Source organism: Hemiscyllium ocellatum, chromosome 10 (genome assembly GCF_020745735.1).
Source record: "Hemiscyllium ocellatum isolate sHemOce1 chromosome 10, sHemOce1.pat.X.cur, whole genome shotgun sequence".
Lineage (NCBI taxonomy): Eukaryota > Metazoa > Chordata > Chondrichthyes > Orectolobiformes > Hemiscylliidae > Hemiscyllium > Hemiscyllium ocellatum.
Genome location: NC_083410.1, coordinates 19,189,981 through 19,334,159, shown reverse-complemented (window position 1 = coordinate 19,334,159; position 144,179 = coordinate 19,189,981). Strand labels below are relative to the sequence as shown.

Here is a 144,179-nt window from a genome sequence, read left to right as displayed (position 1 = left end):
AGATTTACTGGCATCCCCGAGTTTTGACTTAGTCAGACCTGGATTTGTACTGGAGAGGATCACAATGCCAATCATTCTGTCACTCTGAAATCTAGCACCTGTAGTATTCATGGTATTTTGGCACAGACTCAGATTACTTCACATTTAAACCCTATTCTGTCTCTCTGCATCATTCATTTGAGCGTTATATCCATCATCCCATTTTTAGACAGCTCATGTTTTTTTTAGATTAGATTACTTACAGTGTGGAAACAGGCCCTTCAGCCCAACAAGTCCACACCGACCCGCCGAAGTGCACCCACCCAGACCCATTCCCCTACATTTACCCTGCACCTAACACTAAGGGCAATTTAGCATGGCCAATTCACCTAACCTGCACATTTTTGGATTGTGGGAGGAAACCGGAGCACTCGGAGGAAACCCACACAGACATGGGGAGAATGTGCAAACATGTTCCACATCAACCTCTATACTTTTTCTCTTTAAGATTGTAGTGACAAACACAAAATTAAAACACATTAGAACCATAGGTTTATTTGTGTTCTTTCATGTTATTACAGGATGAATTGTTGAGGAATCACACATAAGTGACAACTCATGTTTCCATGCATGGAAGGGGAAGGTGTCAAAAGCTATATTTCTTATCTGCAGTGAGAGCTGTCCTTTTGGTGTCTCAGGTAAGAAAACAAACCATCTTTGTAGAAGTCTTTGTTGTGCCTTGGTGGACTGGTATAAATAGATGAAAGTGGCGATTGTAGATGCTGGAGATTAACGTCGAGAGTGTAATGCAGGAAAAGTACAGCAGGTCAGGAAGCATCAAAAGAGCAGGAGAATTGACATTTTGAGTAAAAGTCGTTCATCAGGAATTCCTGGTGCAAATAGAATCATACAGCATGGAAACAGAGCCTTCGATCCAACACGTCCACACTGACCAGATATCCCAATCTGACTTAATCCCATTTGCCAGCAATTAGCCCATGTCCCTCTAAACCTTTCCTATTCATATTCCCATCCAGATAGCCTTTCAAATGTTGTAACTTTACCTGCCTCCACCACTTCCTCTGGCAGCTCATTCCATAGATGCACCACCCTCTACTTGAAAAAGTTACCCCTCATGTCCTTTTTAAATCTTTCCCCTCTCACCATAAACCTATGCCCTCTAGTTTTGGACTCCCCCACCCGAGAATATTTCCTCTCTTTCACTATCATTATTGTTCCTGCGAATGCCTCTGGTTTCTGGAGTGCACTTCATACTGGCCAGAACATGGCTAAATGATAGAATAAGCCAGGGATCATAACAGAGTCCTATCTACTCTGTATGCCAGCTACTGGAATTCATCACATGAATTCTCCTCCTTACAGTCGATAGTCTGGATAATCAGGTTTCAAACTAATAAACGGTTTCATGCATGGTAAATGGATGAATTAACGATATCTAGCTTGGCACAAGGACAATACATTTTCCCCTGCACTGCTTGCTTGGTCTTTGAAAAGAAATAAAAACACAGCTAGCTTTGTGGCTCAACAGGGATCTCAAAATTCACAAAATAGCTTGTCAGATGGATTCTTGTTGGAATTAGTCAGTTTTTTATTTAACTACAACCCACCTTGTGACTCAAAGCTGCAAATTCCATTCGCCTTAGGTGCCTATTCCTTAAACTTGAGAATTTGTACTGGCACAGGATGTTAACCCTTTACATACTGACTCCGGCAGTGTGCAGAATACAATGTTCAAAATAAAAATTCATCCTGGGCAAAGATCCATTTTAGCCTGAGGCATGTAAACACAGGTTAGTTTTAAATTAACTTAGTTTACCAATCTATAAAGAACATGATTGTTGTTCTCTCAAACCTTCTATTGCAGCTACGTGTTTCATGGTCAGTGTACATCTAACAGTTACTTGGGCAGCACAATATCACCATATTATCCACGGCAACAGCAATTGGTCTCACATTCCCAAAGCTCACTCTCATTGAAAAAGTGACACAAATCAAAATGCAGGAAGATAAACTAATTAGCCATATAGGTTTTATTGATTGACTTCTCTTTCCCTACTGAGGATTTTTTGAATCCTTTAGCCTTGACAATTACAAATTACCTTTGGTACGTTGTTTTAAAGATTCATTGGCAATGGATTGGACGGTGCTTCAGTATGGACAAGCTGCAGGGACCGACAGAGATGGAAAGGCATAAGACTGTAGTGCAATGCAGAAGCATGAACTATGTCTGCAGTCATGAGAGAAAAGCAGTTCATTAACATCCACCTTCTACATAATTTTGCACTCAGGACCATTATGCTATTACACATCTGTTCCTTCAGTGTTGCTGGCATGCACCTACATCAAAAATACTCAATATTGCACTCTTGAGCTTCCTAAACAAATTATATTGGTTACCTGATGATTAGTAAGGAAAAAACAATGACTGCAGATGCTGGAAAACAGATTCTGGATTAGAGTGGTGTTGGAAAAGCACAGCAGTTCAGGCAGCATCCGAGGAGCAGGAAAATCAATGTTTCAGGCAAAAGCCCTTTATCAGGAATCCAGGCAGAGTGCCTGAAGGGTGGAGAGATAAATGAGAGGAGGGTGGGGTGGGGAGAAAGTGGCATAGAGTACAATTGGTGAGTGGGGGTGGGGATGAAAGTGATAGGTCAGGGAGGAGGGTGGGGGAAGATAGCAAAGAGTACAATGGGTGGATGGGGGTGGGATGAAGGTGATAGGTCAGAGAGAAGGGTGGAGTGGATAGGTGGGAAGGAAGATAGGCAGGTAGGACAAGTCAGGGGACAGTGCTGAGCTGGAAGTTTGGAACTAGGGTGAGGTGGGCGAAAGGGAAATGAGGAAACTGTTGAAGTCCACATTGATGACCTGGGGTTGAAGTGTTCTGAGGCGGAAGATAAGGCGTTCTTCCTCCAGGCGTCGGGTGGTGAGGGAGCGGCAATGAAGGAGGCCCAGGACCTTCATGCCCTCGGCTGAGTGGGAGGGGAAGTTGAAATGTTGGGCCACAGGGCGGTGTGGTTGATTGGTGCGGGTGTCCCAGAGATGTTCCCTAAAGCGCTCTGCTAGGAGGCGTCCAGTCTCCCCAATGTAGAGGAGACCACATCGGGAGCAACGGATACAATAAATGATATGGTGGATGTGCAGGTAAATCTTTGATGGATGTGGAAGGCTCCTTTGGGGCCTTAGATGGAGGTGAGGGAGGAGGTGTGGGCGCAGGTTTTGCAATTCCTGCGGTGGCAGGGGAAGGTGCCAGGACGGGAGGGTGGGTTGTTGGGGGACGTGGACCTGACCAGGTAGCAGAGCGCTTTAGGGAACATCTCTGGGACACCCGCACCAATCAACCACACCGTCCTGTGGCCCAACATTTCAACTCCCCCTCCCACTCAGCCGAGAACATGCAGGTCCTGGGCCTCCTTCACCGCCGCTCCCTCACCACCCGATGCCTGGAGGAAGAATGCCTCATCTTCCGCCTTGGAACACTTCAACCCCAGGGCATCAGTGTGGACTTCAACAGTTTCCTCATTTCCCCTTCCCCCACTTCACCCCAGTTCCAAACTTCCAGCTCAGCACTATCCCCATGACTTGTCCTACCTGCCTCTCTTCTTTTCCACCTATCCACTCCACCCTCCCGCTGACCTATCACTTTCATCCCACCCCCATCCACCCATTGTACTCTTTGCTACCTTCCCCCACTCTCCTCCCTGACCTATCACCTCCATCCCCACTTCCATTCACCTATTGTACTGAATGCTACTTTCTCCCCACCCCCACCCTCCTCTCATTTATCTCTCCACCCTGCAGGCACTCTGCCTCTATTCCTGGTGAAGGGCTTTTCCCCGAAACGTCAATTTTCCTGCTCCTCGGACGCTGCCTGAACTGCTGTACTTTTCCGGCACCTCTCTAATCCAGTACCTGATGATTAGGACAAGGGATTTGGTGTGGCACAATGTTAATAACACAGATCCACTTTATTACTATGTGTGCGACATCCTTATAAATCACGTTGCTAAGAAATACTATTCCGTTCATAGATGGTGTTACTTGCCCTGAGGTTGGAACAGCAGTTTGCACGTATTTGCACTGTTTTACGGCCAAGAACAGGTCACTCAGCCCAACGAGTCTGACCAGATGCTTATCGTCCACATGAACTTTGTCCCACATTCCTTCAGCTATCTCTAGCTGAATCAACTTCTATTCATTTCACTCATCTGCTTAACCTCCTTTCCCTTAAATGTCCCTCTGCTCTGGAATGCATATTTGCAAATGTTGATGTATGTTTTCACTTTGGCAACATGTGCATAAAACTACGGAGATGTAAACATCTTCTGGCCAAGGATTCCAAGTTGGCAAACTATGCAGTTCTAATGTGTTTGAGCTATTGTGCATTTATCTCAAGCCATGAAGTGGTAGGTTCAAGTCCTACCTACCCTGGACTTGTGTTATGATCTGCTTACATTGATTTTAGTGAAAAAAAATTTCTGGCCTCTTCAATAAAATAATATGGTGGCTCAGTTGTGGCTGGCACAGTGGCAAAGTTGTTAGTACTGCTGCCTCTCAGTACATTTATATAAATGGTTTGGATGTGAGCATAAGAGGTATAGTGAGTAGGTTTGCAGATAACACTAGAATTGGAGGTGTAGTGGACAGCAAAGAAGGTTATTTCAGATTACATCGGGATCTTGACCAGATGGGCCAATGGGCTGAGAAGTAGCAGATGGAGTTTAATTCAGATAAATGTGAGGTGCTGCATTTTGGGAAAGCAAATCTTAGCAGGACTTATACACTTAATGGTAAGGTCCTAGAGAGTGTTGCTGAACAAAGAGACCTTGGAGTGCAGGTTCATAGCTCCTTGAAAGTGGAGTCGCAGGTAGATAGGATAGTGAAGAAGGTGTTTGGTATGCTTTCCTTTATTGGTCAGAGTATTGAGTACAGGAGTTGGGAGGTCATGTTGTGGCTGTACAGGACATTGGTTAAGCCACTGTTGGAATATTGCGTGCAAGTCTGGTCTCCTTCCTATCGGAAAGATGTTGTGAAACTTGAAACGGTTCAGAAAAGATTTACAAGGATGTTGCCAGGGTTGGAGGATTTGAGCTGTAGGGAGAGGCAGAAGAGGCTGGGGCTGATTTCCCTGGAGTGTCGGGGGCTGAGGGGTGACCTTACAGGGGTTTACAAAATCTTGAGGGGCATGGATAGGATAAATAGACAAAGTCTTTTCCCTAGGTTGGGGGAGTCCAGAATGAGAGGGCATAGGTTTCAGGTGAGAGGAGAAAGATATAAAAGAGACCCAAGGGACAACTTTTGTATGCGGAGGGTGGTATGTGTATGGAATGAGCTGCCAGAGGAAGTGGTGGAGGCTGGTACAATTGCAACATTTAAAAGGCATTTGGATGGGTATATGAATAGGAAGGGTTTGAAGAGATATGGGCCGGGTACTGGCAGGTGGGACTGGATTGGGTTGGGATATCTAGTCGGCATGGACAGGTTGGACCGAAGGGTCCGTTTCCGTGCTGTACATCTCTATGACTCTGTGACTCTATGAACAGGGACCTGTGTTTGATTCCAGCCTTGGGTGACTATTTGTGCAGAGTTTGCACATTCTCCCCACATCTGTATGGGCTTCCTTCGGGTGCTCCGGTTTCCTCCCACGATTCACAGATGTGCAGATTCGGTGGATTGGCCATGCTAAATTACCCATAGTGTTTAAGGATGTGGAGATTGGATGGAATAAGCAACAGAAATGCAGGGTTATAGAAATAGCATAGAAAGTGGGTCTTGAAGGGGAGCCATTGTGGTCTGAATATCCTATTTCCATTCAGGGAGATTTTACAAGCTGCACTGAGGTAAGTGTCCAGGTCATCGGATCTTAGATGGAAGGTTAGACAGACCATAGTCACCCTGCTCATGTTCATATTGAGAAGATTTTAAGTTGACCTGAGAGCACTGAGGGGTCCTCATCCGAAGATCTCATCAGAACACACCACCCCTAACAGTGTAGCACTCACCCAATGCTACGCTGAAAGATTGTTAATCTGTGATAGGACTCAAATTCTGCAGTGCCATAGTGAACACCTTCACTCTCACCATCCCAATAACATTCCCTACCGAACAATCTGAGCTCTCCATATGCCATATCAGGTTTACCCACTCCCTCAGAATGAGACTGCCAATCCACAATTAAACGATGGGCTCTCCTTAGGTCCTCGGGCCACTGCAAGTGATTGAGTTTGTTCACATTTATTTCTAAATTGTAAATAAGGCCAGTAAAACCCATTGCATTCTCCACCCGCCTCCCCGAACTGACTGATTTCAGGCTGCCGCTTTCTCCTTACAGAGAAAAGACAAGTTAGCCGAGTTCTGCGTCTCAAAACGTTCACGTGTCTTTCTTTCCTTCTGTTGTACATTTCTAGCAGCTTCTGCTTTCAGTTCAGATTGTCTTCAGAAGTTAGCTGTGTTTCAATTTGTTAAACCAGCGATGCATATTTTCAAAATCAGCAAACAATGAAGTTATGGCTTTTTCAAAACAAAGAAACTCTTGGATCGTCATCCTTTTGTTATTGCTGCAGCTACAGATTTAATATTTAATAAACGTTTTATATCTCTCCATGCAGGCTACTCGAATTTCAGTTGAAGGCTTACAGCAGCCAGGTTAAGGTAAACAGCCATTAAAATGATTAATGCCCACTTTCTCAGAGAGAGAGAGACATTAGAAAGGATACTTTGCCAAAAGAAGAAAGAAAAATTAAAGGAGAGTTCACATTCAATACGAAGAAAGAGGATGAAATAAAAGGCAAAAAGAGCTAATGTTCTTGAATGTGGCATTAAACAAAGAGCTAAACGAGGAGCTCTTGTGTACATCAAAGATCCCATGGGACTCTATTGAAGAACAAGGGAATACTCCCTGATGGCCTGGTCAATATTTATTCCTCAAATAACTTCACGAAAGAGTCATTATCTGGTCATTCATTTCGGTGCTGTCTGTAGAAACTTGTTGTAAAGAAAGGGGAAAAAAAGACCTGCATCTTTGAATTTAAATGAACCCAGCCCATTGGTGACTCAAAATGCCTCACAACCAATGGAGTGTGTTTTAGTTGTAGTCACTGTTGCAATGTAGAAAGCACTAAAGTTAATTTGCATTAACTCAAAACCAGGCAGTGAACAGAACAGCTGATTTTTGTGATGTTAACTGCTCAATAAATATTGTCAGGACACTGGGAATATCTCCACTGCTTTTCTTTGGAATGTTGCCACGGGATCTTCTACCATTCACCAGCTCAATGGGGCCTCAGTTAAACATCTTAGGCAAAAGACAACACTCCCAGCATTCCCTCAACACTGCACTGGAGTGCAAGCCTAGAGTGTTTACTACAGCCCTCAAGTGGGACTTGAATCCAGAATCCCTTCAGTGAGGAAGCAGACCATCCAGCCCATTGAATCAACACAGATCCTCCAAGGAACATCCCACCCAGACTCATACCCCTAGCCTATCCCTGTAACTCAGCATTTCCCATGGCAAATCTACCTAACCTGCGCATCCCTGGACACTATGGGCAATGTAGAATGGCCAATCCACCTAACCTGCACATCTTTGGACTGTGGGAGGAAACCAGAGCACCTGGAGGAAACCGATGTAGACACATGGAGAACATACAAACTTCATACAGACAGTCGCCCAAGGCTGGAATCAAACCCTGGTGCTGTGAGGCAACAACACTAACCACTGAGCCACCATGCTGCCATCTTGTGAATCAAGAGTGGTGAGCTACCAACCAGAACCCGTTGATACACAGTGCATATTAATACCTATTTTTCTTATATGATGCCAAGAAGTGCCCAATAATTGCCAAACCAGAAGCCTGGGTTGATTGATGTACGCAGCTTGCCAATCTTATACAGATAACACCTGAGGCCCAATTCCTGCAGTCCCCATGGTGCCGTCCTGATGAGAAGGCTATTTTCCTGTACGTCCCATTCTCCACCATCCACCCACCCAAAAATCTGGTGAACTCCAAAGGCATCAGCAATTCTGTACCTAATACCTATTGATACTTCCACAAGTCAAGTCTCTGAAATGTAATTCTGATTTATTCCCAAAATTGTGGCCGCCCCTCAGGGCAGCAACATACTGCAGCATCATGTAAAGAAGCAACTCAGTGCAAACAGAGTGAGATGGTGAGATCCAGTTAGATGCCCCATGTGTTTTCCAGAACTTTTCATAAATATTAAAGGAATCAAGATGTCATAAACAACACTGAAGGTGTGCTAAACTGAACCGCATTCAATGCTTGGCAGTGATTAGCTGGTAATAATTATGAATCAGTACAAATTACTCCATGAGCTGAAAATGTGTTGCTGGAAAAGCGCAGCAGGTCAGGCAGCAGCCAAGGAGCAGGAGAAGCGATGTTTCAGGCATAAGCCCTTCTTCAGGAATGAGGAAAGTGTGTCCAGTAGGCAAAGATAAAAGGTAGGGAGGAGAGACTTGGGGGAGGGACGTTGGAAATGCGATAGGTGGAAGGAAGTCAAGGTGAGGGTGATAGGCCGGAGTGGGGGTGGGGGCGGAGAGGTCAGGAAGAGGATTGCAGGTTAGGAGGGCGGTGCTGAGTTCGAGGGATTAGACTGAGACAAGGTGGGGGGAGGGGAAATGAGGAAACTGGAGAAATCTGAGTTCATCCCTTGTGGTTGGAGGGTTCATAGGTGGAAGATGAGGCGCTCTTCTTCCAGCCGTCGTGTTGCTATGGTCTGGCGATGGAGGAATCCAAGGACCTGCATGTCCTTGGCGGAGTGGGAGGGGGAGTTAAAGTGTTGAGCCACGGGGTGGTTGGGTTGGTTGGTCCAGGTGTCCCAGAGGTGTTCTCTGAAACGTTCCGCATAGCCGGCTTGTCTCCCCAATATAGAGGAGGCCACATCGGGTGCAGCGGATGCAGTAAATGATGTGTGTGGAGGTGCAGGTGAATTTGTGACGGATATGGAAGGATCCCTTGGGGCCTTGGAGGGAAGTAAGGAGGGAGATGTGGGCGCAAGTTTTGCATTTCTTGCTGTTGCAGGGGAAGGTGCCGGGAGTGGAGGTGGGGTTGGTGGGGGGTGTGGACCTGACGAGGGAGTGACGGAGGGAGTGGTCTTTTCGGAACGCTGATAGGGGAGGGGAGGGAAATATATTTCTGGTGGTGAGGTCCGTTTGGAGGTGGCGGAAATGACGACGGATGATACAATGTATATGGAGGTTGGTGGGGTGGTAGGTGAGGACCAGTGGGGTTCTGCCTGGTGGCGGTTGGAGGGGCGGGGCTCAAGGGCGGAGGAGCGGGAAGTGGAGGAGACGCAGTGGAGAGCATCGTCGATCACGTCGGAGGGGGAATTGCAGTCTTTGAAGAAGGAGGCCATCTGGGTTGTTCGGTATTGGAATTGGTCCTCCTGGGAGCAGATACAGCGGAGACGAAGGAATTGGGAATATGGGATGGCATTTTTACAGGGGGCAGAGTGGGAGGAGGTGTAGTCCAGGTAGCTGTGGGAGTCGGTCGGTTTATAGTAAATGTCCGTGTTGATTCGGTCGCCCGAGATAGAAATGGAAAGGTCTAGGAAGGGGAAGGAGGAGTCTGAGACGGTCCAGGTGAATTTGAGGTCGGGGTAGAAGGTGTTAGTAAAGTGGATGAACTGTTCAACCTCCTTGTGGGAGCATGAGGCAGCGCCGATACAGTCATCGATGTAGCGGAGGAAAAGGTGGGGGGTGGTGCCAGTGTAGCTGTGGAAGACGGACTGTTCCACATATCCTACAAAGAGGCTGGCATTACTCCATGAATCCAGGTTATGAGAACTGAACAATTTATAAAGGAGATTTGAGGCCAGGGCTTCATTGGTATTTGAGACCATCACAGGGTTTGTTTTTACCTGATTACAACTGCACGGCATGTTTTAATAGCTTGGTTTTATTCAAATTCACATTAGTTAATTTTGGGCTGCAGTTATTTGTCAGTCTTGAAATGACTGTTAGCCTGTTGAAGTTGTTGATGGTCACACTGAATATGTTACTAATCAGCATAACAATTCTGCAAGGTTGATAAGGTTACATCATGACTGTTGACAAGTCGAGAGAAGAATTACCTGCAGCTCCTGCAATGCACAAACAGGATGAAGTTAACAGAATCTTAACTGTGTGACAACAGTCTGACATCTTGCTTGTATTATCAATGCAAAAATGCAAAGCTAACCCTTGTTTCAGCATACATAAGCAGGAAAGCTAAAGAAATAGGTGCTGCTTCATTTTCTTGGGTTTTTTTTTGAAAAACAGAAATTATACAACATAAGCACAATCACACAAGTCCCAATTGCACAAGACGATCATTAGCACACCCTGACTTAGCATAAATTGTTCATTTACAGCAGAGTTCTGTTGCATGACAAAAAAATGCAAACACATCTTTCTTTTATTAATGTGCTATTTTTAGGAGACAACTTCAAATAAAGTTAATGGGTTGGAAATTGAACTCATCAGTGTTAGTGTTTTGGGCGTTATTAGTGCCCTGTCATGAGTGCAACTCCAAAATAGAATCTGCAGCCTCACACAACACACCTCTGGAGTGAATAGTGCTGGATGCTAGTTTGGTAAAGGGTTAGCATGGGAGCAGTGAATGGACACTGGAAGGATGCAGAAGCAGGTGGGCCAGTCTGCTGGAAACTCAGTGCTTCAGCTGTTGCCCTGACTTAGCCTCATCCAGCTGACAATATGCTCCGCATTAAGAAGGACCCACATCCATCACTGCTATTTAAAGGGATAATGAACTATTTACAGGATTAATGCTGTTTGATTTCCTGGGGCTGTTGCTCTCAGTCTACAAATGTGGAGTGCTTCCTGCCATTGTTTAAAATGGTCTCACATCCCCAAACCACACCCATCAGTTACTTCTTTCCTTACCATCACCTGAAAACATTCTCTCTGGGAACAGAAGGAAGCCACTGAGCCCATCAGTCTGTCCTGCCATTCAATTAGATCATGATTGATCTTCTAACTAAATGGTCACTTTCTTGCACAATCTCTATATCCCCTCGATGTCATTAGCTTCCAGAAGTGTATAGATTTCTGAACTCAACCCTCTCAATGATTGCACTTCTACATCTCTCTCAGTTGGAGCATTCCCAAACCTCACTGTCCTCTGAGTGAACAAGTTATACACCAGCACAATCTTAAGTGGTTTGTCACTTGTCCTGAGATTATGTCCCTGGTTCAAGAGTCACCGGTCAGTGAAAATATTTTATCTCCATTGACCCTGTAAGAATTGGATAAGTTTTAATGAGATCACTCCTCATTCTTTGAAACTCTAGGAAATACAGACAGTCATAGAATCCCTACAGTGTGGAAAGAGGCCATTCAGCCCTTGGAGTCTGCACCCAACCCTCTGAAGAACATCCCAGAGACCCAGCCCCATACTCTATCCCCATAACCCTGCATAGCTAATCTACCTAGCCTGCATATCCTCACACACTACAGGGCAATTTAGTATGGCTGATCCACCTAACCTGCACATCTTTGGACATAGTCTTCTCAATTCCTCCTCATAGACAATCTTGTCATCCCTCAAGGATTAATCTGGTGAACCTCCATTGCACACCCTCCAGGACAAGTATATGCCTCTCTTGAAATGGAGACTAAAACTGTACACAATACTCCAGGTGGAACCAAAAGAGAAAATGCTGGAAAATCTCAGCAGGTCTGGCAGCATCTGTAAGGAGAGAAAAGAGCTGGCATTTCGAGTCTAACTAACCCTTTGTCCCAGGTGAAATTGGATCCAGGTACTATACAAATGCAGCATGACATCATTACTCTTGACTTGAAATCCCCTTGAACCGAAGATCACTACTGTCTTTGCGGGGGGGCGGGGTGATAGGAAGGAAAAACAGAGGTAGGGCAGCTGAGTTAATAAAACTTGATATCAATGCAGTAGTGAGAAATGATTTGAACCAAAGGATGAAAATGTTTTTCAGAATATCATTTTTAAAAATTCTTTCCTGACCTTCCAAACTATCAAATACCTTTAAACATTCAGGTCCCAGCTGTAATCACATTAACCCTGTCTCTCTCTAATGGCTATATTTCTTTATTTCTATAGTGTTATTAATTCATCCAGCCATTTACAAATATTTGTCATGCTCAGACAAAGACTCTTAATTCTATATATTTTAACCACACCCCGACCAGTGCCTCCTCTGATCTTTGTTGTTGCTCTTTCCTACTTGTACTCTCTGTCCCTTCCTGCCACTCTCCAGTTCCCTTTATCTTTATCGCTACACCACAGTATTGCGTTATCTTTTCACTTTAACTTTCCAAACCTCCTCTGACATGAACTCTCCCCCTCACTACAGTATTTAATTTAAAAGATTCTCTACAGTCTTAGTTGTACAATTCACCAGGACACTGAGCCCAGGGTAGTTCAGGTAAAGGTCATCTCAATGATGGAGTTCCCACTTTCCCCAGAATTGATGCCAGCTCCCCATGAATTGAAACCCACTTTTCCTGCACTAATCTCTAATGCCTACATTCAACTCCATAATCTGATGTACCCTATGGTATTGCCTTGTGGCTCAGGTAATAATCCAAAGATTGCTCCCTTTGTGTTGCTACTTTTTAACTTATTCCCAAGATGCACGTAGTCTCTCAGGAGAAACTCTTTCTAACTCCTAACTGTAACATTAGTATCCACACCAACTACAACAATTGGATAATCCCCTTCCTACTCCAGGTTCCTCTGCAGCCTGAAGGTGATGTCTTTAACCTGACATTGTCAGGCAATTGACCAGAGAACATGAGTTCAAAATGAGGAGTTTGGAGAAGATCTGAGAAAGAAATTGTTTTCACCCAGAGGGTGATAGAGAAATGAAAAGTGCCACCGAAGAGGGTAATGGAGGAAGATAGTCCCACATTATTTAAGAAGCATCTGGATGAACACTTCAAATGCCAGGGTATGGCAGGCTATGCAGGGAAATAGGATCAGTGCAGTTGAGTGTTTGTTGGTCAGCATAGACACGATGGGTTGAAAGGCATGTTTCTATGCTGTATGACTCTATGATTTCTATAATTCAGCTTTGCAGACTCTTGGCTGCTAGAGAACATTGTCAGGATTAGAGTGGTGCTGGAAAAGCACAGCAGGTCAGGATGAAGGACTTTTACCCGATGGTGGTGATTTTCCTGCTCCTGGGATGCTGCCTGACCTGCTGTACTTTTCCAGCACCACTCTAATTCTACTTCTGATCTCCAACATCTGCAGTCTTCACTTTTGCCCTGCTAGAGAACAATATCTAACGCACACACTGTACAGACCCATGGTGCCATGGCTTTCTGGCACAACATGCAAACCCTGCCCGACTTCAGAGCAGAAATTACACTCCCTTAGCTTGCTGCTGGTGTGACCATAGATAGTGAGTGCTGGAGATCAGATCTGTTTGTGTCCCTGCAGTACTCGCTGAGCAGGTGTGAAGATTTGTGATGACCTGCTCCATGTTAGACAGCCTCACTCCATGACGTCACAACCCTGGCCACCAGCTACCTGGTGAGTAGCATGAAGAGCAGACACGGAGGTGGGAGGGGGAAGATTTAGAAGAAGATGAGAGGAGACAACGTACACATTCAGTCAAGCTTCCCAATATTTCATGTAGTGTATCATGCACACTCATCAGCATGAAGATAAAGACAGGGGTTTGCGATCTGTGGGTCACAAACTCAGAGGCAGCAAATGGCAGGAAGACTAACAGATATGGTTTGTACTTCCCAAGAGATTCATCAATGGGACATTGCTTCATTGCCTTGATCGATCAATCTTACAACTCCCTGCTTCAGACTGAGTTTCGTGCTCTGACTGGCTAATCCGAGACTGCCGAGGGTGTATACAAGATGGAGGAGGTACTTTGAGTTCATGCAGTCCCAGCATGCAAGCAAGCATAGCCCCAGGATCAGTGTGGAGGGTTGCTGCATGTGAGCTCATGATTCTTAGCTCTGAGCTCCCAACAGAATCTTCAAAACTGTTGTAAATGGAACCATTTACCGTCCCCCTGGCTCCCTCCTTCAACCCCCACACTCTCACGCTGGGAAATCTCCAAGCATTCAAACATCGGTAAACAAGGGTGGAAAGCATTTAGTGTTGAGATAAAACAGCCACTTCATCCACCACCATCCATCGTTTTAAACCTTTAGTAGATTTAGACACCACTGATTGGTTGTGCCAATATCAGTGCTCAGGATTGGAATGATTGAAATGAGCAGGGAGCACCAAGTTGGCAGGAAATGCTGGATTATCTCATATCGTCTTCATGACCTGTCAAACTCAGCCGCCCAATATCTCAACAGGAGGATTAAGCAGCTCAAACCAAATTCTAAGCCTTTAACGAAAAGTGGTGGACCTTGCTGATGGATGGGCTGCTTCAAGTCTCAATTTGCAGAAGGAACGGAACTTGAAAAAAGGCTTTGAAGAGCTAATCTGCTCATGTGACCTTTATGAATAGAAGTCTCCAGGCCTGTTTGATTATTTCATTACCTATGTGGGTTGTCCATAATATAAGTCATTTTTGCCAGCTTTATTGTTGTGATTTATCACAGTGGACCATATCAGTGCTGAGGAATCAATGTTTTCTCAGATTAAGCTTTGCTTTCAAAGTCAGGTCACCAGCCCAACTTCCAAGACAGAGTCCTCCAATATCTGCTTTTTGAACTTTTCTTTTCATTTCCTGGTCCTTTTCATCCTTTCCTCTGAATGTGAGTGATATTTGCTGCTGCACTCCAGGCAATTTGTGTCAGGCAACCTGTACTCTGTGGGGACTGGAATGTTACCTGCTTAAGCTCACTTCAAACTGCCCTGTTCTGGAAAAAAAGCTATTCTGCCCATCAGTTTGAGAGCCGGATTCAAACTGAGATCCTCCAGATGACTGGGCAGTGTGTTGACCCACTCCCATACCCATTCTTCTGAGACATTGTGTCTCTCATACATGACACAGAAGACTTCACCTACCAGTAAGGCCACATTAAGCCACTATTTATGGGAGAGGTGTGTGGTGTAGCCAGAGGCCAGCCAATAAGAAGGAGGGAAAGACCAGGTGACCAGGAGGCAAGCACCAAGAAAAGGCTCTCATAGTGTAGCAGCTCGAAGTTTGTGGAATTGGAATGGGCAATTGGAGATTGTGCTGTAAGGTAGGTGGCTTGTCTATTAGTGAGGCGGACCCAGGGTGATTGAGGGACAGAATTGCCTCATGGACCCTGAAGCAGAACGTTCACTCTGCCTGGCCTTTCTTGACTTCCAACAGCCCAGACAACACTTACAATGCCGTTCTGATCCCCTAAGAATCACACAATGCCGAGGTGCATTTGTTAATCCAGCTCATCCATCAGCAGGATCAACTGTGTTAATGAGGAGAATCAGTGGGAAGTGGAGACTCTATATTGACTGCTCTATCACTCCTTCTTGTTGATAGGGGAGATCGAAAATTCCTTTACTACCATCAATTTGAAAACTTAATGAAGTAAAATACAACATATATTCATAAAATATGTAAATATTCCAGTTGTAAAGGAGAAAATTGATTTTGTTGACCTGTCTCACTATCACTGTGAATGGGAAACATAAGTGGGTTGTAACTGTGCATTATCGGCCATTACCAGTCTAGTCTCACTTCATTAATGATGTGTAGTTTAGTAACTGAGGGGAAAGTGAAGCGATAAGTGATTTCTTGCCACCCATGTGGATGTGAAGTCCTTGAGTGACATTGGCTTCTACAAGTTTAAAAGAAACAGAGCAAAAAAATGTCATGACTGATTTGAGGTTAGCATGTACTGTCTTATGTGTGTGGATTCCCACAGAAAAACATCACAAATTTAAGAAACTGTCCCTTTTTTTTTTGATTTGATTTATTATTGTCTCACGTACAGCGATACAGTGAAAGGTATTGTTTTGTGTGCTAACCAGACAAATCATACCATACATAAGTACATCAGGGTCATAGGACAGAATCCAGAATATAGTGTTATAGCTACAGAGAAAGTGCAGAGGAAGATTCACTTGAATATATGAGAGTTCCCTTCATGAGTCTGATAACATCAGAGAAGAAACTGTACTTGAATCTGTTGGTACGTGTTTTCAAACTTTTCTATCTTCTGCATGACAGAAGAGGGTGGAAGAGGGTATCATTGGGCTGGGAGGGGTCTTCAATTATGTTTGGTTTAGCTCTAGGCTAATCTGGACCAGAAGACTCCGTGGTTCACCAGCTAAGGTGATCAAATTAAAACATTCTCCGGGCTGGTTCAGAACTCCTGGGTTTGGCAAGCGGGAGAATCACCCAGAGTTTCTGCTACAGATCATCAATGACTTCTGCTGTAAACAAATCCCATTTTGTTTTTTTATTCTTTCATGAGATCAGGGCATCAGTGGTATGGTCAACGTATATAGCTCATCAACAATTGCCTTTGAGTTGACTAACATTTTAAGGTTCAGAGAATAGTTAAAACTGAACCATGTTGCTATGGGTCAGGAGTTACGTGTAAGCCAGACTGGGTAAGCACCTAGGAGGGTATTAGTGAATCAGATGGGATTTTACCACAATCAGTGATAGTTGTCATGGTCAGTCACCAGGACTGAGATAGGGTTTCTAATTTCAGATGTAGTCATTGAATTTAAATTCCACGAGCTGCCCCTGGTGGGATTTGAACTCATCTCCCTGGCATATTAGCCAGGTTTCTGAATTAAGAAGGCAAAGTTTCTAATTACAGAGAGATGAATGGTGGTGGTTTAACCTGAGAGTCACCACGCCTCAGGCAGGGGGAAAGGTTGGGAAGTAGACTCCTTCATGGTAACCTCAGCCAGTGGGGGATTTGAGCACATGCTGTTGCTGTCTCTAGTTTTGAGGTCGAGATGGTGCTGCCTTTGTGATTGCTGCTGTTTGGTTTTCGCTTAGTTGTTTGTAAACTGACTGGCTTCTCCCTGGTTTTTGGGATAATAGAATTAATAATATTAATTATCCATGGTCACATTCAGTTGCATGACCCCCCCTGATCAGTTCCTCACCTTAAATGAAGTTTGAGGTCACGCAATGGGGAATGGATGGTAGCCATTCACACCTTATGTACGATCTACCTGGTTTCTCTTTATCAACTTTGAAGCTCAGAGACTCTATAAATCTTAAACTCCATGGAGTTTGAGGGTTGGGTAAGTCCACAATTGAAAGGAGATAAGAATTCCACATAAGGTTTTGCCTTGGCGTGTCCATTCAATGGAGACACTCCTCCTATGGGCCTACAGTCACAAACTTTACAGAAATTTGAGGCAAATCTGAGTCAATTGGAAAGGTCATCTGACTATCAGCAGCCATCTTAGTTGCCTTTTAATGCCCATTCTTAAAAGTAAGGGCCGTTCTGAAAGATTCTATACTGAATACAGTCCATATTGAAAGATATAAATGCGATATGCCTTTACTGAATATAACTCTGGTCTTTTAACAATGGTGGTTGGCAAAGTGCAGGGAGGGTGCAAGATATCCCCAAATCTCTCATTCAATGTAAATGGGAGTTGGAAAACTTGTCTAACCACACGTGCGTTAGTAAGTGGTTTGTTTTGGCAGAATTGAGGAGATCGAGAATGGCATACAAATGGAGTGGAACAGTCACCTGCAAACTCTAGACCATTTATATCCACGGTGGTCCATTTAGTTTTGACACAGAGGCAACTCAGCTGTTAAAGACATTTCCAACTTGAAGGTATTTAACACTGACACCAGGGGATAGTTGACCTGTAGTGGACTGTCAGGTAGATTGCAATTAGGTGGCAGTGAATGGGCAAGATACTTGCAAGGAGTCAATGTTCATGATCCACAGCCTCTGTTCACATTCTGTACTTTGCTACTGAATTTTAAATAAGCTGTTTTCATTGTTTAGGGTGGGGTACATTTTTAATCTGTATTTATGGAAGTGGATGTTTTAGAGAACTCTTCAGTTAATATTGAGCAGAAATCTTAACAGATGACAAGGGAGATGGCAGAGTCAATAGCACTCAATAAGAACAGAGGAACCTAGATTCAGTGGCTACAGAATTGTCCAAGAGCAGATCAAACTGCAAAAGAAATAAAATGTCTTAGGCCTAATAGTCTATGGACAAAGCTACTATCACAGACAGGAAGGCAAAATGTTAGTTTGCACAACTTCACCCACTTACAATACCTCTGTCTGGGAGGAAAGCATTTTACTGTTTTAAAACATGGAAATCCAATTTATCCTCACCTTACCACACCACATCTAAGAAAGAATGATTGTCTATTTCCAATTATACAGTCTTTTTAAAACTCGCATTAGTGACTCTATTCTTTCCATTAAAATGGAAAGAAGCCAGTAATAAAACCTCCAAAAAAAATCTCCACGACCTCAAAGTCTTTGGTCCGACATTTCTGGCATTTATTAATGTCAAGGAAAACTCTCCCAAAATAATTTTCCATCCATCAATGCAGAGAGAAGAATAGAATTCTCCGCATCCATTACCATTTCTTGGCAAGAACTTCAGGCTGCCTTTGTGAAAAATTGCATTCTATTCATCTATTAAATTCAATTCGATTAGAACCACCCAGCCACTGCTGTGAAGGTGCACAGTTGGAACAAGGCTAGATTTTTTTTTGTTGGACAGGTTCCTTGAGATAGATTGGCTTGTAAGTCCCATTGCTGTGAATCTGAGGTAAATACAAATCAGCGTACAAGGAGTCTGGGTCCACAAATACTCTATAGCTCTGGAAGCAGAGTTATAGAGTCACAGATAAAGGCCGTTCAGCCCATCAAGTCTGACCCACTCAAAATTAATCATCTAACTGTTCTACTCCCATTTTTCAGCATTTGATCCATAACCTTGTATGCCTTGACACCCTTGAATATTCTTAAGGTAAATGTAGATAGATTCTTGATAAACAAGGGGTAGAAAGATTCTTCTAGGGTAAGTAGCATTCAACACTCCCTCGAATTTGTTTCTCGGTGCACCGACCTCCAAGGTCCATCCCTGGCATTGACTTCCAAAACCAGAGATGAATTAATCGTCAGGCTAATTGGCATGCTCTGAACCTCAGAGTGACTGAGCAGGTCCATAGCTTAGAGGAAATGTTGTTGTGACTGGGGAGTGATCAAATGAGCCATGATCTTATTGAATGACAGAGCAGGTTCAAGGAGATGTGTGGCCTAGTCCCAACATCTAATCCATGTTATCATTTGCACACTTTTAGCCCTTTTATTAGGCCATTGAATTGTAGAGGAATTTCTTCATCCAGAGAGTGGTGAGTTTGTGGAATTTACTACAGAAAGTGATCGAAACCAAAACCTGGCATGGTTTCAAGAAAGAGTTGGATATAGTCACTTGGGGCTAAAGAGCCAAAGGTTATGGGGGGAAGCAAGAATAAGTTATTGAGTTGGATGATCAACCATGATCATAATGAACGGTGCAGCAGACTCAAATGTCCGAATGGACGATTCCTGCTCCTAACTTCTATATTTCTATTCCTTCCTCTATCCAATTCACCTCCTTGCATTTTCTTCTTTAACATCTGAATTGCCATGATCTCACCCACTGGAATATCAACAGGCAGAGATGTATCACTCCATTGCGGGTCCAACACATGGATTGAAATAGTATTGGGTGGAGATAGCTCAGTATCACCTCAGTAACATCGTACTGTTCACAAGTTCTGACTTGAGATTTGATGGGCAAGATTTTTCAGCCAGTGGAGATTCTTGCATCGCAACCTGAAGAGTGGGCAGGGTTCCCATCCTTGCCGATACAGGTTGTCCCACAGTCATTTAATGGTCAGTGAGGTATTAATTGGTAAAGGCTGAGATTCACAGGCCAAGCCAGAGACCAAATTCCCCTAATCTGATTGGCAGACAGCTGTGCAGTCCCAGCAGCGCCAGGTGCGAATAGTGGCCGCTGTTGGAACTACAGCCATCCCCAACGCGGAGGAGGAGATGGTAGCCGGAATTGAGATAATTGCAGGATATTGGCTGACAGACCGCATTGATGAATTGTGGAATGCTGCGATTGAGAGGCGAGTGACAGTGAGTTAAAGATGATAGTGGGTGATGCCTCCAAATAGGCACAAGAGTCCTTCAGAGGAGATTTCCCACCTACCACCCACACACTAGTGCACAATGTTACAGCTATTGGCCTATTTGATGGGGCCTCCCCTGTTTGCAGGTAAGTTAGTGATGGAGTGGGATAAGACACTTAAGAAGCCACATAGAGGTCTCAGTAGGATCAAGGACAGATGTACCTGATGCCTCTATCTATCCCCATAAAGGAGGTTGTATAGCTCATAAGAATTCAGAAGTAGGAGTAGGCCACTCAGCCCCTCAAGCCTGCTGTTCACTCAATATGGCCATGGCTGAGCTCATCTCAGCATCAACTCCACTTTCCTGCCAGCTCTCCAGAAGCCTTCAACCCGTTACTGATTATAAGTCTTGACTACCTCATCCTTAAATTTATTCAATGACTTGGTGTCCACCATACTCCAGGGTAGTGAATCCCACAGATTCCTGATCCTTTCTGAGAAGTAATTTCTCCTCATTTCTGTTTTAAATCTGCCACCCTGATCCCAAATCTATCACCTCTAATTCTAGATCAGCCCACCCTGCTCTACATCTACTCAGTCAATCTCCTTTAGAACCTCAATTAGACCTCCTTGTATCCTTCTAAACTCAAGTGAGTCTAGGCCTAAATTGTTCAATTTTTCCTCATAAGACAAGACTGTCTCTTCTGGTATCAATCCGATAAAACTTCTGCTTCCAATGCAATTACATCCTTCCTCAAATAAGGGGACCAATGCCCTTATTAAGCAGTACCCCAGATATGATCTCACTGAAGCCTTGTTTGATTGCAACAACACTTCACTCCTTTAAAATTCCATTCCTTTAGCAATTGATGCCAAAATTTCATTTGCATCCAGCTCATTTGACTGGACAGCCGGCTTGTGCTGCAGACTGACAACAATATCATGGATTCAATTCCCACATGAGCTAAGGTCTCCCACCTTCCCAACTTTGCCCCTAACCTGAGGTTTGGTGACCCTCAGGTCATGTCCACATGCTGTTATCTCTGTAATGAGAGAGCAGTCTATGGAACTAAGGTGACTTTCAGTTCACCCAGTATGGTCGAACATGCCATTTGTTCGCCTAACTCACGACCTTCAAACTCCCTGGCAACACTGTTCTGCCCAAAGCAATGAAATCTCGGAAATGTGATGAGCTTTTTTATTAGACAAAGTCCATGAATAGCACTGAAAAAAAAAATCTGCTTGTTGAGGTCCAATAATGGATCAAAGTATGAGCAGAATTCATCTGTTTGTCTTCAAAATATACTGATGGGGTATTTTATGTTCACTTGAGAGGGAAGACAAGTCCTCAATTTAACATCGCAGGCAAAACACTGAGAGTGTGGCACTCCCTCCATACCACACTGGCCGACACTGGTATTTTTACAATTATGTCTGCAGACCTGATGCACAAACCCATTAATTTCTGACTCAAAGGCAAAGGCACTGAGCCAAAGCTGCCATTCAAATCTTTTCCAAACGAAAACTTGTAAATAGAGACAGAAGTATGTAACTGAGTAGTTGACTCAGAGGTTTATTTATGCAAATTATATTTCCATTTATACAATTTGTCACTCAGCCAACTTTTTAAAGAATCATGTTCCATTTAAAATGTCATTAGCCGAACACATTTTATTAAGGAATTTTTTTTTCCCCTTAATTTATTAAGGAATTGCCATGGGGAACACATTACAGAGCTCAGTCCATCAGTTCATTTAACACACATTAAGATGAAACAGCACTCAATAAATCTACCAATAAAATGTTGCAATGAACAAAAATGAGCAGTTTCAGGCAGATATGGTTGTCTAGGAAAACAAAAATCGGTAACCTTGCACTTGAAGTACTTTTTAATAATGAATTGCTATTGAACAATCACACATGGCAAGTTATGTCCCTCATAGGCTTTCTCACTTCGTCAATGGAATCAATTTTCCAGTAAAGAATGTCATTTAGTTCTCAGCTGGTGTTACTTACACTGGAGAAGAAACAGCAGCTGATGTAGAATTAGTCTTTTGCAGTGCATGATCAAACTGCTCAACTCACCTGAGTTATACCCTCAGGACCTTTCTCTTCTTATTTGCTGTCAGCCTCTTAATAAATCCTTCTTTACTTTAATTGCCCCTTGCGCCATCACTCAGCTTGCTGTTAAATGCTGATCACCTCAAGTGGTGTCTATGGGTCTCTGTCCTCTCCAGGAACCTGTGTGTGAGAGGAATTTTGTGGATGAAATTTGTCCAGTGGTTTCCATTCCTCACCTCCTCCTCTACTACGTGTAACTCTGTGGCTAGAGTCTAACCCAGGCCACATCGAGCAGTTCCATTGGTTGGAGAGCACTCTTCGAGGGAAGGTCCATCCTATTAAGAGCCCTGGGGGTGGAAATCCTGCCCCACCATGATCTGTCATCCTCTGATAGCTGGTGTCGCACTGATTGTAATGAGGTCAGCCAGATGGCTCTCATAGAATATAGAACATAGAACATAGAAGGATACAGCGCAGTACAGGCCCTTCGGCCCTCGATGTTGCGCCGACCGAGTCCTACCTAACCTATACTAGCCCAATAACTTCCAAATGCCTATCCAATGCCCGCTTAAATGAACATAAAGAAGGAGAGTTCACCACTGATACGGGCAGGGCATTCCATGAACTCACAACCCGCTGTGTGAAGAATCTACCCCTAACATCTGTCCTATACCTACCACCCCTTAATTTAAAGCTATGTCCCCTAGTAACACCTGACTCCATTAGCGGTAAAAGGTTCTTAGTGTCTACCCTATCTAAACCCCTAATCATCTTATACACTTCTATCAGATCTCCCCTAAACCTTCTCTTCTCCAATGAGAACAGCCCCAAGTGCCTCAGCCTTTCCTCATAAGATTTTCCTACCATTCCAGGCAACATCCTGGTAAACCTCCTCTGCACTCGTTCTAAAGCTTCCACATCCTTCCTATAGTATGGCGACCAAAACTGCACACAATACTCCAGATGAGGCCTCACCAGAGTCTTATACAACTGCAACATGACCTCAGGACTCCGGAACTCAATTCCTCTGCCAATAAAGCCCAGTACACCATATGCCTTCCTCACAGCACTATTTACCTGGGTGGCAACTTTCAGAGATCTGTGTACATGGACACCAAGATCCCTCTGCTCATCCACACTACCAAGTAGCCTACCATTAGCCCAGTAATCCATCATCTTGTTATTCCTACCAAAGTGAACGACTTCGCACTTAGCTACATTGAATTCCATTTGCCACATTTCCGCCCAGCTCTGCAACTTATCTATATCCAGCGGGTTATATATAGATATATCATATATATCTATATGAGTTTCCTGACTGGGACTGTTAACCTAATCCAATCAGGGAGCCCTGACTGGCCGATAGAAACAGGAGTGTCAGAGATTCTGTTCACTCTGGAAGTGTCCAGGACTCTCCATGCATAAATAAAGGTTGACTTGGTGACAGGATGCCGCCCTCTGTGGTGTTATCTCAGGTGATACCAGCTAAGTACCCACGACAGGCTCATAGCGTGAGATTCCAGTCACACATTAGTGGGGACAGGGTGGAGGTCATGGCGAAGGGGAAGGTTGCTGGCTACAGGGGAGACTTGGTGGGTGACCAGGGATAGGTGGTTTGATGGTCGGGAGCATCCCCTTCCTGATGCCAGGTGCCCTGATCCGGCAATAAATGTCCAACAACGGGCATCACCACAGCCCCGTCACCAGCCTCACCCCACTCCCACCAGCTCCCTGTGAGTCCCAAGCAAGCACAACAGTGTCTTCCTCTTGAACACAGCCTCCACATGCCTCTGGTTGGTGACGCCCCTTTGTGGACAATAATTGCACATCTAAGGCTCACTTGGCAATAGAAGAAAGCATACACAGAGATGGCATGGTGGCTCAGTGGTAGGCACTGCTAACCCATGGCACCAGGGACCTGGGTTCGATTCTAGCCTTGGGTGCCTGACTGTGTGGAGTTTGCGTGGGTTTCCTCCAGGTGCTTTGGTTTCCTCCCACAGCCCAAAACTGTGCAGGTGAAGGTGGATTGGCCATGTGAAATTGCTGTGTAGTATCCAGGGATATGCAGGCCAGGAGGATTGGTGTGGAATTGATTGCACTGTAGAGATTTTGCATGTAAGTTTGCTCACTGAGCTGGAATCTTCTCAAAACTCACTGTAGCGATTCTTAAGCCAAAAGTGGCAAGATCATGGCATCCCATTCCTATGGCATCCCATTCCTATGCCCCCCAGCCTCCAAGCTTACTTCATGGAAGGGCATTAAAGTCTCCAGAGTTTGACCCACAGCATGGAACTTGAAAGTATCAACAGGCTCAAAAGCAGAAATTCCTGGAAAACATTTAAAGTCTGATGACCTTTCCTCAGAACATTAACTCTGATGTCTCCACACAGGTGGTGCCAGACCTGCTGAGCTTTTCTAGTAGCTTCTGTTTTTGTTTCTGATTTACAGCATCTGCAGCTCTTTGGATAAGAAATTATCGGCACAAATCATCGTGAATGAATATGATTTAGTAGTCATTACGGAGACATGGTGACAGGGTGGTCACGACTGCGAATGAAAAGTCCAATGCTATCAGACTATTCAGAAGGACAGACAGGAAGTTAAGGGAGGTGGTGTAGCTCTGATATTCAAGGGTGATATCAGGGTGCTGCTGAGAGATGATATAGGTTCGATGGAGAATAAAGTCGAATCCGTTTGGATGGAAATTAGAAATTCTAAGAAGAAAAAGTCACTGATACTCAAAGTCTATAGGCCACCAAATAATAACATCACATTGGAGCAGGTAATAAACAAGGAAATAACTAATGCCTGCAAAATGGTACAGCTATTACCATGGGGGATTTTAATCTACATGTAGATTGGTCGAACCAACTCGGTCAGGGTGACCTTGAGGAGGAGTTCGTTGAGTGTATCAGTGATAGTTTTCTTGAACAGTATGTCATGGAACCGACAAGGAAGCAAACTATCCTAGACCTGGTCCTGTGTAATGAGACAGGAATAATTAATGACCTCATAGTTCGGGATCTTCTTGAAAGGGCGATCACAGTATGGTTGAATTTAGAATACAGGTGGACAGTGTGAAGATCAAATCCCATAGCAGGGTCCTGTGCTTGAACAAGGGGGAAACAATGATAGAATGAGGGAGGACCTGGCTGAAGTAGACTGGAAACAAAGATTTTATGCTGGGACAGTTGACGAGCAGTGGAGGACTTTCAAAGCAATTTTTCTAAGTGCTCAGCCAAAGTATATTCCAGTGAAACGGAAGGACTGTAAGAAAAGGGGTAATCTGCCATGGGGGTCAAAAGAAGTAGGGGAGGCTATCAAATTGAACGAGAAGGCATACAAAGTGGCCCAAAACATCATGAGACCAGAAGAAAACTTTAAAGGTCAACAGAAAGCCACAAAAAAGAGCTACAAAGAAAAGTAACATGGAATATGAGAAAAACTAGCTCCGAATATAAAAACAGATAGCTAAAGTTTCTATAAATATATAAAATGAAAAAGAGTGGCTAAGGTAAACATTGGTCCTTTAGAGGATGAGAAGGGACATTTAGTTCTGGGATGTGATGAAGTGGCTGAGGCATTGAGCAGATATTTGGTTTCGGTGTTCACAATGGAGGACATTAATAACATGGCAGTAATTGACAAAGAGACAAAAGTAGATGAGGACCTGGAAACCATCATTATTATGGCAGAGGTAGTGTTGGGCAAGCTAATGTACTAGGGCTAGACAAGTCTCCTGGCCCTGATGGAATGCATCCCAGGGTACTAAGAGAGGTGGCGGGAGAAATAGCAAGTGCACTGGTGGTAATTTTCCAAAATTTGCTGAATTCTGGGGCAGTCCCCACAAATTGGGGAATTATAGACAAAAGTTGGGGAATTATAGACTCGTTAACTTTACCTCTGCAGTGGGAAGGATGCTTGAGTCTATTATCAAGAACGAAATAGCAAGGCATCTTGATAAAACTTGTCCCATTGGGCAGATGCAGCATGAGTTCATGAAGGACAGGTCATGCTTAACAAATCTTTTAAATTCTATGAAGACATTATGAGCGAGGTGGACAATGGGGACCCAGTAGATGTGGTATACCTAGATTTCCAAAAGGCCTTTGACAAGATGCCGCTCAAGAGGTTGCTGCATAAGACAAGGATGCATGGCATTATGGATAAAGTATTAACATGGATAGAGGGTTGGTTGACTAACAGGAAGCAAAGAGTAGGGATAAATGAGTGCTATTCTGGCTGGCAATCAGTGACTAGTGGTGTGTCTCAGGGATCGGTGTTGGGACCACAATTATTTACAATTTATGCAGATGATTTGGAGTTGGAGACCACGTATAGTATGTCAATGTTTGCAGATGACACTAAGATGAGTGGCAGAGCAAAGTGTGCAGAAGGTTGTGAAACTTTGCCGAGGAACATAGATACTTTGAGTGAGTGGGCAAAGGTCAGGTAGATGGAATACAATGTTAATAAATGTGAAGTCATCTATTTCAATAGGAGTAACAGTAATAAGAGCTATTACTTGAATGGTAAAACGTTGCAGCATGCTGCTGTGCAGAGGCCCTGGGTGTCTTTGTGCATGAATCACAGAGGGTTGGTCTGCAGGTATAACAGGTAATTAGGAAGGCAAATGGAATGTTGTCCTTCATTGCTAAAGGGGTTGAGTTTAAAAGCAGGGAGATTGTGTTGTAGCTGTACAGGGTGGTGGTGAGGCCACACCTGGGAGTATTGTGTGCAGATTTGAGAAAGGATGTACTGGCACGGGAGGGGATGCAGAGGAACTTCACTGGGTTGATTCTGGAGTTGAGGAGGTTGGCTTTTGAGGAGAGACTGTGTAGACTGTCATTACATTCAATGGAGATTGGAAGAATGAGGAGGGATCCCATAGAAATTTGTAAAATTATGAAGGCAATAGATAGGATCGATGTAGAGAGGATGTTTCTACTGGCGGGTGGAACTAGGACAAGTGGGCGTAGCCTCAAGTTTAAGGGCAGCAGATTTAGGACTGAATTGAGAAGGAACCTCATCACCCAGAGGGTTGTGAATCTCTGGAATTCCCTACCTAGTGAAGTAGTTGACGTTACTTCAGTAAATGGTTTTAAAGCTAAGATAGATTTTTTTTTGAACAGTAAAGGAATTAAGGGATATGATGAGAGTGAGGGTAAGTGGATCTGAGTCCACGAAAAGATTAGGCATGACCTTACTGACTGGTGGAACAGGATCAGGAGCAGATGGCCTACTCCTACTACTAGTTCGGTTTTTATTAAGTTTCAGCAAACTGTCCAGTTGGGGCAGCATTTTTGGAGTTTACTGGGGATTTCATTGAAACAGACAAGATAGTGAAGTGCATTGGCAGGACAAACAGTGGGAGGCTGGGAAATCTAAAACGCACAGATACAGTCAGTCAGTGAGATGAGGAGAACTTCCTACATTTAAGGGATTTGCAAATCCTGGGAATCATCTGCCCTAGAGGGATGCAGATGCTCCATCACTGAACATATTTGGTAACTTGGGGATGAAAGGGTGAACTTGGAACAGTTATGCTGGCAGCTTTCCCCCTTCTCATATCCATGACACCTTTGCTCTGCTGTCTGTCATTGTAATGTGAAATCTAGGCTGACACTTCAGTGGGGTCTTCTTGGCCCTTTAGTTCAGAAAGTGCAGTTCCTGTTCTTGTCAGTTCATTTTCTGCTATGTAATTTATCTGGGAACCATAAACTAAACAGATTGAGGGAGAGCTGTTGGTGGGAGAGATGTGTCGGTGAGAGTGATGTGTCGGTGGGAGTGATGTGTCGGTGGGAGTGATGTGTCGGTGGGAGTGATGTGTCGGTGGGAGAGATGTGTCTGTGAGAGTGATGTGTCAGTGGGAGTGATGTGTTGGTGAGAGTGATGTGTCGGTGGGAGTGATGTGTCAGTCGGCGTGATGTGTCAGTGGGAGTGATGTGTCGATGAGAGTGATGTGTCAGTGGGAGTGATGTGTCAGTGGGAGTGATGTGTCGGTGGGAGTGATGTGTTGGTGAGAGTGATGTGTCGGTGAGAGTGGTGTGTCGGTGGGACTGATGTGTCGGTGGGACTGATGTGTCGATGGGAGTGATGTGTCGGCGAGAGTGATGTGTCGGTGAGAGTGATGTGTCGGCGAGAGAGATGTGTCAGCAAGAGAGATGTGTCGGTGGGACTAATGTGTCAGTGGGAGTGATGTGTCGGTGGGAGTGATGTGTCGGTGAGAGTGATGTGTCGGTGAGAGTGGTGTGTCGGTGGGACTGATGTGTCGGTGGGAGTGATGTGTCGGCGAGAGTGATGTGTCGGTGAGAGTGATGTGTCGGTGAGAGTGATGTGTCGGCGAGAGAGATGTGTCAGCAAGAGAGATGTGTCAGTGGGAGTGATGTGTCGGTGGGAGTGATGTGTCGGTGAGAGAGATGTGTCGGTGGGACTGATGTGTCGGTGGGACTGATGTGTCGGTGGGACTGATGTGTCGGTGGGAGTGATGTGTCGGTGGGAGTGATGTGTCGGTGAGAGTGATGTGTCGGTGAGAGTGGTGTGTCGGTGGGACTGATGTGTCGGTGGGAGTGATGTGTCGGCGAGAGTGATGTGTCGGTGAGAGTGATGTGTCGGTGAGAGTGATGTGTCGGCGAGAGATGTGTCAGCAAGAGAGATGTGTCAGCGGGAGTGATGTGTCGGTGGGAGTGATGTGTCGGTGAGAGAGATGTGTCGGTGAGAGTAATGTGTCGGTGGGACTGATGTGTCGGTGGGAGTGATGTGTCGGTGAGAGTGATGTGTCGGTGAGAGTGGTGTGTCGGTGGGACTGATGTGTCGGTGGGAGTGATGTGTCGGTGGGAGTGATGTGTCGGTGGGAGTGATGTGTCGGCGAGAGTGATGTGTCGGTGAGAGTGATGTGTCGGTGAGAGTGATGTGTCGGCGAGAGAGATGTGTCAGCAAGAGAGATGTGTCAGTGGGAGTGATGTGTCGGTGGGAGTGATGTGTCGGTGAGAGAGATGTGTCGGTGAGAGTAATGTGTCGGTGGGACTGATGTGTCGGTGGGAGTGATGTGTCAGTGGGAGTGATGTGTCAGTGGGAGTGATGTATCAGTGGGAGTGATGTGTCGGTGGGACTGATGTGTCGGTGAGAGTGAGGTGTCGGTGGGAGGGACGTACTGATGAGAGTGATGTGTTGGTCGGTAAGATGTGTCGGTGAGAGTGAGGTGTCGGTGGGAGGGACGTGTTGATGAGAGTTATGTGTTGATTGGTGAGATGTGTTTGTGGGAGTGATGACTATTGGACTAGAAGTTAAAGCAATTGTTTCCCTACATTTGTGTATAAAAGATCGCATGGTGCTATTCGAAGGACAGAGTGAAGATCTTCCCCGGTCACTGGCCTACAATTGCCCTCAATCAATATCTAAAGCAGATGATCTGACCAATTGCAGCGGTGAATGAAGAATGTATTTAACGTCCCATCCCCTTACCCCAAGAGGAAGGCGGGCAGGAGGACAGCCCATTCTCTGCAAGCTTGTTCTTTAACAGCATCAACATGCTGCTGGTCGGCGAGGGGGCTACATTTGATTGAAGGTGGGACTGCCATCGCTCTCGGGGGCTGATGTACAATCGAGGTGCCTAACTGCTCCATTGTTCCTAGCAGCACCAGAGCTCAGTACAAGGCACTGCCAAGACAACAGGAAGAAGTTCAAAGAGAAGAATGACTGCCCTGGAAAGAATTTGAGGATGGTAAGGGATACTGGTGTGATGATACAATGGCTTTAAGATGTATTTTTTGCTCCTTTTTTAATGGAGAAATATTGAGTCAGAGGTGACGAGCAGTCTTCTCCAAAACTGATATTGTAAACAGCTTGTGAGGCCATCGGGCTTTTTTTTAAATGTTGGAACAATAGAAGCAGCCTGAATGGGTGGGATCAAACACCCATAGAACCAGGGTTTTCTTTTTAGTTTAAGCTTCTGTAGCAGTTGCTGGGGTCTTGAAGTTGTATGGGGAAGCTATTATTCCCCTTTCTGTTACAGCTAAAAGCTGGGATTCTCTTCCTGCTGTCTGAATTGCATGTAAGACAATGTATTTTACTGAATTTGCCTTTGCCAAGGGTTGGTTTATAGCATGTTACTATATCTATATGTTACTTATTGGTGATTCATATACATATGTTACTTTGTTAAGCATTTTGATAGAGTTACAGTCCAGCCAATTCTTTTACTTTCATTTTCTCTGTATTTTAATTATAGTGCATGAATGAAGTATGTTTTGTATCAAATCTGGTAGGTTGACCAATCAAATTGCATCTGCAGTGCAACGCCATATCCTTACCTTTAAAATAAGGAAATGTTAGGGTCTAGGCTATACTCTTAATATATTTTGAGGGGGTCTGGTCTGGTCCATAACACTGGAGCCTACGGAGGAGTGAGTGGGAAGGGGGTGGTTGGGGTTCTCTTTGAGACAGGTGGTGCAAAAGGACGGGAGGGTAATCGATTGTGGGACAGGGGTCACCCCCCAAAACGCTGTGCCCTTTCCCACCCCCATGTTCTTCCAGCCTTCTCTCAGAGAGGCAGTTATCAACAGCCTGCCCAGTTCTCCCCACTAGTCTACAGCAACCAAATCCTGGCACTGTTAGCACAGTCTTCAGGTTAACAGGAATGCCTGCACGCCTAAATGACTCTTAGTTAGTTATTTAAACATGACGGGCTGTTCATTTTGTGTGTTTTACGAGGGTTAGCCTTGGGGCTAGCCGATGAAATAACCTCAGTCTCTGTGCTGAACTTTTGAATTGATCCCGTCTCAATCTGCTTTTGCAGGAAGAGAGCCCCTGATTTCATTCTCGGGTCCAACCCACAAATGGCACAGTCGAGGGCTCCTGTCGATTTTCTTGCTCCTCGGATGCTGCCTGACCTGCTGTGCATTTCCAGCACCACTCTAGTCTTGACTCTAATCTCCAGCATCTGCAGTACCCACTTTCGCACGGTCCTTTCTTTGACTGGAAGAGCCGGCTATTTATTTTAATTATTTTGTGAATTTGGGAAATTCGCACTGACTGCTGTTCCAACAACAAAATGGACAGGTCAGGGGGAATGGGTCTGTGTGGGTTACTCTGCGGAGGGTCGGTGTGCACTTGTTGGGCCGAAGGGCCAGTTTGCACACACCGTAGGGATTCTATGATTCTATGAACGTGGATCTCTGCTTACATCAGCATCCGTTATGCAAGCAAGTAGCATGAGCCAAAGAACACTGCTTTACTGCATCCATCAGAAACACTCTATAACATATAATTATTTAGATAGAGAATTGCCTATTATCATTGAATCAAACAATTTAACAGTATCGGAGACCATTCGGTCTAATGCGCTTGTCACAGCTTCTCTGAAAGAGTAATTCATTTAATTGAATTTGCATTTCTACTTCACCTTTTTATGTTTTATTGTTTGAATATTTATCCTTTTTGTTAAAAATGGGTTATGGATTTAGTGTCCATTAATGCTTTTAGCAAAGTACTCCTTGCCCCCTCTTAGTGTAAAGAAAAACTCATAATTTCTCCTTTCACGATTGTAACACTGTTTTTAAGGTTATGCCTCCAGCTGCATGTTTTTAATCAGTATTGTGTTAAAGAGTGCTCTGCTTCATTGCATCTCTCACAGTGATACCTTAAAGTGCTACATATAAGATGAATTACTTTGAGGTGGAAATGATTGTTCGCTTACACAAAACAAAAGCAGCAGCCAATTTTACATACCTTGCAATACCACAGAAAACAATTGGAGGGATAACAAATTAATCACTTTCTCGTAAGGTTAATTGAGAGAGGAATATCTGCCAGAAAACGGGGAGAACAATCTGTCCCTCTTTAACATCCATCGGACCTGACAGAACTGGTAAGAACTTCAGCTCTAAGCAACCCGAACATCTTACACTGGGAAATTGGTCTAGGTTATCAATATTAATTTCAGAAGCAGAATTTGAATTGAGAACTTTTGTTTCCAAGCAGGAGTATGAGAAACTGAGCTCAACTGGCATTCATTATATCAGCGTGTAAATACTGAGCATTCATGTCACTTCCAGACCTGCCAACAGGAAATATTGTCCATGAGATGTTTTACATTGCATTCAGGCCCAAGAATGCTGAATGCCACTGTTTTGAGAAGTGAAAGTTTTGTCATTTATGTAAATGATTTGAATGTGAATAAAGGAGGTAGGGTGAGTAAGTTTGTCGATGACATCAAAATTGGTTGCGTTGTGGATAGTGAAGAAGGTTACCTCGGAGTGGAACAGGGCCTTGATCAGATGGGCCAATGGGCTGAGGAGTGGCAGATGGAAGTTAATTTAGATAAACGTGAGGTGTTGCATATTGGTACAACAAACCAGGGTAGGACGCATTCATGTAATGGTAGGATCCTGGGGAGTGTTGCTGAACAAAGAGATCTTGGAGTGCAGGTTCATAGTTCCTTGACAGCGGAGTCATACATAGACAGGATAATGAAGAAGGTGCTTGGCATGCTTGCCTTTATTGGTCAGTGCATTGAGTACAGGAGTTGGGAGGTCATGTTGCAGGTGTACTGGATATTGGTTAGGCCATTTTTGGAAGACTGCATTCAGTTCTGGTCTCCATGCTACAGGAAAGATGCCATTAAACTTGAAAGCATTCAGAAAAGATTTACAAGAATGTTGCAAGGTTGGAAATTTTGAGCTATAGGGAGAGGCTGAACAGGCTGCAGCTAATTTCCGAGGAGCGTTGGAGGCTAAGGGGTGACGTTATAGAGATTTATAAGATCATAAGAAGTATGGCTGGAGTGAATAGCCAAGGTCCTTTTCCCAGGGTAGGGCGGTCCAAAACTCAAGGACATAGGTTTAACTTGGCAGGGGAAAAATTTAAAAGGGACCTAAGGAGCAACGTTTTCACACAGACGCGGTACGTGTATGGAATGAGCTACCAGAGGAAGTGGTGGAGGCTGGTCCAATTACACTGTTTAAAAGGCATCTGGATGGGTATATGACTAGAGTCATAGAGTCATAGAGATGTACAGCGTGGAAACAGACCCTTCGGCCCAACCCATCCATGCCGACCAGATATCCCAACCCAATCTAGTCCCACCTGCCAACACCTGGCCCATATCCCTCCAAACCCTTCCTATTCATATACCCATCCAAATGCCTCTTAAATGTTGCAGTTGTGCCAGTCTCCACCACTTCTTCTGGCAGCTCATTCCATACACTTACCACCCTCTGTGTGAAAACATTGCCTCGGAGGTCCCTTTTATATCTTTCCCCTCTCACCCTAAACCTATGCCCTCTAGTTCTGGACTCCCCAATCCCAAGGAAAATACTTTGTCTATTTACCTTATCCATGCCTCTCATAATTTTGTAAACCTCTATAAAGGTCACCCCTTAGCCTCCAACGCTCCAGGGAAAACAGCCCCAGCTTTTTCAGCCTCTCCCTATAGCTCAAATCCTCCAACCCTGGCAACATTCTTGTAAATCTTTTCTGTACCCTGTCAAGTTTCCCAACATCTTTCCGATAGGAAGGAGACCAGAACTGCATCAATATTCCAACAGTGGCCTAACCAATGTCCTGTACAGCCACAACATGACCTCCCAACTCCTGTACTCAATACTCTGACCAATAAAGGAAAGCATACCAAACGCCTTCTTCACTATCCTATCTACCTGCGACTCTACTTTCAAGGAGCTATAAACCTGCACTCCAAGGTCTCTTTGTTCAGCAACACTTCCTAGGACCTTACCATTAAGTGTATAAATCCTGCTAAGATTGGCTTTTTTCAAAATGCAACACATCGCATTCTTCTGAATTAAACTCCATCTGCCACTTCTCAGCCTATTGGCCCATTTGGTCAAGATCCTGTTGTAATCTGAGATAACCCTCTTCACTGTCCACTACACCTCCAATTTTGGTATCATCTGCAAACTTACTAACTGTACCTCTTATGCTCGCATCCAAATCATTTATGTAAATGACAAAAAGTACAGGACCCAGCACTGATCCTTGTGGCACTCCACTGGTCACAGGCCTTCAAGTCTAAAAAACTGCCCTCCACCACCACCCTCTGTCTTCTACCTTTGTGTCAGTTCTGTGTCGAAACGTCTAGTTCTCCCTGTATTCCGTGAGATCTAACCTTGCTAATCAGTGTCCCATGGGGAATCTTGTTGAACATCTCACTGAAGTCCATATAGATCACATCTGCACTCATCAATCTTCTTTGTTACTTCTTCAAAAAACTCAATCCAGTTTGTGAGACATGATTTCCCACGCACAAAGCCATGTTGACTATCCCTAATCGGTCCTTGCCTTTCCAAATACATGTACAGCCTGTCCCTCAGGATTCCCTCCAACAACTTGCCCACCACCAACGTCAGACTCATTGGTCTATAATTCCCTGGCTTGTCCTTACCACCCTTCCTAAACAGTGGCACCACATTAACCAACCTCCAGTCTTCCGGCACCTCACCTGTGACTATCGATGATACAAATATCTCTGCAAGAGGCCCAGCGATCACTTCTCTAGCTTCCCACGGAGTTGTAGGTACACCTGATCAGGTCCTGGGATTTATCCACTTTTATGCGTTTCAAGACATCCAGCACTTCCTCCTCTGTAATATGGACATTTTGCAAGATGTCACCATCTATTTCCCTACAGTCTATATCTTCCATATCCTTTTCCACAGTAAATACTGATGCAAAATATTCATTTAGTATCTTCCTCATTTTCTGCAGCTCCACACAAAGGCTGCCTTGCTGATCTTTGAGGGGTCCTATTCTCTCCCTGATTACCCTTTTGTCCTTAATATGTTTGTAAAAATATATTTTTAGAGGGATATGGGCCAAATGCTGGCAAATGGAATTAGTTTAATTTAGGATATCTGGTTAGCACGGATAGATTAGACCAGAGAGTCTGTTTCCATGCTGGACAACTGTATGATTCTGAAACTATTTGCTATTATTTTTCCCACACATCAGTATAGTATTTATTGAACAATGTTTGGTGGAAGGAAATTGTTTCTTTTCCAATAAAACCCTGGATTAATATACTAAGGTTGCAATACTTTACAGGTTTGGAAAGGACAACTCCGCCTTAATTATTAGTTCCTGACAGTCAGCTTTTTGCAGTAATGGAAACCATCTGGCTTGAAATGTAAAACTAATGTATACTTTTATATCCACAGGACTTTCTTATTGGTTACACACAATCAATTTTGTAACATGCACAAGTTGATGCTAGATCCCTGCATATATTTCCAACTTTTGCAGCACCCCAGAAAAAACGCATTTGTGTATTTCATTTGTTACCATATTCAAATCATTGCATGAATTTTTAAGTTATCTTCAGTATTCTACATGTCGTTCTGCTGTAACGCAACAGTTGTGTTGTTCTGTAACCTCGCACTATGGAAAATCACGCTATGGAAAACTGCTATAGGAAAGTGCGCTGTATAGAAAGATCGCTAGGAGCAAATCACTGTACCCGTTCAATAGAAAGTTTATGTTACCCAAACAAGGTCTACAATTCGTCAATCGCGTATTGGCTAATTTGCAATGATAAAACACATATTCGAGCAGAATGACCTAGACAGAAAACTGCAGCATTCACATTGTTATTGGTTTACTAGTGTTTTCAAAAACATTATCATTTTCATTTATTCATATGTTCAATCTTCCTTTTTCTAGATGTAAGATACAATAGTCAGTGAAGTTTTACAAAAAAAATCTTTGGTTCCGTTCCAGACCAGTGCAGAGATAATCTAATACTGTTGGGGTTTACCTGGGAAAAAAGTCCAAAGTGGGACACAATATCTCTTCCTTTTTGTCTTATTCATGCACGTATGTCTCACATGATCTATGACCAGCATAGCATGCTTTGGGGACATGGGGGAACTTGGATGTCCAAAACTTTCCCTGGAGGGATTTTTATTCCTAACATCATGTTGCAAACTCACTGTTAGTGACTGAGTATTGTGAGTGGCTTTGCTAAAGTACTGAAAGATATCTGAGGTAGACCTGTCTTTATGTTCCTTTTGTGTTTCTAACAATTACAAAGTAGAAAGTAGAAACAGTTTTTCCATTTACAGAACCCTTTACTTAGAAACGCTATGGGTAGTTTTATTGTATATAAATCTGTTTCGGAATTTTAATATAAGTGAATTATGTTTCCTCATGCTCCAAGTGAAGCCAAGTTTCAACTGTAGAGATCAAAAGCCATTAAGTACTCTTGTATGTGTATTTTTATGTGTCTGAATAAGCAAAGCTGCTGATAATGAAATTTGCTGAAGCCCTGTGCAGTGAAATTCGATTCTAAGCAGCCCAGCATGAACACTGCTGTTTTTCGGCTAAGGTGACATCCGCTGCACTTCTGCTGTGACCTGCACCAGCCAGTATTTTGGTGAAGCTGTTAGCATGTGTGAGGGAGCACCAGGCTGATTGGGTAGACCATATACCCATCAGGGCAAAAGTGAGGACTGCAGATGCTGAAAACCAGAGACTAGATCAAAATGGTGCTGGAAAAAGCACAGCAGGTCAGGCAGCATCCGAGGAGCAGGAAAATCAACGTTTCCAGCAAAAGCCCTTCATCAGGAATAGAGGCAGGGAGCCTCCAGGGTGGAAAGATAAATGGGGGGGGGGGGGAGAGGGGGTGGTGCTGGGGAGAAGGTAGCAAAGAGTACAATAGGTGAATGGGGGTGGATATGGGGGTGATAGGTCAGAGAGGAGGGTGGGGGAAGATAGAAAAGAGTACAATAGGTGAATGGAAGTGCGTGTCCACATTGATGCCCTGGGGTTGAAGTAAACCCATCAGCATATATCACCAATTTTACATGAACAGTGCCACTTTTCTCAGACTTTAAGCTTCCTGCAACACCCTCTTCTACATTTATTAAGCAGTACAAAAACTCCATCCACTGCAACACCAGTATTAGTTAAAGAGATCATCATCTCTTTTCAAGTAAGTCATTGATTCCCACCAGATCCCACAGTGTTTTTAGGGATATTTTGTGTTTTCCAGATTTCTTTTAAAGTTGTGAAATCTTCGGGGAGGTTGGTGTAGAAAAAGCCAAAGGGCTTTGTCCTGGGCTTCAAAGGCTGTGCACAAAGTGACTAACTCTTCATAGAGATGGTGCAGCATGATGCAAAAAGGCAGAATAAGGATAGGTGACACAGAGCAGAGCAAGTTGCTGGGAGGAAGAGGAGAAAGTGGTAGATCCAGTTAAGAAGTACTCTCAGTAGGAGGCCGTTCAAGGTGTTTGAAGGGGCTGCCTTGACCTTCACACAGCATATCAAATATCTCCTTTTCAGGAAAGATATTCTGCCTGAAATCTGCCCCTTGCTGGTGAGGATGACAGAGCATGAATCTGGGAGGGTTTTGCTGTCCCAAGTTGGAGCAGGCAATATTTGCCATAGCAGTAAATTTGTTATCCAATGGTGTCGAAGGTAAGGGTATGAAGCTTTGTATTCCCAAAGAATGGAATATATTTAATTTTCTGTTGTTTTGTCTGAGTGAACATCTAATTCAGCACTGCGCCTGTACATGTCAACCAGACTGCCCCTGCGTGACCAGCCACTACACCTGTACTCGTCAACAAGACTGCCCCTGCATGACCAGCCACTGCGCCTGTACTCGTCAACAAGACTGCCCCTGCGTGACCAGCCACTGCGCCTGTACACGTAAACCACACTGTCCCTGCGTGACCAGCCATTGCGCCTGTACATGTCAACCAGACTGCCCCGTGTGACCAGGCACTGCACCTGTACACGTCAACCAGACTGTCCCTGCGTGACCAGCCACTTCACCTGTACTCGTCAACCAGACTGCCCCTGCGTGACCAAACACTGCGCCTGTACTCGTCAACAAGACTGCCCCGCGTGACCAGCCATTGCGCCTGTACACGTAAACCAGACTGTCCCTGTGTGACCAGCCACTGCGCTATACTTCTCAACCAGACTGCTCCTGCGTGACCAAACACTGCGCCTGTATTCGTCAACCAGACTGTCCCTGTGTGACCAGCCACTGCGCTATACTTCTCAACCAGACTGTCCCTGCGTGACCAGACACTGCGCTATATTTCTCAACAAGACTGCCCCTGCGTGACCAGCCACTGCACCTGTACACATCAATCCAGACTGCCCCCGCGTGACCAGCCACTGCACCTGTACTCGTCAACAAGACTGCCCCTACATGACCAGCCACTGCGCCTGTACACATCAATCCAGACTGTCCCTGAATGACCAAGCAGTGCGCCTGTACACGTCAACCACACTGTCCCTGCTTTAAAAGCAAGTGTGCCTGTACACATTAACCACACTGTCCATTAGTGGAGGATGCCGTTGCCTGCATGCAAATCAGTTTGAGGTATTATATGTCAATATAATGAAAACCCAAAAGGAATTCTACTCCCAAATGTCTAGCTGATGTGCAACCATAGGAAGTGGACTATCAGGAAATGCCTGGTATCCTGGCAGCAGTTATATATCTCCATTAGATTAGATTAGATTAGATTAGACTTACATTGTGGAAACAGGCCCTTCGGCCCAACAAGTCCACACCGACCCACCGAAGCGCAATCCACCCAGACCCCTACATTTACCCCTTACCTAACACAACGGGCAATTTAGCATGGCCAATTCACCTGACCTGCACATCTTTGGACTGTGGGAGGAAACCGGAGCACCCGGAGGAAACCCACGCAGACACGGGGAGAACGTGCAAACTCCACACAGTCGCCTGAGTCAGGAATTGAACGCGGGTCTCAGGCGCTGTGAGGCAGCAGTGCTAACCACTGTGCCACCATGCCGCCCACATTCAGCAGCAGTTCATCGTAGCACCTTGTTTTTGGGCTTCTACAATAAACCAGATCTTGCCTAATTGAGTGACAAGGGTTTTGTTTCATGACTCCAGTGTGTAACCACACATGTATGGGAGACAAGCATATAATTAAATTTATGTGGCCAAATGAACTGTGCTAAAACAGGACTTTACCATTCGATTCCAGCCTCAGGCGACTGTCTGTGTAGAGTTTGTGTACTTGAGTTTCCTTCAAATGCTGCAGTTTTCTCCCACAGTCCAAAGTTAGGCGGATTAGCCATGCTAAATTGCTCATCGTGTCCAGGGGTGTGCAGGCTAGGTGGAGTAACCATGGGAATTGCAGGGTTACAGGAGTAGGGTTGGGGAGAGGGTCTGGGTAAGATGCTCTTCAGAGGGTCAGTGTGGGCTCAGTCGGCTGAATGACTGATTCCACACTGTAGGGATTCTATGATTCTATAATACTATGATTTGGTGGACTGAGCTGATAGGTGGCAGGTAAGATTCCATGCAGACAAGTGTAAGGCGATAGATTTAGTAGTAAGGAAATTGAAAGACAAGAAAACTATACAAGACAATTCTACATGGGGTACAGGAACAGAAGACCGGGTGCATATGTGCATAGATCTTTGAAGTTGGCAATAAAGGTGGAAAGAGCAGTTAATAAAGCATACAGTATTCTCAACTTTATTAACAAGGGCATCAAATGCAAATGCAAAGGGGTGATGTTGAACTTGTATAAGTCAGTTGTTAGACCTCACCTGGAGTATTGTGCAATTGTGCAGAAGCAATCTGCAAGAATGGTTTTAGGAAATGAGAAATTTCAGATATTACGATACATTGAAGATGTTGGAAATGTTCTCATTGGGCAGAAGAAGGCTGAGAGGAAGGTTTGATAGAGGTTTTCAAAATCAGGACCAGGCTGGATACAAAAGCTAGGAAAAAGCTGTTCCCCTTGTAAAAGTAATAAGATGAGAGGGAATAGACTTAGATAGATGTGCAAATGGAGCAAGAGTGTTGGATTAGATTCACTACAATGTGGAAACAGGCCCTTCGGCCCAACCAGTCCACATTGACCCACCAAAGAGTAACCCACCCAGACCCATTTCCCTCTGACTAATGCATCTAACACTATGGGCAATTTGGAATGGCCAATTCACCTAACCTGCACATCTTTGAACTGTGGGAGGAAACCAGAGCACCCGGAGGAAACCCAAGCAGACACGGGGAGAATGTGCAAACTCCACACAGACAGTCACCTCAGGCTGGAATTGAAGCTGGGACCCTGGTGCTGTGAGGCAGCAATGCTACCCACTGAGCTACCGTGCTGCCCCAAATGAGTTGTTAGAGTAAGACTGAACTGCCTGGAAATGTGCTGGAGGCAGGTTCAATTAAGGCATTTAAGAGGGCATTGAATGATTACTTGGATAGGAATATAGGGAAAAGGCAGGAGTTTGACAATAGGTAGTGATGCTCATTTGAAGAGTCAGTACAAGCACAATGGGCCATGTGGCCTCCTTCGGTGTCATAACTTTAGTTCTATGATATCAGCTGCTTCAGAGACAAGTCCGCTGAAATCCTAAGATCTTCTTGCTTGACTCTACTCCACCTAACCACCAAAGCTCATGTGAGTATCCTGGAATTACAGGATGAATGAGCTACCAAAAATTTATGCTCATACCCTATTCCTCTCTATGTTTATTCCTGTAACCTGCTCAGAACATAGTCGGAATGGTCTTTCCAATGGACATACCTATACCTTAGCAATGTTTGAGAAGATTTGTATCTCAGGTTGATGATAAGTATGTAAGTTAGCTCACTGAGCTTGAGCGTTTATTTTCAAATGTTTTGTCACCATACTAGGTAATATCCATCAGTGAGAGTCTCCAGTGAAGCACTGGTGGTATTTCTCACCTCTCTATTTATAGGTCTTGGTTTCTTAAGATGGGAGATATCTTCCGGTTCTTGTTTTTCAAGGGAAGATAGATAGGGTCTAAATTGATGTGTTTATTGATGGAGTTCTGGTTAGACCTGTACCTATACCTGTGTAATAAGGGAAAAGACAGAACAAGCAGAAGCAAGGAAATTGAGATGATTTGATTTGATTTATTGTAGTCACATATACCTAAGTACAGTGAAAAGCTTTGTTTTATGCACAGTACAGGCAGATCATAGCAAACAAGGACATACAGATCACAAGGTGCTGAGACAGAGCGAGACGTACAGGGTACACTGCACAAGTGGGGCACGAAGCAAGATCAACATTATTTGAAGTTAGAGAGTCCATTCAGCATTCTGATAACAGCAAGGAAGAAGCTGTTGGTGCATGTGTTCAAGCTTCTGCATCTTCTACCTGATGGAAGAGGTTGGAAGATAGCATTACTTGTGGTGAAAGAGGTCTGTGTAGTGTAAATAGCGTAGATGGATGGGAGGTTGGCTTCCGTGATGGACAGGGCTGTGTACATAACCTTCTGTCATGCGACAGTAGAAGACAGCATTGCAAATGCAACCAAGCCTATTAGTGAGTGATGCGACACTTAAGCATAACCCATGCCTTTTATTTTATTTTTGCCACATCAAAATTGTGCCACGGGTAATTTTGTCCTTACTTCAACACTGAAATTGCCATAATTTCTGACCGAAGTCTTGCATCAGTGTGATGCAAGAAATTCTGGGTCATTAACCTGAGTGGCTGCAACCTATTTTTTACTTCAAAAAAGCCAGAGTCATAGAGGTATACAGCACAGAAACAAACCCTTCAGTCCAACTTGTCTATGTCGACCAGATATCCAAACCTAATCTAGCCCCATTTGCCAGCATTTGGATCATTTCCCTCTAAACCTTTCCTATTTATATACCCATTCAAATGCCTTTTGCATAACCTCAAACAGCAAGGACAATAACTGTGCAGATTCACTCCTGTGTCAGTTTCTTTCTCTCTCCGCCTCACTGACCATGTGCTCACTACCTTTTGTCTGACATGCTCCTTTTAAAAGAGCTATTGTTTTGATCTTTTTTCTCCAAAGTTCCAAAACAATGCAACAGCATATAAAACAGTAATTGCTGCTTCTGAAATTTGAGGAACTCACCTCCAACACCGAAAATACCTCAAAAAAGGAGCAGCTCTTACAACCACAACTTTTTTCCCATCCACCATCTTAGATTACCCAGAATCCTTTGTCACAATCCTTTGTATAACTCAGTTAGTAACTGGCCTCCTCTTGATGTACAAGTAAATTACAAAGTTTAACATACCAGCAATTTGAATAGTCAACCATACACTAGATTGCATATTTGGGATAAATATTTTTCCTTTTTCTTCCAGGCATTCTATTCCTGTAACCTGCTCAAATATCAGCATGTGATCATTAGTCTCTTGGAATTTTGACCTCACATTAGGATTATAAATTGCTAATATGTGCAGTAATTTATTACAATTGGCTTACACACCTGTGCAATCAACATATTTCACTTTTTTTTGTAAGTGCTGACAAGAATTGAAATGAATTACCTGTCTATAATTATGCAACTACCTTAATCTTCCTTCCTTACCTGTATGTCACTAATCCCTCCCTGATTATTCTCAATTAATTTATAAATATTTCAAGTCTACTTGGGATTTTAATGTACCATAGTATACTGCAATTACCTTTTCCTACAGGTTAAACAACTTTGATTTCAATGTAATTATTTCAGATGATAGTTAATAAAGTTTAAGAATAGGAGTGAATGTTGGCCAAAATGTATATAAAATATGTATTCCTTAACTATATTAAAACCAATAATCTGTCATCATTTTAAAATCCATGAAATGACAAAAACAAATTACTGCTATATCATCAATTCTGAATTAAAGCTAATGGGATAGGATCAATGGGCCAAATGGCGTTCTTTTGTATTGTAAGGCTGAATTATTCTATGGTACAACTTTTCCCATTAGCACTACACACAAAGACAATTCAGAAGGCTGTTCTTCATTGGGTTGAAACATTGCAATTCTTATTCCCTGCCAATTGATGATCTGAAGATGTTTGATTTGATTTATTGTTGTCAGATATACCTAAGTACAGTGAAAAGTTTTGTATTGTGAGAAGTACAGGCAGCTAATACACAAGGTCATACAGTTCATTGTCTAAACACTCAAAGTGGGGGATACAAAGTTACATCAACACAGGAGGTACACGATTGCAAGATCAACATTCGGTTTGAAAGTACAGAGCTCCATTTAACAGTCTAATAACAGCATGGGAGAAGGTGTTGTTGAACCTGTTGGGACGTGTTCAAACTTCTATATCTTCTGCCTGACAGAAGTGGTTGGAAAAGAGTATTACCAGATGATATTGGCAGCCTCTCTGCTGCAACAAAAAGTGGAGATGGAGTCAATGGATGAGAGGTTCATTTTCGTGATGATCCGGGATGTGTTCACAACCTTCTGTAGTTTTGTCTGGTCTTAGCCAGAGCAGTTGCCATACCAATCAGTGAAGCACCCAGAAAGAATGCTTTCTGTGGTCTATCTGTAAAAGTTGGTGAGGGTCCTTATGGACATGTTGAATTTCCTAAGCTTCCGGAGAAAGAAGAGGCACTGTTGTGTCTTCTTGATCATCGCATCTATGTGGGAGGACCAGGGCAGAGGTCCTCATTTCACTGATCCACCTGCAAAGCAAAGGAGAAAGAAATAAAATATTAGATTGTGATCTACATAAGACAGGAGAATACTCTACCTTACTGTGTTATCTAATGTAGGGGTGCAAATAAACAGTTCACATGTTAAAAACCTTTCATGAATTATTGTCAAGTCAGCTGATTAGATTACTTACAGCTTGGAAACAGGCCCTTGGGCACAACAAGTCCACACTGACCCGCCAAAGCACAACCCACCCATACACCTACACCTAACACTACGGGCAATTTAGCATGGCCAGTTCACCTGACCTGCACATCTTTGGACTGTGGGAGGAAACCGAAGCACCCGGAGGAAACCCACGCAGACACGGGGAGAACGTGCAAACTCCACACAGTCAGTCGCCTAGAGGCTATTCATGGCAAGCATATCAACAAGGGCAAATACAGTCTCAGTATCCAAAAATCATGTTGGCTTGCTGTTCTTAATTATAATCTAATGCTGTTTGCTGCAAAATGGATTATTCAATATTGAGTGAAGATAAGATTGGGCACACACTGTGCTGGTGCCAACAGTTAAAACAAAACTGCCTTGGATCACACATAAAGAAGTCCACTTGAGATAAAGTATTGATAAAGGAAAACATGTGAATGTTGGCATCAAGCAGAAGCCAGTTTTAGAATAATGCAGTCTCGATTTTGCTTCAAAAATGTTTCAACTCAATCTCAAAGTAGCAGCTTTGCTACAGCAGCAGTGTGCAAGGTATAGTTCTTACACTAATCGCATCAAAGTCCTCTCCAGTGAAATTGCCACTTTAGTATCCATCAGAGCTCAATTATGGCCTACATCTTCTGTGGAATCACATTCAGATGACTGAGAAAAACCTTTCCGTGTTTGTCTTAATACATTCAGCATGTTATAGAACCTGACACACATGCATTCATTGTAATGAAAATAATACTGACTACTTCTTCTTAAAAAATTCTTTTTTTTTAAGATACTGACAACTCAGATAGTGGCGATTCTTGAACTTTCACTGTTCTGACAAGAATGAAAAGATTGGAACACTGTCAAATTATCAGCATGGTTTATATTTTTCTTTAAAAGAAGAGTAACATGGTGGCTCAGTGGTTAGTACTGCTGCCTCACACTACCAGGCCCCAGGTTCAATTCTACCCTCTTGTGACTGTCTGTGTGAAGTTTGCACATTCTCCCTGTGTCTCTGTGGATTTCCTCCAGGTGCTCCAGTTTCTTCCCACAGTCAAAAGATGTACAGGTTATGTGAATTGGTAGTGTTAAATTTCCCAGTAGTGTCCAGGGATGTGTAAGTTTTAGGTAGATTAACTATGTGAAATACAGGGTTACAGGGATTGGGTCTGGTGAGATGCTCTTCGTAACGGTGTAGACTCAATGGGCCAAATGGCCTCTTTCCACACTATAGGGATTCTATGAGTTAAGGTTGATTGTACATCTGTACAATACTCTGAATATAAAAATTTGACAAAAATGTTTCAGTCTCTCAAGCAATGATGAAATTACATAATTGTTTTGTAGTGCATAACTTATTATTTATACAGGGTCTGCAGGTATGAATTTTATCATTTCATTGAAAAAAACTTACTGCCTTTATGTAAAATACTTCATTTGTAAATGAATTGTAAATAGCTGTAGACATATGCAGCTACATAAAGGGCAGAGTCATCATCAAATGATTGTTAAAATCTGCTGAAGTAGTCATTTTTGGAGTTGGTGATGGTTGGGATCTGTGTGAAAGAACGACACCATGAAGAATCCAAGATGCAATGGAAGGAACAAGGCACAAATTCTTCTTCCCCTCCCTGTGACATACTTCTTGCTGTACTGAGGAGAGTAATCAAGGCGCCTGGGCCCAACTCTCTTGGTGATGTCGTTCCACAGCCAGGATGTGCAAGCACATCATGTGGTCTAGGGAAATACTGTCTGCACAGAATCAGAAACTACTGCTCTCAAAACATCTGTCCAACCCCAGGGCTGAAATCAGAATGTCACCAAGTGGGGAAATCAGACCCACATTATGGCTCCTCAAATGTCCAAGGCCACATGCCAGGAACAGCCCAATGGAAAAGATGATACAACGAAACTATTCAATATAATCCAGTTACAAGGTTGAAGTAAGCTCAAAGCTTTGGCTGTTCCATTTTCTATGATTTGGTATTATTTTGAATTGGATGGCTAGAGGAAATATAATACTCCTCAGAGTAACACTGGGCCAGAAGTTACTGTAGCATAGCAGGTGCCATGAGTTAGATTTGCTCCTGCTCCTTCATGCAAGTAAAATCAGAACAGCTGGGGCCTGATGGAACAGACTCTCTCCTTATCTAATACCATGTAAGGATTTAACAAATAAACCACGAGAGAGGTCAGTAGCCATGCAGGTTTCATTTCAGGTGAATGGTTAAAAAAAAGGTGTCATGAGGAAAAACATCAAGCGGCAAGGTTCTGTGATACACTCCTAAGTGTGTGGAACGGTCAAATTCAATTATAGTTTCAGATAATTATCTGAAAAGAAAAGGTGTGCAGGACTATGGGGTATAAGGCAAGTGGGTCTTTCCAAATAACTGTCATAGAATCCCTACAATGCAGAAAGAAGCCATTTGGTCCAATGAGTCTGCACCAACCCTCTGAAGAATATCCCACCCAAACCCATAACCTAGCTAATTATTTTATATAGTTATAGACAAAGGTTCAGACGTGAGGGGCTGAATGGTCTTCTTTCAGTGCAGAAGCTGTCATGTTATACAATAAAAAGACTAAAAGGGAAAAAGTTATATATAGCGACTTGTTTTTTTGATGCCTCGCCAAGCATATGGTATGGAGTCTATCCTTGCTTTCAGTCCATGCAACCTGTATTTCCAGATTATGAATAAAGTGGCCAAGGACCAATTCTCTCAAAACTTCCCATTACAGGGCCTGAGGGAAAACATGAGCAGTCAGTGAAGCATTTCCTTCTGCTTAGCGCATGTTTGAAACAAAACAAAATTCGCACAATTTTGTCTGTGCTTCAAAAGCATTTGGAACTTATTTTTAAAGTGGTTATTTGCAATCACCTTTCATCAGTGGTTTCGCACGATGCACCAGGCCAGATTCTTTAGTGAAAGTAGCTTTTTAAGAACACATTTGAAAGTAACTGGGGATCAAGTAGTCACTTCTGCACTGAGTCTATTGCAACAGAAGACAAGAATGTCACTAAGGAAAGTTGGAAAATTCTCAAGATGAACACTGGACTCGAAACAAACTCTGCTGCTCCTCTACAGATCTGCTAGATCTGTTGAGCTTCCCCAGTGCTTTGACTTTTTTTTCAGATTTTCAGCATCTGTAGCATTTTGCTTTCAAAGGAACCCTTGTATTTACAAACCATTTCAATGAAAATAGACATCTCAAAATCCTTTATAGTCAATGAAGGATTTCCTAAAAGTATGGTCATTGGTGCAATGTAGAAAATGCATGATCATTTCTATAGTTTGTATGTAAATTAATGTGGAAAGCAACTGAATCTGTAAGATTCAATACATTGGTTATTTTATTCACTCAGAAGACGTAGGCAGATGACAGGGAGAGGTTATAGATAGTAAACAATAGGTTTTCTTGCCTATGTGTAGCCTGATGCCATGATTCATTGGGTCCAGAGACAATGTTGAACACTCCAAGGCAACTCCCTCCTGACTGTGTAGCACAGTACCACCCACCTCTACTCATTCTCCCAGTAGGACTGGGACATTGTAAAATACGATTCTTTGAGATTAGCTATGGGACATCTCTCCTTATTTTGGTCATGATGTGGAGATGCCAGTGTTGAACTGGGGTAGACAAAGTTAAAAAAATCACAACAGCAAATTATAGTCCAACACTTATTCAAAAGTACAAACTTTTGGAGCACTTGACGAGGGAGCAGGAGTTGGTGTTGTGTGATTTTTTTTAGTTCTTATTTAGGCACAGGCCACCTGATGTTAAAAACCATAGAATCAGTCATAGAATGCCTACAGTGTAGAAGGAGGCCATTCAGTCCATCGAGGCTATCTCAATCTTCCAAAGAGTACCACACCCAGACCCACCCTATCCCTGTGGCTGAGCATTTCCACGGCAACCCACCTAGCCTGCACATCCCTGGACACTATGGGTAATATAGCATGGCCAATCCACCTAATCTGCACATCTTTGGACTGTGGAAAGAAACCAGTGCACCCAGAGGAAACCCACGCAGAAATGGGAAAGAATATGTAAACTCCGCACAGACAGTTGCCTGAGGGTTGAATCGAACCCTGGTCCCTAATGCTGTGAGGCAGTAGTGGTAACCACTGAACCACTGTGGTACATGCACAGAGAGCCTCCGTGGTGGTGAAGAAGTTGCAAAATTGATACCATATGTTTGCCATTATTATTTCTAGTCAATGTTGAGCGGTCCATCTGTTTTCGCTCCTTTCTTTCGGCTTTGTAATAGATATACCTGAGTACTTGTGATGCGTTCCAGACAGAAGGCAAGAGTCAGTGACAATGTTTGTGATACAAATATAGGCCAGACCATATAATGATGGCAGATTCCCTTCCCTAAAGGGCTTTAATGTACCAGATGAGTTTTTTTTATATAAAAACAACAATTGACTATAGTTTCATGGTGACCATCAAACTAGCTTTAATTTCAGATATTTTCAATTAAGTGAATTCAAAGTTCTGTTATGGTGGGATTCAACCCTATGCCCTTCGCAGCAGTGGTTTTGGTCTGTACAATGGATGCACCGCTACTCCACTGCTTCTTGCACATTGTTCTCTAGCTGGTATAGGTCACAGCAAGCAATGACAGCAACTTTGCTTCACCAAAGTCTCAGTAGGAAATGCAGCACTCTCCCTACAATGAGCCTGGCATCTTGGGGGCATTTAAACAAGGGTGTATGCCCAAAACGTCAAATTTCCTATTCCTTGGATGCTGCCTAACCTGCTGTGCTTTAACCAGCAACACATTTTCGGCATTTAAACAAGGGGGAGAGGCAGGTTCACCTTCCAGTCTCCACCCTGATAAATTCCAAAGCGAGAAGGCCACAAAGTGATGTGATTAAGTGGGCAATTAATACTAAGTAATCTTGTCTCACTAATGCTTCTGTACAACCAGCAGAGACACTTGCTTTGCACCAAACTGGAAAGTAAACCCTTTTGGCATCACCACTTCTAGGTACACTCCCTCATTCAAAGTCACTCATTAGCTGGTCAAGAGATATGGCATCAGGAGAGGAAGGAACTGCAAGGAGCCACTGTGTCCTGGCTGCTGTCCACTGCACACCTCTCTTCCTACCTATATCAGCAGCCATGAGCAACCCAGGCTTTGGACAGATGTAGTACCAGCAGCAGCCACAGTCTTCCAGGTGGCACAGCTGAGCAATAAGGAGTTGCAAACCTCCAAGCGGCTGAAGGTTCTCCATTCCACGGATCTTTGATCCTGGGTTTCAACCAGCTGCTAAACAGACGAGTAACTAACTGGAATTTAATTGAGTGGACCTTCTGAGAAAGATGGGATTCAGGGCTCCTCCGCAATCTGGCCCATGTATACTGGCATCAGGCAGCAAATAGGATGACATTTGGGGAAGCCCAAAGCAAAATTGAACACCAGGCAGAGCCTGACCTTTTTGTTTTATCCATTCACAGACTGTGGGGGTGTCACTGGCTGTGCCAGCAAACATGGCTCATCCCCAGTTTCTTTACGACAGTAACATAAGATTTTACAGTATCAGAGGTCTTTGACCCATTGTGTCTGGACAAGCTCCTGAAAGAGCTACCCAGCTAGTCCCATTCTCCAGTCCTATTTCCGTAGCACTCTAGATTAATCATTTTCAAATATACATCAAGCTGTCTTTTTAAACCTCCAATGAACTCCACCTCTCTCCCCGGCAGCACATTCCAAATTCTAACAACTCTGAGTAAAGAGGCTTCCCCTCATCTCATTCCAAGCTTTTTTGCTGACAACCTTGAAATGATGACCACAGTTACTGACCTAACCATGAATAGAATAATAACTTTTTTTTAACCCTATCAAAATTGTTCACAATTTCAATTTTGCACACTGCAACAGGGCCATCTCAATCTTCTCTTTTCCAAAGAGAATAAGCCCAATTTCTCTGATCTTCCCTTGTATCTAAAATCCCTAATTTTTGGTGTTCCAGTAAATCTCTTTTGCACACTCTAGGAATTTTAACATTCTTCCTAAAGTAAGGTGCCCAGAATTGAACACAATATTCCAAATGTGGTCTGACCAATAATTTGTAGAGCTGTGGTATCAATTCCTTGTCTTTATATTCTATGCCTCTACTTATAAACTCAAGGATCCTTATAACCCTTCTTAACAACTGTTTCAACTTGATAGTGGGGTCTTCTTGAACAGCTGCAATTCAACACTATTGTTTAAAACATATTTATTCATAGAATGTGCATATCACTGGTCTATGTAGCATTTATTGCCCATTCTAGCTACTCTTGAACAGAGTGGGTTGCCAGGTCATTTCACAACGCAAGCAAGAGTCAATCACATTGCTGTGAGGTTGGAGATAAATATACCAGACATGGTAAGGATGACATTTCTTTCCCTTAAGAGCTTTGAATATTTCAAGAGGGGAGTTGAGCAACAGAAAAACAGGTAGAGAAAATACATTGATTTATTGTCAATCAAGACATTTATTTATAAAATAAATTATGGGCAGCACGGTGGCACAGTGGTTAGCACTGCTGCCTCTCAGCGCCAGAGACCCGGGTTCATTTCCCACCTCAGGCGACTGACGATGTGGAGTTTGCACATTCTCCCCGTGTTTGCGTGGGTTTCCTCCGGGTGCTCTGGTTTCCTCCCACAGTCCAAAAAAAATGTGCAGGTTAGGTGAATTGGCCATGCTAAATTGCCCCATAGTGTTAGGTGGAGGGGTGAAATGTAAGGGAATGGGTCTGGGTTGGTTGCGCTTCAGCCTGTTTCCACATTAAGTAATCTAAAGTCAACAATAATCCAGGTTTAATCATCTTGCTTTTGATAAATACTCCCTCTTAAACAACAAATCTCAAGGAGCATCAGAGGTACTGGCTTGAAAAAGTTAATGAGACTGCCAACACGTCAAAAAATTATATTGTTGTTATGGAAAAAGCATTTTGACTAACACTATTTTTTGGAGATTCACCTTCAGCTCACCATCTAGCTAATTCATTAAATCACAGACATGAGCAGAAAATGAGGTAATGTGAATGATTTAAACTCATTTCAGGTTAGTATTTACTTTGAAGGCGAGACTCTTAAAATACATTACAAAAATGATCAGAGCAGGGCATAGGTATGATTCTCTACAACATGTCTGACTCCAGATAAATGAATGTTTTGGTTTTGAAGGATTCCATCACACATCTCATGGCAGTTCCCAAAATGCAAACACACGACAGTACTGCCTCTATTATCCTGATAATCTCTACTACAGATGACCCAGTCACTATCATGTGACTGTCTATGGCAATTTTCTGTTAACAAACAGGCTGAGGCATTTGGCTCATCAATATCACATTACGTCAGTGACTACAAAAAGGAAAGAAGGGAGTTTATGTACCTTCCATGATCACTGTACATCTCAAAATGCTTTAAAGCCAGTGAAGTAATTTTCACTGTTGCAATATAGGAAACATAGCAGAAAACTTGCGCACAGAAAGCTCCCACAAAGTAATAACAATCAGAGACAATCTGTTTCCCTGTGATCCTTCTTTGCAATATTATCATGGGATCTTTCCTGTTCACCCAAGAAGCCACCTGAAAGGCAGCACTTTTCACAGAGCGTCAGTCTGGACCTTTGTACTCAAATCCTGGAATGGGACTTGAACCCATGTTTGACTCCAAAATGAGCCACAGTTGAAAGACTTTTGCGAGACGCTGTGGTTATGAAAGGCATTTTATGAATACACATCTTTCTTTCTTTTTTTTGGCGACTTGACATCTTGCCCAAGGAAACCAGAAGAATGATTGAAGTGGAGTGTTGTGAAAGTAATTTTTCTAAGTGGATTGAGACACATGGCAGGGAGATTAAATCCTGCAGTTGATCAACTAACCTGTAAGTATTCAGTATTGGCAGTGTGATTAAACTGTCAAAAGTGTTCCTTTCCCACATGGACTGCTTTCACTTGGAATACAGATGATTTCACCCAATTGTTTTTATTAAATACAAGTTCTGTGAAAGGTATTGTATACACTGAAAGATCAAATGAGTCACTTTCCTGTTGGTTAATGTTACAATGGTTTTTCAATTAGCAGGCTGCATAACCTATGCATCAGTGCAAAAAAGTTTCAAAAGTAAATATTATATGTTACTCAACTGACAAGCCATTTCCCCACTCCAAACACAATCCTCTTCACATCCCTCTAGCCTTTAAATAACATGTAGATATTTCTCAAACAAAGGTAGACAGTTGTGATTGACCTAATTTTTTTAGGGTCAGTAGGGAACCAATGAGGCTTAAATCTTAAAATATATTAACAAAAACATTCAACTTTTCTTTTCCCAAAACGTGGAGTTTAGCGAATCACAGAGTCCCTACAGTGCAGAAGCAGGCTGTTCGGTCCATTGACTCCACACCATCCCTCTGAAGGGCATCCTATCCAGACTCACTTGCCCACCCTATCTCTGTAACCCCAAAATTTCCCAAAGTCAGTCCATCCAACCTACACATCCCTGGACACTTTAGGAAATTTAACATGGTCAATCTACCTAATCTACACATCTTTGGACTGTGGGAGGAAACCAGAGCCCCTAGAGAAAACTCACAGGCACAGGGAGAATGTGCAAACTCTACGCAGACAGTCGCCCAAGGGTGGAATCTAACCTGGGTCCCTAATGCCATGAAGCAGTGCTAACCACCGTATCACTGTGCTGCCCTCAGAATAGACAATTGCTCCAAGTTGCGAATCCTTCTGTAGATCCCAGGAGTTTAATTGTTTCAAGAAATTGGCTTTAATATGAATAAATTACACATCCGGTCTAGTTAAGTTGTGTTCATCAGCGTGGTGGTTTAGAACCAGTTGCAACCAGATTCTGTCACTGCTTAGCAAAGATGAGGACAAAATGCAAGATCATTTCTCTGCTTCTATTCCACAAATTGAATGCGAGGAACTGTTGCCAGCTTACATGGGGATCAACATGGCACTTCCACAGAAGGACAGAGGTACAATAGGCTTTGCTTTTTGCACAGGGAGGGAACAAAAAGGGGCAGTAATTGCATCAATTTCTACCATCCTTGCATATGAAAGTGATTAGAGAAAACAGGATAAGAGTGGATGTAAATTAATGAGTGTTTGAGAGAATACAAAATTGATTTTTCATTAGAGATTGCAGTGATGACATTTTGTAGACATCCTAATGCCATGTATTGTAGCCCACAATGCAGTAATAAGTGCTCTGGCCATTGTCATTTCCAATAATACCTCTTTCTCTACCCACATAGTAGTGTATAATTAGAGAATCTTGAAACTATACAACACATCACTGCCAAAAGCAACTTCCTAAGGAGTGTGTAATTTGTGCTGTCAATGTTGTGGTTAATTACACCTCAGTTTCGCTTTGGCATTTTATCACTGCACTGTGGAATTAAGGACATTTCTTGTGGCAGATGTAGTAACCCAGGCAAGATTTATTGTGATTTTAAAAGGAGTTCTATTTTAGTGTAATGTTTAAAAAAAAATTGTTTGTTCGGTCATCTAGATCTAGGTAGCCAACATTCACTGAAATATGCAATAATGAGAATTTCCATATTGTGCATGATGTTCTCAAGGTTTCTTGAAGTTTAATGAGCCTGCTCCCAGAACTGTACTATTAGTGCCCTGCAGACGGAAGCTGCTTGATGAATACAGGCCATTTTGTTTAGCCAATACATGCCGGTTTATAATCGACATACAATCCTCAACATCAAACTACTCAGTTCCCCTTTTCCCTTCACCTGACGAAACGTGGTCATGAACCCTGACTTAGTGGGCCAGTTTCCTCAGGACTTCAGGTGCTCCACTGCAGTAACTTTGCTGAAGTTTTGGCAGAAATTGAACACACACACACACACACACACACACACACACACACACAATCTGGGCTCTGCCAAGGTTGCAATGATCTTGCAAAGAAAGCTAGAGTGAAATTTGCCACAGCAGCCTTTCCCTCAACAAGGGAGTTCCACAGCCTTCCGACTCAGTGTGAAGAACTGTTCATTGCCGTCTCTACACTTTATATCCCACAGCCCCTCATGATAAACTGCACAACTACTGCAAATAATCTGCTTGTGTCCCATCATTTAAACACTGACATAATATTCTCAATTTTCATTGATCTAATGAAAAAAAGCACATTGAGTCAAGCTCCCACAATACACACATTTTAAAAATCCTACACCCAACTGAAGTAAATTTCTATGTTTCAATCAATCAATCAGCTACACTAGTACAGGTAGAAATCAATAATGACTAAATTAAAAGCACATATTTATTTTAATTCTGGAAATAAAGATATTTTTCCAGCTGCATTTTTATTTTTACAAACAGACATGCTGATCTGAGGGCATCTTGGAATGTCAACAGATGGTATAAATCTATTCACCTAAAGCTACACAAAAGCACATAAGGTCCTACATTAATTGAATTTCTCTTATCACACTGTCAACACATTTTAACAATTCTGTTGCACGCTTCTCACGAAGCATCATCTTCCCGCAGGCCCCCACCACTTCAAAATAATAAAACAGTGCAAAGCTGCTGAGCTCCACTGATTAGTGAGCGAGAAGATTTGTCTGGTTGCCAAATCAGTTTTCTGCAAAAAAAAATTGAATGCTGCCTTGGGCAAAGAATTCTCTTTTATTTTTGCAGTGTCAGGACAAATGCATTCTCGTTTGCACTGCCACGTTTGTATGAATAGGTCATAAAGGTGTCTCTCAAAAATTGTATCAGCACCATGTAACTTTATCGTGAAGCTCAAATAGTACATCCCAGGAGATTTACTAGTGGAAGAAAATGCCAAGAGGTCACAGTGCTTTATTGCTATATGAATGGGACTGAATTGAATGACCAGGTTTGGTCATCATTTTTGGCCATCATTTCATGCACATACTTTGCTCAGAGAGGGGGCAAGGAAGCATAAAAACATAGAATAGAGGGCAAAGGGCATCTTGAGGAGATAAAGCAAATTAATTTAAGAAAATAAAGGTGGAGTGGGATGTTTATAATACAATTAAACCTTTTATACATTTAATGAAATTGAAAGCTCTACTGAGGGCTTCAGAAATTGCTTACGCAAGGGAGAGTCAAGTAAACTATCTTTTGAGCAAAGTGGTCTGTCCTGTAGCATAATCTGCTTCTGTGCATCATGTACAGGTCTGTTAGAAAGGGTTACTATTCAAATGAATGTAGTAAATACCATCTATTGTGATGATGTCACATTTAGGCTAAAGAGCTCCTAACATTATCTGTCATCATGCAGATCAAATTGATATAATCTGTAAGCAGTTGCAGCAATGCTATAAACTGTTAGCAGTTTATTGTTTACTCAAGATGGTTTGTTCAAGGCTCTCATAGACCAGAAAGATGGCTGTGCTAATCCATGCTAGATTACTTTGAACTTGAGTGAAATTGCACATACAGCAAAGGCAGCTGTGAAAAATTACAAAATTTTGAACCAGATAATGAGCCCTGTTATATATTTTTTAAATACTATCTTTGATAATAAAATTATAATGCATACATGTACACGAGTTATGAACAAACAGTCAGAAATGGAGAAAAGCACTGGTGAGCAATGGGGGAGTGTGGTGGCAAACATTCAGAGGAGACTATACAGAACAGACCATGGATGCTTGGAGGACGAGAATGCAAATATCAATTCATAGGCTAAAACAAATGGACTGAGAGGTCTGTTTCTGTGATGTATGACTCTAGGACTAGAAGTGCAGCTTGGCAAGAACTGGTTGAATAGTCATATGGGACCGTGCACAAAGTGGGTTTTCTTTAAATTATATGTCAGTTGAGAAAAGTGGCCTAGGATAGTGGAGGATTATGGAAACCTGTTTGAGAAGTAATGAAAATATTGATTGAGCCGGACAGAGGCTGGGACACAGGTTCACAATGGTCTCGTGACAGGAAAGTGCAACTCTGGTGACTAGCCAGATGTGAAATTTAAAGAACAGAATAGAGTTGCAGAATGTCAAGTCCACACAGCATCTGGTTCAGCTTGCATGGAATTAGAGTTAGATGTGGGAACAGAAAATCATGACTTTGATTTTCCTACTGTTGTGCTCAAGGTAACTGGAGTTCATTCATCATGTCAATTAGCCAATTAGTAATAGATGTGAACCTTTACTCACTTCTGAGTCAGGGGCCTTGGACTAACGCCCACTTTAGCCTTTTGAGTGCATAATCTGCTTTGACACATCAGTGCTGTATTGAGGAAATGTCAGAGGTGCCATATTACAGGTGAAATAAGAGATTCCATCTACCCTCCCCACAGACTTCAGTTTAATGATCCATCCAAGACGCAGCACTATCAATAGTTCAGCATTTGTTTAATATTTTTAATGTTACTTGAAATATTATAGATTTTAGCAAATGCTGAATCTGAAATATATCTTTGGTTTACTTAGCATGCCAGACAATTTAATAAAATATAAATAAAATTATTTTGCCATTAGAAGCACAACCAGTTTGGCAGCCAAGTTTAAAGAAAATGCAGAACTATTTCTATTTTGATCTCAAAATAAGTAAAAGGAAAATAAAATAAGTCAATTTAACTTGATGTTTGTAGGGGTCTCTATTGACCAAAACCGTGACTGGATTTGCTTGTTTACATATAGTGGCCACCAAAAGATAATTAAAAGCTGGAAACTATACATTGAATGGAAATTGCTTCAAGATTCCCCAGAGCTCATCCATCATCTACATAGCACAGGTCAGGAACGTGATGGAATAAATTCCATCTGCCAAACTGAGTTCAGCTCCAAGAAAACTCAAGCAGTTCAATACCATCCTGGACAAAGCATTCTGCATGATTGGCACCATACCCACTGCCTTAAGCAGCCACTTCTTTTGCAATGGCTACAGGATGTACCATCTACAATCTGCAGAAATTCACTGCAGTAATTCACCAAGGTTCCTTCTAGAACACTTCCCAGACCCTATGACCCCCATCACCTGGAAGATGAAGGGCAGGAGATGCACGGGATCACCACCTCCTGCAAGGTCCCCCAGACTTCACACAACATACTGACTGAACACTATATGGCCATTCTTTCACTCTGGCCAAGTTGGAATCCTAGAGCTTACTTCTTAACAGCACTGTGGCTGTATCTACAATGGATGGACTGCAAATGTTCATCACCACCTTCTCCAGAGCATTTAGAGACAGGCAACAATGCTGGTCTTGCTCATGATGCTTATATAGTTTTTAAATTAGATGAACAGAAAATATTTCTGTAATTATGTGGGTTAGCCTTGAAAGAGGTGGGTGTTCTACTGAAGACAGGTTGCTAGAGACTCAGATTTTCAATGTACATGTTTAATCACATTCTATGAACTATATACACAGACTACACACATCTACAATGTTGCATCTCTCTTCAGAACTTTTGCATTATCATAGGATATCTCATATCATCAGTGTAATTTACAAAACACAAAAATAGTAAAAAAAATTCAGACAACCAGTCAGAGAAAAATGCCTCCTTGAATGCAAAAAAATGGTGAGAAACATCTCCTCCAATCACAGGCTGGTTGTCTCCCATGCTGGCAATTGATAGGTTTACTTGCAAACCTATTAGGAGCTAGCATGGGAGAGAACCAGCCTATAATTGGAGGAGCAGTGAACAAACTAAATAAATGCCAGCAGTAACGGAGAGCCATCTTTTTGTTGAGGTTCCGACTGCACCAGATCCAGGGAGAATGGGGGCAGATGGGAGGTCTGATAGACATTTTCAGGGAGGGGTGGTGAGGGAGACAGGAGGACCATCGGGACTGTGGAGAGATGGTTGAGTTTGAGAGAGATGGAACAGCTGAGAAGGCTCCCAACTGCAAAGTAAAGATGGGAAGGTAGTAAGTGGATTGGGTGATGATGAATCTAAGATTGTGAAAGAGGGGGGTAGGATATGTAAAAGTATGTGTCAATTATTTTGAAAAATAAATTTGTTAACATATCTTTGTCTTATACAAATTTAAATACTGTGGATTCCAGGACATTACTGCTCTCCTTATCGAGTTGTGGCTTTAATGCTTAATGGGGTTGATAATTATTCAGGATATTGTTGAATTCTTCTAATTCTGCTTATGGACTACCAAATACCCACTACAATCAACAAAAAGCATCACCTAATAAAAGTTAGAGAGAATAACAAACAAAGCTAGAAGGGCCCCTCAAAAAAATTGAATGCCCTGGCTATTTATTCAAATATTACTCCTTCACACTTCCCTACTGGCAAGCCCACCAGGATGAACACCCCCCTTCCTTTTCAAACAAAATGTAATACCATACTTTTCCTCCCACTAAGGAGACAGATGTCTCAAGGGTATGTCCACACCTTTGATTGTGCAGCATTCCAACTACTCTGTAGGATGAATCCTAAATTTTATGGGGTGAAATCTGAATCCAAGACCTTCTAACTCAGAGACAAGAACGTTGCCTACTTCACCATAACCGAAATCTGGTCAGTCTCTCCAGAGGGAGTCATTCCATTCAGTGGTCCCAGTTTTATCCCTACAGGCATTCACTCAAAATAAATTACCGGCAATATGAAAAATGTCCCATTGCCAGTTACCAAACTACATTCATGAATTTGGCACATCAGTTTTCTTTCTTTTTCTAGTTACCAAACAAGCAGGGACCCAGATTCAATTCTGCCCAAGCGTGACTGGCTGTGCAAACGCCATGCAGTCTCCCTTTGCCTGTGTGCATTTCTTCTGGGTACTCCACCTTCCTCCCACAGTCCAAAGATGTGCAGGTAAGGTGGCTTGGCCAGGATAAATTGTCCATATTGTCCAGGGATGGCAGGTTTGGAAGATCAGTCATCTGAAGTGCAGGCTTACAGGGTTTGGGAGGGGATGCAGTTAGGTCAGTCTGAGTGGAATGTTGTTCAGAGGGCTGGTGTGGACTCGATGGGCTGAATGGAGTACTTAAACACTGTAGGAATTCTGTTTGTTAATTCATATGGTCTCCTCAAGATGCACAGTGACATCTTTTTATCTGCATAGTACCTTTAACATCCCAAGGTACTTTACAAGTTGCATTAACAGTAAAGCAAAGCAAGCAAATAATAGAACAAATTGCCAAAATCTCAGTCAAAGTTTTAAGTGTCTTAAAGGATGAAAGTAAGGTAGAGAAGCAGAAAGATAGGTTATTCAAGAGTATGGTGATGAGGTGATAATGGTGCAGCAATTACACTTCGGAATGCGCAAGAGGTCAGAATGAAGGAGCACAGATTTCTCAGAAGGTGGGAGAAAATAAGAGGGGCAAGAACAAGGAGGCATTTGAAAAACAAGGATGAGAATTTTAACATCAAAATATTCCTTGACTGGGAATCAAGGAAGTAATATAGGATGGGATTTGTTGGCGGTTAAGACAACACAGGCATTCGAGTTTTTAATGATCTTAAGTTTATAGAGGGTATGACATGGGAGTCTAGCCTGCAGTACATTGAAATGATCAAATCTAGAGTTCATGAGGGTCTGGCTGAGGGGGTCAACAGCAATGAAGCAGCTAATGCACATCCACCATGCAAACATAACAACGAATGCTGGTTGGTTAACTGCAGGGAAAACTACAAGCTGATCTCAAGTCCAGTCTCATTCACAACCAAAACACCAGTTTAGCACTCTCCCAGCTCTGGCAGAAATCAATTAACCCAGCACAGGCCAAGTACTGAACCCCAACACCTCTTTGCACAGTACTGAACAATCACTGTTTAAACCAGAGGCCATCACATAAATCATTCCTGTTTAATTGAATGAACGTGATTAAAAATAGTCCAAATTATAATTGGACACAAGGTTATAACCTAGCACAATTGCATAGCATGAGGAAATAAAGATTTTCTACAAAACAACGTTCTCAGTATTTATCCTGCAAAGCAATCAGGTATTGCCGAAGGAGAGAAAACAATTTAGAATTTTGTGCACATTTATGACACATCAGCATTTTTAGCAGTCACTGTTCATTATATGCCTTTGTGTCATTGTAAAATTGGGTAGCCAAGCTAACAAAACAGAACTGATGAGAAAGAGAGAGACAGAATATGCTGCAACCATTTCTACCTCAACTTCATACAAACAGGGGATCATGACATCATTAAAACAAAATCAAAATATCACATTGAGCTCACCAAACAACTGTGTGCATGAATTTACAGTCAAAGAATATTCCAACCCTATTATTACTGTCAAATTTTGTTTCATAAAACTCCCGTAAAATGCCTCAGGAAGTTTTACTATATTAAGTTAATGAGATAAATGGAATGTGGTATTGTTATTGACATAAGCCATGAATTTCCACCTATCTTCTCTGATCTAGATCTACAGTGTTCCCAGTCATTTTGCAATCATCCAGTCTTCTCTTCTTAGGTAGCCCCTTGGGATCAAGGATGACTGGCCTCCACTCTGGTTCAGTGGCTTGAGGTGGCAGATTATTCCAAAATATGAAATCAAAGTAATGCCACAAAAGGGCTGAAGCTTGAAGGGCCAAGCAGATGAGTTGTTTTGAGGATTGTGCACCGTCTCTAACACCTCAACATTACCTTCAATTGCTCCTGACAATTTCTCTCAATATATGTGTGCAGCCTTCTTGAATAAACCTTCTCCATTTTAGTTGGTCCCAAGTCAGAAACTGGATGAGAATGTACAAACATTTGACGTCTTCAGGTGGTGCTTTGAGGGCATCCCTAAAAGTATTTCTGCTGTTGTCTTGGGAATCTCCTGTGACCAAGTTCCAAATAGGGCAGTTGCTTCAGGAGTCTGGTGCCAGGCATATAAACATCCTTCAAAGTTTGTGCGAAGATTTGTAGCTCGGGTGCTCGTTGTTGTGGTTCTGTTCGCCGAGCTGGAAGTTTTTGTTGCAAACGTTTCGTCCCTGGCTAGGCGACATCATCAGTGCTTTGGAGCCTCCTGCGAAGCGCTTCTTTGATGTTTCTTCCGGTATTTATAGTGGTCTGTCCTTGCCGCTTCCGGTTGTCAGTTTCAGCTGTCTGCTGTAGTGGTTGGCATATTGGGTCCAGGTCGATGTGTTTGTTGATGGAGTTTGTGGATGAATGCCATGCCTCTAGGAATTCCCTGGCTGTTTTCTGTCTGGCTTGCCCTATGATAGTCGTGTTGTCCCAGTCGAATTCATGTTGCTTGTTGTCTGCGTGTGTGGCTACTAGGGATAGCTGGTCGTGTCGTTTCATGGCTAGTTGATGTTCATGTATGCGGATTGTTAGCTGTCTTCCTGTTTGTCCTATATAGTGTTTTGTGCAGTCCTTGCATGGTATTTTGTATACTACATTAGTTTTGCTCATGTTGGGTATCGGGTCCTTCATTCTAGTACGTTGTTGTCTGAGCGTGGCTGTTGGTTTGTGCACCGTTAGGAGTCCTAAGGGTCGCAGTAGTCTGGCTGTCAGTTCTGAAATGCTCCTGATGTATGGTAGTGTGGCTAGTCCTTTTGGTTGTGGCATGTCCTCGTTCCGTGGTCTTTCTCTTAGGTATCTGTTGATAAAGTTGCGCGGATATCCGTTTTTGGCGAATACCTTGTATAGGTGTTCCTCTTCTTCTTTTTGCAGTTCTGGTGTACTGCAGTGTGTTGTGGCCCTTTTGAATAGTGTCCTGATGCAGCTTCGTTTGTGTGTGTTGGGGTGGTTACTTTCATAGTTTAGGACTTGGTCTATGTGTGTTGCTTTCCTGTATACCCTTGTGGTGAATTCTCCGTTCGGTGTTCTCTGTACTATCACGTCTAGGAGTGGGAGTTGGCTGTCCTTTTCTTCTTCTCTCGTGAATCGGATTCCTGCGAGTGTGGCGTTGATGATCCGGTGTGTTTTTTCTATTTCTGTGTTTTTGATGATTACAAACGTGTCATCGACATATCTGAGCCAGAGTTTGGGTTGAATTTGTGGTAGGACTGTTTGTTCTAACCTTTGCATAACTGCCTCTGCTATGAGTCCCGAGATTGGTGATCCCATGGGTGTTCCGTTGATTTGTTCGTATATCTGGTTGTTGAATGTAAAGTGTGTAGTGAGGCACAAGTCCAGAAACTACTGGACTTGTGCCTCACTACACACTTTACATTCAACAACCAGATATACGAACAAATCAACGGAACACCCATGGGATCACCAATCTCGGGACTCATAGCAGAGGCAGTTATGCAAAGGTTAGAACAAACAGTCCTACCACAAATTCAACCCAAACTCTGGCTCAGATATGTCGATGACACGTTTGTAATCATCAAAAACACAGAAATAGAAAAAACACACCGGATCATCAACGCCACACTCGCAGGAATCCGATTCACGAGAGAAGAAGAAAAGGACAGCCAACTCCCACTCCTAGACGTGATAGTACAGAGAACACCGAACGGAGAATTCACCACAAGGGTATACAGGAAAGCAACACACATAGACCAAGTCCTAAACTATGAAAGTAACCACCCCAACACACACAAACGAAGCTGCATCAGGACACTATTCAAAAGGGCCACAACATACTGCAGTACACCAGAACTGCAAAAAGAAGAGGAGGAACACCTATACAAGGTATTCGCCAAAAACGGATACCCGCGCAACTTTATCAACAGATACCTAAGAGAAAGACCACGGAACGAGGACATGCCACAACCAAAAGGACTAGCCACACTACCATACATCAGGAGCATTTCAGAACTGACAGCCAGACTACTGCGACCCTTAGGACTCATAACGGCACACAAACCAACAGCCACGCTCAGACAACAACTTACTAGAACGAAGGACCCGATACCCAACATGAGCAAAACTAATGTAGTATACAAAATACCATGCAAGGACTGCACAAAACACTATATTAGGACAAACAGGAAGACAGCTAACAATCCGCATACATGAACATCAACTAGCCACGAAACGACACGACCAGCTATCCCTAGTAGCCACACACGCAGACAACAAGCAACATGAATTCGACTGGGACAACACTACTATCATAGGGCAAGCCAGACAGAAAACAGCCAGGGAATTCCTAGAGGCATGGCATTCATCCACAAACTCCATCAACAAACACATCGACCTGGACCCAATATACCAACCACTACAGCGGACAGCTGAAACTGACACCCGGAAGCGGCAAGGACAGACCACTATAAATACCGGAAGAAACATCAAAGAAGCGCTTCGCAGGAGGCTCCAAAACACTGATGATGTCGCCTAGCCAGGGGACGAAACGTTTGCAACAAAAACTTCCAGCTCGGCGAACAGAACCCAATATAAACATCCTTCCGAATGGATTTGGTTTGACATGATTTGCACTTCAATGTTGGGAACATTGGTTTAAGAAGACCACTGCTGTTGAACTGCCTTTCATGCTACCAGATCTGGAGGACCTCAGGAATACATTCTTGATAGTCTTTGTCCAGCACTTGGAAGCAGCAGGCACTTCTAAAGCTCAAAGATCATTACTGCTTGTCAAATATAGTGTTAGTTGAGACTTGAGATTCTAGTCCTTAAATATTCTTCCTCGGTTGGTCAAAAGCTAAACTGGCATGTTGAGATTTATTGTTCATCAAGAGGAGGATCCCAAGGTATGGAAAAAGCTCTATTTTTCAGGAAGTCACTGATCTTAAATTGATAGGAGGAAGTGTTACTCTCGAGGAGATAGTTGGAAAATGATCCCAATCTTCACTGAAGTATGTGCTGTGGTTATCCCAACAGAAAGAATCATGTCTTGCACCTCATTGTGAAGTAGGTATAAGATGGTTGGACATTTCTGAATGATAATAAATTTGAGGAACATACTCCGTAAACTTTTTTTTAAAAAAAAGTTGATAATATCAAACACTGAAGCCTGAAGCATTTGGAAACCCTAGTGAAATTCTGAAACACCGTGGAGATACATTCCTGACGTGGCTGCACAACTTCTGCAAGTTCATATTCCTCTCAGGAAGAGGAGTTTGTGCTGGGATCATGTCAGAGGTGGTCTGATCACTACTAATCTCAAGAGAGAAGTCTGATTGCAGTAACTACAGTGCAGTCTACCTGCTGGCTACAGAGGGAAGATCACCACAAGAGACCCTCCCATTCCCTCTTCCTAATGGCTGGGGAGGTCCTTTTGAGTCACAGTGCAGTTTTCATCCTTCAAGAGATGCTACAGTCATAAATACCACTGCCCAAGAAATTCAATAAAAATGCAAGGAACATCACCAACCTTTAGGTGACTTCACAAAACTACCACCATCCCATTTTAAATCATCAGTGTTGCTACTGTAGTATACAGAAATTATTGAATACTAGAGTTAATCCTGTGCTTAGTTCAAACTGCAGTTTTGCTCAAGTTGTCTCTGGAAAGGATGTTGTGAAACTTGAAAGGGTTCAAAAAAGATTTACAAGGATGTTGCTAGGGTTAGAGGATTTGAGCTATAGGGAAATGCTGAATAGGCTGGGGCTGTTTTCACTGGAGCGTCAGAGGCTGAGAGTTTATAAAATCATGAGGGGCATGGATAAAATAAACGGACAAAGTATTTTCCCTGGGGTGGCGGAATCCAGAACTAGAAGGCATAGATTTAGGGTGAGAGGGGAAAGATATAAAAGGGACCCAAGGGATAACTTTTTCACACAGAGGGTGATGCATTTATGGAATGAGCTGCCAGAGGAAATGGTAGAGCTGGTAATTACAACATTTAAAAGACATCTGGATAGGTATATAAATAGAAAAGGTTTAGAAGGATATGGGCCAAGTACTGACAAATGGGACTAGGTTAGGTTCGGATCTCTTTTCGGCATGAACAAGTTGGACTGAAGGATCTGTTTCTGTGCTGTGCACCTCTATGACCATGGTATCTAATCCCTACCAACCAGGAAGGAAGTTTGCAAAAGATATTACAGTTGCTATAGATCAAACACAAGAATTACTCAAAACAAAAATGGCTAAAAGTGGAAATTGGGATATGTGAAAACATCATTAATAACACAAAGGGAGCAGGGATTGCACAAAGGAGGAAAACAAACAATTTATCAAAGATTATAATCTGTGTTATTTGTGCAAGATGTTTCAATCACATCAGATTATAATCATACATTGTTCAAAAACAACCCTATAGATATCACCGAAGGACACTGTTTCTGAAATCACCTACATCCTTCGCTCATTTAGTGTCTTCTTACGATGTTTTTCCACTGTTTTGACTGATAAAGTGTCAATTGATGTGGAAACTCACTGAACTATTTAAAGAAAGAGCAGAAACATCTTGATTGATCAATCAAGTTGCCCTCCAACCACAAGGGATGAACTCGGATTTCTCCAGTTTCCTCATTTCCCCTCCCCCCACCTTGTCTCAGTCGGTTCCTTCAACTCAGCACCGCCCTCCTAACCTGCAATCTTCTTCCTAACCTCTCCGCCCCCACCCCACTCCGGCCTATCACCCTCACCTTGACCTCCTTCCACCTATCACATCTCCATCGCCCCTACCCCAAGTCCCTCCTCCCTACCTTTTATCTTAACCTGCCTGCCACCCTCTCCTCATTCCTGATGAAGGGCTTATGCCCAAAACGTCGAATTTCCTGTTCCTTGGATGCTGCCTGACCTGCTGTGCTTTAACCAGCAACGCATTTTCAACTGTGATCTCCAGCATCTGCAGACCTCATTTTTTACCCAATCAAGTTGCAGTCCTACATTTGGTTTCAAAAATGGACAAAAACAAAATCAATCTCTGATTCCATGATAAACCAAGTATGCCAAGTATAACACAGCAACAGGGTTCTCATGCAATGAATTTTGGTGTTTAGGCTCCACAGAAGCAACTTTCACCCACCAGACTACAGATTCAAGAACACCAGCAACGGTTCTCCTTCAAGATCCTTCACTCCACACTCGCAGCCATGCGCCAGCACCTAATCTCTCTATAGTCAGCCCTGCCACATCCGAGGACCACACTCTCTCAGAACTGCAAAGGACCCCCTTCTGTATTATATTCAGGAGAATTCATACTCTCAACAAACAGTACTTCAACACCATCTCAAACAACAAAAATTCTAAGTACAACAAACTTTTTATCTACCCACCTGCACAACCAGCATTCCTCAAACATTCCAGAAGATTCCCCCAGCCTCTGCAACTGCTCGGATGCCATTAGCCATGCAGCTGCTGCAGCCACCATCCCCACGGTGATGGATGACGTCACTTCTGCCCCCATCATGGCCACTTCCATAGCACTTGTGCCCCTCAATTCCTCATGCACCACGTGACATCACTTCCACCTCTCACATCATCGCTGATGTCACACACTGACTTCCAACCCCCCTCCCCCACTGCCGTGTTTGCCACCACTTCCACCCCCAATGCCTCTCACCTGCATTCTGCTGACACACCCCCATGCAGGTCCCACTGTCACCATCCCCGCCACCCAGAACCCTGAAGGGAACACTATTCTTGCTCATGACTCCACCCATATTCCCACGCCCACTCCAGTTACAGGCTCCGCCCCCACTCCTACACCAGGTCCTAGCACCAAGCCCTGCCGAGTTTTCACCATTCCCCCCGACATCCCCCTCACTGAGGAGGGACGATCAATCCTCAACAAAGACCTCACCTTATCCCACTCCATCCACATATCAATGAATTTAAACATGCAGTGACGCTGAACACTTCTTCCGCCACCTCCATGCTTACTTTTACAATCAAGACTCCCACCCACCTTCCAAGGACCTCTTTGCCCACCTCCAACACACTCCATCCACCTAGACACCCTGTGCTGGCCTATTACCTGCCCTCAATCTCCATTTCCAACTGCTGCCGAGACATTAACCACCTCAACCTGTCTACCCCCCTCCCCCAACATCTCACCCTCAATGCGCAGCCCTCCACTGCCTCTGCCTCAATCCAAACCGCACCATCAAACCAGCAGATAAAGGGAGTGCAGTGGTAGTTTGGCGCACTGACGTCTACACTGAAGCCAGATGCCAACCCGAAGACACTTCCTCCTCCTACCATGACCCCATCCCCCCATCACCAAACTATCACCACCCAGACCATACAGAACCTCATCACCTCAGGAGATCTCCCACCCACAGCTTCTAACCTCCGTTACGGAACCCCACACCGCCCGATTCTACCCCCTTCCCAAGATCCACAAGCCTGACCACCCTGGCCGACCCATTGTCCCACCCTCACTTCCTGGCACCCTCCCCTGCCATCGCAGGAATTGCAAAACCTGCGCCCACACCTCCTCCCTCACCTCCATCCAAGGCCCCAAAGGAGCCTTCCACATCCAAAGTTTTACCTGCACATCCACCAATATCATTTATTGTATCCGTTACTCCCGATGCGGTCTCCTGTACATTGGGGAGACCGGACGCCTCCTTGCAGAGCACTTTAGGGAACATTTCCAGGACACCCGCACCAATCAACCCCACCGCCCTGTGGCCTAACATTTCAACTCCCCCCTCCCACTCTACCGAGGACATGCAAGTCCTGGGCCTCCTCCACTGCCGCTCTCTCACCACCCAATGCCTGGAGGAAGAACACCTTATCTTCTGCCATGGAACACTTCAACCCCAGGGCAATGTGGATTTCACCAGTTTCCTCATTTCCCCTTCCCCCACCTCACCCCAACTCCAACCTTCCAGCTCAGCACCGCCCTCATGACCTGTCCTACCTGCCTGTCTTCCTTCCCATCTATCCACTCTACCCTCCTCCCTGACCTATCACCTTCATTCCCACCCCCATTCACCCATTGTACTTTTTGCTACCTTCCCGCACCCCCATCCCCCTCTCATTTCTCTCTCCACTCTGCAACCACCCTGCCTCCTTTCCTGATTCCTATTTCGAGCTTTTGCCCGGAACATCCATTTTCCTGCTCCTCGGTGCTGCCTGAGCTGCTATGCTTTTCCTGCATCACTCTAATCGAGACTCTGGTTTCCAGCATCTGCAGTCCTTTTTACCTACCTTGAGGGTTTACCTGCTCTAATAGAAGATTCATTGTCTAAAAACACTAGGGAAATGGCTTAAATTCTTTGTTCTGTCTTGTCACAAATCATAGCATACACTTGATCAGAAACATACACAACAGGAGACATGTTCAGCATTTCACCACCTCAGTTGAATGTAACAATCTGTATACTCTTCAAGTGTGGGGTTTTCTTCCCCCTCGCAAGCCAGAGGACCAAAATCATCTCAAATTTCAAAATAAGGTAAATAAACTGCTTCTAGCAAGCTGGCTAAATGTTAGAAAAGAAGTGTAACACCAAAAAGGCAGATTCCAAACATTTCTTGAGAATTAGACAGAGCTATCACAATCTCGAGTCAGGATACTTCTGAGATGACACACAAACACGAGAAGTAACTTAACATAGTTCTGTTTATAAGGAGTTTGGAAAGAAAGATTTTTTTAAAAAGTGCTGGGAGAATCAGCAGGTCTGACAGCATCTTTGGAGAGAAATATAGAGTCCACATATCAAATCAAAGACCTTCCATTCTCTCCAGACAAACAGTCATTAGATTGCAGCATCAACTCAGACTCACTTATTCTCTAGGCATGGTGCCAAATCTGTTGAGCATTTCTACCATTTTCTGGCTTTTATTTCACACGTCATAAATGACACTGTGTATTTTTTGTTTTTTGTGTTGAATAAAATGTAACATTGAGCACAGTGGATCAGTAGGATCAGTCAGTCCCCCAACTTTGATTAAATTTCAACTACACATTCCAGACAAATTAGTCATTCTCAGTTATAATAAGAGCAAGAGAAAGCTGGAAGACACTCAGCAGGTCAGGCAGAATCTGCTCAGAGAGAAAGAAAGAGTGTAAATGTTTTGGTTGGGTAACCTTTCCTTAGAACCAAGTGAAATTATTTCAGGTTTCCACCATCTCCAGGATTTTGCTTTTGCATTCTCGATTGCAAATGGGGGACTATGCAGTTTTCCTTAAAAATCTCCATGACATCGTAAATACTGTATTACAATTTTATCCATTCCTAACAGCTGGCTAAATGTTATGACATCTTGTAAGCCATGAGCTGGAGCAATGAATGAAGTTGCCAAAAAAACAAGGACTCCTAAAGGACTTGCAAAGTGTCAAAACAACAATGAGGACAGAGGTTGCCTTGGGCTAGGCTGGGAGCCAGGGTGCTTTATAGGACAAGCAGCAGAATTCTGAGTGACTCCCTTAAAGATTACCAATGGTTTTGGACATTATTGTAAATTTGAACTAAATTAGCTATATATCCCATTATTTAGCTATTCATAAGATAATATTGAATGAGAAATCTATTTGAGCCATTGACCCCATTATTTTCAATATGCAACTAAATTTGAGAAATCAACTATTTCAGTCTTAATTAATCTCAAGAGAACAGAAGAACTGCAAATAAGCCTCAAAAGGATAAACCTGTGGCTCCCCAGTAATCTAAATGAAAAATCCTGGGATATCAAAGTAACATTATAATCTGAATTATTTAACCTGTTGTATTACACGATGACAAGCCAATGGTCCTAATAGCACAGACATCAGATTTTCAAGGTATTTGATCATCAACTTCTATTTTTATACTAGGATCTTTTAATCGGATTCTTCGCTAGGTATTACATGGGGAGGTGACAGCCTAGTGATATTATTGCTGGACTGTTAATCCAGAAGCCCAGGCAATGTTCTGGGGACCTGGGTTCGAATTCCACCATGGCTCATGGTGGGATTTGAATTAAATAAAAATCTGGAATTAAGAAACTAATTATGACAATGAATCCATTATTAAATTTCACAAAAAACCCATCGAGTTCACTAATCACTGTCAGGGAAGGAAATCTGGGTCACACTACACGTGAATCCACACCCACAGTGCAGTTGACTCTTAATTGCCTTCTGCAATGGCCTGTTAGAGGTCAACAGTTCTTCTCTAACCAGCAGCCTCATCAGCAAGAGGCTGTGTGTCGTGCAGTGTCATGCACTGAGAATTCAGAGGACCAACCCAGGGGCAAACACGTGACAGTAGGAAGGGTAATCAGAGGGAGGTGGGAATTCGACAACGAGGGCAGTGATGATAATATTAAACAAGGTTAAGTTAGGTCACTATAATGTGTCTAATAATTATCTGAAAGCAAGGCTCAAGGGAAATAAAAATACGTACCATATTAGGAGTGGATTTGCGAGGGGGAGTGATGGGATGTTTAGGGGTGTTAAATCGGGTGATATGATGGCGCACTGTTCCAGTCACCTTGCTGCCTCCTTGGTACTTTGCCAGTGGAGAAGATTTCATGCTACCGGCATGCTTTTGGTCAAGTGCCTGATAATGAGGATTTCGGAGTCTCTTCCCATCACCAGTGTTTGGCCTATCACAGGGCGTGCTCCCTGACTTCCCAAACCCAGGGTCAATTCCCACTTCCCTTCACCGGTCCCTTAACTGGCCCCAGCAAAAGTTCCCTGCTTCCCTGGTTGTCAATTCCACAACTGAACACCATTGGGAACTGGATGTAGTAGCAACACCAGAACCGAACATCTACTCAGACAGAGTTGGAAATCTCAAAGTCTGGACCAATTAACAGTCTGACACCTGTGAAATTGCCTCAGGTCTACTCAGCCAAGTGGAGATAGGCTTCACTCCAACTTTTCAGCTGGACAATGGGGTTTCTGCACAAAATCCTAACCAATGCAAATGGAATTGGCTGCTTCTATCAGGGGTTCAAGTCCAAATTCTGGAACTGTATGTTTACACCTATACAAGAAAGTAAACAATGTTGGGTGCAGTTCAGGAGCAAAACAAAAAAAAAGAGGAATTAGAAAATACAAGTATAAAAGAATATCCAAAAAGTAACAATAACATTATTCGATGCAAGAAAAAAATTGAAAAAGGTGAGAGAGAACATACTTGACAAGTATATCTTCAGTCAGTTGAAAAGGGAACTAGCGCTAGTTAAATCAGAAACAAATGACATGAACAATCAGATAGTTGTCAAACAATAGAAAACGTTCAAAACTGGAGATGATTAAGGAACATAATAGGCCCTTTCCCACAGGCAGGAAAAAGGCACTTCAACACAAAAACATTAAAACATATGACAAATTTGAAATTCATTGTATTTTCTGTATTCTGGCTGTTTTTTTTTCCTGTCTATGAAGAGGCAATAAAGAGATTTAAAATGCCAACACAACATTAAAAATAGTCACATGCAATGTAACAAAAATAGTGATAACAAAAAAAGTAAAAAAATTAAGCTGAGGGGAGAGAAACAAAAGCAGAAATTGTTGGAGAAACTCAGCAGATCTGGTAGTGTGTGGGGAGAGAAAATAAAGTTAACATTTCAAGTCCTGTGCCGTTGTTTCAGATGGAGGGATATTTGAAACAATGAACTCTGCTTTCTCTCAACAGATGATACTAGACTTGCTGAGTTTCTCCAGCAATGAGTTTGTTTCAGATTTCTGTATCCGCAGTTCTTTGTTTTATGTCAGAGAGAGAAAAACAGAGCATCTTTCAAAGAGGATGAAAAATTAACTAACTGGTTTGTTGCTTTTGTTTTTACCGAAGATTGGGAAAATATATGAATAGAAGAGGAGGTAAGCCTGAACAGGAACAGCTAACTCAACAAAATAGCTAGATGCAGTTTTCAGGTCTTCAGAATTACAATCTAATATCAGGTGGGGTAAGCATCTACAAGCTATTAATGGGAATAAAGTTACTGGAATAGAAATCTCAAATGTTGTTAAGGACATCCCAGCATAGACCTGTAAAACACACAGCACAAGTGGATACCTAACCAGTACTTCTGTTTTATTTCAGATCTCCAGCACCTACATTATATTGTTTTTTTATTTTACTGTTTCTTTCAACTTTATTTTTCTTATTTCATCAGGAAGAGTTATTCACAATTTAGATACACAGATGCAGAGGAAACTCGTGAAAACAACTGGCTACTTACTGTACAAGAATCAATAGAATCACTTGGAAGCCAGCCATCACAATGAAGCTAAATCCAGGAAACGATGTGAGTGTTTGGGGATAGAGTGCATCAAATACAGTTGTCCCAATTATAACACAGATTGTTTCGATAGAAGCCATGCAAGAAAACATTGCACCTATTAATAATTAAGAAAACACAACCATATGAAATATTAAAGCTTTGGTCACAGAACTGGTATTCAGTAACAAATAAACAAAGCAGCTGAAAAAGCACCATCTTTTAGACTCTGTGGGGATAGTGAGCCATTAAAATTAAAATTCATAACAACAGAACATAACATTCTGCAACAAAGATTGAATAATAAAATTTTGGCAAAATTCCAGAAACTGGTTCATCATTGATGCACAAGTGTCAAAAGTTCATCAGTTCCATACAATAAAGTAGCTTTTTATTTCTGAAAGAGGTAGTGGCAATGGTGGCAGTAATCACGGGACTAGTAAATGGAACCCAAGACTCCTATGCCATAGGTGGTACATGGCGAAATCTGAATTCAAACAAAATCTGGAATTCAAAAAAAAATCACATTTAATGATGGCCCCTACAATTTTGTGCAAAGCCATCTAGCTCCCTTTACCTGGTCTGACATATACGTGACATGTATCATACCACACCAAATTCTAAAACAAGGGAATGAAAAAGGTGGTACCACAGGCAGTGATCTAGGCATCAGAGATGACAATGACGAACATACATTGCAGGTACACAAAGTCCTCCTGACTAATATTTGGGGATTTTGAACCAAAATTCAGATAGCAACTCTTCAGACTAGTCAAGCCTGACCTAGTCACTCATGCAATCATATCTTACTATGTCCCACATACCACAATCTCCAACACTGGAGATGATATGGGGTAACATATAGTGAGGAAGGAGTGGAGCTGAGAGCTCTCAATATTAAATTTGGACCTCAAATTCTTAAGGAATCAGGACAAGCAAATTTCCTGTTGATTAACATTTATTGCTGTCTCCTCAAACACAGGTCACATCATTTGGACTCAGCTAGCTCAGTTAATAGCTTCTAGATTGGTTGGTTTCCTCAGCATTTGCCAGGGGGAAATTAATTCCACCCCATCTTCACAAATCTACTGTCTGTGTGTTATAATAGGACAAGAGATGGTCAGCCCAAATGGCACGGGATGATTCCAAACTCATCTTCACATTAAGAATAATCTCCATGCAGTGGAGTGTTACTTTTTTTGCCTAAAAGTGAGAGTCATGTCAGGTATGAAGGAGTGAAACTGCCAAAAGGCCAGACAAGTTTTCTCATTGTACCTTACCAAACTCGTCGCTTTAATTGTCATTGCCAACCTAGAGTATCACATCATACATCCATCCTATCTTACCATGTACCATTCCCAGAAAAACTTACCACTCACCAGACATTGACCAAGAACAGCATCCCTTGTGGCCATGCAATCGTCAAAAGCTTTCAATATACATAATAGCGAATTTCACACTAGGTAGTGGAAAGTTATCAATTGAGGATTACATTTTGTTAAAGGCCTTGTTAACAGCCCAATTTACTCATTAACATGCAACTTCTTATCTTACCAGAACTAGGGGTCGCAGTCTAAGGATAAGGGGTAAGCCATTTAGTACCGATGAGAAGCAACATCTTTACCCAGAGAAGTGGTGAACCTGTGGAATTCTCTATTACATTAAATGGTTCAGGCCAAGATATTGAATGTTTTCAAGGAGTTAGATATAGTTCTTATAGGGCTAAAAGGGATCCAAGGGCATGGTGAGAAAGCAGGAATGAGATACAGAGTTGGATGATCCACAGAAGATCCAAAGTCAGGCAGCCCATCACCCATCTAGACATTTTCTGCCCCTTTTGTAGGCTGAATTCCTGGTGTAAATGAGGACTGCAGATGCTGGAGATCAGAGTCAAAAAACATGGTGCTGGAAAAAACACAGCCGGTCAGGCAGCATCCAAGGAACAGAAGAATCAACGTGTCATTCATCATTCCTGAAGAGAAGCTCATGCTTACAGACTCTCCTGCTCCTCAGATGCTGCCTGACTGTTTTTTCCAGCACCACATTTTTTGACTCTGATCTCCAGCATCTGCAGTCCTCATTTACACCAGGACCACACATTTTCACTGATTTCCTAGAGTAGTGAGAGTGGGAGGGATGACAGAAGATGATGAAAGTAGGTGGCACAGCTCTTACTTTTGGAGCATGTGGGAAGCTATCCCAAGAAAGTGATTGGGCAGAGGACATTCAGGCTTAGTGGCAAAATGGATTTCGGGGGGAGGGGAGGGAGGGGGGGGGGGGGGGGGGGGGGGGAGAGGTTGCAGGCAATAGTGAATGTGTTAGGATGGAGACACTTGGTGGGAGGTGTAAACAGTAGCAGAGATAGAGAGTGAGGGGTATGGAAAGAAAGTGGCACATATGTTGGCAGAGTAGAAGTGGTCATTGACTTTTTTCCATCAGTGCTGTACATTCTCCAGATAAACTGTTTTAACATGGGTAGCAATCTTAAACCAGGGCTAGCATAGTCTCATGCTATGACTTCTACTGTTGGTCCTGAGAGATCACTCTGTCCAGCAGGATGTCCCTGTTCCTACATGGAAAGGGAGTTGACAATTTACCCCTTTCTACTATGCCGGGGGCAAATATCAAGAACCAAAAGAGGGAAGCTCCTTGTTAACAGTCCACATCAGGTTTTAAAAATGCCACGTACAAGGGATGCTGGTGAATTCCAGGATATCTGCTGAGTGATGAGTTGTCCTAAGAACAATGCATTCTAAGGTGGGGCTGGTATCCACTTGAAAAATACCATAGTGACTTGAACGGGAGAGTTTGGTAAGATATAGTGAGAAAACTCATAAGCCTCGCAGTAGGAGTCCCAGCAAAAACTTAATGTATTTGTACTTAATCAAAATAAAAAACTTCAGCCATGGCTTTATTTTCCAGAGTTATTCACTGAATTCAGATTTTACCAGATCCCATAATGGGATTTGAACCCATGCTCAGAGAGCATTAGTCTGATCCTCTGGATTGCTAATTACATGGCATCACCAGAATACAACTCCACCCTTACAAACCTTCAAAACCTGCAACCTCTAATATCCAAAAGGACGACAGTAATAGATACATGGGATCACCATCAAATGCATGTTCCTCCCCCAAGTTACAATTTGCAACTAAGATCACCATTTCCTTAACCTTGTTGGGTCAAAATAGTGAAATTCTCTTCCTAATAGCACAATGATTGACCTCCAAAGGACTGCAGATCAAAAAAGATAGCTCACCAACATTTTCTCCAGGACTATTGGGGATCAGCAATATATGCTACCTCAGCCTGTCATGCCCACATCCTATGAACCATTTTTTTTTAAAAGTGGCACAGCAAATGGCTCTACAGTTGAATGGGAATTAGTGCTTTAAATGGTGCGTTGACAAAGACCATTGCAGTCCATGACATCGAAGGTAAATACTAGAACAAGAATGAGGCAAAGTACAAAACAACATGGGAGGGAAAAGAGCCATGTAAGTAGATGATGTAACATGCCAATTCCAGTTGAATTGGAAGTTTACCCCTAGTTTGATGAAAGAAGTCGGCCAACTTTATTTAAATAGTGAAACACAATTGTAGGGCCTTTGCTTGTAAATGGGCATTAGTTTTCTAATGGAGAGATCAATGTAAAAGGCCCTCCTCTCAAAAAGGTTCTTGATCTTTTGTGTCATATTTATAGAAATGTAGATATGGCTACATTGCCACTTCTCTATATCACAACAGAAAGGAATTACCATTGTCTCTGCCAGAGTTACTTTATAAAAGAGTTAAGAAAGTATTGACTAACCATGAAAGCTTGAGTGCTTTAATATTAAAGTGAGATTAAGATCACATTCTAAACCATTTATAATGAATGCAAGTCAAACTGAATTATCACAAAATCATTAAATTTAATTTCACAAGCAAACCTGCAACATTGACCTTGTTCATTTCGTTCTACGATATTAGATGCTACAGACTGAAGCACAGCTCCAGTGAATCCAGAAAGACTGTTCATTACCGCACCTGAAAGATTAATATTTGAAACGCATGATCAATGTTCTTTTCTTAATTTAAGACAAATAAGTTTCATATAGATCCATTCAAGTGAGTATGAGTGGGAGTTGTAATGGACCATTTAGAAAAAACAAAAAGATATATTTTTATAAATTACGACAGTACCCACAAAGAGTCTTTTTTTGACTTCAGGACATTTCAAAGTATTTTACGCCAATCCCTTTTGAAATGTGTCCTGTTTTAGTAATGATTTGGAAGTACCAGTGTTGTACTAGGGTGTACAAACCTGCGTAATTGTCAACCATTTTAGTAATATTGATTATGGGGTAAGTACCAAAATGGAACTTCAGGAACTTTCCTATTTCTTTGAATAGTGTCAGAGGATCTTTTACACAAGGAAAGAAAAACTTTTAGTTTAATATTTAATTTGAAAAGGTGCACTTACTACAGTGTAGCATTCTCTCAGTATAACACTGAATTGTCAAAAATTGATCATTTGCTCGTCTCAGACTAGCTGTTGAATGTATGAACTTCTGACCTTTTGACAGAAAGTGTCAAAACTACCTAATATTTTGCAAATTTTAACACAAGGAACTAGATTAATTTTTGAATCTGACAATGTATCAAAGATATAGTTAAAGAGTTAGTTCTGAGGGATAAACAAGCCATTTTGATTGTTGCTCAGGAGAATTTTGGGATGGGATAGGAGACGAGGCATCCACCACAGACATCTATTGTTTGCTTTTACATATTACATCAGGAGAAGATTAAGAGCTTATCATATCACCTGTCTTTATTATGCTGCAGTTTTCATTTCTTAAGGCCAGCAGGACACTTTAATTAAGAAACATGCTGGATGAGATTTTAGCTCCATCTGCTCAGGTGTAACTAAATTAAAATGGAGGTGCTAGATTTACCACGTCACTAACTCCCCTGCCATTTTCCCCTCCGTACCTTCCACTGAATAACCTTCTGAATCTAGTGGCAGTCGCGTCAATCTCAGCAAATCAAGGTGCAAAGAAATCCCTCTTACTCCAACTATCTACTTCAGTTAAACTTCTTTAGTTGGAAGGTTGTCTTCATAAAATTTGTGCTAAAATTACAGGGACCATGGGGAACAGGAGTGAGTGCCAATTTACTAAGTGCAATGCGCCCTCAAAATGGACTAGACCTCCAGCTGACACTACTGGGTAATCAATGGCATACTCCACCCAATCGTTTAAATCTATCCGCTTAGTTCCACATGAAAGAGTAGCTTTTCATTCCTAATAACAATTTTACTCAGCAGTTCAGCACACCAAGACTCAGCAAATAGAATTAATATCCAAGGACACTTCGCAATAAACACATGATCAGAATATGCCAGGGACAAATAAATACACCAGATAACTGGTAGTCGGTATGACTATTTTCCTTAACAAAGCTGCTGAGTAACTGAAGGGCAGGTAGTGAGTTTAGCATGCAGCTGCACCAAGCGTTGTCTATTTTGTTACTCTATAGCATAAAGAGCAATAGAAAAACTGAACATGGTGAAAATCATATTGTATATTCTCATTTTTGGCATAACTTAAAGTGGGTTTATAATTAGTGTCTCACCTGAGTGAAAACAAGTGCATTCACTCAAGATCCAACGTGTGTATACCAACCCTGGCAACTAGAGGGCTATTTAATAGTCACCCAATATCACGCTTTTAATGAACTAGAAATCAGATAGTAAAAATTACCACTGATTAGAACAAGATCCATTGATGTGAATGACAAAACACTGAATGAGCGAGAGCTTCTACTGTACCAACATTTTTAAAGCCAAAGAATCAAATATTTTGGAACAACTTAAACGTATATCCTGCTGATCCCATTGTAAACTACTAGAAAGTAATTGCTTCTAATGGATAATAAAGGGGAGGCTGTTAATTTTCTCTAAAGGAAGGTTGAATTATTGTCAAGAATTTTTAGCTCATTAAGTCCCTACATGAAGATTTAGGTATTTGCAACATGAAGGCGGATTAATTGCTTCATTATACAATGCAATATTTTAGATTTTACTAGCCAAGAATTCTTGGTAATGCTACATCAATTTTATTGCACAGCACATGGACTAGTTTAGCCATTGAACCCATTCCTGTAATATAATTATTAGATTTACAGATTTTTGAGCTCATAAGGGGCCTGTAACCATCTGCACCACAGCACACATTTGACCTTCCATCTCAGAAGAAGTAGACAGAGCATTTTATTGGTCATGGTCCCTGTGAAACCTCAACTTTTTCTTACTTTATTCTCTGCTTGTGCCAAATCAAAGTGTAACTTTGTGTGTCTCACAGTTTTAAGCCTCCGCAAGCTTGCCTTTCCTTAACATTCATTGCACCAAGAAAAAATTATTCCATGCCAACAGACTTCTAGTGAACACTGCTATATAACAGACTTAACTGGAAAAGAGTTTGTATTTACATTCCAATGTATCTCATGCCTACTAGATAGAACATTGGTGAACAAGTAACATTACATAGGAAGATCAGATTTGTCCATGACATAGCTTCAGCATCAACCTTCAGTTTCAACATCAGGCCATCTTGGCCCAAAAATCTGATTTGTACATGCTATGCAATGCTCATGCAAGGAATTGCAAACTGTGAACATCTCTACACTCCAGTCTAGCTTCTTGCAACATCAGCATTCCGAAATCATGTTCCACCAGTAATGCCTTTGGCTGCTTAATCCCTAACCGCTAGGATTTCCTCAAAACCATTCTACCTGTCTGTTCTCCTTTAAGATGATCCATAAAGCCTCCCACTTTTACAAAACACTTTTAGGGATTCCTCTCTATATCACCTTGTGTAGTCTAGCATCACATTTTTAATTAATGATGCTTTTGTGAATAGCACTGGAATACTGTGTTATGCTAAACATGCGATATAAATGTATGGTGTTGTCATCTACATCTGGATAGGATCTGACCTAGAATTATCAAGGAAAACAAGTAAAAATTAATAACTACAGGAAATGTTCTAGGGAATAGAAAATATCCAAATTAAATAGAAATTGAGGCATGATTGAGAAAATAAATAAGTTTGCTGCAACATTCATAGTTGTGAAAAAAATATTAAGAGCATATGTGCCTAATACTGTCAATATTCCTCTATAAAAAAAAAAGCAACAGCTTTCAGGTATTGATTGAGACAAATACTGATTAGGTCACCAAATCTCCAAAATTTTAATATTGACATTCTGCCATCACATACAAATATAATTACCATTTAAACTGTCATACAAGAAGTAGCACCTCTGGCAATGCAACCCTTCCTTAACACTACAGAAGAGTGTAAACTGGCAGTGCAGGCCTGTGTGTGAGGACTATAAAGTACATAGTTTTATATCTAACATCTCAGTGGAATACATACAACATCAGACCAAGTTATAATGTTACCCCAGCCCCCAGGGAAAATCAACATTCCATCCTAGGAGGTCCACCACTGTCAAATCCAAAAAGTCAGAGTCAGAGATATAAAGAACAGAAACAGATCCTTTGGTCCAATGCTGACCATATATCCTAACCTAACCTAATCTAATCCCATTTGCCAGCACTTGGTCCATCTAAACCCTTCCTAGATGCCTATTAAATGCTGTAATTGTACCGGCCTCCACCACTTCCTCTGGCAGTTCATTCCACACATGCATCACCTTCTGCATGAAAACATTGCCCCTTAGGTCCTTTTTATATATCTTTACACTCTCGTCCTAAACATATACCCTCTAGTTCTGGAATCCCCCACCCCAGGAGAAAAGACCTTGTGTAGTTACCTTATTCATGCCCCTCATGATTTTATAAACCTCTACAAAGGTCACCCCTCAGCCTCCGATGCTACAAGGAAAACAGCCCCATCCTATTCAGCCTCTCCCTATAGCTCAAATCCTCCAACCCTGGCAACATCCTTGCAAAGCTTTTCGTAGCCCTTTCAAGTTACATAAATCCTTCCAATAGGAAGGAGAGCAGAACCGCACACGATATTCCAAAAGTGGCTTAACCAATGTCGTATACATCCGCAATATTACTTCCCAACTCCTACACACAATGCTCTGACCAATAAAGGAAAGCATAGCAAATACCTTCTTCACTATCCTATCTACTTATGACTCCACTTTCGAGGAGCTATGAACCTGTACTCCAAGGTCTTTTTGTTCAGCAACACTCCCCAGGACCTTGCCATTAAGTGTCTAAGTCCTGCCCTGATTTGCTTTTCCAAAATGCAGCACCTCACATTTATCTAAATTAATCTCCATCTAATCACACCTCGGTCCATTGGCCCATCTGGTCAAGATCCTGTTGTAATCTGAAGCAGCCTTCTTCGCTGTCCAGTACATCTCCAATTTTGGTGTCATCTGCAAACTAACTGTACCTCTTATGCTCACATCCAAATGGTTTTATAAAAATGACAAAAAGGGTGTTCTAAAATCCTGGGTCTCTCAAGATTAAGAGACAGGTCCTCTCTCCTCACCCAGAAGCTGAGCAATTTGGAGGTAACCTGTCTTGAACTATAGCAAAGGAACCTTGTCTGTGTCATAAAAGTTAATTTAAAAAGCTTAGATTAATGGGCAAATTAACAAGAAATAACAGATATATTACAGACTGTGTTTATTTCAGGACTCCCAGTTTGCACATATCCTTTAAGTTACTGATATTTCACCGCTCCTCTTCAGAACAAAATGGCTTTAAAAAGATTTAGGAAAATAAATGTAATAACACTTTATGTTCCAATTGCACAACAGGGGAAAAAATTCTGATCTAGTTCTAAATTGTTCGACCAAGTTTATATCTGGAGGTTGACTGCAATGATGCCAAGAATGCGCAAAATAAATCTGAGCTTGTGCAAACAATTGTTTGCACATTCAACTGCTCTAATCCCTTGATGTAAAATATCACTGCCCTCCCATAACTTAATCAGCTGGAACTGGGATGCTATTTTTAAAGGAGAAACACATATCTGCTAATTCAAAAGAATGAAATAAAAAGCAAACTTACTGGAGGAGGCGGCACAACAAGAGGAAGGTCTTGGAGAGAAAAATACTTAAAATGCATTCCACTACAAATGGAACATTCAGTTGAAATGCTCATTCCCATCCTTATAGGTACTCTAGAATATAAGTAGGAGGGTAACTGATGATTTCTGTATATGACATTATTAGCTTTGATTTTACAGAAGCATTGATACACTGCTAATGTTAGCACCATTCCCACTTTTCCTTGATTACTTTCACTCCCAATGCAACTTTAATAGGATTAATATGGGAGGTGGTTTTTCTCCCCCCACTATCAGAGCATTGTTAGTCGAATTTTCTTCCTCCGAAAGTAGCGAAGGGATGTGATTGAATTTATTCAAGGTTGAATTGATGTTTGATATACAAGACAGTCGGGGATACTGGAGCGCCAGCAGGTGAGTGAGTTCAGGACAAAATCAGATCAACACCTCATCAGTGCTCCTATCTAGTCCTTCAAGATGCTGTTAGCATCTTTTTATTTATGCAGTATTTCATAAATAACCATCAACCTTTCCCAGCAAACGTTTAAACTTAGTTTTAAGCAGAAGAAATCATTGATTCCTAACTGTTCCACAAAGAGTCTGTGGGGAAACAACATAGCAATGTTCTGATATCGCATTATACGAGGTGGCATGGCTCACAGCACCAGGGACCCGGGTTCGATTCCTGCCTCTGTGTAGAGTTTGCACATTCTCCCAGTGTCTGCGTGGGTTTCCTCCGGGCGCTCCGATTTCCTCCCACAGTCCAAAGATGCGCAGGTCAGGTGAATTGGCTAGTGTTAGGTACATTAGTCAGGGTAAATATAGGGTAGGGGGAATTGGTCCGGGTGGGTTACTCTTTGGAGGTTTGGTGTGGATATGTTGGGCCAAATGGCCTGTTTCCATAGTGGGGTATCTAATCTATACAAACCTGGGAACATCTAGGTTTACTCCAGGTCTGTTTGAAATCAACTAACACAGAACAAAGAGTGGGAATTATGGGCTACAAACTAGGAAACTACAGAAAAGGAAAAAGAAATTAATTAGTGACCATAAGCTCCAAATCCTCCTCCTATTCAGTTCTTTCTGAAAAGGGGACATCAGAATAGACTACGATGGATGGACAAACTGATTTGTCTGTATTCGCCCACCAGTCAATTAAAGTAGACAGGCAGATGCAGCAAGCAATTAAGACAACAATTGGTACATTGGTCTTCATTTCAAAAGGGTGAGCTCAGAAGGAGCGATATCTTACTGTAGTTATACAGGGTTTTGCTGAGACATCACTTGGAGTATAACATGCAGTTTTCTGTCTCCTGATTTAAGAAGGGAGTGCAGCAAAGGTTCACTAGGGCTGATGTCAGGGATGGTAGGACTATGTGAGAAGACATTGATTCAACTGGTCTTATATTCATGAGACTTTGGAAGGATGAGAAGGGACCTGATCAAAATGTATCAAATTCTAACAAGGCTTAATTGACTAGATACAGGGAGGAAGTTTTCCCCAACTGAGTAAGTCCAGAACCAGGGGATGGAGTGTCAGGATGTGAGATGAGGCATGCAAACCTGGGATTCTCTACTGCAGAAGGCTGTAGATGCCAAATCACCGAACATATTCGAGGAAAAGATTTGTTTTTAATTTTAAAGGCATCCAGCAATATGGGAAGGAAGTGTTAACCTTGAGATGGAGGATCAGCCACACAGTCATATTAAACGGCAGAATAGGTTTGAAGGACCAAATGGCCCACTCCTGCTCCTAAATTCTATTCATGTTTTAAGGTATCATAAGACCATAAGACATAGGAAGAGAAATAGGCCTTTGAGCCCAATTCAAACGCCATAATTCCAAACAAAATCATCTCTAAATTCACCTCAACTTCCTGACCAACAAATGCAGTTAGTAAGAAAAGGCGACAACACCTCCTCCATTATAATCCTCAATACCTGTGCCCCGTAAGGCTGCGTACTCAGCCCTCTACAATATTCCTTATACACAGATGAAAGTGTGGCCAAATTCCACACCAACTCCATAGTGCTGAGGCAAAGATGAACAAGAGCGTCAAGTTTCTCAGAGTGATCACCACCAATCTGTCCTGGTCCACCAACATTGACACTATGGTCACGAAAGCACAACAATGCCTCTACCTCCACAGGAATCGAAGTAAATTGAGCATGTCCATAAGGATTCTTACAATTTTTTTACATTTGCACCACCTAAAGTATACTGTCTGGTCACATGACAGCATGGTATGGCAACTGGTCTTCCCAAGACCACAAAGAAACTAGAGTTGTGAACATAGCACAGTCCATCACACACAGCAGCCTCCCGTACATGGACATCATCTATACTTCCCACTGCCTTGGAAAGCAACCAATATAAACAAAGACCCCTTCCACCAGGTTACACTCTCTTCCATTGAGCAGAAAATATACAAGTTGGAATACTGGGTGATTTATTCGAAGGGGAGATACGGATATCTTTCGATGAGTTGACTCAAAAATATGAAATGCCCAATAGGGACCTCTTTCATTTCTTTCAATTAGTAACTTCATACAGAAAGAGACCACACTTCTAATCGATCCTTATAGGTCCAATATGGAGAAGAGAGTATTGATTGCTGTGGGTACATTATCTGTTAGCAACACTTATCTATTGGGAGGGACCCCTCGAATGAGACCAAATGGCTTTGTAGTTTATGGGAGAGGGACTTAGACGTTGAGATTTCTTTTGAAATATGGGAGGATGTCTGAGAAAATGCAAGAAGGATCTCTATTTGCAACAGGACCCATGCCTTGCAATTTCACATTTTCCAAAAGGATCTAACAGCCCCAGACCACCTTGTTAAATTTAAAGCAGGAACATCTTCAATGTGTCCTAAATGTAAACTGAGCATGGGCACGCTTAGTCATCGTCTTTGGTCCTGCCACAGACTGCGGGCATACTAGTGTGCTGTGGCAGACAAAATAGAGAAAGCCTTGGGGACGGCAGAGGAGATTGACCCGCTCTTTCATTAGATGCACACAAGAACAGCCTTTTCAGTATCCTCACTTTGTGCCAGAAAGAACATTCTATCGGGTTGAGTGTTGGACAATCCCCCGGGGCTGGTGACGGAGCATATCTCCTTTGATTTTCTGACGAGTATGGGGCAACATAAAACTGAGAATATCTATAAGACATGGCGCTGAAAATGTGTTGCTGGAAAAGCACAGGTCAGGCAGCATCCAAGGAGCAGGGGATTCAACGTTTCGGGCACGAGCCCTTCTTCAGGGCTCGTGCCCAAAACGTCGATTCTCCTGCTCCTTGGATGCTGCCTGACCTGCTGCACTTTTCCAGCAACACATTTTCAGCTCTGATCTCCAGCATCTGCAGTCCTCACTTTCTCCTATAAGACGTGGTGGCCCTTTTCGGACTATCTGGGTACAAATTTGTCTGCTGTACTTTTAAGCTCTTTTATATAGCCGTGGCAATTCTAACTAATAGGTTTGGTATTCAGAGGAGAGAAGCTATGAACATATGAATAAGTATAAACGCAAGTGCTTGATGGTCAAAGGCTATCACTTTGTTTTGCTGAGCTGTGTTATGGCTGTTATTATTAATTGTTAAAATTTTCCTTTTGTAGCTTGGTTATTAGTTAGTGTTAATGAAATTAGCATTTTTTAAAATATTGGGTTGAATTGTTTGGTTTTGTATTTGTTGTAATATTCAAAAGAAAAAAATTCCTTTAAAATAAAAATACGTTTTTAAAAGTTGGAATACACGTACGAACAGATTCAAGAATACTTCTTCCTCACTGTTCTCAGACTTTTGAATGGACCTGTTAAATGTTAATGTAGACCTTTCTCTGCACCTTTTCTGCAGCTGTATCTATCCTGCACTCTGTTCTGTTACCCTAATGCACTTGTCTAGTATGATCTGCCTGCAAAGCAGGCAAGATAACACTTTTCACTGTATCTCCGTACATGTGACAGTACTAAATCAAATCAAAATCAATACAACCCTGGCTGATCTGATCATGTTCAATTCCAAAATTTCTTCATGTGTCTTAAATGTATGATTCTTTACACTGAGATTATGCCCTCTAGCCAGAGACTCTCCCACAAGGGAAACAAATTATCCATAACTACCATTAAAAATCTTGCATTTCAATTAGGTTGCCTCTCATTCTTCCAAATTCCAATGAGTACAGGCCCAACTAGCAACCTGCACTCAAAAGACAGACTTACATACAAGGTCTCAGCCTTCTGTGCCTTCTCTGGACTGCCTCCAATGCCAGCATATCTTTCTTTAGATAATTATTCACTTGCCCTTTAAAAAGTTATTTCTGTTCTCGCCTAATGCCTTACTGTATCCTTATAGTTTTAAATGCCCAGTACTAAACAAGCTTAGTTCTCCCACCTTTCATCTCAGACACCCATGCTTCCTTAACCACACGTATCATCGAAGGTCTTTGCTCATTTCATGTTGCTATCTTGTACAATCTCAGAACGGATGCACACTGATCAGCTGCGGTCCACTATACTGGACATTATTCCAAAGTGCTGTATTCCAGTTACCTGGGTAAACCCTCCTCCTGAATTACCTTGGAGGATGGTGGGGTGCACATTCTTTTAAATTTCATTCATTTGCCTTGGCAGAATCTATGAAAACAATTTGCCTTTATTCTCCATATCTGTATATCTCTAACAGGAGAAAAGTGATATGCAAGGCTAATCTGCAATTTATCCTGTTTAAAAAAAACTCACACCAGATTTGAGTTATTGGAACAGACAAGCAAAGCCAACTTATTAGTGAGACAGCCATTAACATTTCTCTACGCTTAATAACCATTTGTACAGAGGGATTTTATAAAAGGGAAATCCCAGGATTCCAAAGTACTTCTATTTAATGCATGACACTACCTCAATACAATTAGCCAACCTCTATTTGGTTTTAAGTTTGCAGTGTCAAATTAGGCTTTAAAAGTAAAGACTTTTCATATATGTGAGGAATAAGCTGTCTTTCCAACTATTCCCCACAGTCTAGTTCTTTAACATTGCTGAAGCCTTCACCCACTGAATACATCAAAATGCTGCTTGCTCATTAGGGTGAAGGTTCACAGACAGTAAATGAATAATGGAACATCTTTCACTTACGCGCTTTTGAAATCAAGGGGAGGATCATCAATAACATTCAACACGTCAACAGACAGATTAACAAAATGAACAGGTAACTGGCCTTAAATGGATCAGTTGGTATTAACTTTTATAATGGTGATGTATGTTTGTATATATGTTCCCACAATTAGGAATAAAAAGAAAATCTAACAAATTGTGCAAAAACAAATTTTAATGTTTAAAAGCAGTTAACATTTCCAGTAGCTACATTTCAATCTGTTTCAATTTTTACAAATGGATCATTTGCAATAACAAATATCAAATATGTCTGATATTGCTAACAGATGATTCTGTCCACAAGTACAATTTAAGCATGGCAATCCAAATTCTGAAAATACGCTGGACAATATTATTGTCATGAATGTTTAATGCGTTAATCAAATTGCTTTGCCTGCCACTTTAGCATGGAAGACTGTAAAGTGAAATTCAAAAGCATCAATTGTTCAGTCAGAATAATGAGGACAGAGGAATTTGGCACAAATATGTCAATATGACTGTATAGCACACAATAATTTCCAGACTTTGGCTTTAGAATGTTTACTTACTCAGAAATACCATCCAGGCTTGTGTGGAAAAGCCCAGCAGCACAAGGGAAGCTAATCTCACCAACACACCCACTTTGGCTAATGTCATTTCTTTGACGCAGTGCAACATGAATGGAAAGAGACCAATTAAAGTAGCTCCCTGTGGAGAGAGTAGGTTTTTAGAGTAATGCTCAGATTTTAGAACCTCAATATTATCTTGAAACGTACATTTTGTAAAAATTAAGCAGCTTTCAACAACACTTACACCACTCATTGCGATGCAATAATCCAAATCACATTTTAAAAGTAGTGGGTTGGATAATTCAGTTGACCAGATAGTTGGTTTATAAAGCAGAGTCATGCCACAGCATGGTTTCCATTCTCTCATCAGCTGAGTATACTATGAAGGACTCCCCTTCTCAACCTCTTCTTTCACCTCAGGTCAAATCACCACCAATCATCTCACCAGTGGGAGAGCAGCCCTATAGTGTAGTGGGGCTGTGGTGACTTTACCTTTATTTTACAAGTGGTCCTGCCTTGAAGGAAACAGAAGCCTTCAAAAAACAAACTTTAAGTTGATGTAGAGTTGGGAAAGGGAAACTTTGTCAGAAATAATCTGCATCAAGGTAGAAAGCCAAGCTTTCTTGACTGAGGCAGTTAGCTCAACTTGGGATCCTTTCCAATTCAGTGGAGCAGCCTTGACATAAAAGGGCCCAGTCTCCTTTCAGGGAGGCAGGAGCAAGTTCAGGAATGTAGGTTTGGTGAGCAGTTACCTCTGGTTAAGGAACTAAAGGCTGCTCTAATTATTTTCTTGCAAGTTTTGGTACAAGCTCCCAGGAAATTGCAGTCTACCAAATGCAATTACCAACTGTACCAAGGCTCTGGTGCTGTCATCTGAGCATGCACAAAATCAGTGAGAAATAATTGATCAGTAAGTTTCAGATCATCTGTAAAGTTTCTCATTAGCTCCAAAATAAATCTTCCAGTTTCCCCACCCCCCAGTGACGGACAGCTAATTTTATTAGCACATTTCAAATTTAAATTCGTCGTTTATACTTTTGCGCTTCATAAAGGCAGGCTCAGGAATTACCCAAGAGGTATGGCCATAATCTGCATTTTGTATGCATTGTGAATTCCAGAATGATTGTTTCATAACCATGTAACTTGTACACACCTCTTGTATGGAGCTCACTTTTCTACAAGGCAAGGAGCTCCCAAAACAGCTCAGTGTCAGGCTCTTCACCTGTACATTAACAAACTGCTGATATTCCACTCATGGGAGGAGAAAGCAAGCAAGGTTTGCTCACTGGGTTGAAAGGTTCATTTCCAGACATTTCAATACCTTACTAGGCAGCTTCTTCAGTGGACCTCATGTGAAGCAATGCTGAAAATTCCTGCTTTCTATGTTTGAATTTCTTTGAGGTGGTGATGTCATTTCCTGTTCCTTTTCTCAAGGGGTGGGGTCTAACTCTGTTTGTTGATAGAGTTCCAGTTTGAATGCCATGCATGTCTTTGTTTGGCTTGTTCTAGGATGGACGTATTGTCCCAGTCAAAGTGCTGTCCTTCCTCATCCGTATGGGAGGATACTAGTGAGAGGGGGCCATGTCTTTTTGTGGCTAGTTGGTGTTCATGTATCCTGGTGGCTAGTTTTCTGCCTGTTTGTCACAGTCCTTGCACAGTATTTTGTAAATGACATCAGTTTTGCTCATTGTCTGTATAGGGTCTTTCAAGTTCATTAGCTGTTGTTTTAGTGTGTTGTGGGTTTGTGGGCTACCATGGTGCCAAAGGGTCCGAGTAGTCTGGCAGTCATTTCAGAGAGGTCTCTGATGTAGGGGAGAGTGGCTAGGCTTTCTGTGGCTAGCCACTCTATACATCCAACCTAGGACAAGCCAAACAAAGACATGCACGAAAATTCCAAGCAGCATGGCCTTCCAATCGGAACTCTATCACCAAACACCGAGTTAGACCCCATCTACCACCCCCTGAGCAAAGGAATAGGAAGTGACTTCACCACAGGAAAAGACATCACCAACCCAAAGAAACCCAAACATATAAATAGAAAGCAGGAATTTTCAGCATTGCCTCACATGAGGTCCACTGAAGAAGCTGCCTAGTAAGGTATTGAAACGTCTGGAAATGAACCTTTCAACTCAGTGAGCAAACCTACATCCAAAATCGCAACCTGAGCTACAAATCTTAAAACTCGCTAAGAAAGCAAGCTTTTTGAAAAAGACATGAAAAGGAGAGGGGGAGATAAGTAGGCTCTCTGTGCTGCTGGAGAGGTCTCAGATGTAACTCACCTTTGAATGGAGATTCAGCACCAAGTCAAACCAGGCAGGTCTACAGGACTGATGAAGATTGGGCAGCCCCCCAGAAAACTGCAGGCCAACCAGAGAGTTACCAATTCAGTATGCACTCCAGTTTGGATGGTCTGACAAGGGGTAAATAGAAAAATGGACGAAAAATAGAATATAATGGGAAATAGAACATAAAAGTGGTAAATAGAGAAAGAAACCCCTCTCCCATTCAACTCAAAGTGCTCCTGCAAATGATTGCTCTACAAAAAATAGAGGGGGTCAGCTAGGTAACTAGCAGACAGCAATTACACAACTCTCAACTCATCGCTGTCCTGGCTGAAAGGATCACTTCACATGTAGGAGTCATTTAGGCACTCAACCAACCAAAGCTCTTATTTATCCACACTATCCTGCAATATGTGTATGCCTGTGCTGACAGGAATACCATATGGCTCTCCTGGAGCAACAACTAATCACATATATCAAAACACAGCACTTCAAACATGGCAAAATGTCTCAAGGCTTTCACAGGAGTTATCAAAGAAAATTGAACAGAGTTGCATAAGGAGATATTGGGGCTGTTCATCAAACGCTTCATCTAAGTGGGAAGGAATTTTTTTTAAAAAAAAGAGAGCGAGGGCTTCACAACAGGGGGAAGGGCATGGTGGGTGCAGGGGCGACAGAGGCTGAAGTCACGTCCACCTTCAGAGAAGTGAAGCAAATCAGGGATGCAAAACATGTCAGAAAGGAAAGAGCACAGAAATCTAAAAGATACTGGATCAGAATAAATTACACAGCATAGATGGAGGGACTCAATAACAAAGATGAGAAGCTTTTAAGAAAATGGCAAAAGAAAGAACAAGGCTTTGCCAGACTAAGCTGAAAATGTGTTGCTGGAAAAGCGCAGCAGGTCAGGCAGCATCCAAGGAGCAGGAGAATCGACGTTTCAGGCATGAGCCCTTCTTCAGGAAGCACACTTTGCCAGACTAAGTCCAACGAGCACTGGAGTTATGGATGAACCAATCACATCAATCTGTTTGCTTCACCAAACAACTTCAAATTAAAACTGGAGCATGAAATTTGGGAACGTCGAATTTCCTATTCCTTGGATGTTGCCTGACCTGCTGTGCTTTAACCAGCAACACATGTTCAACTGTGATCTCCAGCATCTGCAGACCTCATTTTTTACCCGAAGATTTTAACCTACTGCGAATCCTCTTGCAAGGATGCCTTCCTTGAAGAAGCTCTCTTCCTCCCTCTACAAGGATTTCAGTGAGTCTCTCGCTCACTGCACCCCCCAGGTCATACATCTTCATCGCCCCTCCCCCAAGTCCCTCCTCCCTACCTTTTATCTTAGCCTGCCTGGCACCGTCTCCTCATTCCTGATGAAGGGCTTATGCCCGAAACGTCAAATTTCCTATTCCTTGGATGCTGCCTGACCTGCTGTGCTTTAACCAGCAACACATTTTCAACTGTGATCTCCAGCATCTGCAGACCTCATTTTTTACCCCATGAAATTTGGGAGACAAAGTATAACAAAGTGTTAACGACATTGTTGGAATCTTTCTTCTTTGTTTATACCAAAGTGATGACAGGACCAGATTTCCTTTCACTATGGGTGGCAAGTTGAATGCCACTAAAACTTGAATAGTGTTTTATAGAAAGCTGGAGCATAACTAGTTTCAACCTAATGAAGTGGAGGTGCCAGTGTTGTACTGCATTGAACAAAGTTGAAACTCCCACAACATCAGGTTATAGACTAACAGGTTTATTTGAAAGTACAAGCTTTCAAAGCACTGCTCTTCATCAGGTAGCTAGTGTTACGGGATCATAGGATACAGATTTTACGTAACAAACCTCTTCTGGACTGCCTCCAGTATCAAAGCATCTTTCCTTATATAACAGGACCAAAACAGCTCATGATGTTCCAGCTATGGTCTCACTAGATCTTGGCTAAGTTTTACCAAGACCTCCCTATTATTGTACTCCATGTCTTTCAACATAAAGGTCAACATTACTTTTGCTTTCCCTATTACCTGTTGAACTTGGATAGCAGCTTTGAGAGATTATTTCATGGGTACCCCCAAATCCCTGTACTGCAGCTTTCTGCATTTAATGAATGTTCATCTCCTCTTTACTTCCTGTCAAAGTACATAACCTCTCACTTTCCCTCATTATATTCTATCCACCAAGTTTTCCCCATTCTCTTAACCTGTCTATATCGCTCCATTAACTCTCATAGAATCATATCTATATATAGCTATGGTAAGAAAAGTGGGAGAATCACATGATTAGTGCAACAAGGTCTATATCACCACCAGGGATGAGAATGAAAGAGGCAAGGATTACTGGAAAGGCATTTTGGTGGCATAGCTGTTTCTTTTGGTGCACGTGGGGAGGTGACCAGAGTTAGAGAACAGAGTGCAGAGGCCATGCAGTATCAGCAGTTGTTGGATTTGGAGTGGGTGCCAGTGAGCAAGGGAAGATGTTGCAGGCAAGAATGAGAATAGTAGAACAAAAGCCTTGGTGGGAGGTGGGTACAGTATCACAAATAGAGTTAGTGTAAGATAGCGGAAAGAAGATGGTGGTACTTAGCCTGATGATCATTGACCTTCTTCCTGCAGTGCTGGGTTTTCATCCCAACAGCTGGGATGGAACTGGCCTGGGTAGCAACCCCAGACCAGGCCTGGTTCTGGGGGAGCAAGTTATCCTGCCTCAGCATCACCTCATGCACTGATCCCTTCCTAAAAGGCAGAGCATCAATTTTTCCTCATCTGTCAGGTCATAGAGTTATAGAGATGTACAGCAGGGAAACAGACCCTTCAGTCCAACCCGTATATGCTGACCAGATATCCCAATCCAATCTAGTCCACCTGCCAGCACCCAGCATATATCCCTCCAAACCCTTCCTATTCATATACCCATCCAAATGAGTCTTAAATATTGCAATTGTACCAGCCTCCACCACTTCTTCTGGCAGCTCATTCCATACACATACCACCCTTGCATGAAAAAGTTGCCCCTCTCGCCCTAAGCCTATACCCTCTAGTTCTGGACTCCCTGACCCCAGGGAAAAGATTTTGTTTAATTATCCTATCCATGCCCCTCATAATATTGTAAACCTCTATAAGGTCACCCCTCAGCCTCCGACACTCCAGGGAAAACAGCACCAGCCTGTTCAGCCTCTCCCTATAGCTCAGATCCTCAAACCTTGGCAACGTCCTTGTAAATCTTTTCTGAACCCTTTCAAGTTTCACAACATCTTTCCAATAGGAAGGAGACCAGAATTGCACGCAATATTCCAACAGTGGCCTAACCAATGTCCTGTACAGTCGCAAAATGACCTTGCAACTCCTGTGCTCAATACTCTGACCAATAAAGGAAAGCATACCAAACACCTTCTTCACTATCCTATCTACCTGCGACTCCACATTCAAGGAGTTATGAACCTACACTCCAAGGTCTTTGTTCAGCAACACTCCCTAGCACCTTACCATTAAGCGTACAAGTCCTGCTAAGATTTGCTTTCCCAAAATGCAGCACCTCACATTTATCTGAATGAAACTCCATCTGCCACTTCTCAGCCCATTGGCCCATCTGGTCCAGATCTTGTTGTAATCGGAGGTAACCCTTTTCATTGTCCACTACACCTCCAATTTTGGTGTCATCTGCAAACTTACCAACTGTACCTCTTATGCTCACATCCAAATCATTTACGTAAATGACAAAACGTAAGGGACCCAGCACCGTTCCTTGTGGCACTCCACTGGTCATAGGCCTCCAGTCTGAAAAACAACCCTCCACCAGCACCCTCTGTCTTCTCTCTTTGAGCCAGTTCTATATCCAAATGGCTAGTTCTCCCTGTATTCCATGAGATCGAACCTTGCTAATCAGTCTTCCATGGGGAACCTTGTCGAATGCCTTACTGAAGTCCATATAGATCACATCTACTGTTCTGCCCTCATCAATCCTTTGTTACTTCTTCAAAAAAAAACTCAATCAAGTTTGCGAGACATGATTTCCCACGCGTAAAAAATGAGGTCTGCAGATGCTGGAGATCACAGCTGCAAATGTGTTGCTGGTCAAAGCACAGCAGGTTAGGCAGCATCTCAGGAATAGAGAATTCAACGTTTCGAGCATAAGCCCTTCATCAGGAATTCCTGATGAAGGGCTTATGCTCGAAACGTTGAATTCTCTATTCCTGAGATGCTGCCTAACCTGCTGTGCTTTGACCAGCAACACATTTGCAGCCATGATTTCCCACGCACAAAGCCAAGTTGACTATCCCTAATCAGTCCTTGCCTTTCCAAATACATATATATCCTGTCCCTCAGGATTCCCTCCAACAACTTGCCCACCACGGATGTCAGGCTCACTGGTCTATAGTTCCCTGGCTAGTCCTTACCACCTTTCCTAAACAGTGGCACCACGTTAGCCAGCCTCCAGTCTTCCAGCACCTCTCCTGTGACTACCGATGATACAAATATCTCAGCAAGAGGCCCAGCAATCACTTCTCTAGCTTCCCACAGAGTTCTAGGGAACACCTGATCAGATCCTGGGGAATAATCTTATGCGTTTCAAGACATCAAGCACTTCCTCCTCTATAATATGGAATTTTGCAAGATGTCACCATCTATTTCCCTACAGTCTATATCTTCCATATCCTTTTCCACAGTAAACACTGATGCAAAATACTCATTTAGTATCTTCCCCATTTTCTGCAGCTCCACACAAAGGCTGCCTTGCTTATCTTTGAGGGGCCCTATTTTCTCCCTAGTTACCCTTTTGTCCTTAATATATTTGTAAAAACCCTTTGGATTCTCCTTAATTCTACTTGTCAAAGCTAACTCATGTCCCCTTTTTGCCCTCCTGATTTCCCTCTTAAGTATACTCCCTTTATACTGAGGATTCACTCGATCTATCCTGTCTGTACTTTAGATATGCTTCCTTCTTTTTCTTAAAACCCTCAATTTCTTTAGTCATCCAGCATTCCCTACACCTATCAGCTTTTCTTTTCACCCTAACAGGAATATACTTTCTCTGGATTCTCAATCTCTCATTTCTGAAGGCTTCCCATTTTCCAGCTGTCCCTTTACCTGCAAACATTTGCCTCCAATCACCTTTCGAAAGTTCTTGCTACTACCGTCAAAATTGGCCTTTCTCCAATTTAGAACTTCAACTTTTAGATCTGATCTATCCTTTTCAATCATTATTTTAAATCTAATAGAATTATGGCCGCTGGCCCCAAAGTGCTCCCCCACTGACACCTCAGTCACCTGTCCTGCCTTATTTCCCAAGAGTCGGTCAAGTTTTGCACCTTTTCTAGTAGGTACATCCACATACTGGATCAGAAAATTGTCTTGTACACACTGGCACAAAATGTCAGGATCCACGCAGGGTAGTTCAAGACAGAGTGCTTGTCCAGAGCACAACAGCCTTCTAAAACTAGTGCAGGCACCAGATGCCAGTCCATTCTAGGATATCTTGGCAATGGAAAGTTGTTCCAAGAACAGAGAGTGGTACAATGAGACTGGAGTCAGATGAGAGGGATGCAACAGGATCAAGGATATAACAGGGAAAATGACTTCACACTAAGAGAAACCCTCCATGAAACCCAGAAGAACAGATACAGCCAATAAGCCACAAGATTCAGACTTGGAGTTATCCTCAACATTTGCTTTCTCACCTACTACTTTGTCAGGCAGAGACTTGGTTATAGTACATTTAGTTCCTTCATCAAGTCAGTAATACGTAACAAATCATGGCCAAGTACTGATACCTGCAGCCACCATGAGTTGCAAATTGATAATCTGAAAATGTCCCATTATTCCAATCTGTCTTCTATAAGTTAGTTAATCCTCTGTTTAGACTAATCGATGACCTTCAACGCCATGGGCTTTTATATTCTAAAGCAGCCTTCTTTGCATTACCTCTTCAAATGTCTTTTGGAAATCTCATTGACCAGGACACTGATGATAACTCACCTGCTGCTCATTGAAATAATGCCATAGAATCTTCACAATCAAGCAGCTGGCTTAACCACAATCCAAAAAAAATGCATCAATGTAAAGCTCCCTCAGTACTGTACTGACAGTTCAGTCTTGCTTTTTGTGCTGGACCTGAACTCAAAATCTTGTGGTTCAAAAGCAAATGCCCTACCAAGACAGACATAGCTGAGATGGGGGAAATATTAGAGAAAAAAACTACAGATCCTGGAATCCAAAGTAGACAGCCAGGAGGCTGGAAAAACAGAGCAAGCCAGGCAGCATCAGGAGGTGGAGAAGTCAATGTTTTGGGTGTAACCCTTCTTCAGGACTGGGGGTGGGTGTAGGTGGACTTGCACATAAAAGGGACTGGCAGTGCAGGGTGGTGAAGTGAGGATAAGTGAAGACAGGCAGAGGGTACAACCTGGTTGGGTCAATGGAAGGACTGAATCTGGTTGGTGGCAGGGAGGGGTGGAAACAAAGGCAGGGGAGGGGAGGCTGGGAAAGGAGGCTATTTGAAATTGGGGAATTCAATGTTGAGTCCTTTGGGCTGAAGACTGTCCAGGCAGAGGAGGAGGTGCTGTTCCTCCAGTTTGCGGTTTGGTTCATTGTGGCAATGAAGGAGGCTAAGGATGGCCATGTCAGAAAACAAGTGGTTAGGGGAATTAAAATGGGTGGTGACTAGGAGGTCTGGTCAGACAGTATGGGCCTGGCTGCAATGTTCAGTGATTTGTTCCTTAAGTTTATGTTTGGTTTCCCTGATGTATAGAAGACCATACTAGGAGTACCTGATGCAGTAAAATAGGTTGGAAGAGAGGCAGATGAACCTCTGTCAACAACGGTGCTGGAGAATCCTTGGTTGAGGAAGGCGGACCTTTCAGAGGCTCTCTTGTCAAAGTTGGCATCATCAGAAAAGATGTGACGGAGACAGAGGAATGGGAAAATCAATTGGAGTCTTTACATGAAGCAGGATGTGAGGAAATATAGTCAAAGTAACTGTGGGAGTCGGTGGGTTTATAATGGATTTTGGTGGCCAAGCTATCCCCAGAAATTAAAGCAAAGATGTTGAGGAAGGGAAGGTTTGAGTCAGAGATGGACCAGGTGAAGGGGAGTGTGGGGTGGACATGGGAAGTAAAATTGATGAAAAAGTTTCCAAATGGGATCAAATGAATCTTTTAAAAAAAAGTGTAAAGGGTGTAAGGGCATTCTTAACAGGGAAATCAGGAGGGCAATATGGGGATGAGACAGCTTTACCAGATAAGATTAAGGATAATCCAAAGAGACTCTACAAACATGTTAAAAGTAAAAAGAGCAATGAGGGAGAGAACATGGCCTCTTAAAAATCAACCAGGTCATATGTTGAACCTTAGAGGTGGGAGAGATACTAAACAGATATTTCAGATCAGTTTTTACTGTGGAGAAAGAAATGGAGACTAGAGAACAAGGAAATTAATACTGATGTTTTGAAAACATTTCACATTAAGAACTCCAGCACTTCCTCTTCTGTAAAGAAGGTGGATAAATCTCCAGGTCCTGGTCAAGCGAATCCCAGGACATTGTAGGAAATTAGGGAAGGAATTGCGGAGCCCCTAATGATATTTGTATCACTTGTAACTATGGGTGAGATGTCAAAGGTCTAGAGGATGGCTGATGTTGTGTCTTTATTTAAGGCAGGCTATAAGGAGAAGCCCAACTGTAGACCAGAGTGTCTGATCAGTGGTGCATAAGTTGGAAGTGATTCTGAAAGACAGGATTTACAAACATTTGGAGAGGCAAAGACTGATTAAGAATAGTTAACAGTTTTGTGCAAGGAAAATAGTGGCACACAAACTTGAATTGAATTTGTTTTTGAGGAAATAACCAAAAGGATTGATAAGGATAGAGCAGTAGATGTTGTTTACATGGACATTAATAAAACCTTTAGCAAGGTTCCACATGGTAGACTAATTGGTAAAGTTAAATCATAAGACCATAAGACATAGGAGTGGAAGTAAAGCCATTCGGCCCATCGAGATCACTCCATCATTCAATCATGGCTGATGGGCATTTCAACTCCACTTACCCGCATTCTCTCTGTAGCACTTAATTCCTCAAGACATCAAGAATTTATCAATCTCTGCCTTGAAGACATTTAGCATCCCGGCCTCCACTGCACTCTGTGGCAATGAATTCCACAGGCCCACCACACTCTGGCTGAAAAAATGTTTCCGCATTTCTGTTCTGAATTTACCCCCTCTAATTTGAAGGCTGTGTCCACGGGTCCTAGTCTCCTTCCAGGGATCATCCTTGAGAATCTCCGCTGGACACGCTCCAGTGCCAGTATGTCCTTCCTGAGGTGTGGGGACCAAAACTGGACACAGTACTCCAAATAGGGCCTAACCAGAGCTTTATAAAGTCTCAGTAGCACAACCGTGCTTTTATATTCCAACCCTCTTGAGATAAATGACAACATTGTATTCGCTTTCTCAATCACGGACTCTACCTGCATGTTTACCTTTAGAGAATCTTCAATGAGCACTCCCAGATCCCTTTGTACTTTGGCTTTATGAATTTTCTCACCGTTTAGAAAGTAGTCCAAGCTTGTTTTCTTTTTTCCAAAGTGCAAGACCTCGCATTTGCTCACATTGAACTTCATCAGCCATTTCCTGGACCACTCTCCCAAACTGTCTAGATCCTTCTGCAGCCTCCCCACTTCCTCAGCACTACCTGCCTGTCCACCTAACTTCGTATCATCTGCAAACTTCGCTAGAATGCCCCCACAGTCCCTTCATCCAGATCACTAATATATAACATGAACAGCTGCGGCCCCCAACACTGAACCCTGTGGGACACCGCTTGTCACCAGCTGCCATTCTGAAAAAGAACTTTTTATCCCAACTCTCTGCCTTCTGTCAGACAGCCAATCATCAATCCATGCCAGTAGCTCAACTCAAACACCACGGGCCCTCACCTTGCTCAGGAGCCTATGTGGCACCTTATCAAAGGCCTTTTGGAAGTCTAGATAGACCACATCCACTGGGTTTCCCTGGTCTAACCTACTTGCCACCTCTTCAAAGAATTCCAACAGGTTTGTCAGGTACGACGTCCCCTTATTAAATCCACGTTGACTTGTTCTAATTCGACCCTGCTCTTCCCAGAATTTAGAAACCTCATCCTTAAATGATGGATTCCAGAATTTTACCAACAACCGAGGTTAGGCTAATTGGCCTATAATTTTCCATCTTTTGTCTTGATCCTTTCTTGAACAAGGGGGTGACAACAGCAATCTTCCAATCATCCAGGACTTTCCCTGACTACAGTGACTTTTGAAAGATCTCAACCAACGCCTCCAGATCACATGGGATATAGGAACAGCTTGCCAATTGGACACAAAATTGACTTGATGGCAGGAGACAGAGGGTGGTGGTGGAGGGTTGCTTTACAAACTTTAGGCCTGTGACCAGTGTTCCGTAGGTATCAGTACTGGGTCCGCTTTTGTCACCTGTATAAATGACTTGGAATGACAACTTAGGAGGAGGCATGGTTAGTAAGTTTGCGAATGCCACCAAAATTGGTGTACAATGAACAGTCGAGGTGGTAATCAAAGATTACAAAGAGATCTTGATAAATTGGGTCATAGGCTGGAGTGGCAGATGGAGTTTAATTTAGACAATTACAAGGTAATGCATTTTGGTAATACAACGGCACGTCAAATTTTCTGTTCCTTGGATGCTGCCTAACCTGCTGTGCTTTAACCAGCAACACACTTTCAGCTCTGATCTCTAGCATCTGCAGACCTCACTTTTTACTCAAAGAATACAATGGCAGGACTTATACAAGTAATGTTAGGGCCCTATATAATGTTGTAAAACAGAGACCTAGGGGTTCTTTAAAATTTTCATCACATGTAGACAGGATAGTTACAAAAGCATTCAGCACACATGACTTCATTGCTTAGACCTTTGAGTTGAGGAGTTGGGACATCATGTTAAGGTTGTACAGGATGTTGGCGAGTCCTCTTCTCGAATGCCATGCCCAGTTCTGGTCATCCTGCTAAAAAGGAAGGATATTCTTAAAAGGGAACAAGATCAGGAAAGATTTACCAGGATGTTGGTATGGAAGTTTGAGTTATAAAGATAAGCTGGAACCATTCTCACTGGGAGGTTAAAGGATAACCTTATAAAAAAGGTTTATAAAATTATGAGGAGCACAGATAAGGTGAATAGCAAGGGCCTTTCCCCGAAGGTAGGGGAGTTCAAAACTAGGAACATTTTTGTAAAGGTGAGGAAAAAGATTTAAAAAAGGACAAGAAGAATTTCCAGCATGGAATGAGCTGCCACAGGAAGTGATGGATGCAGGTACAGTTACAATATTTGGATAAGGACATGAACAGAAAAGGGTTGGATGGATATGGGCCAAACACAAGCAATTAGGACTAGTTTGATTTGGGAACATGGTCAGTGTGGGCTAATTGGACCAAAGGGTCTGTTTCTGTGCTGTATGGCTCTACGACTATGACTCACTTAAAAACAACACGCAGAACTTGGATGCTCAAGTCCCACACCTATTTCCAACAAATCCAATAGTTCCTGGCAGGTCAGGGAAAGGGGTCAGAACGTGATTTCCACAAGGAGGAAACCTGAACTCAGCAGTGGTATATGAACTTACAGCCAAGTTCAAAACAGACCCCATTTTGACTGTTCCAAGGCCCTTAACTCTGTTTAATTTGTAACTCCAAAACTACGTAAATGTAAAATTTCTTGAAGGCAAGATGAATTCGGTTTAAGTGTGATAATCTGAATTATTTTTGACGAATTCCTTCCTCTTTGAACTGCAACAAAGGGAGGCTTAAGTTGTAAGGATTAAAAAGAAACAACTTCCACTGAACAGATTGGAGTTTCAAAATCTAAAAAATTCCTCAGTGAGGGTTTCTGAGTTCACTGTCAGACTGACTTATAAAGATGATATTAAAGAATTTTTGATGCTTGCACTCCAGCAAAATTTGTAAGCACCAGGAACGGGTGTGATGGTGGCAGCAATGCCCACCATTCTTAAATCAGCCCAGCTTTGCAGAAACAGCCTGTGGTCTCACAAGCCCAGTAGTAATTATTTTACTAGTTCTTATTTATTTCTGTATTGCAGCCATCATGCAATAAACACCACTGTAATCGAGGGACACTGGAGCATTTGGCATGAGGCATTGAGGAGGCGGCAATTTAGCTGGAACAAAAACAAACTAAATCAAATCGAACGTAAAAGCGTATCCAAAATGTCCTCTGGATCATCTCATTCTACACAATGTAATATGATCCTGATTGCATTTTTTTCCAAGTAACAAACGGAAAGATAAGTAGCAAAAAAAAAAACAAAATCAATTCCACTCTTGCACACCTCCCAGTATCCAGTAAAGACCTGCATTGGCAATAATCTAGAAACTGGTTAAAACACTGGATGATGCGGAGGGATCACTTGAACAGCAGGACACTTTGTAAAGTTATTTCTTTTTCAAAAATTAGCAAAACCTCAAGTTTAAAAACAAAAGTTCTTTCAATACATCATAGATGTTGCTGCTTAATTTGCAATTCACTTGCTGAATATACTGTGGGTGATATTAGAAAACACACAATAGTATGGGGTAAACATTAAAGAGACTTTGATCTATTAAACAATTTTTGGGTTGTATAACTTGTGCAGCAGAGTACCTTTTAAGTCAAAAAGGATATTGTACAACATTTTGTCTGAGCCTTCATTACATGACAGAAGAATCAATGAAAATATTTATCTATCATTTGTACCAGTACTTCGAACTCATAGGAAAACAGAAAATGATAAATTTTGATGGAAGTTTTATTTCCTAATCCTACTTAGCATATTTCACTAAACCATTAAGAAAGTTATACATGTCTATATAGTTTTGCCTGCACTTTTAACTTGGACTTTTACATTTTGAATAAAGTTTAATACAAAAAAAAACATTTTTAGAACTCGGCAGATTAATAACCAAAACAATGGATTTTCAATTGTGCAAAAATATATAGCATTGACGTTCGTCACTCTTTCACTTCATTATTAAAGAACAGGCAAAGGCAACTAATTTATACAAGCATAATTCCATCTTCTGTGTCATGCTCTTCATCTTCAAGAATTTGACTAGGTCAGCTGATTTAGATGCAAAAATGAACTAAACAGGAATGTTAGAATGATTGACCATCTCCTGTGCTTTTTCAGCTCATATTACATTACACCAGCTCTTTGATACAGTTTCCAATTACTCCCATACCACTTTCCCCAATCGCCCTATAATGTCAGGTGTTCTAGATCTGGCCAAAACCTCTCAAAACATTTCAGTAAAGTAGCCCAGACGCTAGCTTTGCTTGTTGTTTTAAGCACAGTGTAGAGTGGATACTCCAGGAGATATGCCACTGGTCAAGCCAAGTAGTTTCAAACAAAAAACTTGGTTTTTAAAAAAAATTACCAAATGAAACAAACAGAAAACATCAAAGCTAAATGATGCTATTCCATTTACTTGCAACGATTCCCATAGACACCCCTTGGCACAAAAGGGAAAAAATCAAAAACAGTCTTACAAGAGAGATGTCAGAGAGAGAGGACCATCAGCCTGGACCTGTTCTTTGGATCCAGTCACTTTTACAACTGCCTGCTTTCCTTGAATAACCATACTGCCAAGAGAAAAACAAATTAACTCATAGAAAAGCAGAGTTGAGAGAACTAGCTACTCCCCTTTCATCACACAAGTGTTTTCGTTTAAAAACTCAAAAACGTTTTGCCTGAGGCAGTATCTGTTAACTATAACCAAATTGGCCCTAAAGCCCAATCAAGCCCAAACTTTTGGGAACCTCTGTTTTTACAACTGTTAAAAAAAACACAACGTAACTTTGTTAAAAGGAGCAATATCACATGGGTGTAGGCTCACCAACACCTTAAATTGGAAACAGCAAGATTGGATACTAGAATAGGGACTCTCCCAAAATTTTGTAAACAGCTCCCATATCACAACTCATTGAAAACCAAAGCCTTTGCTTTAGCATTCTGCAGTACAATGCAATTCTGAAAATATAGTCTGATGTCAACCAACGGTCTATCTTCTGACATATCAGGTTGGCTTGAATTACCTCCCTTTTCTTTCATCAGAAGCATTAGTTAATTTATTTTATTCAGACTAGCAGCTTGAAGTATGGAAAGCAGTTTCAAAGAGGAGTGCAAAGAGATTTACACATGATACACCATGTGACAGTCAGGTAGGAAGACATACTTGCGGATCCCCGTCATGTCAATTGTTTGTTGCTGCAATATTCTTTGAAAAAATGAAGTGCAATGTGACTGCTCAAAATCCATCCAATATCTTCAAGGCTTAGCTAAGAAGCAGGATGCAAAACTCACTCATCTAAATGAGGAAAACTGCAATACTCAAGAAGTTCAGCACAATCCTAAGAATTCAGTCTATTAAACAGACAACTTGAACAGATCTTCACTGAGAAGATCTACTGGCCTACTATCCACTATGTAGTTTTCCTACAGTACGTAGCATCTATACACTACTGAACTACAATATTATTACTGCACATAGCATCATATCAAAATATTCCTATTAATTTACAATTCACAAATAACTTCCACACAACTTTGGAAATGTTTGACAGAAATAGAAAGTCCAATGGGCATGAAACATCAACTCCAAGATATCGATCTACCTGATGAGTTTCTTCAGCACTTTATTTTAATTTCAAATCTCCAACAATAGCAACATTGTGATTTGTGGAAGAAATGTGGTAGATTCTCTATGAGGTTTAAGCAGATATTGCTCCAACTGACTGTTGGATTTTCCAGATTGGATTAATCTGGACAGGTCTTTTGAAGTTGCCTTCTCCATTATGAAAATGCCTCACTTCTAGCTTTGAGTAAGTTGTCCACATACATAGCGAGCATTTCCTTCACATTTGTGAAAATCATACAGGACTGGCTAAAATTGGTAGCAATGCAATTTTCTTGTGCTCATTTAATATTGATAATCCACTAACCAGAGTGCCACTCAAGGAAACCTTAGACATTTGTGCTGCACCACTATATCACGATTGGACTGTCATAATTGTGAGAATCATTTTTCATTGAACTTAAGTCATCAAATCATGAAGTTCAATTTTAACAACATCACATTAATCCAAATAGATGGTGGTGAGCATGAAATACCTACTAGGCCGAGTTCCTGCAAACATCTTTGTTAATTTCCATGAGAAATTGTCTCATTCGTGCACATTTCCACAATGCAGATACATTTGAATCTGTAACTGCATACAAGAATTGAATTTCACATTCAAAACAGTTTCTATCCTGTGCTCAAATTTGTTTTCAAAACGGAGCAGACAAATTAGTTACTTTACCTCAAAGCCCCAATTGAGAAATTAACCAGGGACTTCTCTACTACTCTATCACAAACCTACCTTCACTGATCAATATATGCATGGAGTTTCCTATACTTTGTGCTAGAATATTGGCCCTATCATTCACCTTGTAAATTGGCTCAAGTTATTTGATAACCATGCAAGTTCAAAGGTGAAAGAGAACATCAAAGCCATACTTCAAAACGACGACTTCACTGATCAAATCATTTCTCACTATATCAAAACGGACGGACAGGTCTGAGGGTGTTATGTTTGATCCTGAAACATATCCAGTCTACCTCAGATGGGCATCAGGTGGAGTTAGCTGTTTTATGCTGGTAATATGCAGTGGCAGAACAAGTAGTGTTTGCTATAACAGGATGCTGCTGTCAAGCCAAAGAGAGATTCTGCCTCTCACATAATTAGTATTGTGATGCTAGGTATAAAAGCACCACATTGATATAATCTGCCAGTCTTTGCAAACAGCATACACCTTCAGCCGGTCACAACAAAGTATTGACTGCATCCAAACAGTCTACATTTGCAAAATCACAACAATTCCACCATTTGATGTGAATCTGCAATCAGACAACAATTTACAAAAATCAGTCTGTGACGAATTACACAGACAACTAACTTAGGATTGTCCATCAGCCTCAACGTGGCACACTAGCATTTACTGGAAGCCATTGGTATCAAGACGCAGGATCCTGTTCCTTTCAGACATAAATAACGTAACACTGTACCTGTTTCAACTCTGCCAAATAGGTGACACACCATTCTCAGGGCAATGCCTTAAATCAACCAAACGTGGAGGTGCCGGTGTTGGACTAAGGTGGACATAGGTTTCCAAAAGGTATATTCGAAAGTAGCTACCCGATGAAGGAGCAGCACTCCAAAAGCGTGTAATTTCAAATAGATCTGCTGGACCATAACTTGGTGTTGTGAGATTTTTACCTATGATCAACCACCTTGTTTAAAAGTTAAACAAACCTTGACATTTAACAATCAGTAATCATTAACTGATGTATTTTCCTCAGCAACACTTAACAAATCTGAGTCTACTTGTCAATCAATAAGCACTTGTATTACATACATAAAAATGTCATTTTCCTTTTACTCTGGTATTTCTTGCGAATTGGCCTGATGAGTGCAAGATGAAAAGCTACAGCAATTGTTTTTTTCAAAAATTGAAATATCTTGTAATTTTATGCTACATCATTTAAAGTGCTACCTACCTTGTGCATGGGTGAATGCAGATGATAGATTCTTTAATCCTAACATCCAAATTGTTAATGAATAATGAACCCATTGAAAGATACTGCTGGTCATATCCTGCCAATTACAATATCTACCCATTGTCAAGAATCTTTAGCTCAATAGTTGCAGACAGTCGTCTTTTAACCAGATCAATAATGTGCCTTCAACCCCAAGACTTTAGCTAACAATCTCTTATAAAGGAGATTTATCAAACACCTTCTGCAAGAACAAATAAATACATCCATAGACATTCTGCTGTTCACTATTTAGTCACCACTTCAAAAGAATCACATCAAGTTCATCAATACTTATTTACCTTTGCAACTTCATTTAGAGTTAGCTTCTCTCCAATCCGCTGAAAAATGTTAAGGTGCTTGGTCATTCCATCGTGTTATGGGCTAGGCCATACCCCCTCAAAACATTTCAAGTAGCCTAGACCCGAATTTTGCTAGTTGTTTTAAGCAGGTGTAAAGTGGATTTCCACGAGGGATGCAGCTGGCCCAACAACTCAGTTTTACATGAAACAGAATTTATTTAAGATAACTGAATGAAATACAAAGGAAAGAACAGAACAACGTAACCTACCAGAAAACCCACCAGATTGGCCCAACGTAATGATGCTGTTGCATAAACATCCATTTGGCACAAAAAGGAAAAGTGAGAGAGCGCGAGACACCAATATGGTAGGGAGCTTCAGCGTGGAAGACTTCCTTCCATGTAGCTGTTTCTTGGACCAGCAGCCTCAAAACTGACTGCCTGCTTTCAGTGAACAGCCAGACTGCTAAAAACCAAACCAAACCAGAGAAAAGCTGGGGCGGGAGAGCTGGCCATTCCAGTTTCATTGCACAAGTGTTTTTTAAAACTTGAAAGCCTTATGCTGGAGGCAGTATCTGTTAACTGTAATCAAATTGGCCCTAAAACCCATTTAAGCCAAACGTTTCAGAATCACTGCTTCTACAACCTCTCCAAAAAAACAAACCAAGGACAGCATAAACTTGTTAAAGGAGCAGCATCGTCACAATATTTATTTGTGAGACATGCATAATTTTCAACAACAAACATTAGATGAGCTGGTTTCACATTCATACCATTCTTAAATAGTGGAGCAATAAAGCAGTAAACACAATTTTCAATCTAAAGGAATGGTTCCTGAACCAAAAGAATTATGAACTAACAAGACATTTGCAAAGTTCTTGCCTTCTTCCATTAAAAAGCTGAGATGGAAATCATCTTGTCCTGGGAATTTAATCACCTGAAAGCCTCAACCCTCAAGAAAGATATTGCATTGAGAAAAATAGAAACATTCCCCATCTATTCTGACCAATATTTATCCTTCAGCAAATACCATTAAAACAGATTGTTTGATTATTTATTTTACTACTGTTATGAGATCTTGCTGATCATATGTTCCTTTTTATAAATGTAGGAAAACCTACACTTCAGAGGATATTCCATTGACCCTGAAAAACCTAATAGCATTTGCAGGTCATAGAAGATAATTTATGACTATAACATCATGATGATAAATGGGTAGGAATGCCAGCATGCTCAGCTTTTATCTCCCATCTCAATGCTGATAATATCTACAGAAGCACAGTTTCTAGAGTTGGGTCAACCACCAGCTTCATTATCAACCTGTCCTGCTTTACAGCAAACCTCAGTATCCAGGTTGCCTAAGTTCTATGACCATGAGGAAATGCATAAAATGCAAGAAAAAGTCTAAGGAATAAACATCTGGTTGGTTCTCAACAGCACTAGATGGGCACTTTCCCACAACACAAACTGTGGTAAATATACCCCCAAACATTTCCTTGGAGCCAGGAGTTTGGAGTGATGTGAACTAGGGAGGCTGGTAGAGGGACAAAAGATCTTCCCTGCCTGGTAAAGTGCTGCAGCACCCCAGACACCACTGGGAAGAGGGGCAATGTTTAATTGGCTACTAAGGCCATCTTGTTACTTTAAAATATTAAAAATTGGAGAGACAGTGCCATCATCCAGGGGAGGCATCTCAGTGCAGGCTTCTGGCACTCATGCAAACTGACAGCTGGAGTTCAGAAACTCACTGGAAAAATCCCTGGCCAATTGCAGGTTTTGCTGAAAGGTACCCTGCATTATCCAAGTCACGTGGAGTCTCAGAAGCCAAGTGTTCCCACCATCTACAGATTGTACATCAATTTAGTCTTTACCCATAGTCTTCTTTTAACATGGATAGATGGGAGGATCTGGCACACCTCTTGCGACTACTGCTCCTTATGTCCATATCACTTCTGACAGGCATTTCTCACAGTGGCTCACAATATCCATTAGGTTTCCATCAGCGATTTCCAGAGCTATATCTCTGTTCTGCAGCTTTGCATACATCACAGCTATTTGGTTCACACTATGCATCTCTTCCAGAGTAATTTCTTTTACAAGCGCAAATTACCATCACAACTTTGCAGATACGAGCTTGACAAAGTGCTAACATGACAGGAGCTCACTGCAGCCACTCCTTTCTTCTTGAAAGCACAACTTACTAAATATTCATGCTAAGTTTAAAAAAAAAGCTCTGCCTACAGATGCTGTTCCATACTATGTTGTTATGTATGCATTTCATTGAGGAATTTATTGTGCAGAAAAAGATAAAGAATAGAATTTAGCAGAGCCCACTCCAGTGGGCATGACGACAAAAAGGCCCATGTCCAACTCTCAACTACAGAAAATTACCCTGAAATGCATGTAGATGGTGTACCTGATGGGGGAATTGTTGCAAGTCTCTGATCATTAACAGGTCACTTGAGATTAATTATGGAAGTCCAAAGGGATTTAATAGTGATTCCTGTGTCTCCCATTCCTTTCAAAAGCCATAAAACACATCCTCCAGAGCCTCTGGCCAGGGTGGGATGGTGGGAGGTATTGTCCTCATTTCACAGGCAGTGTCTGATTAAGGGTCTCAACATCAAGAACTAGGGACATGGCTAAGAGCCATCCCCTAGCCTTTGTACTTAACCCCTTCCTCCATCTCACCCAACTTTACAGTGAACCCTTTCCCCCCTGGGAGCACCATCTCACCCCATGCTGATCTCCATGAAGGCCTCAGTGTTACCACTGACAACTCCCTACAGCCAGTAGCACCAACCTCTGACTGGCCATCCAAAGACACAAGCTAATGTACCAGGAACAAGGGTTCAAATCTCACCATTGCAGTTGGTGAAAATTGCATTCGATGAGAATATGGAATTTTTTAAAAATTAATTTAATAGCAACGATATAACAACTGACAGTTTTAATATTTTTTTTAAAAACAGCTGATTTACTATTGTGCTTTGGGGAAGGAAACAGGATCCTTACTTTGTCTGACCCCATGTAACTCCAGACCCAAGGCAATCTGGTTGACTTTTTTTTTAAAAAAGATTACTTAGTGTGGAAACAGGCCCTTCGGCCCAACAAGTTCACACCGACCCTCCGAAGAACAACCCACTCAGACCTACATTCACCCCTTCACCTAACACTATGGGCAATTTGGCATGGCTAATTCACCTAACCTGCACACCTTTGGACTGTGGGAAGAAACGGGAGCACCCGGAGGAAACCCACGCAGACACGGGGAGAACGTGCAAACTCCACACAGAGGAGGCCTGAGGCTGGAATTGAACCCAAGTCTCTGGCGCTATGAGACAGCAGTGCTAATGACTCTGCCACTGTGCCGCCCACTGGGCAATTAGAGATGGCTAAGCCAGGATTTACTGCCCAACACCACCGATTTCCCATGAACAGGTGGTCTAAAAAAGTCAGTAAACATGGTGTGAAGTAGTGGGGAAAAAAAAATTGAGTTCATTTTCAAGTAACCAACAAAAGGCAAAATCAAACAATCCTGTATTTAACCAGTTGCAGTGAGCTATTGATGAGCAATATCTTAAGATTTACAATTTTTGGGGGGAGGGTTTGGTAAAGAGAAAATTCAAAATGCTCGGATTTTGAAAAGAGCATTAATAGAACCTTTTATATCTAACAATATACAAAAAGTAACATCACAGCTAATTACATATTTTTGAGAAAAAGTTAATGGAAGTCAGTTTTCATATTCCACAATCCCATAATCTAACAAGCTGATTATCCAATTTTTTTAAGCAATAAAATGGGATAGACTCTGCCATGACACTAAGAGAACAGACTATTATCCTTCTGATAGTGCCCTGAGTTATTTTATGATCCCTGGAAAGAGAATGATAGGGACTGAAGTTACTGCCCCATCTGAAAGATGGCATCTCAGACAATGCAAGATTCCCTCCATACTGTATTGGAGTGTCCGGTGAGGTTTGTATGTTCCTATCACAGATATGCAGTAAGGGCACTAACATCAAAACCAAGGCTGATGCTTACCTACAAATACACTTTCTTCAGAAATGTGTATAATTATGAAACAGTGCTGGAAAAATAATTTAAGTTTGTTTGCATGTAATGTTTTACGCAGAAACAGGCCATTCATTGCAATCAGTTAACTTTCATCATTCACCCTTCCACACAAGAGCCAATAAACATCTAACTGGGTGACAGAAGAATAAAACAAGAAAAACGTGCAGCCTTCACAGACACGCACATACTCACTGCAAGGAACATCTTAATTGCACTGTATATTCCATAAAGTTCAACTGAAAAGTGTTGCGGTGGGTACGTCAAAAATAAAATCAGAATAGACTGTTCACCTGTCAAATGAAAATATTCGAAATAATTTCAAGCATAAGATTAACATTTTCTGACAGTTTATTATAGATTTATAAAAGGGACATTTTGTAAAGAATGAAAAGACAGACAGTAATTCAGATATAATAGTAGGCAAAGTCTTAGCATCATTAAAAGAAACCTAAGGGAAGTCAAAGAGCGTTATGATCCCATCTGACAGTAATACTGGACAAGTCACATCTTAAAATGAAATCGGATTTGATCAATCATAAGCTTAATTTTTGCAACTGGTTACTATTGTTTAGTCACAGGCTGCCAATGCTCTTTAACAAAACACATTTAATCACACAAAAGGAAAAAAAAGGTTTATGTAATTATCTACATACATAAATTAAAAGATCTTACATCAAGAAAAAGGAAAACTCAACTTTTTATCCCCCAGCAATATCCTTTCCAGACTTTCAATCCCAACTTAACTCTGCAATTTCTTTCTTAACTGACACTTTCCATTGGTGATGGCCAACAGTCTTCTTTACAGATCTAATTGCTTAAGCCACTTCTCAATTCTAACACTTGAAAACAAACTCTTCCTGTGCAGAAATCCCACAAACTAAATACTCTGTTGCAAGATTTGGATAAACTATTCTCTGAAGTGAGATGAGCTCAAACTAGCCCTTGGTCTGTTTTCTCTGAATGGTCGCAAAGTTCCACTTTGTGAGCACTTCATAAATTAACACTATAGATATTCGTTGAACAGGAAATTCGACGTTTCGGGCATAAGCCCTTCATCAGGAATGAGGAAAGTGTGTCCAGCAGGCTAAGATAAACGGTAGGGAGGAGGGACTTGGGGGAGGGGCGATGGAGATGTGATAGGTGGAAGGAGGTCAAGGTGAGGGTGATAGGCCGGAGTGGGGTGGGGGCGGAGAGGTCAGGAAGAAGATTGCAGGTGAGGAAGGCGGTGCTGAGTTCGAGGGAATCGACTGAGACAAGGTGGGGGGAGGGGAAATGAGGAAACTGGACAAATCTAAGTTCATCCCTTGTGGTTGGAGGGTTCCCAGGCAGAAGATGAGGCGCTCTTCCTCTACCGTCGTGTTGTTATGTTCTGGCGATGGAGGAGTCCAAGGACCTGCACGTCCTTGGTGGAGTGGGAGTGGGAGTTAAAGTGTTGAGCCACGGGGTGGTTGGGTTGGTTGGTCCGGGCGTCCCAGAGATGTTCCCTGAAGTGTTCCGCAAGTAGGCGGCCCGTCTCCCCAATATAGAGGCGGCCACATCGGGTGCAGCGGATGCAATAGATGATGTGTGTGGAAGTGCAAGTGAATTTGTGGCGGATATGGAAGGATTCCTTGGGGCCTTGGAGAGAGGTAAGGGAGGAGGTGGTGGTGCAATTTTTGCATTTCCTGCAGTTGCAGGGGAAGGTGCCGGGAGTGGAGGTTGGGTTGGTGGGGGGTGTGGACCTGACGAGGGAGTCACGGAGGGAGTGGTCTTTTCGGAACGCTGATAGGGGAGGGGAAGAGAGGGAAATATGTCCCTGGCGGTGGGGTCCGTTTGGAGGTGGCGGAAATGATACGCTGTATACGGAGGTTGGTGGGGTGGTAGGTGAGAACCAGTGGGGTTCTGTCTTGGTGGCAGTTGGAGGGACGGGGCTCAAGGGCGGAGGAGCAGGAAGTGGAGGAGATGCGGTGGAGGGCATCGTCGATCACGTCTGGGGGGGAATCTGAGGTCTTTGAAAAAGGAGACCATCTGGGCTGTACGGTATTGGAACTGCTCCTCCTGGGAGCAGATGCGGCGGAGACGAAGGAATTGGGAATATGGGATGGCATTTTTACAGGGGGCAGGGTGGGAGGAGGTGTAGTCTAGGTAGCTGTGGGAGTCAGTCGGTTTATAGTAGATGTCTGTGTTGATTCGGTCACCCCAGATAGAAATGGAAAGGTCTAGGAAGGGGAGGGAGGAGTCTGAGATGGTCGAGGTGAATTTGAGGTCGGGGTGGAAGGTGTTGGTAAAGTGGATGAACTGTTCAACCTCCTCGAGGGAGCACGAGGCAGTCCCGATACAGTCATCAATGTAGCGGAGGAAAAGGTGGGGGGTGGTGCCAGTGTAGTTGCGGAAGATGGACTGTTCCACATATACTACGAAGAAACAGGCATAGCTGGGGCCCATGGCAACTCCTTTAGTTTGGAGGAAGTGGGAGGATTGGAAAGAGAAGTTGTTCAGGGTGAGGACCAGTTCAGTCAGTCAAAGGAGGATGTCAGTGGAAGGGTACTGGTTGGTTCGGCAGGAAAAGGAAGAAGCGGAGTTCGGCGGGAAAGGAACCACCCATGCCCTTCACCTCCTCCATGATTTGCGCTTCCCAGGTCCCCAACGCCTTATCTTCATGATGGATATCCAGTCCCTGTACACCCCCATCCCCCATCACGAAGGACTCAAAGCCCTCCGCTTCTTCCTTTCCCACCGAACCAACCAGTATCCTTCCACTGACATCCTCCTTCGACTGACTGAACTGGTCCTCACCCTGAACAACTTCTCTTTCCAATCCTCCCACTTCCTCCAAACTAAAGGAGTTGCCATGGGCACCCGCATGGGCCCCAGCTATGCCTGCCTCTTCGTAGGATATGTGGAACAGTCCGTCTTCCGCAACTACACTGGCACCACCCCCCACCTTTTCCTCCGCTACATCGATGACTGTATCGACGCTGCCTCGTGCTCCCATGAGGAGGTTGAACAGTTCATCCACTTCAACACCTTCCACCCGGACCTCAAATTCACCTGGACCTCTCAGACTCCTCCCTCCCCTTCCTAGACTTTTCCATTTTTATCTCGGGCGACCGAATCAACACAGACATCTACTATAAACCGACTGACTCCCACAGCTACCTAGACTACACTTCCTCCCACCCTGCCCCCTGTAAAAACGCCATCCCATATTCCCAATTCCTTCGTCTCCGCCGCATCTGCTCCCAGGAGGAGCAGTTCCAATACTGTACAGCCCAGATGGCCTCCTTCTTCAAAGACCTCAGATTCCCCCCAGACGTGATCGACGATGCCCTCCACCACATCTCCTCCACTTCCTGCTCCTCCGCCCTTGAGCCCCGTCCCTCCAACTGCCACCAAGACAGAACCCCACTGGTTCTCACCTACCACTCCACCAACCTCCGTATACAACGTATCATCCGCCGTCATTTCCGCCACCTCCAAACGGACCCCACCACCAGGGATATATTTCCCTCCCCTATCAGCGTTCCGAAAGGACCACTCCCTCCGTGACTCCCTCGTCAGGTCCACACCCCCCACCAACCCAACCTCCACTCCCGGCACCTTCCCCTGCAACTGCAGGAAATGCAAAACTTGCACCCACACCTCCTCCCTTACCTCTCTCCAAGGCCCCAAGGGATCCTTCCATATCCGCCACGAATTCACTTGCACATCCACACACATCATCCGCTGCACCCGATGTGGCCTCCTCTATATTGGGGAGACAGGCCGCCTACTTGCGGAACGCTTCAGGGAACTCCTCTGGGACGCCCGGACCAACCAACCCAACCATCCCGTGGCTCAACACTAACTCCCCCTCCCACTCCACCAAGGACATGCAGGTCCTTGGACTCCTCCATCGCCAGAACATAACACGACAGTTGGAGGAAGAGCGCCTCATCTTCCGCCTGGGAACCCTCCAACCACAAGGGATGAACTCAGATTTCTCCAGTTTCCTCATTTCCCCTCCCCCCACCTTGTCTCAATCGATTCCCTCGAACTCAGCACTGCCCTCCTAACCTGCAATTATCTTCCTGACCTCTCCACCCCCACCCCACTCCAGCCTATCACCCTCACCTTGACCTCCTTCCACCTATCACATCTCCATCGCCCCTCCCCCAAGTCCCTCCTCCCTACCTTTTATCTTAGCCTGCTGGACACACTTTCCTCATTCCTGATGAAGGGCTTATGCACGAAACATCCAATTTCCTGTTCCTTGGATGCTGCCTGACCTGCTGCGCTTTTCCAGCAACACATTTTCAGCTCTGATCTCCAGCATCTGCAGACCTCACTTTCTCCACTACAGATATTCGACATGGCATTGAGCTGAAGTCAGAGTCATGGAGATTTACAGCACAGAAACAGACCCTTTGGTCCAACTCGTTCATGCCAACCAGATATCCCAACCCAAAGCTCGTCCCATCCGCCAGCACCCAGCCCATATCCCTCCAAATCCTTCCTATTCGTATACCCATCCAGATGCCTTTTAAATGTTGCAATTGTATCAGCCTCCACTACTTCCTCTACCAGCTCATTCCATATACACGCCACCATCTGTGTGAAGAAGTTGCCCCTTAGGGCAAAGATATGACACCTCCTCACCCTAACCCTATGCCCTCAAGTACTGGACTCCCTGACCCCAGGGAAAAGACTTTGTCTATTTATCCTATCCATGCCCCTCAATTTTGTAAACCTCTAAGGTCACCCCTCAGCCTCCAATACTCCGGGGAAAACAGCCCAGCCTATTCAGCCCTTCCATATCGCTGAAATCCTCCAATCTTGGCAATATTCTTGCAAATCTTTTCTGAACCCTTTCAAGTTTCACAACATCCTTCCGATAGGAAGGAGACCAGAGTTACACACAATATGTGCTTTCTTGAAAAAGTATATACAGTATTTAGTTCACCGTTCCAAATGAAATCCTGACTTAAAAAGAAATACTTGAGCAGGACTGAAAGGAAAGGACTGATCCATCTTAGTTCTATTTTAAAATCCCAAATAAAATCAGAACTAGAGGGCATAGGTTTAGGGTGAGGGGGGGGAACGATATGAGACCCAAGGGGCAACATTTTCATACAAAAGGTGTTACGTGTATGGAATGAGCTGCCAGAGGAAGTGGTGGAGGCTGGTACAATTGCAACATTTAAAAGGCATCTGGATAGGTATATGAATAGAAAGGATTTGGAAGGCTATGGGCCGAGTACTGGCAGGTGGGACTAGATTGGGTTGGGATATCTGGTCGGCATGGACAAGTTTGACCAAAGGGTCTGGTTCTGTACTGTCCATCTCTATGACTATGATAATATGTCATACACCTTTATCACAATGGGAACAGTGACATTCCTCAACCATATTTCACTATGGAAGGAATTTATTCAAAACACTTCTAAACAACAGGTGACAAAATGGGCTTTCAATTTTAAAGTAAAGGCAGATAGATTGAGTTAGTTCTGTTTGGTGTTTTTTCCAAAAAAAAAAGTTTCAGTAAGTCATTTGGAACAGTGGCCTCAATATAACCATTTCCCAGAAGGCATGTGATTTCACTCAAATTGCTAAATTAATACCGGTGGTGTTATGGATGGAATGCTTACATTGCTGAGTTTTACAACCAAAGGTCATTAGTTTAGCAAGGGGGAAGAGGTTTTTTTTACCTCTGTTAAACACTGCTGAAGAATTAAGAATCCTGTTTGGAAGGGAAAAAGTTTCTCCTAGGAGAAGGATCAAGCTTTTGTTAAGGAAAACTAGCCACCCTAGCCAAAGTTTTGTTAGTTTGTGGAATAAGAAGTTGGGAGAGCTTGTATAGGAGACTTCAAGCTGTTGGAACTAAGCAAGTTTAGGCCCTCAAAACTTTGAAAGATTTGTGATGACAACTCAAGAAGCAAAAGATTGCAAAACTAAAATAAACTGGGAAGATGCAGGTAAGCAAAATAATTTGAAGAATGGAGACATGGGCATACCCTGGAATGGAGTATCTTTGAAAACAATGAGAGGAAACACAAACGTTGTTTTCCTGTTTGTGATAAGATCCTTTTAACTTTTAGATATACAGCATTGTTTTATTTTGTAATAACTTATGTTCTGTTGTTAAAGAACATCTGCAGTCTTGTGTGACTATGTTTTAGTAACTAATCACCATGTTAACTAACTGCAAAAAATAAACATATGGTCAATCAAGCCAGGTTTCATTCTGGGATCTGATTTATTTGATATGGTTCTGACAAACTGTTGCCGAGCTAAAAATACTAGACTGGATTTGACAATGCTGACTGGATCTAATAAGATTGTAGGCAGGATCAGGGAATTGTTCTGATGGTCAAGTGGCAGCGGTGAGAAAACAGTTCCCAATTCAGTTGGCAGCAGGAGATTTAAGATAAAAAAAACTCATCCATTACCAATGGAAACCTCATAAATATTCAAAGTAAAACATTTAATTAAATTTAATTTGCTCAGACTTAATAATATCCCTGAATCAATTAAAATAACATGAGCCTTCAATAACCTGCCAATTAAATACTGGTGACTTTACTGTGGCTTAATTGACTGGTTATGAGCGCCTTTTGGCTTGCCGAATCAATAATAATACAAGTTTATTAAAAAAAGTTTAAAATAAGTTGATAGTTAAAAAGGCTGAGGAGTTGAGTGCCATAAGAAATGAAACACAAACCCATCCATGACTACCTGGTCAGGTCTACGCCCCCCTACAACCCACCCTCCTGTCCTGGCGCCTTCCTCTGCCACCGCAGGAACTGTAAAACCTGTGCCCACACTTCCTCCCTTGCTTCTATCCAAGGCCCTAAAGGAACCTTCCACATCCAAAGTTTTACTTGCACATCCACTAATATCATTTATTGTATCCGTTGCTCCTGATGTGGTCTCCTCTACATTGGGGAGACTGGGCGTCTCCTAGCAGAGCGCTTTAGGGAACATCTCCGAGACACCTGCACCAATCAACCACACCGCCCCGTGGCCCAACATTTCAACTCCCCCTCCCTCTCTGCCGAGGACATGGAAGTCCTGGGCCTCCTTCACCGCCGCTCCCTCACCACCAGACGCCTGGAGGAAGAATGCCTCATCTTCCGCCTCGGAACACTTCAACCCGAGGGCATCAACGTAGACTTCAACAGCTTCATTTCCCTTCCCTCACCCTAGTTCCAAACTTCCAGCTCAGCACTGTCCCCATGACTTGTCCGGACTTGTCCAACCTGCCTATCTCCTTTTCCACCTATCTACTCCACCCTGACCTATCATTTTCATCCCCTCCCCCACTCACCCATTGTACTCTATGCTACTCTCTCCCCACCCCCCCACCCCCCTAGCTTATCTCTCCATGCTTCCGGCTCACTGCCTTTATTCCTGATGAAGGGCTTTTGTCAGAAACGTCAATTTTGCTGCTTGTTGGATGCTGCCTGAACTGCTGTGCTCTTCCAGCACCACTGATCCAGAATCTGGTTTCCAGCATCTGCAGTCATTGTTTTTACCTCTAATATTTTGATGGTCTATCACTCGGCCATCTCAAAACAAACAAAAATTCAGATGTACATGTTTGTAACTTACCAGTACTGCAGACGTATATCAAGACGACGCAGAGGAAAATCAAGTAAAGCTTCAATCGGTCTTGTCCTCCACGCGCCTTTGAAAACGTTTCCCATGTTCTTGAAGCATATAAAAATATACTTTTTTTCAAGACCCTATCATTAGCTGTCACAGCTATTTGCACCCTTTCAGCAGGATTTGACTCCCGCAACCACAGCAGTACGTAAAAAATAGATATCACTTGACAGCCACAATATACACCAAAAACATGTGTAAAGGTGTAATTCTGAAGTAGCCATCCACTCAACAGGTATCCAACAGTCCCCCCAATATAGATCATTGATTGTACAATGCCAATACGCATAGTACGGTTCCCATCTGTTGTGATGTCAGCCACATAACTGAAGACACTGAGGAAAATGGCAACATAATTTCCAAAGATCCCTATTAATGCAGAGGCAAAAACACACCAATAGACAGACATTTGCTTAACCTGCACCATCACTATCAATACAGCCCCACCAAGTGACGAACCAATACTGGGTAATATCATGCCAAGTTTGCGACCTGCTTGATCAGACCAAGCACCAAGTAAAATTGATGGGGGTATGGACAAAATAGTCAACACAGCTGTGTAGAGAAGTAGAACATAGGCAGCTTTGCTCTGGGTAACGAGTGACTCTTCAGGATGAAGTGACAGATTTCTGCACATATCTTCTTTATTATATAGGTCTTCACAAATCTGCAAAACAAAAACAAACACATCATCTAACTACCTTTAGTTACGACCGAGCCCTCCACTATCACCTGTGGAAGGAGCGTTGTTCCGAAAGCTAATGTGCTTCCAATTAAACCTGTTGGACTATAACCTGGTGTTGTGTGATTTTTAACTTTGTACACCCCAGTCCAACACTGACATCTCCAAATCATTCAGCATTTTGATTAAGTATCTAAACATTTGTGTAGACCTGCACAAAGAAACTTTTGAAAACTTTGTTAGATTCTGGAAAGGTTCCACCAGACTGGAAAGTAGCAAAATATAACCCCTCTATTCAAGGGAGAGAGGCAGTAAACAGGAAACTATAATCCAGTTGGCGTGGTGTGTGTCATGGGGAAGTGTTAGAATCAAATCGCTCGTGCGGTCGCATTTGGGCATTTAGTAAGTCTCAAGACAATTGGGAAGCATCAGCATGGCTTTAATAAACATAAATCATGTTTAATTTGGGGATTGGAGTTATTTGAAGGAATAAAATAGTGGATAAAGGGGAGCATGCAGACATACTGCCCTTAGATTTCCAGAAGGCATTTTACAAGGTGCCACATAAAAGTTTTGTGCAAAGCAGAAATTTGTGGTGTTGCGAGTAACATATTAGCATGGATAGATGATGGGCTGGCTGACAGAAAGCAGAGTATAATAGTCTTGTTCTGATCAATAGGATGTGATGAATGGAGTACCACATTGTCCTGTACTGGAGCCTCAGCCTATTTTTAAGAATTTATATCAAAGATTTGGATGAAGGGAGCAAAGGCATTATAGCTAAATTTACAGGTGACACTGATAGCTAGGGAAGTGTTTTGTGAAGAAGACACAAGGAGGATGCAGACAGATATAGTTTGAAATGGCAAAAAAAATCTGGCAGACGGGAGTGTAACTGGGAAATGTGAGTTGACCACTTTGACAGGAAGAAAGAGTATTATTTAAATCAGAGAACCAGTGTAGAATTCAGAGGTGCAGATGGATCTAGGTATTACAGTGTATGAGCCACAAAGGTCTGTATGTAGTGTAGCAGATAATTAAGGCAGCTAGTGGAATCCTACCATTTATTAAAAGAGAAATTGAACAGAAAAGTAAAGATTTTATGCTTCAGTTATGTAGGTATTAGTGAGACCACATCTTCAATTCTGTGCAAAATTTTGGTCTTGTTAAGGTGCACTCGAGGATTCAGAGGCGGTTTACTAGATTGACACAAGTGAATGGATCGTCTTGAGTGTACACTGAGACAGACTGGGCTCTTGGACCGGAGTCTAGAAAAGCGAGGGGTGACTTGATTGAAGTATGATGATCTTGACGAGGTGGATGTGGAAAGGTTGTTTCTATTTGTGGGTGAATACAGAACCTGGAGGTACCTTTTAAAAATGAGGTAATAGAGTCATATAACTGTACAGCATGGATACACACCCTTCAGTCCAACTCGCCCTTGCTAACCAAATATCCTAAATTTATCTAATCCCATTTGCCAGCATTTGACCCGTCCCCTCTAAACCATTCCTATTCATATACCCATGCCAATGCCTTTTAAATCTTGTAATTGTACCAGACTCCATCACTTTCTCTGGCAGTTCATTGCATACATGCACCACTCTCTGCATGAAGTTGCCCCTCAGGTCCCTTTTAAATTTATCCCCTTTCACATTAAACGTATGCCCTCCAGTTTTAAAACTCCCCTATCCTCAGGAAAACGACCTTGGCTATTCACCCTGTCCATGCCCCTCATGATTTTTTAAACCTCTATAAAAAGGTCATCGCCCAGCCTTCAATACTCCAGGGAGGATAGTTCCAACCTATTCAGCCTCATCCAATAGCTCAAAACTCCAATGAAGGCAACATCCTTGTAAAGTCTCTTCTGAACCCTTTCAAGTTTCACAACATCCTTCCTGTAGCAGGGAGACCAGAATTGCATGCAGTATTCCAAAAGTCACCTAACCAATATCCTGTATATGACTTCCCAACTCCAATACCCAATGCACTGACCAACAAGGGCAAGCATATCAAATGCCTCCTTCATTACTGTCTACCTGGGACTCCACTTTCAAGGAATGTCATCCTTTTAGGGGACAGTTCAGAATGATTATTTTCTCTTGGGGCATTGTGCGATTTTCAAATTCCCTGCATCAGAACACAATGGAGGCAGACATTAAATATTTTTAAAGGTAATGGTAGATGGATTCTTGTTTAATGAGGGAATCCAAAGTAATAGATGGGAAAACTGGTATTTAAAACAAAATAAGTCAGTCATGCTCTTATTGAATTGCAGAGTAGGTTCAAAATGACGAAATGACCTACATTCCTATGAAAAATTTTATTTGCATGATGCAGTCTCCTTTGCCAGCAACAAACTACCAGCCTTACTGGAAATGATCATTTCCAAAAATAAAAAAGTAGTTTCTTCCATTCATCCATGTGTATCTATCACAACCATAGTAATTATATTTTTTAAAAAAGAAAACAAGTTAGAAGAACAAAACAATTTATATTATTTCTTTTCAGCAGTTTAGTATACTATTCTGATTAATTACACTTTATACTTTGTCCTATGGATAAGGCAGCATTTCAATGCAATGTACTCAGCAACATCTTGCAAATTGCAGAGCATTCATTTCCAGTAATAATTTGGACAAACCTGGCTGTTTTCTGTACTTGTTTGATTTTTAGGTGTTAAAGCAGTCAATAATATTATCAGACTTTTGATTGTTGCTGTACTATGGTTGCTGTTATAAATCTATAACCCAATTTTGATGTAGATATTGTGCTAAATACTGTGGCAAAAATTACACTTACTACTGATCTCAAAGTAAGCCATCTACAAAGGCCCAGTGAACTCTGTAGAGTATATTTCCAACAGCTGTTTAGATCTGGCACCAATTTAAGAGAATCACCAGGGATATAATGACATTGATGTCATCAAATCATGAGGGCATGGATATGGTGAAGATACAAGATCTTTTCCCTGGGTTGGGGGATTCCAGAACTAGAGAGCATAGGTTTAAGGTGAGAGGGGAAAGATTTTTAAAAAAAAAGGAACTAAGGGGCAACTTTTTCAGGCAGATTATGATGGATGTATGAGCTGCCAGAGGAAGCGGTGCAGAATGGTACAAATACATCATTTAAAAGGCATCTGGATGCATTATGAATAAGAAGAGTTGAGAGAGATATGGACCAAGTGCTGGCAAATCGGACTAGATTAATTTAGAATACCTTCTCGGCATGGAGAATTTGGACTGAAATGTCTGCTTCCATGCTGTATATCTCTATGATTCTATGACAATGGTATTGTGGTAACTGCCATAAAATTCCATCCGGTTCATTACTGTCTATGATGTACATCTGTATGACTTCAAACAGAAGATACTACCAAATCATATTAAAATGGGGGGGGGTGGGGAATGTTGTAGTGACATGGTCATTGGACAAGTAATCCAGAGGCACAGAAAATGTTCTGGGGACAGGGTTAGAATCCCAACATGACACTTCTGTGATTTGAATGCAATGAAGACTTGGAATTAAAAGCTTAATGAACTTGAGTGGGTTCAGAATGGGCTGCCAGAGGGAGTGGTGAAGGTTGGTATTATTACAGCATTTAAAAGTCACATGGATGGATATATGAATAGGAAGGGTTTAGAGGGATTTAGACTTAGTGCTGGCAAATTGGACTAGATTAGATTAGGATATCTGGTTGGCATGGACCAGTTGGACTGAATGGTCTATTTCTCTGCTGTACATTTCTATGACTATGACAATGGTTTTCTGGTAACTGTCATAAGATTCCATCTGGTTCACTAATATTCTTTAGGGAACTAAATCGTCCATTCTTACCTGGTTTGGTCTACACAAGACTCCAGGCCCACAGCAGTGTGGTTGACGCTTAACTGCCATCTGAAATGGTTTGGCAAGCCAGACTATAGTATCAGCCACAAAGACTCAAAAATAAAGAATGAAACCAAAAACAGACACCTGGCATTGACTAAGGTACCTGAAACAGCAATGACAAACTCAGCCCTGTCAACTGTACATAGTCCTCCGTACTAACATGAGGTCAAAATTGGGAGCTGGCTCATAGACAAGTCAAACGATAGTCTGACATAGTTATACTCACTAAATCATATCTTACAAACAAAGTCCCAGACAATGGCATCATCATCTTTGGATACATCCTGCCCCACTGGCTGAACAGATCCAGCAGAGGTATATAGTCAGGAAGGAGTTAGCCTGGGAGGCAGCAACATTGAACTCTGGACCCCATGAAGTCTCATAGCATTTGAGAAAGTATGGACAAGGAAACTTTCTGATTACCACATATCAAATCCACTTGGCTGATGAATCAGTTCTCATGTTGGTGGAAGCACTGACTGTGTCAGGGGTGCAGCATGTACTCTGGGTAGGGAACTTTATCACTAATCAAGAGTAGCTCAACAGCACCACTATGACCAAGTGTGTCAAGCCCTGAAGGACAAAACTGCAGGTGTTGTGGGAAACAACAGAAAAGAAAAACACATTTGACCTTGTCCTCATCAGCCTGCCACAAATGCATCTGTCCATGTCAATATCATTAAGCTTTACTACTGTCCTTGTGGATATGAAGCCCTGTTTTTACATGGAGGACAACTTCCATCATGTTGTCTGACACTACCACTGGGCTATCTGGGATGGACTTTGAACAACTCAAAACTGGGCATCCACAAGGACCACTTACTGCAACAGAATTTTGCTGCAATACAATATGCAATGTTACGTCATGGTAAGACATATCAGCCACTCTGCCATAACCAATCAAGCTAGGGGACCAACCGGTTCAATGAGGAATGCAGGAGAGCATGCCAGAAGCAGCGCCAGGCATACCTAAGAATCATGCCTCAACTTGAAGTTACAAAGCAGGACAACTTGCACACCAAACAGCGTAAGCAGCAAGTGATAGAGGAGCTAAATAATTCCACAACCAACAGATCAGATCCACAGTCCTGCCATACCCACTTGGAATGGTGGTTGTCAATTAAATAACTCACTGGAGGATGAACCTCCACAAAACATCCCCTCCCTCAATGATGGAAGTGACTAGCATATCAGTGTAAGCAGTAAAGCTGAGACACCGGGCACTCCTGACCAATGATTGTTTGCAAGTGAACGATAGGGTCCTCTGGAGGAGGTCAAGATCTATGTGCCAATGTACCTTCAAGCCAATTCATTCACTCCATATAATTGGAGGTGCTGCATACTGCTAAGTATATGGGCCCTGAAACCATACGAGCAATGGTCCTGAAGGAGCGTTCTCCAGAATTTGCTGCACCCTTAACTAAACTGTTCTAATATAGCTCTCAACAACAGCAGATACTTGACAAGTTTTGAAAAATTGCCCAGATATGTCTGGTGCACAAAATCAGGACAAATTCAACCCTGACAATTTCTGCTCCATCAGTCTACACTAGATTATCAGGGAAGGTGTTATAAACAACGCTATCAAGCAGCAGTTGCTTAGCAATAACCTGCTCATTCACACGGAGTTTAGGTTTACCAAGACTACTATGCTCCTAAACTCATTACATCCTTAATTCAAAAATGGACAGTACTGAACTCCAGGTAATGAGGGGAGAACAACTACCCTTGACACCGAGGCTGCTTTCGAATGAGTGTGGCATCAAGAAACCCTGGCAAAATGGGAGGCAATGGAAATCAGAAGATTCAGTTGCTTGGAGTCAAACCTGGCACATAGAAAGATGGTTGTGGTCATTAGAGGTGAGTCAACTCAGTTCCGGGTCATCACTGCAGGGGTTACTCAGAGGAATGTCCAAGGTCAAACTGTTTGCAGAAGCTTCAAATGACACTGCCTCTGTAAGATCAGAAGTGGGGATGTTTGCTGATGATTGTAAAATGTTCAGCACTGTTCACCACTTCTCAGGTATGAAAAGTCCTTGTCCAAAAGCAGCAAGACTTAGTCAATATCCAGGCTTGGGCAGACAAGTGGCAAGTGATATTCACACCTCAAAGGCCGGAGAATGACAAGTCAGAATCTAGCCATCGGCCCTTGACATTCAATGCCATTACCATCACTGAACTCCTCACTATCAACATCCTGGCAACATACAATTGACCAGAAATAGACTAGCCACCTAGTATACACTGTCATGTTAAGAACAGGTCAGAGGCTAGGAATCCTGCAATGAGAAACTCAACTCCCAACTCCCTAAAACCTGCCCACAATCTTCAAGGCACAAGTCAGAGGTGCCTAGATGAATGCAACTCCAACACCACAAGAAGCTTGACAACATCTAGGACAAAAACGCCCACTAGATTATCACACAAATATTCACTCTCTCCATCAGAGTTCAGGAACAGCATCGAGTGCCATCTACAAGATGCACCACACTAAGTCACTAAATCTTCTTAGAAAACACCTACTAAACCCACAACCATTACCATCTAGAATTTCATAAATTCACCCTTTGGAGAAGTGTACAATCAATCACTGACAGCTACCTCTGGATTCTCATGTTAATCTCTCCATGTGTAATCTCCAAAATTTGATGTCATAAATAATCCATTTAAACCAGCAAACACCAAAAGCTGTGTCATTGTGAACACCACAAAATCCAACTCGTTATATTTTTTGCAATACTTTTCTTTTACTTAAGTTTATTTCAATGCTCATTTCTTGGAGGTGCCAGAGCAAAGTGTCAAAGCTCCACGAGCATCCAGCTTTGCCTCAAGATGTTGGGAAGCTTAACAACAGCCAAATTACTGAGTACTTTTTTTTGTAAGTGAAATTACAATTTACTCATACTACTTTAAATTTGATATCTTGAATTCATTATTCACAATGTGGTCTCCGTTATACTGGGGACGCAGTATCCAGACTGGGTAATCTCTTTGCTGAATGCATTCATTCAACTCACAAGTATGACCTTTAGCTTCTGGTTGATTCTCATTTTAATGCTCCAGCTTTTGGCAATGTTTTTGCAAAACATTGTGTTTACTGAAAATCTTAAAGAACAATTAAAATATAAAAGAATTGGCTGGAAAAACTCACAGGTCAGACAGCATCTGTGGAAAGAAACAAAGTTAATAGTTCAGCTGATACCCTTAAATCAGACTTGAAGAAAAGTAGGGATTGAATTATGGGAATCAGGTGAGAGAAACAAAAACATAAGGAGACTCCCTGTGACATGATGGAGGCCAGAGGAATGAAATAGCAAAAGATTTCATGAAGTAGCAGCCAAAACAGTGGTAATGATATCATGAAGAAACAAAAGTTGTGTTCAAATAAGGCGAGTTGCTGCGTGAGAAACACTGGAATGCAACATAAAGAGAGAGAGATAAGGAAAATAAAATCACCAGGTCAACACAAAAAAAACAAAACATTTACAATCAGATGGTGGCAGATTTTATGACCTAAAGTTGTTAAACTTAATGTAATGTAGAGTTCACAAGGCTGAAGAGTGCTGTGCCAAAGGTAATGTGTTGTTTTCTGAGTTTGCAACACATAGCAGACCATCGACAGAAAGGATAACATGGGAGTAAGCTGGAGAATTAAAATGAGAAGCAACCAGAAGCTGGAGGTCATACTTGTAAATTGAATGAACGCATTCAGCAAAAACATTACCCAGTCTGGGTACTGGGTCTCCAGCATAAAAGAGGCCACATTGTGAGTAACGAATTCAAGATACCAAATTTAAAGTACGAGAAATTGTTACTTCACTTGCAAAACATGTTTGGGATCTTGGACAATAATAAAAGGCAAAGGTGAAAGGACAGTGATACATCATCTATGCTTGCATGGTAAGGGGTCAAAGGGAAGAAAAGCAGTATTATAAGTAAGTAATCTAGGCAGGTCGGGTCAGAGGGGACACCTCCTAGAGAATGCTGAAAGGAAGGAACAAGGTCAATGTTTTTGATGGTGCCATTGGCAGAAATGTAAGAAGGTGATATGTTGAATACAAATGGTGGTGGCACAAAGGTGAGGACAAGATCAACCCCATCATGTTTCTGAGGGGGGGGGGGGGGGGAGGGAAGGGAGCAAGAGGTGCATGAAATAGTTTGGGCAGGCTGGAAGGCCCAGTCGACCAATACTCTGTGGGAATCATCCGAAATGTTTCGGAAAAATTAAAACATGTAGGAAGCATTGATGTGAAAGGCAGCATCATCAAAACAGATACAACAGGCATGGAGAAACTGGGAAAATGGAATGGAGTCTTCACCAGAAGCAAGATGTGAGATAGTGTCATCTATGTAGTTAGGAGACTGTGGGTTTGCACTATGTTCAATGTTAATCACCAAAAAAATTAAGACAAAGCAGAAGAGGAGTGAATGGCAAGCCTGGTAAAAGGAGAGGAAAGTGTGAAAATTGGAAACAAAGTTAATGAAAATTTCCAGTTTAAGGCCTGAGAAGGAGGCACCAATATTGTAGTTACTGTCATCAATGCACTGGATAAAGAGAAGGTGGGGCCTTCCAAAAGAGGACTGGAATGGGTGTTCTATTTATACTCCAAAAAAGGTAGGCACAACAACATGGGTAACCATAGCAACAACTTTTATTTGGAGGAATGAAAGAAATTGAATGAGAAACTGCTCGAGTGAAAACAAGCTCAGGCAGGAGGAGACGGTGGATGGGGATTGATTGGGCTTCTGTCCAAGGAAGTGCAGTGTCCAAGCCTCTCCAATTAAGGGATGGAGGTGCAGAACAATTGGACATCCTAGCAGAGAGGCAGTGGCTGAGGCCAATAAACTGTAAATTGCTGAAGTGACTGAAGGCATCGAAAGAGTTGATGATGTAGTACAAGGGAGAAAGAATGAAGTTGATCTAGAGGAAATAAACATATTGGGGCAGGTACAGGCTGAAACATTGGGCTGATAGAGATGTCAACCTGACACATTCACACTGCTCATCTCCACAAATTATACCACCGTGCTGAGGTTTTCTAGTTTCCTTTCTGTTCTAAATCACAAAAAGCGCCTATTTTTGAAAATCATGTTAAGACACTAAACTGAGTTAAATACGGAGCTGAAAACGTGTTGCTGAAAAAAAGCGTAGCTGGTCAGGCAGCATCAAAGGAGCAGAAGAATTGACGTTTCGGGCGTGAGTCCTTCTTCTCCTGCTCTTGGATGCTGCCTGACCTGCTGCACTTTTCCAGCAACACATTTTCAGCTCTGATCTCCAGCATCTGCAGTCCTCACTTTCTCCACCAACCAGTTAAATAGTTGACTTTGCATCAACTTTGGCTAGAGTAGGCAATTAATCTTCCTAAAAATCGGTGATGTGGTAAAGATGACTACTAAGTCAAAACTTATGCAAAAGTTACCAACTTCTTCACAATGACTTGGAAATATATGTATTATTATAAAGATTAAGACAGAAGCAGTTTACATTTGTTAGAGTACAGGATACGAGCCAAACCTGACTGTCAGCCAGTTACAGGCAGTCCTACTGATCCACAGATAAGCCAGGAAGTTTGGTCCAATAACTAATCAGATTAAGAATGGTTGAAATACCAATCGTGTACACTAAAGACCTGGATGAGATACAAAACCTGAGTCACTAAGCAATTCTAGGCACCAAAAGTACAACTCTGTCTTTGAACTGGCTTGATTGACCATTCAATCTTGGACTACCAGGCCAAAAAAATAAATACTTCTGTCATTCCTGGAATTTTTAGCTTACTAAATCTGTAAATTACAAAGTTACATCAGAGAATTTTTTAAAATCTTGGAAGAAATAAAACAGACTATTTTGATAAAGCAAATGCAATGGATGTTGTGAACACAGACATTCAAAGAGCTCTTCATCACAAAGACTAGTTGATAAAATTGAGATACGTTAGGCAGTGTTTAAGTGAAACAACATGGGCCCTGTCTGCTAACCAAGATAGTCATATTTTTTTTTAAAAATGCATTGATCAACCCATGACATGCCAGCAGCTGTACTGAACCCAGGGTGGCTGGGTTATTGCTGAATCTCACAAATGATGGGATAGGGGTGGTTGCAGGGTAGGAGTCACAGTGTTGTTAGCAAAGGGAAAGGAGTGGCTCTATTTGCACTCCAATTCCTGATACCTGGTCTCTCTATTGGACAACATGCACTTTTGAATAAGGAGTATCTACCAAGGGCCCATAAACAACCTGACAGGTTCACTTGCCACACTCCCCACATGCGATCCTTCCTCCCACTGAGGTAACACTAACATTTGCAGGATCAGGCCTTCAAGTGGACACTAGTTAACCAGTTCAGAGACTGTATGGATACTGGAATTTTGTTTTGGCAGGAGGGGACGGTGGAGAGAAGTGGCAATAATGGGGGAAGGCCACTGACGAAACTCACTACAGAGAAGGGCATTAAATTCTGCCCATTGTATTAAAGACAATCCAGCAGTATAAATAGGAAGTTGGTTAAATGAGAGCAAACAGTACTGGCCGATGGAAAGCAAGCTGTAATGAAAGATCATTGATCTAAAACATTAACTCTTTCTCAAACAGACACCAACTAGTATATTGACTTCCTCCTGCATGTTTGGTTTTAGTTTGAAAGACATTTTAATGAAGGATGGAAGGATGGAAGGATGGAAGGATGGAAGGAAAAAATAAGAAAGGGTCATTAGGACATGAAATAAATTCATGGAAACAGTGCTGGCTTTCCTGTGAGTCGTACAATCAACAGTGTGATTCACTCTGGTTTCTGTACCATTAATTTCTTGGTGCCCAAATCTCTCAAACTTTTAGTCTGGAAATAATAAGCTGAGAGTGATATCATTTTTTGGAGTGCAGTACACGTGAGTCTGTGGTCGGCGATAACAAAATTAAAATTGAATCCTTGCAGCACGTCATCTATCCAGGATTATAATTGGCTGAAAAGTGATCTCAAATAGCATTTCAGCCTAAGGTGGCTAGACAAAAAAAAAGTCCACATTTGAGCTGAATACTAGGAAATAAAAAGTTCACTAGAATGCAGATTTATTTAACAAATTTTTTTCTCCAATTATTAAAAAGGCAACAAAAGTATGATTCTTGTTAGGATTGGGGGCAGGAGCATGGTGTACGATGGGATACATCAGGAGAAAGTGAGGACTGGGAGATCAGAGCTGAAAGATGTGTTGCTAGTGTTGGGGAGAATCTGCTATCGGGGTACCTACATTGGGGTTAGGGAGGGGAGCACCATTATTAAAGCTGACACTGTCAGATACCAGCTAAAACACAGCCATGTAAAGTAAACCCAGCCACTGCAGGACTGTCTGCCTGGGGCCACATTCCTGGGGGATTAGAACATGTCCGTCAGTTTCAGATCACCCTGTTACATTCTCATTGTTAATAAAGGAAACCGGTAACTATCGGATAGTGTAAATCGCACCGATACTACACTTGATTGATAAAGTACTTGCTAATGCCTCCGCTGACGTCAAACTCATTCGGGTCCTATGTTAAATGATAATATCTGTATATTCAACTATAGAGAACTATTGTGAACGCCCAGACAGCCAGACGCATAGCAATGAGGAAACCCTTCCAAACAATAAACTTTTAATTTACAAGATTGGAAACTGCCGAACCCAGGATGTCTACCCATTGTTCAGCACAGCAGGAGTTGGACAGGTATTTCGGGGCAGCCAATAGAGACACTAATCCATTCACAGACAGGTGAACCGACCAATGAAAGAGCCGAACAAGGGGAACCTGACCGGGAACTCGAGGAAGCGCGAAGTATAACTGCACCAGATCCGAAGGGAGAGGGAGAACGCCTTCTCCAACGAATTTGCATGCTTTTGAATTCGTTGTATAGTTTGCCAGTCTTGATTCTGTAATAAACGGTGTTTTTGCTCCAAACTCTAGCCGGTTTGATCTCTCCTTCCAACGAACACGTGGAGACAAGACCATTCGGTTTCCGTCTCAACACTAAAAAAGCACACATGTCAGGCAGCATCCAAGGAGCAAGAGAATCAACGTTTCGGGCATAAACCCTTCTTCGGCTTGTGCCTGAAACATCGATTCACCTGCTCCTTGGATGCTGCCTGACCTGCTGCGCTTTTCCAGCAACACATTTTTCAGCTGGGATACATCAGGCCTGAAATCAGTCCCGTATAGGATTTTTGAATAAAAGTCTGAGAAATGAATGCATGAAAGTGAAACTTGGCAAGTGCAGGAATTCATACCTTTCTTTTTATTACAGATGACTGTTGAACATAATCTCCACAAAACAAGTGACCCCCTCTGCAACGTACCACTCAGAATGGCCAACTGGATGGAAAGGAGTTTTTTTTCTTTAACCTTAAGACATTACTTAAGTGAATAGTTAGCACAAACTCAAATTCACAGATTCTTTTAGTTAGTTAGATAGAATATCAGTTTTTTCACCCCCAGTTTCCTATGGTGGTCAGCTTTACAAAATATATTCATGGTAACCTCAGAGTGTTTCCAAGTTAAATGATAAAGGCTATATCGGCCACTCACAGGCAGAGGTAATTGCAATGCATACAAGTGTTCAGAGATAAAGGAGGACGAGAGTTAAGCCACTTGGATCAGATAGTGTCACTCGTGTGCATGATGAGTTCAGCCGGATTACAGGATAAACCCATTACTGAGGGATTCACCAACCCTATGTCCCAGAACCTAATACCATGGTTTCAGCTGAATATGATCAATCTGACCACATTGCCCATAAGGCCAAGGTCACATATGCTCTGAAAACATTGTTAACCACCAGAATGCAGCCAATCTATTGTAGAGATTTGAATGTAACAAATTATGTTAAAATTTGTTGGGAAAGAAATTAAACCTAGTTCAATCTTAACAATCTTTTATGTGTTTTAAATTATGATTTAAGATGCAAAAAAATCTAGTTAAATGCTAAACCACAGAGTGTTACACTGAACTTGCTATATAACTTCTGATATTCATTTTGGTATGTAGTTTGATTATTTATTATTCAAAAAAACTATCTGACCCTGTCTACAACTAATAGATTTTTATTCATTGTTTATTTGCTCAATGTTTAAGTAATAATTATGTTCTTGTAATGAAGAAATAGTTGGTGTGTAGTTTGATGTTTTTGTTGATGAATTGATAAGAAAGGGTTATTACTTTGCTCACTGACTAAATGAGTTTCCTGATTGAGGACTGAAGACCTGTGGATGCTGTAAATTCAAAACAAAAACTCAAGTTGCTAGAAAAGCTCAGCAGGTCAGGCAGCATCCGTGAAGAAAAATCAGAGTTAATGTTTCAGGTCGGGTGACACTTCCTCAGCGAGACCTTGAAGATTTTTTGAGAAATTTGTCCGATGTCAAAAGGTAAGGAAATATGGCAGCATGGATTAGAAGTCGACTAAAGGGCAGCAAACAAATATTACTGGCCAAGGGACATTTGTCAACCAAGGTCAGAACAATGATCCCATTATGCTGTGAGAGTTGCAGATTTATTATAAGCTAAGCAACTACAGAAATTTACATCAGAGAGAGGACCAAATAATGCATGTGCCTGGCTGCACACTGAAAGACACAGGTGTACACATTAGCTAAATTTTAAAGGGAATATTTGTCCAGGTATCCACATTAGGAAATCATCTGGATTTGTGCTTTGCACACTGTCAAAATGGATAACACAAAATGGGAAGTTGGAACAAACTTGTACAGGAGAAGGAGGAAGAAGCATTTTAATCATGTGATGGGGCAGATATCATATGAAACTTAATGTGGAGAAATGTACAGTACAAAATTTGCAACATCTTAAAACATATAATTATTTAGTAAAAAAAAAGAGGCAAAGTGGCAGGGGAACGCACCTACATGAAAGCTCTTTCAAGGTGTCATTTCAAGCACAGGAAGTTGAATGACATTCCTGCAGAGCAAAATACTGCTTTTTAAAAAAGTTTAGGAAAGTTCCAAATCACAAAGATAAGTGGCAGCTAAAGCAGAATAAATGTAACTTGCAGAACAAACATTAGTTAATATCTAAAATAATTTACCAGAGAACACAGCATTAGGTAACAGATTATTAATACAGATGGCTGTTAAGATTGGTTCAGCAGAGGTTAATGTCTGTATGGAAATGCTTAAAAAGGAGGCTGGGTAAGGAGCAGCACAAGGCTGAAGGAACAGCATAATATGAACCAAAGAAGGAAGAGTACTGTCTACTGTTCGTAGAGCCTGATATAAGAAATAACAGTGCAGGGAGTAGGAGGGAGCACAAATCACTAAAATGACTATTAATATTAACAAGGGGTGTACCTGCTGTAACAAAAGAACATAATTAATAGGTACAGGAGTGAACACTGGAGTCATTTAAAAAGATAATGAACAGCTTGATCATTGAAAAGTAGAAGAGTCAATCTGCCCAGATTTTTTACTTTAAAACCCTCAACTCTGTAATAGATCAGCATATTATCAAACTTCATCTTCAGCACTAGCCTTCACTTTAGTGTGGGGAAGAGAATTGTGATGATTAACATAACTCTCTGAAAAAGGTAATGTGCAAGTTGATATTGACTATTTGCAGGTGTTCAGCATTGTTTCTCATCCATATTATATGAAAATAACCTTATTTTGAAACTCTGCACCCTAGTTCTAGCTTTCCCCTAGGAAAAATATTTAAATGAATGAAATTGAGGAAATGACATTGGGGTGTACTCCAACTTATCAGTCCTATTAAGTATGAATAGTAGTCTTATAGTGTAGTCGGCAGCATCTCTAAGGCAGGTGCTCTGGGTTCAATTCCCACGCCAAGACTTGATCCCCAAGGTAGGTGCGTTTATGGCATGGTCAAACAGATTATCAATTAAGAAATTCTTCCAATATACTCAATGACAGATGTTAAGAAAGAGTGAGTGAGAGAGATTCATGTTTAGGCATGTGACAAATAAATCAGAGCCTCTACCATCACTAGTTGTAACTTCAGGCTATAACAGGTGCAACAATACATGTAGCCATAGCAACTCTAACTTCTTGGGTGGCCCATTGGTTAGATGGCTAGCATAGATCAGATTGGCACCAAAAGCAATAGCCAATCCCCATTCCAGTTGGAGATGGATTTGGGATTAGACTCCTTGGCCTACGGAACTCATGTCTGCATTGCACCCTGTCTTGGCGCAAAATACTCAAGAAGAAAAATTAAATATGAAGTCAACAGGTGGTCAAATTGATTCAGCCTATGAGGTTGAGCAGAGCAACTTTAATCAAACTTAGCCCTATCATTTTGAAAAGGGCCAAAACAGACTTTCCTCAAGATTGCTGATGGCTATCAACCCACAACAAGTGGAATTGGGAATTTATAGGCAACAAAACTGGTTCCATAACTTGGTGAAAAGGCAATTATTATACTTTTCACAAATAAGTTAATAGACAGGTCTCATGCATGTAAAATGAATGATCCTTCCTGCCTTAAGTCCAATTCAAGAATTTTAGAAGTGCCAACTTGAAAGGTTTGCTAACTCAGCTGCAGAGTTAGAATAAAACAAATAGCAGAGATAGAACATGCACCGAAATAGATGTTAGATAGTGCTACTAAAGCGATGTACAATTTTCTGAAAACATCAATTAGTAGATCATTTCCTGCTGGAATTTCTGGATAATTTAAGATCTGAGTGCTCGAATGCAAGTCCTTAAATCCAAAAACAATGCAAGGGACTAGGTTGACACATGGCCTGCTAACAACTCTGAATTCATGACATTTACATAATTTTAACTAAATAGATAAAAGCTAGCCAGCAAACAGATAGCAGGGTATGGGCTATAGACCGTCACAAAAATTGTCACAACTAACGTAGTTCTGTAACAATAAAAGGCACCACTCTTCCTGGCACTTGATTTGCAGGGGCTGGTCTTTCCTAGCTACAAAGGCATGGTAAAATACCTGCAACCAGTCAAAGAGGGGAAAAAAACAGCAAGTTATTAGAGCAACTACCAGGAAACTACACCCCACACATAAAATAAACACAAAGTACACATTTAACTGACAACCCACCTTCATCAATACGAGCCTCTGCAAAGCGAAAGCGTTTAAAAAGGTCGATGCCAAATACAAAAAGATTACGGGCTCCACCGTGATGATGGTCCTTAGATTCATTCTGGTCTCAGTGGGTTTTTTTGGATAACACTAGGAGGTAGTGGTAAAACAAAATTCAAATCGTGAAGCGTTTTCTAAAGTTGGACTAGTCTCGGGGTGGGGCTGTCACATGAGAATGACTGAAGGTCTGGGGGAGTGAACAGGTGCAGGGTGCGTGGGCGGGGCGCGCGGGCAGGTGAGCACCTGGCCAGGCGCGTGGGCAGGTAAGCACCTGGCCGCACCTGAGCGTGCCCAGCTTGTCCCTCAGGTGGAACAGTGGAAAGCAGAGCTCCCCATCTCAATGTCGCCACGAGGCATACCTGGCAACTCCTCCACCACATCCGGAGGGCGCAGGTGGTGAGTTGCACGCCGTGGTTCCACTTTGATCGGCGGATTTTAATATCACGGGGAATATTGCGTTTTTCTTCTTCTGTCATCGGGCTGGGACTCCAGAGAGGTGTGTCCCCACGTACGTGCACGCAGATCAATCGTGCGAAATGTCACTCCTGTGTCGATTCTGACTCATTTCGGTTGCAAAGATTTCCGGTTTGAACCAATTTGGCACTCTCAAAAGGATGGACACGATTTTCTGCATGTATACTTTTGAATTGTATGTACTCCTGCAAACATCATCCCTTCCTTGGTATTACAGTAGTCACTCTATATTGTATACAAAATAGGCACGTAATCAGAGCTTCCAATTTATTTTCAGAATGAGGGTCATCGCTTAACGAATGAAAATGAAAATTAAGAAGAGCTATATTATCAGGAGGCTATAGACAAATGTAATTAATTTATTCGAACATCATTCCTCCTCTATACCTATTGTTGGTTTTTTGAATCTTGTTTTGGACTTGTGCCAGACATTGACAATGATTTGTCGATCTCTCACTGCAGAGTTTACTTGCCTGTTGTCTTAAAAGGTGAGGAATAGAATTTACAATGGTTTAAAGATTAATTATTAATTAAGCAGTTGAAGAAGGTTGCAATCCTAATTCATAACACTGGCCCTAATTATAGACCCATTCCTAATAGACAGTTTTTATAAAACTAATTACAAAATTGCACCAATTCCACAAAGTATGTCAATTTAGACTTGGAAATAATGTTATCCTTCCTTTCACATTCGTGTAGGCCACCCTTCAACATACTAAACATACAAAATAGATGCAGAAGTAGACCATTCAATTCCTTCAGCCTCACCACTCAATGAAATTATAGTAACCAGTTTGTGTTCAAATTCATTCCCATTTACCCCCGGTTCCCAATCATTCTGTCAACTTACAAGAAAGTATCTCCCCACCTTAAAAATACTTGATGTCCCTTAAGCCATCACGTTACGAGGCAGAATGTTCCAAAGCATCTGATAGGAAGGAAAACACCCTCACCTCTGTCCTAAAAGGGTGATCCCCAGTTCTGCACTGATCACGAGGAAACATGTTAGAATCAACCACTTTTTGCAAAATTTAGAAAGGACTATTTAATCTACTTTTGGCGTCTTATCTAACTAATTGTCTTACTGCCTTTCTTCAATACTGAGCCATTTTTCTCTTTTGGTTCATTTCTCTTTTGTCTTTTTGCTCACAGAATATCTTGTGCACGTCAATTACTTCTGAATGTCTTTCAGCTAAATTCTTTTTAAACTATCTGCTCTCTCTATTTCTCTTTGACCTGAATTATCATGTATGATGGGTGGAATTTAATGGCAGGGCAGAAGGTGGCCAGGCCCACTTAATTGCGGGGGGAAAAAAACATGAGTCTGTCTCCTGGCAACAGGAAAACCTCCCATAATTAAGTTGGAGGTGGACAGAGCCCAATGAGAGAAACTTGCCTGCACACTCAATTAGGCTCATTAATGAGACGATTGACACCAATTATGCCAGAGCCCACGAGAATTTAGTTACAGCCTCCAGAATTAAATGGGAATCAGAGGCCTTCCTGTGACACTCAATTTAGTCGGGTTGGCCCCAAGAAGGGATACATGTTTCCCAACAATTTTTCAATCATTGCTCCCTAAATAGGTGCTGTCCATTAAGTTCTGGCCTGTATTTTTAAACATCATCTTCAACATATCCTGCACTACACCTCCCTTGTAAGGCTGTGGCAGTGATGTTCTGAAAGCTGCAAACATTTAATTATCTTTCTCCTTATACAAAAAAATGAGCAGGGCTCATAACATTGAGATCAGGATGGAATATGCTAGAAAGGCTCAGACTGGGAAAAGACACAAACAATTTTTTAAATTTGTATTTAGATGCTAGTACATTACTGGATAATAAAAAAACACATTTTTGTTTTAACTTCTCCAAAACTCAACAATATTTTGGAGATCTTAAATGTTCAACATCTGAAAGCAGCATCTTTCCCTTAGTTTGACCCTGAGTTCTGTATAGCTCAGCAGCTTGATGTTTGTAAGTTGCTGTATCATCTTTCTGTGATGCTTGTGAGAGTTTAGAAGAAATATATATATAGGTTTATCACACAATTGGATCATTCAACATTTCCTCTCACTTCCTATTTCTAAAAGTTCAGACTTCCACATTTTGAGCACAATCTCACAATTACCTTTTGCTCTGACTGGCTAAGCAAAGCAGAAATGAGGAAGGGGCTGTGTTGAATAAGGGTAAAAGAGGGCATAATGAATGCTTTGTTACAGTATAATATCTTGGAGGGTGATAGATTGGGAAATACAGCAGAGCAGTGTCTGTGCTGAGAATGGTCCACTTCTTTCAATGTTTGTGACTAAGTGCCGAAGAGAATCACAGCAATGAATAGCACATTCCTCAACATTGTAGTGTACTTAACAACAATGGGGAACCGCGAGTGTCAATTGCCCTTGAATCAGCTGTTTTCAAATCACGAGCAGTTAACGTCATTCTTAGCAAAAGCAAAATACTGCAGATGCTGAAATTCTGAAATAAAAACAGAGAAAGCTCAACAGGACTGACAGTCCGGATGGACAGAGAAATAAAACTGCACAGGGAAATTTATCCAGTCCTGGGTTGGAGATGGGTTTGGAGAAAGAATCAGTTGTAAAAATCTGAAGATAATGTCTGGTTTTGCTTGCCAATGAGTTCCTGCCTCTAAGTGATCTCCTCAGTTTGGGGTCAATACAGCAATATATATCACTCTGGTGGTGACTTGTATAAGGCAAGAGGGTCAAAAAGGTTAACACATGAACATGGTGCAGCTCCATCTAACAAAAACAGCCTCTGGTTGGAGTCAGTCATAATATGCCTGTTAATCTGACTGTTACTTGGCGAGTTGAAAAGTGTGGTGCTGGAAAAACACAGCAGGCCAGGCAACATCCGAGGAGCAGGAGAATCAATGTTTTGGGCATAAGCCCTTCTTCAGAATGAGGCTGGTGTGCCAAGCGCGCTGAGGTAAAAGGTAGGGGGGGTGGGAATTTGGGGGAGGGGCGCTGGGAATACGATAGGTGGAAGGAGGTGAGGGAGAGCGTCATAGGCCGGAGAGGGGGTGGGGGCGGAGAGGTTGAGAAAAAGATTGCAGGACAAGAGGGTGGTGCTGAATCCGGGGGTTGGAACTGAGATAAGGTGGGGGTGAGGGGAAAAGAGGAAGCTAGCTTCCTGGTTCTCTTGCTCCTCGGATCCTGCCTGGCCTGCTGTGTTTTTCCAGCACCACACTTTTCGACTCTGGTCTCCAGCATCTGCAGTCCTCACTTTCTCCCTGTTACTTGGTGAATCTGTTAGTCTGCGACTGAGTCAGCCAAAGGTCCAGCCTTTGTCTCTGAGGAGATCTATCTATCATTTTAACCTAATATTAGTGTAAGCTAACTACTACAATGGTTCATGTAAACTGCTCTTGTTACTGTTGTATAATAATCTTGATACTTAAGGTCAAACATCTGGTGAAAATTCCTAATGGTTCATTGCAAACTACTAACTACCCATAGACCAGTACCAAAACAAGAATAGTGATACCAACCATCCAAAGGCGCAACATTATTGAACTATTTTGCAAGAGATGCCAGCCTTGTTTAGCAATTAGATACAACATTGACCAGTGGCCAATTGGTGGAGGGAGTGGAATGTCACCATCAGGATCTTCCAATTCAAAGACCAAAGATCTGCATGTACCTGAAGGTGGCCTCCAGTTTTTGGCTGGAATATAATTGATGGCTCCTCTAAATCCACATCCCTGTCCAAACACTGAACTGCGAGAGCCAAAGGCCACAGCCACATTCAAACTTTGTGGAGATGTTTGAAAACATCTCCAATAATCCCTCCTCCCACCCACCCCACCCCCATCTACCTCCCAATACAAAGTAGGCCTGAAACCAGAGGGCTTCAGAGATTTCCTCCATTATTATGGACATTGCAGTCTCCTGTCTGCCTCAGGAGTACATGTCTCCCAGTGGTACTGCTGGTCATTCAGATCTTTGGTCTCTCTCTTCGCTGACCACTGTGCTTAATTGGACATCAAATGCAAAAATAGTCTTTTAGTTGGCCTCCTTCTACAAGGTCACAACTCCCTGTGGCTAGCACCAGCATGGAGGTTTGGTCCTGCTTGATTTCTTCCAGCAGAAAAATCTCAAGGATGCTAAACTTGTCTTCTTGAAACATAGTGCAATTAGGTAGGAGCTTCCATCATTTTGATTGAACAGCAACGTAGGAAACTGTGATATCGGCAGATGTTCTTCAACTTGGAGGCGATAAATTTCTTACTTCCAGTTGACCTCCCCTCCTAGGTTCAGGAAGTCATGGGTTTGGGACTTGCTTAAAAAAAAAACAAATTGCAGCTCAATTTGAGAGGTCACATTTGATGAGGTAAACACGTGATGACATAAATCAGTGCATTTGCTTGGGCTGTTTATTGCCCTCAACGTTACCAAATGTCCGAACCAAAATGGATCTTTATTACTCCCCACACACTAACATTAATTTGACACCAGGGCTTGTCAAACTATGGATTTTGCCTTACTCTTCTTACAATTTACTTTGTGGTTTGTTTGAGTTCATCTTAAAATCAGTGAACAAGCTCCCTCAATTGTCTAGTGGGTAAATACTTGATGTGTTTTGTTTTTGAACCATAAAGACCAAAGGGGTTCCATATTTGAACTCTGATTTTTTTATTGAGTTATCTGATTATTTTCTGGACATAAGCCAGTAAGCTACAATTGGACTCCGTGCCTCAGGGCCAGGAAAGGGATACATTTTTTAATAAAACAAAATCAACCCATGTTTCATTTTCCTGATTACTATCTAATGACCTCTACTGGGAAATGTGTACTAAAGGGCTAATTTTCATTCTCAACTGGAGTACATAAGTGTTGCTAGTGGATCAATTACATGCTTTGTATCTGCCCTGATATCCCTCTCAATTTAAGCCAATGCAAGGCTCACACCAAAAATCAAAATGATCCTCTTTGTGAATAACGATCACTATTTGCTGCGATACCCACCATAGTAAATTAGTCCATTAGCGCTTGCTCTTTCGGTTATATAAAGCATGCATTTTATCAGTTTAAACACTAAACCAAGTGATGATTGAGCTCACTGAATGATTACTCCTAAATAGACGAACAACTTTTTATTTGGTATTAAAGAACTAGAGTACTGCTGGAATAAAGAATATGTTTTTGTTGAAGCTTTTTGTCGAAGCTTTTTGTCTTGCAGTATTCAGGACATAGACATTCTTGTGAATGTAAATGTATATCTTAATATAACTACTTCAACTTCTGCAGCACAGTTCTAGAGAAAAACCTTAGACATGATTTCTGGCAATCCTGTTTACTATTTGGTCTATTAGTGACAGTTTATAGATTGTCAGAAGCTGGAACATCAGTGAAGTTGCCCTGAAGGCCTTGTCTGTTTGTGTAATGAAAATGAATACATGCAGAAACAGACACCAGTTGTCAACAGACAGTACTCAGTGTCTGAACCAGACCAAGGCTTGAATGTGAGGAAATTTGGGATCTTCCCCTTCTACATGTCAACTGAAATCTAAATTTTTTGACATCCATCTTTATTCCTAAATAGTTTATTGAAACAAAATTTGTTTCTCTCTAGAGGGTTTGCAACTAATTGACTCAATAGGATAAAAGTGGCCTTAGTAAATGAAATGCAGTTCCCAGTAGATGTGTCCGCAAAAGCACTCAGGATGTAAGGGACCTGATCACATTTCAATTCACTGTAATCTTCATAATTCTATGAAAATATATCAGAACAACTAATCGTGCATAATTGGAGATTGTTGCCTTGTAATAATTCATCGTTAAATGTTCTTTATTTATGAAGTTCCTGCAGGTAACATAAATTATTTTGTAAACTCAGTAAATCTCCCCCTCAATGCTAATTTTCTCATGACATATATAAGACATAATAGCATCTTCCTGTAATAATGGTTTGGGAAGAACAGACATTCCTGGAAATATATGGGTTATTGATCAAATCTTAAACCCACTATTGACCCATCATTTATTTTTACAGATAGTGACATACGTTTCACATCTACAGCAATTTGTTTTTTTCAACATTTGTATTTTTTTAAAACTGAACCCAAATTTAAACTTTTGAAACTCAATTCAATAGAATATTGGTAACTGGATTACAGAACCAGGATGGGTTATTGGTTTTAAGTTACCAATCTGCCATGATCCAATTGAATATCGAAACAGGTTAAAATAACTGAATGACTTCCTTCTGTTGTTATGTCCCAGTGATTGTGGAATTTTAATGTCAGTGCATGTACCATTTGGTTGGCTAAAAAGTCCTACCATCATCCAGGTCATAGGAGTTAGGCAATAAACTACCATAAGATGCTCATTGCAAAAAAAATCATAGGATGAAATATTAATGAAATTGAAAGAGTAGCTGACGAAAACAACCTTTCTTTAATTATTAAGATATTTCTATTTTTTTAAAAAACTAGAGCAATCAGCTGCAGTCACATAGTACTGAACATATGTGTTACATATTTTATAATATTGAATATGTATGGACGTAGAATATATGTGTCCTGAGATAAACTTTCAAATTAGAATTGTCTGGATTTTTCAGATCTTTTGTCCCCAAAGACTTACATTGAAGCTGGAACAGTAATGATACTTTCTCCTGTGGCAGATGTTCTTATATTGACATACTAAGTGTCTGTAGTTAATTATACAGGCAGAAATCTAGGAGATGCAATGTACAAGTACATTAAGTGGAGAGTAAACGCAGCAGGTTTAACTGAGGATGATGTCATAAACCATGTGAGTAAAACCATTTATAACCATTCCCTTGAATCCCGCAAGATTAGATTATCTGCTTTGTAATCACTGCAGGCAATGCATTATAACATTTTATGGAATGGATTGGCTTAGCCTTGAGTCAGTTTCAGTGTCGACAGCTGATGCCAGAGCAGACTGGCCTTCAGTGTCAAGACAAAATTCTTGAGGTGCAGTGCCATTCACACTGAAAGATTAACAATTGTGTTATGACAGATTTATTAAGAAATACTTTACAATTGATATGCCATATAAAATGACATTATAAATTAATCTCATTAATAAAATTTATGGTTCCTTGCCCCCCTCCACTCATATGTGCTTTTGGAATGAGGTGTGACAATTTGGTATTCTAAAGAAGAGGAATTTACCTTCAAGATGTGAAGAATGGAGAAAAGTGACACTGGTTAGATATTATTCTATTTCACCATATCTTTTGCTTATTCATTCAGTAAATCACTGCTCCACAATTTACAAAAAAAAAGTTATTTTGGGTGGTATTCTTACCTAGAAGCATGTAAGGAAGAAGAGAACAGATTTCCCATTGACAGGTTTTGGTAAAAAGAGATTTGAAATGCCATGAGTAAAGACCAATCACCATCATGAACCTGTTGGACGAATGGTGTGTTTCTTTGGAGAATATATCCTATAAGATCTCATATACGTAATCTACAAAGCCTCAAATCCAAGGAAGAACATTCTGTTTCATCTTGTTTGTAGCTATTCCTCCTGGGAGGTCATGGTGTTGAGGAGCCAGTGTTGGACTGGGGTGGACAAAGGTAAAAATCACACAAAACCAGGTTATAGTCCAACAGGTTTATTTGGAAGCACTAGCTTTCAGAGTGCTCCGGAAAAAAAATCCTATAGGACAATAATCTGATATTGTGTGATTTTTAATTTTACGTGGTGATCTGCTGTCATTGATATATCACATTTGTCCACCAACTGATTTTGCTCAAACATCTACTGCAGATTGTCTATAGTGACTCTCTGACATCTGTCATTCAGCTCTGCCTTCTGTCCAATGCCCTGTATTTCACCTACAATGACAGATCTGTATAGCTTTCGAGCTCTGATCAAATGGCCAACATTCTGACATTTTCTTTTTTTAGATGTCACTTTTTAGAGTTCTTTCTTTTCTCATGCAATTTCTCATGCTCCCCTTTGCTTGTCTTCTGATCTGCATGTAGAATTTCACACAGATGTCTTACAGCCTTTTGAAATGTGGATGCTATTTTCTTCAGAGTTGAAAAATGTGGTGCTGGAAAAGCACAGCAGGCCAGGCAGCATCCGAGGAGCAGGAGAATCGACATTTCGGGCATAAGGCCTTCTTCAGGATGTGTTTTTCCAGCACCACGTTTTTCAATTCTGGTACTCCAGCATCTGCAGTCCTCACTTTCTCCTACTATTTTCTTCACCAGACTTTTATTTATTGTCTGACACATGCAGGAAAGCGAATAGAATATAGCATCTTATGAGTTATTTCCTTGTTACAAGCTAAAGTTTTCTCATTGTTACTGTATCCTTCATCTTCAAGATAAATTCTTCTGGTTATATCTTTTCTCCTTCTGTTTTCAGTATTGTGCTCATGGGACAGAAATAATAAGTGTGATGGGAAATATATTTGTGAACATAAGATGTTTAAGATAAAGTTCCTTAATTTCTAATTGTAAGATTAACTTTTTTTTTATGCAGCAAATCTTGAACACAACACTATGATGTGTCTGTACAACTAACTTATAAATGACATTATTTTATTTTAAAATAAAAAGATTATCCCTGCACTTCCATGACCAAGCCAAATAATGTTCCCATTAGAGATGTAGAATGGCTGGTACATTTCCCTTATATTAAATGAAATCCCAATCACAGAAATTTTACCACTGATGTACAAAAGAAATTGTGCGAGCCAAACTCCACCAGAAGTATTTTTAACTGTAAAATTTTATATTTCTCTATGCAGAAGAAAATGCATATATTCAGCCAGATGGCGGCACGGTGGCACAGTGGTTAGCACTGCTGCCTCACAGCGCCAGGGACCTGGGTTCAATTCCTGCCTCAGGCGACTGACTGTGTGGAGTTTGCACGTTCTCCCCGTGTCTGCATGGGTTTCCTCCGGGTGCTCCGGTTTCCTCCCGCAGTCACAAAGATGTGTGGGTCAGGTGAATTGGCCATGCTAAATTGCCCGTAGTGTTAAGTAAGGGGTAAATGTAGGGGTATGGGTGGGTGGCGCTTCGGCGGGTTGGTGTGGACTTGTTGGGCCGAAGGGCCTGTTTCCACACTGTAAGTAATCTAATCTAATGGTTCAAATCCTATTTCAGATTTGAGTGTTTAATTCGGCTAATATTTTCGTGCAGCAACAAAGGAACACTGCACCAATGGTGTTATTTTTAGGCTTAAAGGTTAAACCAAGGCCCAGTTTGTCCTCTAGGGAAGATGTAAAAGCTCACTATACCACTCCTTTGAAAAAAAAGCAGGGGAGTTCTATCAGTTTCTGAGCCAACATTTATCACTTAAATGGCTTCATCTTTTATAAAAAACCTTGTGTTTGCCTCCATGCCTTGAAAGAATAAAAAAAAAGCATTGCTGGCTCAGACAGCATTTATTGCCCATTGCTAACAGAGAGCAGTTCAAAGTTAACCACATTGCTGCAGGTTTGGAGCTGTACATAAGTCAGTCCTTCCCTAAAAAAAAATTAGTGAACCCGATGGGTCTTTAAGATAATCAACAATGATTGCATGGATAGTACTGGATTAGTTTGTTTATTTCACATTTTTTTTAATTTGCAGAAAGTCTCAGTGAATCAACAGCAGTACAGAATTTTACATAGGATATCATTGGCATACAAATATTCAGTGTCATTGTTGTGCAAGTGAATTTAGGCAAATATGTCATATTTATGATCTCTTCTGGGAAAGAATGGTCAATTCAAGCACAGCACTTTTTAAACACTAGGTACTACAAACAATGGCTGTGCCCTTAACTTAAAATATTATTTTTCTATTTACCTGCTAGCTTGGTAGAGCAAATCACCTACCCTGTGGTAGAACCTTCCCAAATTCCATCCCTCAATTTTCACATTTTTCCTGGATTTATTTCACTTGTAGCAATTTTGCTTCTGCCTCTTAACTGTCAAGGCATGTTTTTTTTCCCCCTTTTTATTAATTTACATGATGAGGACGTTTATTGTTCATCCCTAATTGCCCAGAGAGCAGTTAAGAGATAGTTACATTGCTGTGGTTCTGGAGTCACATGTAGGCCAGGAAAGTATGGCAGATTTCCTTCCCTAAAGGGCTTCCACTAAAGGACTTAGTGAGCCAGATGAGTTTTTTTCAACACTTGATTCATAGTCATCATTAGTCTCTTAATTCCAGATTTATTAAATTCAGGTTCTAACATTTGCTGTGGCAGGACTTGATCTTAGGTCCCCAGAGCATTATTTGGGTCTCTGGATTAATAGTCCAGCGATAATACCACTATGCCATCACCTCTCCCTGCTTCTGGGTAACAAAATGTCTCTTCTTCCTTCACCTCCACTTATGACCTAGTTAATGGATCTATGTTTTCATTGGTTATCTAGTTACTGCTGCCTTGTTACTGTTTTTTTGGTTGGTACTCACCAGTCGTGGAACCCTTGGGTACCCATTTGTACCTTCCTGGGTATTTATTCAAATTAGTTATCAATGCCTTTTATTTCAATAATTGCTTAGTATACAGAACTCAAACATACTGCACAGAGACACTAAGTGGAAGCTTTACATTGTGCACTCTTCTGGACTAAGGTGCAAGAAACCAAACTTAGAAAAAGAGCAACAATTTATATAGCATAAGAGAGTGCTACTTGGTTATCATGGTGATGTAACAGAAACTGTTAACTGAAAGTTAGCTCATTTTAACTCCAGTCAAGTTATTAGACTTT

At 42.0% G+C, this 144,179-nt stretch overlaps 1 protein-coding gene across 3 annotated transcripts; it reads right to left on the bottom strand.

Annotated features, from left to right (window-relative positions):
- Positions 1 to 42,994: 42,994 nt before the first annotated feature.
- On the bottom strand, positions 42,995 to 133,383 carry zgc:174356 (uncharacterized protein LOC100137120 homolog). 3 transcript variants are annotated; one of them, XM_060830827.1, is made up of 8 exons: positions 133,353 to 133,383; positions 116,265 to 116,985; positions 108,888 to 108,985; positions 98,602 to 98,694; positions 86,403 to 86,541; positions 75,614 to 75,697; positions 71,629 to 71,785; positions 42,995 to 43,546 (listed from the first exon to the last, which is right to left on the bottom strand). In XM_060830827.1, exons 1-8 carry the CDS (start codon positions 133,371 to 133,373, stop codon positions 43,450 to 43,452), a joined length of 1,410 nt encoding a protein of 469 aa, XP_060686810.1. In that variant the 5' UTR covers positions 133,374 to 133,383; the 3' UTR covers positions 42,995 to 43,449. The 3 variants fall into 3 exon arrangements, with proteins under 3 accessions (XP_060686810.1, XP_060686808.1, XP_060686811.1); XM_060830825.1 differs by having other exon boundaries at positions 132,952 to 133,365; XM_060830828.1 differs by lacking the exon at positions 98,602 to 98,694 and having other exon boundaries at positions 132,952 to 133,365.
- Between the last annotated feature and the right edge of the window lie 10,796 nt (positions 133,384 to 144,179).

Coding starts and splice junctions, on each gene's coding strand:
- zgc:174356 (XM_060830825.1), bottom strand. CDS start 133,053: ATGAATCTAAGGACCATCATCACGGTGGAGCCCGTAATCTTTTTGTAT. Junction 98,695..108,887: donor CAATTAAGATGTTCCTTGCA/GTGAGTATGTGC, acceptor CTTCCTTTTTAG/CAGGATGACCAGAACTGGGC. Junction 43,547..71,628: donor ATTCTATTGATTCTTGTACA/GTAAGTAGCCAG, acceptor TTTGCTTTGCAG/GTGGATCAGTGAAATGAGGA.